General features: G+C 42.3%; 1 protein-coding gene across 5 annotated transcripts; it reads right to left on the minus strand.

Annotated features, from left to right (window-relative positions):
* Window positions 1-5,661: 5,661 nt before the first annotated feature.
* CLOCK (clock circadian regulator) lies at window positions 5,662-109,570 on the minus strand. Of its 5 annotated transcripts, XM_025179943.3 has the most exons (24): window positions 108,656-109,568; window positions 84,831-84,931; window positions 57,813-57,922; window positions 52,972-53,062; window positions 47,682-47,763; window positions 44,107-44,166; window positions 42,006-42,154; window positions 39,882-39,973; window positions 36,276-36,365; window positions 32,302-32,422; window positions 29,071-29,184; window positions 25,457-25,575; window positions 23,610-23,692; window positions 23,311-23,417; window positions 22,677-22,824; window positions 22,352-22,427; window positions 21,364-21,505; window positions 20,811-20,914; window positions 16,857-16,946; window positions 14,817-14,975; window positions 14,052-14,258; window positions 12,666-12,871; window positions 11,987-12,245; window positions 5,662-10,462 (listed from the first exon to the last, which is right to left on the minus strand). In XM_025179943.3, exons 7-24 carry the CDS (start codon window positions 42,082-42,084, stop codon window positions 10,280-10,282), a joined length of 2,379 nt encoding a protein of 792 aa, XP_025035728.1. In that variant the 5' UTR covers window positions 42,085-42,154; window positions 44,107-44,166; window positions 47,682-47,763; window positions 52,972-53,062; window positions 57,813-57,922; window positions 84,831-84,931; window positions 108,656-109,568; the 3' UTR covers window positions 5,662-10,279. The 5 variants fall into 5 exon arrangements, with proteins under 5 accessions (XP_025035728.1, XP_006113550.1, XP_075786510.1 ...); XM_006113488.5 differs by lacking the exon at window positions 47,682-47,763 and having other exon boundaries at window positions 20,811-20,911; window positions 108,656-109,570; XM_075930395.2 differs by lacking the exon at window positions 47,682-47,763 and having other exon boundaries at window positions 57,813-57,917; window positions 108,656-109,569.
* Window positions 109,571-114,592: the final 5,022 nt, after the last annotated feature.

The following is a 114,592-nucleotide window of genomic DNA, read 5'->3' on the forward strand; positions in this document are numbered from 1 at the left end:
AATGTCCAGGAAGCGGTCATGAGGGCCTGGAGTACAATTGAGAAATACCCCTTTCTGATTATAAAATGGGCTGCTTGATGCTCCGGGGCACGGATGGGGATGTGGATTGCACCCAGGGCTCCCCCACAGTTGGGGAACCCGAGAGCAGCGAAGCCGGCTAGCGTAGCCTCCATAGTACATAGGCGGATGACTCTCGGGAGCAGGATGTCATTGATGGCATAGACGACTGCAAAAAGGTGCAGAGAAACACAGGGGAACACATCACATAAGGCAGGGTGACTGCATGCTCCCTGGATGGGGGGGTGCCCCCCGTGATGCCCTCTGTCCTCATACCTACACACACGCACCAGGGCCCCCTCACTGCATGACCCCTCCCTCCCCACCAGCAGGCCTGTGTAAGGGAGTCTTGCCTGCCCCGGGCATGGAGTGCAGCACCCTTCCCCCCCCCCCCCCCCACCACTCTCCCTGGGACTTACTTACCTGTATGACAACAGCACCAAGGGTGGATCTGCCCACCCCAAACTGGTGTGCCACTGATCGGTAGCTGTCCGGGGTGGCCAGCTTCCACAGTGCGATGGCAACCCTCTTGTCGATGGGGATGGGTGCCGGTTCTCTGGAGCGCAGGGGTGAGCCAGGCACACAGCTCCAGGAATGTCTGCTTTTGCATGCAAAAGTTCCGGGGCCATTGCTGGTCGTCCCACTGCCCCAGGACCAGCCCGTCCCACCAGTCGGTACTGGTGTCCAGTCTCCATAAGGACCTCTGCACGGTGGGGTGGGGATGGCACAGGGACGCCATGGCCTCCCTGGTGAGGGAGTCCAGAGTGATCTGCACCGTGAGGTCCTGGAAGAGGAATGCAGCAGCCTGGAGCAGCAGCCTCAGGCACTCCAAAATGGCTGGAAGGGGCCAGAGTAGGCACAAGGCCACCCCTGGGTCCATGGCACAAGAAACCAGCTGAGAAAACAAAATCAGCCAAAGGCACAAGGCAGTGGTGTCCAAAAAGGCAGAGGGCAACCACAAATAGAATACAGCTGTCAGTCCCTGCAAGAGGTCCTATAGCACACAGCAGGAGAGAAATGGCTGTCCAGGGAGATCCCTTTAAGCACGCGTCTCAAAAGAGCTCCAGCCTCTGCCCCCAGAAAGGGCTAGTGCCCTTTTGTCCTCTTCAAAATGGTTCCAGGCTTCTGCTTTTGAGCAAAAGCGTGCCACCAATGTACACGTGCTTTTCCGCAAAAGCACATCGTTCTTACCATGAGTCCCGAACCAATATAGATGCTCTCTTGTGCAAATACTTTTAACGCAAAAACTCTTGCATTAAAATATTTGTGCAAAATCATGCCAGTGTAGATGTACCTCAGTGTGGTCACCAATTGTTGTGGGTTGGTATAATACTTCTTAAATTACTTGTTTAGCTTTAGGAAACAAAATATGCATGTCTAAATTATTATAATGTATTTATTGCTACCTGCTAAGTCTGTTGTGAACAATTATATTAATACACTCATTTTTCACAGCAAACTTATTCAGTCCAGGTAAGCCCAAGAACAAATTAAACCCTTCTTGTTGGTGTTCAGGGGAGGCAGTAGGGGTTAGGAGCTATGGGGTGTAAGTGGGTGCCCAGAGGAGGCAGCAGATGGCTGGATCCTGAAGCCCCATGGCCATGGGACTGGCCTGGGGCAGAGCCTGCTGCCTTGCCACTAGAACCCAGGCCTTAGAACCAAACACCCCATGCCCTGAGCCTGCAACACCAGAACTGAAGCCCACCTGTCTTAGGAGTGGGGGACTCACCAACTGCCTGCTCCTCTAGAGTTGTGTTGCTGACACATCAGCCAACACCATGCAGGTGCAATAGGGAGGTCCTGCTACTCTGCTTTTTCCACAGCAAATCTCAGCCCACAAAGCTGTGGCTGTAACAACATCCAGTAAGCTTTCTTTTGGGCTTTGGCAATTGCCCAACTGAAATACTAGGAAAGAGCAAGTGAAGTTTTCATTTACCTAATGTAGGTTTGTCCCATCGTTTGCTAAATTTTTTCCTGGCTCCAGCCTGATGCTTTTATATATAAATACAGAGCCCTAGATGAGAGCTCTGTAGTGCTCATCCCTCATCAAATGGATGGTCTAAGCAGTTACCTGTACATTGCGCATAAAGGCTACTCTAAGAACAGAGAGAGGTTTCTAAGTAACAAGGTTAATTGGATTGCCTCTGTTCATAGGGAGGAAACAGATGTAGCTGTAATATTGGGGCCAAGTGAATGTAAACAAAAACAGCATAATTAAGTAGATTAAGTCAGTTTTTCCATAAAACATTTCAGTGCAATGCTGAGGTAGTGAACAATACACACAGGCATCAGTGAAGGCAAGCCAATCTGAAATAAAACATTTCCCATGTTTTTCCATGTGATTTATATTTCCAAGATTTAATAATGGAAGCAAAAAAAAGCCAAAAACCTGCTGCTACTTGGCTCTGTTGGGTTGAGCTGTAATTCTGAAGACATCAGTTTATTTCAAAGGGGACAAAGAATTTAAGATTAGTACAAACTTGCTTATCTTTTTAAAGCTGCACAAAGATCAGCATAATTAAAGATAACTTGGTAAAGCAAAATTCTTTGTCTTATTTCTCAGTATGTTCAAGTACACAAAGGGGAGAGGTTAAGCTACCACCAGACTTTTCAACAATCAGGTTTGATATGTTGCCAGTGCAAAGTTTTCAATAGAAACTGGACCAAAACAAAGTACAAGTACAATCTACAACATGAATAAAACAAGTATCGGGAGAGCAATGGGAATGTTAGACATTCCAGAAAGCCTAGTAACAGATCTTATGCACAACTACTTAATGTAAATGTTGTGGTTGTGAGTCTGACTGCATAGGTTAGATCCATGTGTAACAGACTGTCCTTGTACAAACTTCCTTAAGCTGCTCTATGATTATACCTGAAAACAAGCCTGAGTCTAGTCCTAAGTACAACTCATGCTAGATTTTACAGCCTGGATCCTGGAACTCTTACTCATGTCAGTAATCTATTCATCTGAAACCCCTCCTGTCATAGTTCTTTTATAATCCCATCCTGCAGACCTTATTCACAGAAGTTGCCCCATTGACTTCACAGAAGTAAAGGAGCAAGATTTGCGACACAGCCATTTACCCTACACAGGTTAATATAGGGTCTCATGCTAACCAAAAAATCTATTATTTAATCTCCCAGACCATGAACTAAGCTAAATCTCTTCAATTGTCATTCTTGCTCAGCAACTGTGGCCAGGAAGTTTTACCAAGTTAAAGTTACTATTTCTAGAGCCTTGCAAATTGTAGATATCTGCAGCTCATTTTTGCAGATAGGGATGTGGCTGCAATACAAATTTTGAATCTGGAACTCAGCAAATATGCAGGTATTTGCTTTATATCATTTTTGCAAATGCAGATACAAATTTAGTATCCGCACATGGCTCTATTTGGCCTTGTGTACACCAACAAACGTCACCACCAAAATGACAGAATTCTGTCTATATTATCACTTCCAAAAATTGCTACCACCAGACTAGTACCATCAGTGTTGAATTACAGCGATGAAGTTGGCTAGCATAGACAGCATTTGCAACACCAGCTGTGTTCTCTGGGAAGGAAAAAAAAGCTTTTCATTCACTCATGCCACCTGTTTATATATAGCATGTACCACACATTTTTAAAAATTTCCTCAAGGTGACTAGGATGATGAAAATTCATTTCAAGACCCAATCAGTAGTGATAGTAATGGAGAAAACAGTGCATCCATAACTCTATACAGCACAATTCATGTTAAGAGTGAAAATTATTCATGTTGTTTTAACTACTACTCAAGCTCAACAATACATTTACAAAGATTAAATACTTTTTTCCACTAGCCTTTTGAGGCAGAAAGTAGTGCTGGAGTTAACTAGACTATGGATTTTTAATCTTTACAAATATTCAACAGTTACGGGTCTTGTATAAATAAGGTGCTGGTTCCCAAACTTGTACAACAGTGAAATGTTACTGAACAATACTGCTTCAGTTATAGCAGCAGTTTGAATTACAGCTCTTCTAGGATTCTAGGAAAATACATTGATATTTCCCAATTTCATTTCTAAGAAAACTATCTTTTTACAACAAGACACCACCATTTAGAGGTCATTAGTTTTTCAGCTAAAGAATTGATAGGACTAATTCTGCATTAACTTCCCCCAGTTTCTGTGCACTCATTGCCAGCAATGGAATTGCATCAGTACATTTTCACTCCCAACGTGAAATGATCAATGTTCTGACAATGAAGTGGTGTGTCAGTTTGCCTGGAAAGTTTTTTTAAATAAACCTTTTAGCATGTTTACCACATCCCCAGTATCTTTAGTTACAGGGTACAGCTTCATACTTTCAGATCCAATTCCACATTCCAGAGTAACCCCAATGCCAACCGGAAGTCAGTGGATTTATTTCAGTGTGAGAGCAGGATCTGGTCCAATCTGCTTCGTTAAACTATTGCATTAGGTTCCATGCTGCCCCAGATCTGCATACAGAACTCCTATTTATGTGGGTGTAAGGAAGGCCTTTAATGTGTACTCTGTATCAGTTGTATTAGCTGAATGTATGACTTCGCACTTCATTATTAAAACATTTCACTTGCAAATAGTACGTTAAAATAATACAAACGTGATCAGTTTCAAGATAAGGAAGACACATAAATTAGGTCAAATTCTGCCCTTCTGTTACACCTACACATCATGAAGAATATACAGATATATCCAAGGGCATAATCTGCACAGGTAATACTATTATTTGAAAGCATCAGATTATTTTTACTAAGACTACCATCTGTTTTATCTCTCTTACATGAGGACTGGAAACATCACAAGATGCAAGAAACGCTGACATCTCTGTAATCGGCAGGCCAGGCCAGCATTTTATGAAGCGATACTGAAAATAGGCAAGAAAAAGTGCAACATACATTTTTAATATAACCTCACTCCCAATTTGCCACCTTACTGTTCTTTGTTGAGGTATGGAGGAAGAGGTTAAAAAGAAGTGCCTTTGGTATATTTGTTCAAATGTAAGAGACATTTAACCATGGAAATCTCTAGGATATAAAAGTGAAATTAGAAAAGTTACCAGAACCTTAGAAGCTACAAGAAGTAGAATTTCAAATGAGTTACATTTATTCAATTAAAAAATAGACAGTTAGTAATGGTCACATGAACACTAGGGAATTGTATCTACATTTCCTGACGTCAGTATGAGCGGCACTCGTTTTCTACATATACAAATCTAATGCCAGTTAGAAAATACAAAACCAAATCAAATCCCAAGACACTGTGAAATCAACACTGCTTAAAACCTCAAAATTTAATCCAATTGATATATTTTAAAAGAAATAATTTTTCCTCATTTAAAAAACCCAACTGCTTTCAAAGCAGTTACATTAAGACCATTCTCAAAAGTCTTTCATAGATAGTCATTCATTTTGATTGTCTATTAGTGCAGCACCTCTCAGTGTTCGCTGGAATCGCCATAGTAGGCAATACAGTATTTTGTTTATACACAGTGTTTTGGTTTTATTTTTTTCCTTTTTATTTATAGGTACAATTTCTCCGAATAACAGCATACCATGCTGGCAAAACCCATGCAGATGACAAAGCATGAAGCAAACAGAGCCTGTAAATTACTTGTTTATTAAAGAAAAAAAACAAGGAATGTAGTGTTAAAATCAGGATATTAAAAAGTCTCATGGACAAACATTTAATTTAAAAATCTCAAAATTGTTCTCATTTACTATGAGTCATTCAACATTTAACTTCAAATATAATGCATACAAAATTCTTTATCCCAATTATTTTCAAATAGCTTTTAACATCTTCCACTGGGGATGAGTAAAAAAAAGTCTCTCCCTTTCAGCCAAAAATAATAATTTCCCCAGTCATTCTCAAAGTGTATCTTGTTTCAAGAATGGTTTCAAATGGAGACACTTATGAATCTAACATGCATGTACTAACACTGCATGATGCCATAACACTTAAAATACACTCATAACTACATCTGGTTTCATCTGTAAGAATACTAGTTATTCTAGAATTGGTGACTGCAGTAGTCTACTAAAGGCCACAGCTGTAAACCCTCTACACATATTTTAATGCAAATTATAACCCCAGGGGCTGTTTAGAATGACTGAACAGGCTAATATGCCTCCTGATCATTTCTCTCACAGGCAGTTGTGCAACTTTCAAATAAAACTCTAACAGAAGCTAATATTTATGTAGATTTAGCCTCTCTCAAGGCCATATTAAAACAAAACAAACCATTTTTAGATGCCTTTTTAATCTCAGACTTAGAGCCTCAAAGGATCACCGCATTTAGAAACATTTTCCAGAAATGTCTCTTTTTGACAATTTTCTACATTCTGATTCCTTTGGGCTCCCTTTGAACTGTTCCATTGCCTAAAATAATTAACTGTTCTCCAAATGGTTCTTTTCAGTAAAGTGCTTCTCATTATTCCCAAAGACTTTTTAAAACTGTGCTACTTGAGTCTTGCAAGGGTTTCTCTTTTACCCATGAAAAATTGCTGGCATGGGCACTGCTGAGAACTAAGGACCCTATTCAGAAGCTATGGCAGCACTGACTAAAACTGGACTAACTTACATGCTTCCAGTTAGGGTGTACTGCTGAACTGGGGCCTATCCCTTGTAAGGATTTGGGATAATTAACTTTGATGTTGGTTGGCAGCAGGCATAATGTCTACAAAGATATTGATACACTGGAGCCATCGCACCAGGAGGTAAACTTTCCCATAAAATGGAAGGCATATGGAGAATTCTTACTATAATCTTTTCATATTTATATACAAATATATATTAAATATAATATAAAAATAGCTATATTTCTTTTCTCTCTGAAATTCTGAGGCTTTTCCTTGAGTTCTCACCCAAACCAGGCAAACTTAATTTTCTCATCAAAACTCTTAAGAAAATACAGCATGATATTTTACTTAACTGTACGTCACCAAGGCATTTAACCATAATGCAACATTTTCTCCTTCTGAGCCAACGTCCTCACTCCTGTCAGAGTCATTCTGCAATAGTACACATTATAGCATTTGCTGCTGTGATATCTAGGATGTCACAAACAACAGGTTTGCCAGACCAGCAAATAAGCTGGGCAGAAACAGGCTGATTGGATGAGAGAACAGATTGGGGCCCATTTTCTTCTCAGTGAAGTCAATGGAGTTTTGCAATTGACTTTAATAGGAGTAGAAGTAAGCTCATTTGGACACAAATCATTTAATAATCAGTGAAACAGAAGGAAAGCATCCACACCAATTGAGACAGTGAAATACTGTGTGCTTTCTCAGTTTTTTCTTCTAAACATTTGCCTGAATCGTGACAGAAGCTTTTCAAATGTATTTAATGATTCCCTCCACCCATTTCTCTTTATCAGCTAACAGGAAATCATAGCTTCGTTTTTGGATGACTTCTCCCTCTGAGCTTATGGAAGGCTTCTTCATAGAAATACAGAATGTTTCCTCTTAATCTTCTTCCAATAGCTACGTCAATTAAAAAATCCTCACACCTAGGTTAGGCTGCCTTTTTATTGTCTGATCTTCCACAGTATTTTTTTTGGTTGAAAGGGGGTTTGAGTGAATCTTATATTTAAAACCCTCAGCTGTCTGCTGGTTATGCTCTTTTTCTGTAACTGCAAATGTTTCAGCCTGTTAGCTAGTTTTACCACCATACTATAATTCTAAGAGTAATATTAAAGCTCTCCCAATTTTCTTTAGTGCTATTTTATTGTAATTAAGTCAAAACTTTTATCTACCAGGTCTATTTCCCACTAAAAGTCTTTATGGAATGGACCTCTGGTCAATGCAGCTTAAATTTTGGATACAGGCGGAACGGTATGGCAGGATTAAGCAAGGCAATTTGAAATAAAAAAAATTCAATGCAGTTTTGCTTTTCTATAGCTTAAAAAATGTGTTTCTTACAATAGTACTGGTTCAGGGAATGACAGAAATCCCTTTAAAGAGCATAGAGATGGAAAGTTTCCTGGATATGTTTAATATTTGTACCTGTCCTGCTCCTTGTTGCAAGAGGCTTCCTACAGCAGAAACCAATCCAATTCTCTTTGGTTCTTTACCTCTTATGCCCACCTCCCTTTTCCAATGTGATTCTTCCAGGGTCCACTATTGATCTGCTGTTTTATCATTTGGAGCGTGGGGGCTATTCTGATGAAGAGATGACAGTGGAGAGGCAAGGCTAATTTTAGGAAGACGCCTCAAAAAAATAACTGAATCTAGTGCTCACTAAATTAGCTCTACCTTTAAGTCAGCTTTGTTCACCCAATAATACAATCAAACTGTTTCTATTATTTAATATTAAACCATAATTTAATTACATTCATACAGCTCTCCCTAATACTCTTAATTTAAATTCATCTTCTTGACTAAAAACATTCCCTCCTCAGTCTTAAATTTAATTAATTTTCTCTTAACTACCAAGTCTACTTTGGTAGTCTAGCTTGGTATTAACTCACTTTACTCTGCAGATGTAGTTTGTAGGAATTAGTACCATAGAAATCTACTGAACATTTAAAAATAGCAAATAATTTCTGTTGGAACTTTTTATTATCTTTAAGAAGTGAGGTTGCCTTCTGAAGTCTTAATTTAGTGGTATCCCTTACAAATCAATACTCAGTGTTAAACATGCAGTCCTAATCCCCTTTATTTTTCCATTAAATTCCACTCAAAGTAAATTTGGATCTGATCTAATTAAAAAGTATCAGCTTACTAAAGAGCACAGCCCCTGCCTTTATATTTTATAGGTAAATCATTTAATATCAATTTCCATTTTACTGTTTGAGGGGGGAGCTACTCCTTTTAAAAATACTCATGACTCAGACAACTGTTAAAATACTTGTATACATGAACGAAATGAGATAAAGCTATGAAGTTGACACACCTTTTGTTGAGATTGCACTAAGACTTCAAAATTGTAAAATTGTAACAGATTCAAGACAACATAATTCAAGATGTTCAATGTTATCACCTGAATTAAAATCAAGGCACTATGGGTTTCTTGTTTTAAAATAACCCTGAATCAGTTCTGACTAAAGAAAGATCTAATTTTTAAAAGGAGAATAAAAAGATTCCAACATATTTTAACAAGTTACAATTCTCACCACAGAGGTGGTTAAAAAGTGCCTAAAATGTTAAGTGTAAATATATTGTTGTGCAAATTACTCCTATAACTGACACATTCTTGAAAATTACTTTCATGAGTTTTTTTAAACCTTTTACATAAATATTTCCAACTATGATCTATATCAAAAGATAGCATTGGGGAGTAAAATTCCAAACCATCAACAATAAAGCAGTGCAAATTCCTATTTTCAATCAAAAACAATGAATAATTGTGAAATAATGGATGATATTTCTGAAATCTGAATGTCTTGAACCCTGATGCGTGACCATCAGATAAAAGTTTCATCAATAATTTAACTCCAGAAAGTCCACTGACCAGCACACTATACCTCACTGAACAAACTGTGACATCGCAGACAAAGCACAAACAAGAGACTTGTGCCCACATTAAAGGTGAAAATTATGATGCATCATGTTGTAAACAAAAGGGCAAAAGAAGAAAATATTAGTCTGAGCATGGTGAGAATTTAGGGAAACATATTCAAAGCTACAAACAACAAGATTACATTTTCATGCATCATATAAAATATTTTTGCTCTCTCCTTTTATCCAGACATATACACATTATTTTACAACATCTGTACAATACAGAATCTGATTCCACACAATATTCTGAAAATATTTACTTGTCCCATAATAATCTGAAAAAAAAAAATTAAATGTCTTTTGGACTGTATTTGTAGCATTATCTTGAGCAACCACATGTCAATGGTCACAACCGACAAACCTACAGGACTACTAAAAATACCAATTTTTAGTACCCTTTTCAGTTCACTGAAGCTTTGAGACTTGATCTGGACAAGTTATTATGTGGCAGCACATCCTTTAGAACACAAACATTGGGACAACTAAAACACTGTCAAAGTTGGCCATGTGCCTGTTATCTTTTGCTGTTTTGTACCTAAGGTACCTTCACAACATTCTGTAGTAGTTTCTTCTGCAAACAGATTCCCAGAAGTTAGAAGTAGACCTCAATACTGTACTTTATAAAGCCTTTGGACTTCTACCTCTACTATCATCAGTGCAATTGATTATGGAGCAGCCCCTCCCTGCTGTTTGCTTCTAGAAGAAGCAAATCCCCATGCTATTGTGGCTGAACTTTGGAAGGATCAGTTATGTTGTCAGTTCTATGTCGTGAGAGTTGTTGCTGCTGCTGCTGAGATTGATGCTGCTGGTGGTGTGATTGAGTAAAAGTGCTTTGTTGTAGTGGGAAAGCAGCAGAGAGAATAAGTTGAGTGGATTGATTTCCATGAAGTATCCTGGATGTCTAAAAAGAAATATAAGATTATTATTGCCCAATTATGAAAATGCAAGTCTAGTTACCTTTTTAAACTATCACATGTAGTTAAATATCAATAGGACCCTGAGTACTTTCACTTACAATTGTACAACATGAAGATTCATTCAGAATAAATCAACTAACTACAGAGTATTCATATCTGCAACATTTAAACAAAGCAACTAATGGACCTCTGTAATGCCAGTAGCTAGGAGTACTATGGCAATAGAGGCAGAAATATGCAGCAACTGTAATTCAAGGCTTTATAAGAGCACATACCCCTAATGACCTGAGTACAGCTAATGCTGAGCTAAGAACCTAAGTTGCAATCTTAACATTCTTTTAATGGAATGCTCACACACATCCCTATTTAGGGATGCTATAAGAGATGTTCTTCCTTTCAAAGACAACACAATTTCAGATCTAAATAGTTTGGTGTCTAATTCAGTGGTTCCAAAGTTTCGGTTGTAACAGGTTGCCCGCTAATGGACTGGCAGCTGGTATGCCCTCTTTGCCCCATTCTCTAGGCCTTCTTGAGAGACCTATTCCAGTACATTGATTCTGCAATGTCACTGCTGCCTCTCCTTTTATTAGTTCATTCTACTTCACCTTTACCCTCTTCAATCTTTAATTTCTCTTACTTTTAATATACGTTTTCTTTTTTGCTCTTTATTTGCAGTCTGTTACCCCTTCCCTGCCCTTCTCTTTGCTCTCTGAGTTAATCTCTTCTCCCCTCGATGGTGGCTTCTCTCCTTACTCGTGAGAAAGCTATTTGCTACTCTGGCATCCTCTGGTATCTCCATGAGGCCCAGGCAATATGTGCTTCTGCAGCTACACAGAAACAGAGAAAAGACACTAAGGCTGGCATGATGCCCCTTGAGCCAGCTCTCACACCTTGTTAATTGTGGACCACCATGGAAACTGGAGGGAATATGAGGTTTACAAAAAGAGTCCTGCCCCTTTGTTTTACTTAGAATCAAATCATCATGTGTATGGTGAAATGAGGTGGACCTGGATGACAATTTTCCCTGTCATTGTTTCTCTCCTTTTTTCCATGCCCCACTCCTAGGCTACGTTTAGATTACATCCCTCTGTTGACAGAGGGATGTAAATGAGGCACTTCCAAAGTGTAAATGAAACGGGGATTTAAATATCCTGCACTTCATTTGCATAATCATGTCATTGAACTCTTTCAAAAAAGCTTGCCGTTTTTGAAAGAAAAACCGCATCTAGACAGAGGGATGTAATCTAGACATAGCCCTGGTGTGTACTCTAATGCTCCACAAATTTTTCAAACTGCAGTTCTTGTTTGTGAACTTGACAATAGACTGCAAGAGACTTTAAATAACATCTATGACAGAACCTCCTCTAGTGCACATCACTAAATCTGAGATTAACAAAGTTGCTTATTTAAACACACTCAGGCTCTTAATTTGCAGAATATGCTGAACCTGTTTACATCACTATCAAAATTTGTGCAATTTGACAGATTTCTTGCCAGGGCTGCATTACCTGTAAGAACTGCTGCGGATGCTGTGCCAGCTGAGCTTGAGACGACTGCTGAACTGTACTGAGCTGCTGTTGTTGCTCTTGCTGACTCTGTTGCTGCTGCTGTGTCATTGATAATGTCTGTGTCTGCTGCTGTTGTGCAGCAAAAGTGGGGTAGGCGGTCACCACCTGTCCCATAAACATAGTGCTTGGAACCATTACCGCTCCACATGCTACAGGGGCAGTGACTAATTTTGTGACAAGCTGCTGACCTTGAGAAAACCTGTTAAAGGAAAAAGACATCAAAAGCTCCTATCAGCTTCAGGTACACTGGCTGAACTTTCCTATATCAATTTGACTGGGTAAGTGCCAGTTTATCACTCACATGATCATTCAAAATAAACCTAGTTTTCATCTGCTTACTACAAACTAAGCAAATTCAGATGAAATGGGCTATATATTTCCCTTAAAACCCCACCACTCCACCAGTGCCTCAACACGGTAAGCTCTAATGGAGATAAAGGAGTATCTCTTTGCAAATTTAGTCTTCAGACTACAGAATGTGCAGTTTTATTGCACTAAGTAAAACTTCATGAAATTGCTGGCTTAACTTTTGTCTCCTTTTCCGTAAGATCTGATGTCTACTAAAGAATGGTGAGCTCTAGCAAAATCATCTGAATGAACATTGCACCTTTATTTTTACCTGATCTGTCTGTCCTGGGTGAAAGTAGTTACTGCAGCACTCTGGTTATTGTTTTGTGGTAAACTAGATGGAATCTGGAGCACATTTCCTGTTGTTGGCTGGGAAATCACCATAGTGTTATACAAGGGGGCAGAAAGTGTATTCTGTGATTGATTGGTAAGAGAAGTCTGTTGATTGTGTCCACTAAGTAGATTTTGCTGTGTATGCTAAGAAAGAAAAATACATAATATGTTAATTAAATACAGGTATAAAAATGTAAAAATAAATACTCTTTTCAAACTCAGAGAAGGTACAGCTTGCTTTTCAGGCATAAATAAAAATGTTGTACATTAATTGTTAATTATTGCACATTCTAATAAAAGTTCTTATATACTACTATATACTTTTAAACCACTGTACAAAATAATTAATCCATTCCTACAATACCTTTCGAAGTTATGTAAATACTTAATTATCCCAGTTTTTACAGCTAAACAAAAAAAGGTTAAATTATTTGCCCCAGACCACGCAGTGAGTTTTAGTGCCAGGATTAGAATTTAGGAGTTCCTTACTCATAGTTCCTCTTTCAAAGCTCTTAAAACCTTAGGACAACCGCACAAAAAGGAGAATGATAGGTCAGGCAGAATTACAGTTGTAAGCATGCTTAGTCTCTGGAAGTGTTGAGGCGATATGGGGAGGGAGAGAGAGAGAGCGAGCATGTCACTTTGCACTAGTTCAATCAGCTTTAGTGAGCTATATCTGGAGTAAAGGAAATACAGGGCACCAAGACAACAGGCTTTCAAGGATGCTAGAAATAAAAAAACTAGGGATTTGACTATGTGAACAGGTAGGGGATGGAAATCTTTAGGGCTCCAGAACACCTGCATCTTGCTAGGGCTAAAGTTGAATTGAATCTTCACTAAAATGAAGAGACATCATTACTAAATTAGAGTTAAATATGTGTTTAAAGTATTCTCAGGTACTGCACCTGCTCTTATTGTCCTTTACCCAATTCTATGGCGTTATAAGTTACATTTTTAAACACGTTCCTCTGCTGAATGAAAAAGCCAAATGAAAAGGGAGAATAATTATCTAAAGCCTGCTCTCGAGGATGGGTCTTTCCAAAAGAACTAGTTGTTATTCACTGCTCATCATTTACATTTGATAATTTTTCTGTCAAGAGAAGACTGAAATCTAAGCCTTTTCCTGAAACAGAAAATTAAATGTATTTCAACCATCAACATTTAAGGCATGAACCTGTTTCTTGAACATTCAAAATTTCCATTGACTTCAGTGGAAATGTTCTCTATACAGAATCATTTCAGAATCAGACAGAACCATTATAGGTTTCACTTCTGGTACTATGTGATTATATTACCTAGTATTGGTACTTATGACAAACTTTACCTGTGTTGCTGTACTCTGCAAAGGCTGCTGCTGTATCATGTGCTGAGTACTAATATGCCCAGTGTTCATACCACCTTGAATTTGATTAGCCTGAACAACTTGACCTTGCATGTTTATTGGTGCAAGCTGCTGAATGCTAGAAGAATTTCCAGAAGTAAGTTGCACAGAACCAAAGTTTATTCCAGGAGTTGATTGCTGCAAAAACATCTTTAAGAAAATCCACAAATTAGTTTTCTTAAAACAAACTTATGATGTCTTGAACTATTACTAAAAATTCTTAATACAATATGTTTGAAAAACAATTCAAGATAGATATATTGATTAACTGTTGATACCAGAGGCTTTAAAAGAATATTATAATAAATGGATAATCATAATTAAAATCTCTTGCACCAGTTTTGTTCTGGTTTAACACCATTCAATATAATGTAAGTCTGGTGTGAAGAGAACTTGATCCCTAAATATTTAGCTTAAGGTTTGCATTTAAAAAGAAGTACAAAGACAATTGTACAAAATTTTGAAAAAGACAATATTAATTGGAAACTGTATTTCTTTTTCCAGCAGTTTAGGGAGGCAATGAAGGGAAAATAATCTTATAATGGATAGAGACAAATATTATACAGAATTTTTTCCCTGCAAAATGACAGTCTGTAGCAACAATCTCTAAGGTAGGGCATTCCCAATATTACCCATTTTAACTAAACTGGTGGAGTTCAGCACACAGAAAGTTAAGTCCTTACTAAAGTTAATCCAACTGCAACTAACCTGAAGCCCTTGACCATGGACCATTTGAAGCTGTTCTTGAATCTTACGCAACTCTTCTTGCTGCCGATGAATATTTGCCTCTATCATTCGTGTTCTTTGCTCCAACTGGTCCTTTAGGTGCTGCATGGCTCCCAATTGGGCTGAAAACTGAAACATAGGCTGCAGAGCCATGCATAGATTAACAGAGTTTAAATCAGAAACTGACAAATTTGACCTATAAATGGTAAATCATCCCTTCTTAGTAGCAATGGGAACCAAGCCCTATGGCATGTTGTCTACTTCTCTTGCATCCCCCTTATCAGTAATGGAACTGGTCTGTGCACACACACCCCATTACTGAACAGTTAGCTCAGCAGAGCAGCTTGGCCTGAAGGTGGAGCTGGGAGCATAACTGGGGATAGAGAAGGAACGGGGGCTCGAGATGGAGCTTGCCCAGAGGCAGATTTGGAATGAAGACAGAGCAGGGGGCAGATTGGAGCTGGGGGGGGGGGGGGGGGGAGAGTGGAGTGGAGCGGAGCAGTTGCTGGGGTTGGAGCTGGGCAGGAGGCAGAGTGAAGTTGCAGCTGGAGCTGGACTGGGGGTGAAGTGGGGTGGAATGGTACAGGTAGGGCTGCGCTGGGGGCAGAGTGGAGCTGTGGCTGGGATCAAAGCTAGTAGGGGATACAACAGGGTGGGGTGACACACTCTCTCCATCACCTGTGCAGAGTCTCACCTCCTCCAAATGTCTCCTCCCCCCCCCCCCGCAGAGAAGGCATGCCTGAGTTTGGGGACTGCTGTTCCAAGCACAACTGTGAAAACTTCTGGTATTAAATAGTAAATGCATGTGTCAAAGGACTCAGAATAACTCCTCAGCCAAAAACCCAAACATAAAACACTCAGACAGACAATTGTCCTGTTCTGAAGTCAACCTCTCAGGACAGAGCATGGAGCTGTCAGGACAGAGCATGGAGATCACAGAATCCTAGAGCTGGAAGAGACCTCAAGAGGTCATTGAGTTCAACCCTGTGCCCAAAGCAGGACCAATCCCAGATAAACTATCCAATGCAGGACTTAAAAACATGTAGGGATGGAGATTCCACTACCTCCCTTGGTAATCCTTTCCAGTGCCACCCTTCTAGTAAAACAGCTTTTCCTAATATCCAGCTGAGACCTCCCCAACTGCAACTTGAGAGTATTGTTCCTCATTCTGTCATTTGTCACCACTGAGAACAGCCGCTCTCCATCCTCTTTGGAACCCCCCTTCAGGTAGTTGAAGGCTGCTATCAAATCCTCCCTCACTCTTCTCTTCACTAGACTAAATAAGCCTAAATCCTTCAGTCTCTCCTTGTAAGTCAAGTATTCCAGACCCCTAAGTCCTTTTGGTTGCTCTCCGCTGGACTTACTCCAATACGTCCACATCCTTTCTGTAATGGGTGGCCCAGAATTGGACACAATATTCCAGATGTGGCCTCACCAGTCCCAAATAAAATAGAATAATCACTTCTCTAGATCTGCTGGCAATGCTCCTCCTAATGCAACCTATTATGCCATTAGCCTTCTTGGCTACAAGGGCACACTGTTGACTCATATCCAGCTTCTCATCCACTGTAATTCCCAGGTCTTAACCAGGACAAAAGCCATATAGGCTACTACAGTTCCCCACTGCCATGCCAGTACATTCTAAATCTCCCTCCTATCCATCTGAGCGTGCATTCAATGATAATCAGATTTTATTGCTGTTTTTAACTTTGAACAGTGACAATTTATGTCATTTGGACTTTTACAGATCTGGTAGCAAATAAGGTACTTTAATTTGTACTAAATGAACTGCAATGTCAATTACCTGAATCCAAAAAAACTGGTTAAAAATCAGTGGGAAAATTATTACACTCATTTTGTGAGAAATTTACCTTCATTAGGCATAAGAAAGAATGCAAGTAAAGATGACTTAAAATAAACTTCCAATACACAGTTCAGTTAATGAGAAAATCCTTCATCCCATATTCCTAAATGGAGTTATTTTTTGAAAGAGCATGTCAAATATACAAATCTAATCCATACCTGGGGCATGCCTGGCTGGATCTGTAAAGTTGCAGGCTGAGATATCATTGGCTGTGCTAATGGTTGTCCAACAGATTGGGCGTTTAAGGACTAAGATTTAAAAGCATACCATAATTATTCAACAGAACTTGTCTCACACTAAATATTATTAAAGTATTTAAGTGTCAATTCCAATATGGCACAACAGTAAATTTTGTTAAAACCCACTTTCACAGAACTAAAAGCCAACAGAAATGTTTCTATATTTATCTTAATATTTCAAAGGGATAATAGTTTTTAAGCAAGTGAATGTTCCCTGCGATGTCTGAAATCAAAATATTGCAGCACTATGAACTTGCAGATACAAGTGATGACATGGAGTATCTTTGTTCAAGTTATAGGTCAGAAATAAACAGAGAATATAAATAATAAAAGGAAACTGAAAATTTAAAATTTCAATAACTGCAAGGTAGTGTTAGTAATATTAGTAAAGATACTTATTTGTTTTCAAACATTTTAAAGTTGACAACATTATTTTATCCCTCTACTCAAACCATCTCAAACCAATAACAAACCTGCCTCAAACCCAGTCAACTAATAGCTCATAGCAGAGGGTACATAGTGGATTTTTTAATATAATCAGGGTTTCAGGAACTATTGCATAACTTTGTTATTGGAATGGATATACCTATTATAGGAAAAATTGAATGAGAATGAAAGCACAGATTTATGCCTCAAACTAGGGATAATAAATATCCGTTAACTGAATGGCCGATTAATATCATGAATTCTTATAGATTACTCGAGTATTCTATAGTCCCTGGGGGTGGGACCAGCAGCCAGTACGGGGCTCTGGCCCCACTCATGAAGAGTCTCCTGCCACTCGATGCTGCTGCCTCTGTATCAGAGACAGCAGTGTGGGGTGCCAGACAGGAGCTGGTCGGTGAGGGAAGCCAGTTTAAAAAACAGCTCCCCTCATGGACCGGCTGGCTGCCTGTCGCACCACGCCTCTGTATCAGAGGCAGCAGTATGAGATGGCAGCAGCCCCTGTCTAGGGTGGAGGGGTGTGATGTAGTGGGCAGGCAGTACACTCTTTTGGGGCAGGCATTCACTGGTTGCTGTGCTTGGGCTGTGGGTGACCCCTACTGGCCTGTGTCTGTAAGCACTGCCCAGCAGGGGGGACCGCCTGAGGTCACAGACAAAGACCCAACCGGTCCTACCTGTTGAGAGCAGAGAGTGAGCAAAGGAGGTGAGTGTTCGGGAGAAGGGTCAGTTTCGGCTGGAGGAAACCATGAAGGGGACAGACTAAGCAGAGGGTTGGGAGTTTGGGGGCCTAGGCACCCCATCCCAAGGGGTCTGAGGCATCCTGGCCCTGACTCCTGTAGCCACATCACGTCTATCTTGTGTTGTACCCTGGAGAAGCAATAAACCCTCTCTATTTTACTGGTTGACGGAGTCTGTTTTGGCAGGATTGGGGGGAACCCCGACACGCCATTACAGGGGGACAGGCCTGAGCTCCTGGACCTGGTGCGTGCCTGAACTGAATTGTGCTACCTGCCTACCTGCCTCCTAATACACTTTAAATGCAGAGCTGCAGCAGGGGTAGGTCCCAGAACTAGCATGAGCCAGGACTGAGCTGGGATGCTGGCTAGCCTGCTAAAAAATGTATTGGTGAAGGGATGGGATGTGTGTAGCCTATTGCATTAACCTATAAGCTTTTGCTTATCAGTTAATTGGTTAATCGACTACACTATTACATCCCTACTGCAAAAACTTGAATACAGGTGTGCATATTGTAACACGGTGGCTTAGTCCTCTAAGGGCTAAAGGACTGAACTTGCTCAAGGAAGCACACTTGAGCAAGGATCAGCTGATTCACCTATAAAAAGCAGCAGGAAGTTGCAGAGAGAGTTCTCAGGGAGAGCAGAATGCAGTACAGAGGCTGCCAGGAAGCAGCAGGCTCCATCAAAGAAACCTGGAACTCAGGGAGGGAGACTACTGGTAAGCAAGGCCTGGGAAGTGACTGGACAATAGGGTAAACTTATGAACCTGAGGAAGGACTTAAGCACTTTATTTTGAATGTTTATTAATTTAATAAACCAAATCCCAAGGATGCATGTCAATACACAAAAATGTTTGAGTGTTACTCAAGAAACCCTTTCTTTGAAAGTGGAGACTGAGGTTGGGAACTAAATTTCAGGGTCATCTGAAGGTCCTGAGGGGGTCATGGCGGGTTGCTACCCAATGACACACATGCTTAACTATCAGAGGGGTAGCCGTGTTAGTCTGGATCTGCAAAACCGACAAGGAGTCCTGTGGCACCTTAGAGACTAACTGATGTATTGGAGCATAAGCTCTAAGTCTGGTCTTGAAGTTTTTTTGCTGCAGGATGGTATATCGCAATATACCAATATAATATACGCCATCATGTGCCAGCAATGTCCCTCTGCTATATACATCGGCCAAACTGGACAGTCCCTACGCAAAAGAATAAATGGATACAAATCAGATATTAGGAATGGCAATATACAAAAACCTGTAGGAGAACACTTCAATCTTTCTGGACACACAGTAGCAGATTTAAAGGTAGCCATTCTGCAGCAAAAAAACTTCAAGACCGGACTTCAAAGAGAAACTGCTGAGCTACAGTTCATCTGCAAATTTGACACCATCAGTTTAGGATTAAACAAAGACTGTGAATGGCTAGCCAAGTACAAAAGCAGTTTCTCCTCTCTTGGTGTTCACACCTCCACATTAGCTGCTAGAATTGGGCATCACCCTCCCTGACTGAATTAACCTTGTTATCTCTAGCCTTATTCTAGTCTGCATATTTATACCTGCCTCTGGAAATTTCCACTACATGCATCTGACGAAGTGAGTCTTTGCCCACGAAAACTTATGCTCCAATACATCTGTTAGACTATAAGATGCCACAGGACTCTTTGTCGTTTATGCTTAACTATATGTAGGATCCCAACAAATTCAGATATATGAACAATACATCCTGGATCATGAAATGATACCTCCATAAAATCTGGCTACTGTTGGGAAGGAGAAGCTCCTACCAAGTGCTGGGCTCCAGATGCTAGTCCTAGCTGGGTTAAGGAAGGGTGGGATCCTCTTCCCTCGCAGGGGTTATTCTTGGTGATGGATCAGACCCACCTCAAGGAACCTCCCCAGCTGCAGGAAGATCCATGGCTGCTGGCTGGGAGCCCAGTTCTGAAGGCAGAAGTTGGCACATTCCCGGAGAGGAGTCTGACCTAGCCCCAGGAGCAGCCCCTGCAGGGGAAGAAGTCCCATTCCTTTCCAGCCCCACTAGGATTAGCAGCTGAAGTCAACAAATAGGAGACCCTGGTGGGGGCACCCCTATCTAGCCCCTTCCCAACTTCAGGTGCAATTCTCAGGGTTAAAGGGGCCTTGGACAGTCACCTACCCATAGGGCTGGCTCTGCCTCCTCGAAAAGTGACAACTCCTCTATATCCTGTGACCCTCAATTCTGCACTGCTGCTGACTGCGGCATTAGCTTTAGAGCTGGGTGGCCAGTTGGCAACTGCTGCTCTCTGGCTGTCCAGCTGTGAAGGCAGTGCTCCTGTCAACAACAGCACCATGACCCTCTTTTGGGTCAGGACCCTCATGAAATTTGAGACGTAAACCTCCAAAAATGTGAATGTGACCTTTTAAAAGCATTATGACTATGGAATTGACCAAAATGGACCATGAACTTCATAGGGTCCTAAATGTGCATGTGAATAGTCACACTTTGAACAGGGAAAGTTAAAAAACATGCATAAGAATTTGTGTTTGTAACCTTAATCATGCAATCTTGGTAATCAAGTACCCAGACTGAAAATGTTTTCACTTCTAGTTCAAAATCTATGCTTAAAGGAAAAAATGCAATTTACTGTAGATTTAAACATTTTCATTTACAAGTTAAATAAATGGATTGTACACAGAGAGTCTCTCTCCTCCCCTTACCTGACTACTAAGCGATGACCTCCTTGGTGCAGTCTTTTCATGACCAGATAAGTTTTGTCTTGGAGGAGTGTTAGTGTCTATTGTCATTTTTGTCGGCGTTGCTGCTGATTAATGTAAAAGTGAAAACACATTTTGTTAATAATATTAATGACAAGCCTGTTCCTGTAACTGATTACATCAAGTCAAAGAGGTTTGCCTGAGTGAATACTTCAGGCAAAATTTTCAAAGTACATTTGTATCAATTGTATAGGCCTGGTAGTAAGAAATAAAATTTTGTTTTATTATCAGATGTTTCAAGGGGGTGTCTACTGGGCAACATTTAAACTCAGAACTACATGGAAAACTTGGTACCCTCAGGCTGCTGCGCTACTATTAGTTAAGGCACTAAGGGGGGGGGGGAGAGGGAGGATTTTCAATTCAGTGTTTCATTTAGAATTATTATTAATAAAATATTTTGAAAGTTTTAAAATGTATTATTTCAATAACACAGCAAAAAAGGACAGATCCAGTCTTTCATGATAAAGCAATTATGTTTTCAATGTTCAGCACTTACATGAAGGATCTGAGACTGCAGTATGCGATGATTTCCTTGAACTCCTGGAGGAAGCTGAAGGTGTACCGCTGTGATCAAATCTTTCCAAAGCTTCTTTGAGGCTGACTGTGTTTATATGATTATCAGACCCAGAGTCCTGACTCTGAAGGGGTACAAATAACAACGATTTTATTTGGTGATCAGTACATATATAACATATTTCAATTGGCAAACACAGGTTAGCAAATTAAACAAACATCTGGATCAATCAATCCTCTGACACACCAAATTGCAGATAAAGAAAGGTGAGACAAAGCCATGAAAATTCAGAATACAAATATGCAGGCAAATGCTGCAACTCTGGGTCCTGCACCAATGCATCTGTGTTGCTACATCGACTTCCTTCCCCTTTCAGCAACATAACTCACTTTCTACTGCTGAATAAGCTATTCCACTTTTGGAGGAGCCAGAGGCCATTCAGGGATAGTTAGCTGTGCCACAAGCAGCAATTTCCACGAGGAAATTTGTCAGACTGCCATAGGAACACAACATGAGTGCCTGCCCCTGACTGATCTCTTTGAGGCTCAGTACTCTGAACACCTTCAGAGTCTCAACCCGAGGGCACTCATCCAGTAAGAATTCTGGTTGCTTCTGAGAAGCAGGTGAAGGCCATGTGATGGAGCTACTGCTGTCCCCTTCTGCTGATTTCCTATCTAACCCTCTCTTATCTGTTCCTTGTTTTTTCAGATGCAAGGGACTATATCAGCCTTTGTGTTTAAAACAAAGCAGTCCCAATACACTATTGTAATACATATAATAAACCTAAAAATAATAAAGAAGAACTCTAAGGTGAGTTACCTTGAAGTGAAGCAGTCACCTTCCTATATCTTCTTAGCTTAGGCATGAGATAATATTTTAAAGTTAAAAAGCATTATATTAGCTGTAGCAACAAAGAACAAAAACTTTCCTTCCTTCAGATTAAAAAATATAATAAAGTTATGAAGCTCACTTTATTTGCTGCTATCTCTGGAAGAGACTCTTCAATACCAAGTTCTCTTCGTCTTTCTGCTCGAACTTCTGCATAACTATAAAAGAACAAACCATATTTATTATATCTTGTTTAAATGTTTACAATAATGTCTTAAAGTGTAACTTCCTCTATCATGCTGTTATGCTCATGGAATAAAGGGGACAGATACTCAAGGAGGTTTCACAATGTCTTTGCAAATTAATACTAAATTTAAAACTAAATTTAAAACTAAGTGTTTAAAATCATCAGCAATACAGCTGTCAGTTAAGAGGACTTCTCTAAAATTAATAAAGACAATTGTTACCTTACTACAGTATGTGTACAGACAATAAACTCTGGCCTGGAATTCCACTGATGATAAGTAATATAGTAATGTGTTTGTAGCCAAATCCACTGCTGCCCCTTTGTCAGGAACCTGTAATAACATGACTTCCCTTTTCCATATTGCATTACTAGAAGATAAAAAAAAAAGAATAAGACTTCTTTGCTTTCACATTATGTGAATTCTGTGACACACTAGTAATTCAATTATTTATATTATTCACTAAATCTAAACTAAGAAATCTTCACCTGAATTTGATGGCCATTAGACAATAACTAAAAACAAGGTAAGAAAAAGAAACTTATTCCAGATACTAAACACAGTGGGAGGGAAGGTGTTGCAGTAATTTATTTTATAATGTTTTTCTGTTATAGAAGCCATGAATTTTGTAATTTCTTTATATTAAATGGCTGTGATATGAAATCACATCTCAGGTTCCTTTATATAAATGAAACAAACATTTTGCAACAGAAAACTGTGGTCTTAACACAGAAGAGTATCACTTGAGTATCACAGGATTTGCCCTCTCCACACAATTAAGTATAACAAGACTTTCACATAATTTACAGATGTTTAATTGAGTATGTTTTTTGCAGCAGTTTTGATATCTACTTACAGTGTTCATGACATTTTGCCAGATTTTCTAGGTCATCTACGTGATAGTAATCGTAGCCCGATGTCCCCAGAACTTCAAATGGTAAATAGCCTATTATTGGAGGTGCCCTAGTTAATACAGAAGTCAATGTTACTTTATTTTACATATAAAAATAAAATGCATCTCATTTTAGTTCATAATTATAATATGGTCTTGAAAATAAAATCCCAACTAAAATTATGAATAGTCAGTGCTGGTTAGTGTATTCTAAAGATTACAACCAGAATACTACTATGTACTACTTTTATAAAGAATAGCACCTGTGATCCAAGAATAGGAACTTCCATTCTAAACTATGTCTAGATGTGAATTCTTCATTGGGTTCTTCAACAGTGCACATTTCCTAAAACAAAAACAAAAAAAATCTCTCAAATCTGCTCTATTCTAATTTAAAAGCTCTTCTGAAATTCAGACTTATCCAAAGTAGGTAGATAAATCTTTAAGTTATTTCAGGCAGTTTTATTATTTATATGTATTTAAAGCATATTGAGTCGGAATCTGATCTCAGTTGCACTAGCTCAAAACTGGCATAACTCAATTGATTTCAATGAGTAATGCTGGTATGAGGTTAATATGAAACCCAATATTCATGACACTGGAACATGAATTGAAATTAGTGGCTTTTGGGGTTATTTTTCAAACTTCAGTGACCTTCAAAAAACTTCTGACATTGTCCTGCACATCGCTGACATTCATAGATGAAAGTAGAGTAGACCAGAAGTCTACATTGTTTGGGATCAAAAGTTTGTTTCTACTTTATTGGTAGAGTCCTATTACTGATAAATGCAGTACAGGCAGTCCCCGGGTTACATGGATCCGACTTACATCGGATCCCTACTTACAAACGGGGTGAGGCAACCCCACACTAGCTGCTTCCCCCCAGCAGACCAGGGAGACGCGAAGCTAGCGCCCCCCCAGCAGACAAGGGAGACGCGGAGCAGCTTTTCTCAGCAGACACCTCAGCTTGAGAATAAAGGATTGAGGGAAGTAAGGTGTGGGAGAATAAAACTGAGCTCTGGAGAAATGTTTGGCTAGAGTTTCCCCTACAATATGTACCAGTTCCGACTTACATACAAATTCAACTTAAGAACAAACCTACAGTCCCTATCTTGTACGTAACCCGGGGACTGCCTGTATACTATTTCTTGCTCTGATTTGTATATAATGCACATCTGTTCCGTCAACTAACCTGACATTTCTTATAATAAACTGCAGGAACTCTATGTGCAGACAAGTTAACCACTCGTTTTTCAGGTTCCATTGTAATTCTTTAGTAAAGTTGCTGCCAGAGGCTCGAACCATAGATCATGTAAGATGGGTAGCTATTTTTGTTGGTTTTGGTTTGGGATCAGACAGAACTTGGTAAAGTCCCTATAATAAGCAAATAGCTACTCTGCACTTAAAAGCTAGCTTTCATCATGCATTTATAGTTGTGCAAAATGTTCCATGTTTACACAAAAAAGTTTTTCCCTCTGTCAATTAACAAGGCTGTCAGTTGGCTAAGGACTAACAGTTGGCTAATGTCTAATAAAATACCTACAGGAGTTGGCCCACTGTCACACTGCAGCAAAAACATCAACATACAAAAATACCACTTTTTGTCAGAAAACTTAATTTTTGGATACTCAATTATACACCATGCAAAGGGAGTCAAAATATGACCTTTCACGCTATTTTGCTTAACAAAATGGCTGTACTTCTCTTTTAAAATATCTGATATACTGATTACTTTAATGTCAAATAAAATAAATACTAGAACAAGTCCCTCTGCAACTCTGCTTAGGGAAGGGAAAATCCTGGCAGACATACTGTACTAATCCAAAGTTAAATCATTTTAACTGTTAACTAATAATTCTGCAATAGTTCTGCAATACACTTAGTATTCATGGAAATTTCAAATGAAGTTGGTCAACACTTAACTCATATGTTGTGTTAAACGTGTAAGGCAAAAATATATTTCACAAAAAAGGTTAATGACAGCTTTCAGTAGCAATATGTAAAGCAGCATAGTCACTCACATTGAAAGTTTCATGATCTGAGCACACAAGATTTACCAATTGTAGTGAACATTTGTTTTCACTAGTGTGGAGGAAAATTCCAAACATACCTTGATAAACTGAGGTGTAGCTAACCTAACTGTAGTGACAAAGCAAATTCTGTCTTCATAGGAAGGCCGATGGGACCGCTGGATAGTTCCTTCATATCCGTTGTGTGCGGAGCTGGAGACTGAAGATGATGGGATGGGTAGAAGATGGAAAGGAGATCGAGTTAGGCTATGGTTAAGCTGGAGATCTTACAGCAGCACAGCTGCACTGATACAGCGGCGCCACTGTAACCTCTAATGCATTTCTACACTAAGCTGATGGGAGAGAGGTCTCTTGTAGATGTAATTAATCCATTCCCAATGAGAGGCAGTAGCTATGTTGGCAGGAGAAGCTCTCCCATATAGGGCTGACCATGCTGGCACTTTGGTCAGGGTAACTTATGCTGCTCAAGGAAGCGGCTAATATTCAAATTTAGTGTCAGAAGTTATACCGACCTAAGAGGTAGTGCAGATCTAACCTTAAGTTACAAAATGTGCAAGGAGGCACAAAGTTGTCAAAACCCTCAACATTGAGCTACTATAAGATATTATACATTTACTATGAATGATGAGTAATGTTACATTTAAATATACATATGATTGAATAGTACTAGTCATACCCAAGTAAGGGACTTCTCTAACAACTAAAATTAGAGTCCAGCTCCTTCAGTACAGACATGGACATCAGATGGCTTTAGGAAACCAACCAAAGCTATAGCGTTGCTTCTGAATATCTATTTTAATTGGACAGATTATTTTTAGACTATCGGTTAACAAATGGTTTTATATTTCTTGGTTTTTTATCTGGTTTTGCCATTTTTAACCCCCAATGAAATTGTGAGGAAAGTATTGCAATAACCTTTTTCTCTTGAATCCTGAGGCAAGGCTTTCTTTTCTAGGCTTTGCATAGCTCAAGATAACATCACCCAGTTTATTAATCGAGCAACTTAGTGGCCAACTGTTCCTCCCACATTAGGTGGGCAATAATTTTTATGGGGGTTGGCCACACCAAGACTTTTCTATGGAGGGGTTATGGGGTCTGGGACAGAGGTTGGGTGCAGAAGAGAGCCCAGGGTAGGGGTTAGGGGTGCAAGAGAGGGAGTGGGGTCTGAGAGCGAGTTTGGGTGAAGGAGAGGACTGGAGTTCAAGGTCTGGTAGGAGGTATGGATGTATGAGAGGATTCTGGCCTGGAAGAAGGATGTAAGAAGAAGTGGAAGGTCTGAGTGGGAGTTGTGACATGGGGTAAGGGAGGAGGGTACAGAGGGTTTGGTTGCGACCTGGGCCAAGAGATTGGGGTCCAGGTCAGGATATGGATGCAGGAGAAAGATTTTGGCCTGGAGAGGGGGCATAAGTGGGGGTGCAGAATCTGGGTGGGAATTGGGGAGAGGGAAAGGCTGCTGTGCCAGAGGCAGGCTGTGGCTGGGAGATGCTAACCTAAGCAGCTCTGGCGAGCACAGTATCGGATAAGACTTCCTCCCCCACAGCAGCCCCAGGCTGCTGGTTGACTGTGCACGTGGCTCTCTGTGCTGCAGGGAGAGGCTTTGTGTGCTTTTGAATTGAGGGTGAGGTCAGGTCGATGGGGTTATATATATAGAGCACCATACCAGCGCCACTCCAGGGGGCTCCACAGCTGTCCTGATGGGTAATAATTAGGTAAAAATCTTGTGATAGCCGTGCACGTGGCGCATGTACAGGCAGTCCCCGGGTTACGTACAAGATAGGGACTGTAGGTTTGTTCTTAAGTTGAATCTGTATGTAAGTCGGAACTGGCGTCCAGATTCAGCCGCTGCTGAAACTGACCGCCAGTTCTGACTTACATACAGATTCAACTTAAGAACCCCAAGCTTCCCCAAGTCAGCTGCTGCTGAAACTGATCAGCTGCTGATTCCAGGAAGCCTGGGGCAGAGCAACTCTGCCTCGGGCTTCCTGTAGTCAGTGCTGGTCAGTTTCAGCAGCGGCTGACTTGGGGACGCCTGGGGCAGAGCAACTGGGGTGCTGCTGGGTTGCTCCAGCAGCACCGCTCCTCGGCGCTACTGGACCAACCCAGCAGCACCCCAGCTGCTCTGCCCCAGGCGTCCTGATTCAGCCACTGCTGAAACTGACCAGCAGCGGCTGAATCAGGACCTGGGGCAGAGCAGCTGGGGTGCTGCCGGGTTGGTCCAGTAGTGCCCAGAGCGGCGCTGCAGGACCAATCGGCAGTGCTCCAGCTGCTCTGCCCCAGGGTCCAAAACGAAAGCCTGGTCTGCTGGGGGGGGGGGGCACACTAGCTGCGCCCCCACCCCCAGCAGACCAGGGACACGGGGAGCAGAGCCGCAGCGGCAGCGGGGTGCCACGCCTCTGAGGCTTTGCTCTGGCAAAGTCTCAGAGGCACGGGACCCCGCCGCTGCTGCGGCTTCAGTCCCGGTGCCTGTGGTCTGCTGGGGACGGTCCAGACCACAGGCACTGGGACTGAAGCGGCAGCAGCGGCGGTTCCCCGCGCTTCTGAGGCTTTGCTCTGGCAAAGCCTCAGAAGCGCGGGAACCTGCCCAGTGCCCCTGGTCTGCTGGAGACGGTCTCCAGCAGACCAGGGGCACCAGAGCAGCTTACGAACGGGGCTTTCTCGCCCCGGAGCTCGCAGGTAGCAATCCGCCATCTCGACCTCCTGGGCGAGAAAGCCCCATTCATAAGTGCGGATCCAACATAAGTCGGATCCGCGTAAGTCGGGGACTGCCTGTACACACCTAACTGGAATTGAATGAGAAACCACTTGAAGAAGGATTGATAAATTCTATAGCATACAGGACTTTTCTATCTCCTGTACTGTGTTCTAAATGCAGAGCATTTGTAACATCGTATTTGCTTTTAAAGTGTATAACAATTTAAGCAGCAGCAGCATTTATTTTTTGAAAGCTCAATTGATCTTTCCTGATACCATATAAAGATTGTTGTGATTTTATTCTGAGTGTTATATGATAGATAACTCTTCATTAAAACCCAGGACTGAGAGTAAGGTGGCATGTTCTATTCTGAAGCCAATGACAGCGGCAGGTATTCAGTGACTTTAAAAAACTCAAATTAATTGTGAAGTACCTAAATATGGATTAAGGCCCTTAAAAATACTGGACTAAATTTCTCCTTATCTCAGGTCTTCTCTAGTGTAAAATGGTTCTTAAATGTTATATAAGCATTAACTCTCTTTATTGGAAGACATGTCAGAGGGATAGCTATGCTAGTCGGTAACTTAAAAAAAAAAAACTTTAAAAATGAGTTGTGTATATATAGTATCATGAGCTTTAGTGAGCACAATCTACTTCTTCAGATGAGTGGAGCAAAACACTCTTCACTTTTGTTCCACTCATCTGGAGAAATGGGTTGTGCCTATGAAAGCTCATTATACTATATATTTGGTTAATCTCTGTGGTGGAGTCAGAGAGTTGCAAGGTACTATTTTATTTTACTTTCATCTACTCAAACATTACTGTCTACAACACAATGCCAAATATAAAGTAGTATTTTTTTCCTAAGTAAAGTACTTTACAACCTGTATGATGGTCCAGCATCTTTAAAAAATAAATACAAATATCACAAATGATTCTTAATCTGTAAACTTTTGGAAAATGCCTTTAATTATGGCCACATCTCAGTGAAGTATTTCTTACCATTATTCAAAGACTTGAAATTTCCTATAAACCTTACATATTCATATGTAGGTGGTTCTTTTGGGTCTATTGTTCCTCGCAGCATATGGCAACAAAATTCTAGTTGATTTTTTGCTGAAACAATATAATGAAAAGGCGGTTTATGTGAGAAAGCATACATCAGAGATTTTAGATAAAAGCAATAATAATTAGAATACATATTTCATAAAAGACAAAATAGGGGAGGTAACGTTTTTATTGGGCCAACCTCTGATAATAGAAGCTACAAACTTCTGAGATACACAGAGAGTGAAAAAAATTCAGTCTCTGAACTAAATACAAGTTGGGATAGATTGTTATTTAACAGCAAGCACTCAGATTAAAAGATTGTTAAACATATTAACGTAATGATCCAGTGTTTGTTTCATCAATGGAGAGTGGAGGAGGGACCATTAATTTCTTTAATGAAAAAAATACAATGAAATTCTCAACAATTATTATAATCATCACAGACTTCCTACCACCAAAAGGACAGTGTGACCAAACCAGCAGACAAAGGGGAAGGAATAGTCATCATGTTTAATGATTACAGTGTCAATGAGGCCAGCTTACTATTTAACAGCAAGCAGCTTGTCTAAACAATAGGAAGAGCCATTAGTACTAGCATGGCTCCCCAATATACCAATCTTCTCATGGGCCCATTCAAAGAAGAGTATCTGAAAAAAATGGATGACAAAACAAACAATATACCGGAGACACAGATATATCAATGATATTTTCATTCTCTGGTCAGAAGACCCAAACTCACCCATAATTTTCACCATGACGTCAACAAGGACTTCCCATCGATCAAACTAACTCTAAAGCACTTCCACACCAACATCAGCTTCTTGGACACCAGGGTCAGATTCAACAATGGAATCCTATTAACAGCTATCCACAAGAAACCCACCACATTTATCTCCAAAGATCTAGAAACAACTCTAGACTCACCAAAAAATGTGTTATTTACTGCTAGGTGCTCAGATACCACAGACCTTGCTCTAAAGAGAAAGGTGGCAATACCTACCTAAATACACTTAAAACTGCCTTCATTAAACAGCGACACACTATCAGATAAGTAAATCACATCAAAGAGTCATTCAAATCCCCCAAGAGAACCTGATTCAATACAACAAAAAAAACAACCGAACAAAAACATACCCAGTGACCACACACACTAGCTCTCACCTACCACACTCTCCCATGAGAATGAGAAGGGGGTACTATCCAGGCAATTACATTTCTAGTTGCTAGGGACAATATCCTGAACAAAATCTTTCCAGAACACTCACTTCTGACCTTCAAACAATCCCCCAATTTCATCAAACTCATCATCTGAAGCAAGCTCCACACAAACCTGGAGACACCACTTCAAACTGGCACCAGACTGCCAGAATAATGGATGCAGAACCTTGAAACATAGCACTTCTACAATGATCAACACCTCCCCACAATGTAATTTTCAAAATTCATGGAACAAACATGCTTATCACAAACATTAGGTACACCATGATCACACGTCTCAATAATAACTTTGTAGGTGAAACCAGATATCACTATGATCTCAATATGAACTCGCACAGAAAAAAGATATATATAAAAATAAAATTATTACCTGTATGCAAATACTTTTCACAAAGTATTCAGTCCCTATCTTATCTTCAACACTCATCCTCAACAGAAACCTGCATAGCACCTTCAAAACCGAGCCTGGGAAGTTAAATTCATAAATCTGCTAGAAACCAAAAACTATGGCTGCAATATGGACGCTAAAGGGCTCATTACAACAATTTGTATCACACCTCAGCACCTGCTCTCCCTAATCACCTTTTTCATACCTGCTATGCATAAAAATATCTCCACAATTGCAGATTTCTTTTTAAGTGGCTTCCTACAACATGCCTTATCCCTTTCCATTATGCTTAGCAATCTGTCCCAACTTGTACAGTAAACTCCAATAGTCCGGCACCCAATTGTCCGGCACTCCCGATAGCCCGGCATCAAAATGGCAAGCGCTCCTGATGGAACCGGGACGGAACCTGGAACTGCTCAAGTCAGCCACTCTCACGTGTGTTACAGCAGGGAGGGGAGGTGTTTGTTTGGCTCTGGGAAAGGGGAGGGGAGAGGAGGGAGATTGGGTTACGCACAGCGCCTCCGGGACCCGAGCATAAGGTTGGGGGGGAGGGGAGGAGCGGGATCGGGTTACAGCAAGGAGGGGAGATGTTTGGCTCTGGGGAAGTGGAGGGGGATTGGGTTATGCATGGTGTTTACTGAAAAGCCGGCAACTCAGCGCATGTGCCCCAGTGCCTGGAGGGAGACGCGCGGCTGTACCGGCGGGTCCGGGACCTGAGCATAAGTGGGGGGGGGGGAGGAGGAGGGTGGAGAGGGATTGGGTTGGGAGTATGCAGTACATCCTGAAACTCCGGCATATCTAATAATCCAGCACCACCTAGGTCCCAAAGGTGCCGGATTATCAGAAGTCTACTGTATTTAGCTCAAGCACTCGGATTTCCTTTGATAGGACAGAAGAAAAGATTGATATGGCTCAAAAGCTAGAACTTTCCATTGACAAAAGTTGGTCCAATAAAAGATAATATTTGACCTACTTTGTGTGTCTCATTCTGGGACCAACATGGCTGCAATATTACTGCAAACATAATATTGAATAAAGAATTTACTCTAAACATTGCAATGAAAAAAAATGGCTTTGACATTTTATTTTTTCCAACAAGGGGAATTAATGCAAATAGTGGAGCGAAAATCACGGGATATGTGTTTGGGAGGGCTCAACAGCACTCAGTCGCCATATTACAGCTTTACAGAATCCACAGAAGAGTAGAACTCTTACGAGGGAAGTTTCCATGAACAGCTGCCTAATGGGAAGTGCCTGCAAGTACAACTCCAATGGTAATAAGGTCTTTATCTTCTCTGGCTGCTATGATTATTGACAATAAGTTATAAACAAGCATTTCTAAAACAAAGGGAAACTATTTATGATTTGCAGTGTTATTCCGGTCACTGGAAATTTTTAAAATAAAGTATTGATTCACTTCAGAGAATAAAAAGAACACGAGTTTTCCTTTTCCTTTAAGACATACAAGTTTCACCCTGAAATTCCATATGCATTTATTTCTTCTGAAACTGGGTTGCCCATATAAAAGACTATGATAAGAGTTAACTATCTTACATATTTTTTAGCAATAAACTTACATTTTAAATATTCTTGGGTCAATGAATCACTTTCCAGAAGATGAGTAGACAGTATTTTATAAACCTCTGAATGTTCCCCCTCTGGGATAAAATTAAATATACTCTGATCCACAAGATCAGACTGCAAAAGAAAAAAAATCAGAAATATTTTAAGACAAGACATGACATCTTTTCAAAGCCCATTATTTTAACATAAAGCAATTAAAGAGGTCTAGAATGAGGAAACAACCATACAAAAATAGAGATTTAGCAAAACCATTTTCTGAGTCACAAAATATCATTTTGCAAGAAGACAGGTTTCAGAGGGGTAGCTGTGTTAGTCTGTTTCAGCAAAAACAACAAGTCCGGTGGCGCTTTAAAGACTAACAGATCTATAAAGGCACAAGCTTTCGTGAAATACAAGGAAGTGAGTTGAATCTCACGAAAGCTTATGCCCGAATAAATCTGTTAAGCTAGGTCTACACTATAGCTTTTTCCAACTGTTTTTCTGGAAGAGGCTTTTCCACCATTTGACCCAGTCTAGGCGGAAAAGACTCCTCTTTCAGAAGAGCCCTTATTCCTCGTAGAACGAGGTATACAGGGCTCCCCGAAAGAGCGCGTTTGCTCTTCCACAAAAAAAAAGTGGAAGAGCAAACGTGTTCCCTGGACATGGCGGAGTGTAGACGTACCCCGAGTGTTTAAAGTGCCATCCTTCTTGATTTTGCAAGACGTGAACAGCTCTTGATTGCACTGATTTGTGACACTATTGGAGAGTTTGCTCACTTGTGCAGTAACTGGAGCACTTTCGAATGTGTCTCCCTGTGGGTGTTCCATGTTTAGGTTTGCCTGAACCCTGAAAAAGTTTTTTTAGTAGCATTGCCCATTCAGCCCATACATGTGCTGCACATGTACATGCTCTGTACTAAGAGTATATGGGGTTATGTGGCTCCTTCACTACCACCAAAGTCCCACTGAAGCAGAGTGGAAGGAAGTTCGATAGTGGAACACCCACAGAGAGACATATCTTTAAGAACTCCAGTTACTGAACCTCTCCTCCAAGTAGTGTTCCTATGGGTGTTCTACTTCAGGTGACTTCCAAGCAATAAGCCCGTTAAGGAGGCAGGAGATTGGAACAGAAGAAAACTGCATTGCCTCCAGCGGCATGATGATTAGAAACCATAAACAGAGGACCGAGTTCCCATACTGCAGATGTCTGCAACTGGTACATATTTAAATAAGACTACATATGTAGATGGTGCTCTTGTGGAATATGCTATCAATGTGAGTTTGTCGTAACAGATTATAATACATCCAGAGAGCCATATTGATAACCTCTGTTTTGAGATGACCAAACCCTTGTTTCTGTTTGCAGTGAATACACACTCTAAGAGATCTTCTAAATGTTTTGATTGGCTCTCTAGACAAAGTAATGCCCTCCTGACATCTAAGGTATGGAATATAGCTTTTTGACTAGTCCAATGTTGTTTTGGGGGAGGGGAGAATGACAGATGAATGGTTTAATTAATATGAAACTGTGAGGACACCATAGGTAAAAATCTTGGATGGGCCTACAGTGACACTGTCTCTGGTGAACACCATAAATGGGGGAATCTGCCATTAAAACCCCCCATTTCTCAAACCCTTTGTGCAAAAGTGATAGCGCTCTTCTTGAGAGCCATCAAGGAGCCATGCTTGGAACCTCAGAATCTGCAGGCTGGGGTGAAGTGTTTGACTGGCATGATGAGTCAGAAGACTATGAATAAATCATAGAATGCTAGAACTGGACGGGACCTCGAGAGATCATTAATTCCAGTTCCCTGCCCTCATGGCAGAAGCAAGCACCATCTAGAAAAATTCAGCAACTATAGGACTTGAATATACGTTACTGATTGTTGAGAAGATCACCCATAGTTATCATTTCCACCTCCGTTTCAGTCCAGGGCTCTGGAGGGCATGTGGCCTGCTGACAGAGTCCTTCCCTCCCCAGTTCTGTGGAAGTCACCACAGAAAGCATAAATGTGAGTGTGATTAGATAGGGATACCAAATTTTATCTTGGCCACTTAGGTGCAATCAGTACAACTCTGGACTGATCTTGTTGAGAAACCTGAACAATAAAGTTGTCGCTGAATGTGTACAAAGAAGCCTCTGTTTTTGGGATAAGAAATGCATCTCCTAGGAACTGGGGATCACCGCCCAATAACAGAAGCACCATTTGAACCAAAGAGAGCCTAGCATTCATGAATAATATAACAAAAAGTGACCACTAGAAGAGGAAGTTATTAACTGCTAACTACATAGTAATAAAATGCTATTTAAATGATTTACTTGAAGGAAATGAAAATAAAAGGATCAGATGTTCTAACAACTATAAACCCTATATGATAATTATAGAATACTAGGGTAATCAAGCACAAATTAGAGTCCATCTCTGGCTGAAGGCAGTTTGGAAGGGACCACATAGTGCCATATAGCCTTGGCATGGGACAAAAGGATGTGTGGGACTCATGCAAAGGCATGGGTGAAAAAAATCTCCAATCAAGGGTGCAGATGTACCTGAAGTAAAGCATCAACAGGGACATTACTTTAACAAGGACATAAACATTGCTGTAAACACAACAGACACAAATGTAAAAGCATACTGGGACCTACGGTCTTTCCTGGGATCTGACAATGTCAAATAGAGATGCAAATACTTCAAATCAATTGTCAAATTGTGTACTAATGATTTAAAATATCAGTACACATTTTTGCCTCTTGATGGCACTGAAGATCTAAAATCTTCATCTTGAAAAACAAAAATATAGGTGAGACATGGTAGGTGAGGTATCTTTTATTGGACCAACTTTTGTTGATGGAAGGTAAAAGCTTTCAAGTTTCACAGAGCTCTTCTTAGATAACAACAAAGTATTATTGATACCATTTATATACACAAAAACATGAACCAAATCTCCAAAGAAACCATCTACAGAAAATTTACTAAAGAAAAAACTAAACTTAAAAGTTGTCCCTTTGAAATCAGTATTTTGGACTCGAGCTAATGTTAATTTTGTTTATCTGCAAAACTGAATCATTTTTTTTTTTTATTTTAAGACAAGTTTTCATTCTAGTACTATTCACACTTAAGGTTAAATTTCTGCCTTGCAGAACTATTGGTAAGAAAGTTCTAGTCAATGTCTATTTTATAGGCATTTATTAATCAGATTCAGTCTGTGACAGATACTTTCCTCTTCAGAGGGGTAGCCATGTTAGTCTGAATCTGCAAAAGTGGCGAGGAGTCCTGTGGCACCTTATAGACTAACCGAAGTGTTGGAGCATAAGCTTTCGTGGGCAAAGACCCACTTCATCAGATGCACTGATAGTTAGGAAGTGGGTCTTTGCCCACAAAAACTTATGCTCCAACACTTTGGTTAGTCTATAAGGTGCCACAGGACTCCTCGCCGCTTTTCCTCTTCAAGTTTATCATTGATAAAAAAATGTTAGGTAAACACTGTTCTTGCTTTAAAATACTATTCACTTTGGTTTCGGAAGAGTCACACTCCCAAGTGATGCCTACACTAGAATGGACTAGAGAGTAAATACATCAATCACACTAGCAGTCCAAATAAAGATGAATGAGATGCAGTACAAATTTGACATATCAGAGTTAGCCCAGTCAAGAAGTAACAACACATTTGTTCCTAGTGAATCCCAAGGTTAGGAAGTGCCCAGGGTGACTAAAGATTAATGGACAGTAATTTCAAGAGTATCAAACATGCTTCTCTTTAGCAGTGTCAGCTGAGGAGTAATAGAGTAACAGTACAGTGGCCTCTGAGGAGAATGTGTATTCCACCTTTCCAACTAAGGAGATTAAGTAAACATGGAGGGAGGTGTTTTTGAGGAAAAACAGAGGTTTCAGGATAGAATATACATTGTCTGTGCAACAAGTGTTTTGAGAGGTAGCAAAACCTAGCTATAGACTAATTCTGATATCTTACTGGAAGTAGTTCATACTTACTGGCAAATGTTCAAGTAAGGGAGTTACACTTTCAGACACATATATTATACTTCCATCTGTCATGATTGCTAAAAAAAAGCCATCAAGAGCCTGAAATTAAACATAATGGGCATAAATAAAAAGGAACAGTATAATGCGCATGACAAATCAAAAATCTATATTTAACGTAAAAATGACAGCTAGATTGTCCTAATTTTACTTTAAAACAAAATGAGAGCATGTATTATCACTAACACCTTTGAATACCATTTGTACTATATCAGCTTTACCATTATAATTTTTTACATTGTTCTGTTCTCAAAAAGCCATCTATAATTTACAATACTTCTGTTAGGCGACAGATCAAAGTATTGGTAGGTTTGCTTCCCTCTTCTCCCACCCTGAATCTATTAGAATTCTAGTCTTTAAAAAGGAACATGGAATGACAAGAAAGTAAGGTAGTGCTAAAAGAGAAAATGGAGACTGAAAAAGGAGAAAATAATAACAGGCACAGTAAATTGGAGAGAGGGAAGAGAAAAAAGGATTAAGGGTAGAAAGAGAAGGAGAAAATGACAGATTTCATTTATTAAAATCTTTAATGTTCTAATTCCTTCCTAAAGAAACAGTAGAAAACAATCTCCAGCTCAGATAAAAATTAAAAAATGGGAGGTCATGGGTTTTAATAAAATTTACCTGTGGCTGCATTAAGTAGTGTTTTAAAATTGTGTAAACTTTAGCATTTCGAATGAAGAGCATAATTCTGCCATCCTCATTATTTTGAGTGGTATCTGACTACCTAAAATAATAGTAGTAGTCACACTGACTTCAATGGAAATCCTTAAACTTGCATGGTACAATACCATTTAAGGAGAACAGAAATGCAGAGTGATGAAGAAGCAAATTTAATACCACTAGCTGATATACTAGAACCCTTTTCCCCTTCCCTGAGTCAAAAGGGAGATCCTGGACCATGACTTGCATATGCTGAACTTACTGTCCCCTTTATCAGCACCCAAGCCTCAATGATGGTGTTACTGAGCTCAGTTGGCAAGGTCAATAGCACAGGAGTTGAAGCAAGTGGGGCCAGGACAACAGGGGAAGGGACTATCTCCCCCTGAGTAGGCCCCCCTCTTCCTGGCTCCCTCACATTGCCCCAAGCTGCCCCCATAAGCTCCACCCAGTGGGTTTCAGAGGTGAGGTCCACCTACTGAGCTGGGCACAACAGGGGAGCCATTCTCTGAACCTGAACAGGATTGCTGGATGTTGCAAAGGAAAGATGAAAGGGAAATAAGACTGAGCAGGGTTCAATGATGCTGGGGAGCAAGTGCTCTACTGGGATTCAGAGGCACCTAATACTTCTCTTTGCTGCACAAAGAGACAGTCAGTTCAGATGTGCTCCTTAATCCAGGAAATCCTAACAGGACACCACAAAAGACTCCTTCAAGCTTCCAGCAGCAATTTGATGGAGTCTTAGGGTATGTCTAGATTACATGCCTCTGCCGACAGAGGCACGTAAAATAGGCTACCCGACATAGTCAATGAAGCCGGGATTTAAATATCCCCGGCTTCATTAAAATAATAATGGCCGCCATGCTGTGCCGGCTCAGCTGATCATTGGCACAGCACGTGAGTCAAGATGCGAATTGGTCGACAAGGGAAGCCTTTGTTGACGGCTCCTATAAACCTCGTTTCACAAAAGGGAGGATTGTGGGGGTCAGGGAGCAGGTTGGAAAGAGAGAGGTGATGAGATTCCCCCCCCTTCCCCCAAGAGGTGAGAATGATTAAGGAAATGATGATGAACTATACTGTACAATTTATTGCCAGATAATCCCAAATATTTTAAGTAAAAGTTGTGGCCTAATTAAGCCACATACAGTACCTCCTAACTTCTTTCAATAGGGCTGAACAAAAGATGATCTACAACTGGACTCTATCCTTGCCTCTTCCACAGAGTTCCTAAATGTTGCTTAAACCAGATTTTTCACAGGTTTCTGGGCACTCAACTTGAGATCCTGAGGCTGATCTGCAGACACATTGAGCACTCTCAATCTCAACAGAAGTCCATGGAAGTTGTGCTTTGAATGTATGAAGTGGTGTCCTATGATCAGCATTCTGAAAAATCAGGCCTTTAATGCTTCAAATTGTAAACCTAGGATTAATTTATACTTTTCTTGCCAGTATTGCCCCTCTTGGCCTAAGGGGTCGGGCTTCACATATGTGTTCCCCCTATGAGGGGAAATTGAGGATTTAAATCAGAAATGTCTTTGTGTAAATACAAAATTGCAGGGAAATTCTGTTTCCCTTGAACACCATTGAAAAACAGAAATTTCCCTGCTTATAGTTTCCTAGTCTGTCCCTGTCGCTAGCTCTGTGGTCCAAGGAGCTTTGTGAGTCTGCTCCCTCTCAGGGTCAAGCTCTCAAGTGCTTCCCTTGCTTTCTGCTGGCTCTCTCCCAGCTCTCTGAATTTCTGTACAAAATATTTTAGCTCCATAAGTGCTTGCTATAGCTCATCTATTAAAAAGCTCCAAGTCTGACAAAACTTTTCTGAAGAGGAAGAAGTATGGCCTAGTGAATAGAGCACTGGACTGTGACTCAGGAGAACTAGGTTCTATTCCCAGCTTTGTCACTCTCCAGCTTGGTGACCTTGTGTCAGTTACTTCCTCACTTTGTATTTCAGTATCTCCATCTGTAAAAATAGATGCAATTACATTTACCTCTTTTGTATGTACTTTGAGCTTTACTGACGAAAAGAACTATGTAAGAGAAAATAATTTATATAAGAATATATAAGGTGATATTTTGCATGAGTCTTGTCAAACCTGATGCTCTGAAGCGCTCTGATACTATACAGGTAAGCACCACAGAAAAGCCTATAAGGACATTAATAATTTAGTCTTCTGAGCAGAGTTTGACTAGTGTGCAGAAACAAGGTCCAAGCCTATATATTGAACAATGAGGGGAAAATAAAACAAAATATTGAATATCTGCACATAAAAGTGAGCACTGCCCATTCTATGCACTAAGTAATATCTAATGATGTAATTAAGGACCAGATTAAAATGAATATGCACTTTGAATTAAAGTTGCACAAGCAATATTAATGAATTTCCTAACTGCTGAGCACTTGACTTTGTAACCTTAATAATCTGCATTTTAATATAGTTTTAGTGGGTAATATGCAGATACACAAAGTACATTTTTATTATGCATACTCTTTTCACAAGTCATAGCCATACAGTCAATCAAGAAGATAGTATTTTTAACAGCTTTGGTAACTAGCAATTAGTTTAAGCTTAAAAAACACTGCCATGAAGGCACCAGTTGACTTTGCCTAGATGCACAGTTACATCTTTTTTAAAAATTATTTCGAATTATAGTGATTAAAATATTTTATTCCTTTTTAAAGTAGTTTTCTTAAACTTAATAGCACACTTTTGTATTTATAGTATAATCAATTTAGTTATAATTACATTTTAAAGATTATTTGTAGATACCTAAGTAGATAGTGTTGCAAATAAAATATGGATTTGAAAAGAAATACCATTAAGTCAAAAGATTCTATCACCACACAGTGGTGGTTTGCTAAGAATTCTCTCTTTCCAAAAAGAGAATAAAATAATCATGTACCTCCAACATTAACTGTGTGAACTCTTCATTACTAAGGAATGTAGGTTTCCAGTCCTGTCGAATTTCACTGGCATCTGACTGTGCAGTGATTTCTGTAATTAGAAACATATATATGAATTTTCATTTATGATTCATTCTCAAAAAAAATTATTTTACACCACAAAATTATATGAATTGAGGGGAAACTCTTTAATCTGAGGTAATCTGAAGAAGGGAAAAAATCAGTTTTTTCCATTCTCTTCTGCAGTCCACTAATCACAAAAGAAAGTTTGTTCATGGAAGGCTGATTTAAGAATGGAAAAAAATTATCCCACAGCAAGACAACACTAAGGTCTTAGAAAATAGGTAGACATTGTTAACAGATTTTTTTTTTTTTTTTTAAACACACCGCTGTGGTCAAACCACCATATACTGTGATTCTGTCAAATCTCAAATTAACACAGATTAAGATGAATGAGAATTTGGACAAGTGCTTTCCAAGGAAAACCTGTATGCTCCAGAGATGAATTTGGTCATATCACTGATAGCACTATTCCCTCTAAGACCTTATGGAAGTAATGCCGCAGCATGTTGGGAGCATTGTACTACTGGAGGTTCCAGCTTTTTTCAAGAGAAGTGTAAACCAAAGGTTTGATAAAGGTTGGTCCTTCATAATCCCGTTTAACGTTTCAAAACAAACTATTATAACTCTTGTATCCTGGTCAATTCTGGTAATCCTATTCTGCATATTAAAATTCCCTGTGTTTCAGATGCATATAGTAACCTTCAATTCTATACCAAACTCGAGCATTATCGGTGATGTGCTCTGGAAAAAAGCTATTGTTTTTCTATGCCAGTGGTAGATACAATTATTTTTCTGTGATTGGTTATAAAGAATGGTTTTATCTATATAAGGTTATTTTGTGCATTTTCTCTTAATGCATTTTAGGATCTTTAGGATGTGTAAGCTTTTATTATAAAATAATGAAGTCAATTTGTTTCCTATAGTAAAATGGCTTTACAAACAGGATAAGGGGAATGCATATTCTGCAGTTCAAATCCTTGCAACACAGAAAGACCCCATACTCATTCAAAATGAACACATACTGAAATGGTCCCCAGTTTTCCAATCACTCAAAGTGTACACAATGTGACACTGGAAAACAAAGTCAAAACTAAAGGAACAGCAGTAATCAGTTTGTTTCATGTGGACAGCTTCAGAGGAACTTCAAAATATACGTCAATATAGAGCTCCTATGTAAAAAAAGAGGCTTATAGTCAGCATGCTCAGCAGTGATATTTTGCTCCAAAAAGGCCTTCTAACATCTAATAGCAAATGCTGCAGGACTAATAAAGTAACAGCAAAACAACAATCCTCCCCACTTTCCACACACACTCTTTTACCAGCACTTCTGAAGAATATTCCTGCAGACAAAGCTCCACAAGATCTGGATACAATTTGGCCATTGACTATGCAGGATGCAAAGTGCATGGGTGCAACAAAAATTCAACAAAAAAGCTAAAACTATGTGAAAAATTAAAATCCTCAGTTTCCTTCAGAATTCTGTATATGAAATAGTTTTAGAATTATTACATATGAAAGGGATAAAAAACAAATCATACTTTCAAATGAACTAACAAGATACAAAAAGGCACACGGAACGTCTACACAGCAAAAACAAAACACCAGGGCAGCAAGTCTCAAGGCTGGGTCAACTGATTATGGCTCATTCTGTGGAGCTAAAAATAGTAGTGTAGACATTGGGGCCCAAACAGACTCACTGCTGTAAACTGCGGATTTGGATGATGGTTGTTGGGAGATGTTTTTGGTGCCATTTCAAATATATGCATAGAATTAAGTGGAGACTCTTCACAAATTTTTAAATTTTGGAAAATTAACAATACAAAAACTGAAACTAATTTAAGATTTTGTGCACATTATACAGTGCTAATGTAGTCACAGTACATTTTCTTGGCTTGATTACTTACTGTGTATGACTAAACAATATGTTCCATGTATGATGTCTATAAGTGGAAATATTTCAGCTGGTACAATTCTGGTTTGGGGAGCTGTTTTGCAGGTTACCAAGAATTAAATGTCTGATTCAAAACCCAGTGAGCTGTCTTGTTATATCACAGAATTACCTTTGTGCTTCCGTAAAAAGTCAATGCTTTTCTGCAATACAGTGGATTTATCCATCTTCCGAGTATTACCCGGAAGCATGGAACCAAGCTCTTTGATGAGAACATTAAACTGATCTCTACGTTTCTTTTCAGACTTGTTTCTAGACACCCTGAAAAATACAAAATAGAAACCACTTTAAAAAACAGAAGTAAACTGTGTTAATAATATTTCACAGATGACAGGCTTTAATCCAATTTTCAAGTTTGAATGAGATTTAGAGGAGTCAACTCTTACAGAGGTGAATATCAGTTATAGCGTAAATTTTGTGAATATAAAAATGAACTTACAGAGTCATACCAAGATGGGATAAAATTTGACAATGGTAGCAAATGTAGCCATCAATTCAATGTTCATCTAATAGCCAAACATGCAACCATTCATTTGTGGCCATTATACAAATGCTAAGTATATAGAGGACTTAGGGATGTAGACAAAAATTCCTCAGCTGTTATTTTAAAATTAGGCTACTATGCTTTCCTCTTACCTGGGTGACTACCTAAGTTCCCGATAAGCTGTGTGGTTATGTGGTAATATAATTAGCACTGCTCAGGTGCTCATGGCACCTACACAAGATGGGGAAGAGGACTACCCCATCCACAACCTAGCCTCCAGGCTGGGGGAGGGACAGCCTGAATCAAACACCTCTCCCTCAGTCCTAATGCAATCTCCTGGTGTCCCCCACTGCCATAATGCCCCCACCCCCATGCTTTTCATCTCCACAGTGGCCTGGCCCTGGATCCCCTACTCTGCCATCATAGCGGCTCAGCTTTTAGACCTTCCCCTGTCACAGTGGAAGTGGCCTGGCCCCAGAGTCAAGGCCCAGTCCTAGAGCCCCCCACCTTTACACCTCTGTACTGCACCCTCTCCTCTGTCTCAGCCCCACCCCAGAGCCTGTAGCCCTAGCAAGAGCCCTGGCATCTCAACCTTCTATCTCAGCCTTGAGCCCTTCATCCCTGATCCCACTACACAGCCAGAGCCCTCACACTCCTGCATCCTATTGCTTTGCCCCAGGCCTGAGCTCCCTTCCACATTCAGAAACCCTTGGCTCCACCCTTGCCACATGAATTTTGTTATGTGCACCAGTGCAGAGATAACATGTCACGTATCAACTCCATGTTGGTGCACATATCAAAATTCATTCCACTTTGGGGCGTGAAAAATTAGAGGGAACACTGGTGATCACTAATTCACTGTTGTGAACAAGGACGTTCAATAGAGATTTCAGAAACTAACTCACTTCCAGAAACATACACTTCTTTCTTTTTCTTGCAGTGAGCCAGCATAAAAAGAAGGGGGAACCAATCTAATGTAGGCACTTGACTGTGGTGACAGAGAACTTCCTTACTGTTCAAATCAGCAAGGACCTATTTCAGTAACGGCCATGGACCACTGGGATGGGACATTTGCCATGTATGCCTTTGAGCCTATTGGTGCAGCCGGGGTGAGGGATGCACATCCTTCTGGGGAACATATACCAGAACAGAAATCCTGTGGGGTCTGAGGCACCATTCTGAATCAGCTATAGGCAGGAAGGAGTGGCGGTTATTCAGGTTCTAGCTGAAGTCTCAAAACTCTTTTACCACCACAAAATAAATCCGACAGCCCAAACTTGATTAGTGGCTTGAGCTAGTAACCTGGGAAGAGGTTCTATTCTATAGTGTACTAGTATTCAGAAGTCATGCAACTTGGATTGGAGCTCAGGCTCTCAAGCCTGAAGTGAGAGTGGGGAGTCTGTGGACCCAGACTGGAAAACATTCTCCTAGATGCAGTACAGACATTCCTTTGGAGTCATGACAGTAAAGGCTGTGTCTGGAAGGGATGAGGGACATTCATTGTCACAGGGAAGGAAGTCATATATGAACTTGAGGCACAAAGACTTCTTTAGCCACACCTCAAAGTAAATAACCCATATGTAGAAAAATATTACATGACTTGACATAGGGAAATCCTGTTGAATTGTATGGTCAAATACAGTCATATTTTTATTCTGTTAATATATTTGAATTTACCAAAGCAGTCAAATGAAGGACATTCTAGCATTAGGTAACTTAAAAAGGCTACCTTTTAGCTTTATCCTTGTCATCTTCCTCCACCAGCCCATCAAAAATACTACCATCATCTCTACAAGAGAAAAAACAGACCAGCATTAGACACAACAGTGTCTCTCAGGCTGCTAATACCAGGAGAAAGAATAAGCAAAATGGCAAGTGAAAGAAGATCTTTATTCAATAGTTCAACTAACCCAAGACATAGGAACACTATTTTATTGTGATCTACATTTCACAAAGCCAAATAGCTTTCACAAACCTAACCACATACTTTATAAATTGTTTCCTGTATGGTAGATAGTTCACTAAAACCCTATATTTTGAAAGGACTGGCATTCCTGAGATGTATCTCAAGTTATGTTCAGAATATTTCAAGTTTTTAATGAGATACCTCTCAAACAATTCTCAATTCTGACTATTGCAATTCCTTTTATGGAGTTCATAAGTCAGTCTCTAAGGGTACGTCTAGACTACATGCCTCTGTTGGCAGAGGCATATAGATTAGGCTACCAGGCATAGGAAAATGAAGCGGCGATTTAAATAATCGCCGCTTCATTTAAATTTACATTGCTGCCGCGCGGAGCCGACAAACAGCTGATCAGCTGTTTGTCGGCTCAGCGCGGTAGTCCGGACGCACGGGTGTCGACATCAAAGGCATTTGTCGACCACCCAGGTATGCCTCCTGGGATGAGGTATACCTGGGTGGTCGACAAATGCCTTTGATGTCGGCACCCGCGCGTCCGGACTACCGCGCTGAGCCGACAAACAGCTGATCAGCTGTTTGTCGGCTCCGCGCGGCAGCCATGTAAATTTAAATGAAGCGGCGATTATTTAAATCGCCACTTCATTTTCCTATGCCTGGTAGCCTAATCTACATGCCTCTGGTGACAGAGGCATGTAGTCTAGACGTACCCTTAATGTCAGAATATACTCTTTCACTTAAATAGGACCATGTTGTACTTTGTTTACTACATAATTCTTTTGTATTTATTTTAAAGTGCAAAATCAATCAACTTCTTGTTTTCAAAACCACCATGTTAGACTTTCTTCATCTTACCTGTATAACCTATTCTACCAATTACCAAGTCTACTTAGTACAGTCCTCCAATTTGTGTCTCCCCATAACTTTTCAGAGTTGGGAAAGTTATTTGTGACTTTCCTCCTTCAAGATATCCAATTACTTTCCCTCTAAATCTTATCTTGCACTCATTTCTCTAATTTGTGACACTCACACTGTAAAAAGTGACTTGCAATACTGTGAATGTTAGATGCCAGTAAAAAAATTTGTATTCATGTTCTCATAACTGTTCTTTGAGATGTGTTGCAGATGTCTATTACAGCATAAGGTACCCACATATCCTGGATATCCCACTAATACTGGAGAGTTTTCCTTAGAAGTACCCTTAGAAACAGACACTGCCCACATCTCAGCTCCTCGAATTCAGAACAACTGATGTGAAGAGCAGAGCTGCCCTGAACTCCTTCATTTTTTTTCATACTGGAATCAAATGGAAGACAAAGATAAGCCGGATGGACACATTTCAAAGAACAAGTTATGAAAAAGTGAGTAATTTTTTTTAGTTCATGCAGACATCCATTATGAAGTAGGTGACTCCCAAGATGGTAATCCCAGATGGTACAGTCCACAGCCTCTTTGGAAGAGGGACTCCAGGATTACTCTTCCTACACTGGCATCTTCCCTGATTGTCTCAGCCAGCACAGGCTGTCTGGTGAATGTATGTATAGAAGACCACATCACTGATTTTCAGATAGTTACAATAGGGATATATGCCACAAAAACGGCAGACACTGAATGTGCTCTGGTTGAGCATGCGGCCACTTTCTCAGACGCTTTACACATTTGGCAAAATATCAGAGTAATGCTGTTAGTGATCCACTTGGTAAGTTGCTGTGCTGTAATTGGTTAAGCTCTCATAATACTCCATAGAAAAAAAAGCTGGGAAGAAACCTAAGAGAGCTTTGCCCTGTCCAGGTAAAAAGCCGAAGCTTGATGCACATCCAGAGTAAATAGTCTTTGTTCATCCTTGTGATCATGTGGCTTTGAAACTGCTGAGTAGAGTATGATACCACCTTTGGGAGGAACTTAGGTAGCAGCCTAAGGTGAACCTTGTCTTACAGAAAATGGAGTGAGATAGATCAATAATAAACGCATGAAACTCTTGCACTATCTCAGTTGAGGTGATGGTCACAAGAAAGATACTGCCACTATGATGTAAAAGTGAACAAAAAGCTAAACATTCAAAAGAAGGATCCATTAAAGAGCAGATAACACTAAATTCAAATAACAAATTGGCACTGGGAGCCGGATAGGTAGAAACAATCGATCTATACCTTTCAGGAATTTGGTCATGATAGAATAAATAAAAGCAGCACTGCCATTAATCCGACAGTGAAACACTGAGATAGTGGAAAGATGTACCCTAATGGAACTAACAGCTAAATACAACTCCTTAAGAGGCAAAAAGTAGTACAGAATTGTTCTAATGTTAGACTGAGCCAGGAACACATAGGAGGCCACCCAGATGGAGAAGCACTCCTACTGACCCAGGCAAGCATTTCTTGTAGATTTTCTGCTATGAAAGAGGACATTCTGGAGTGCCACTGAGTGGTGGACTCCTCTGCATTTGACCACTGATGAACATGTTGTGAGGGTGCAACGTGCAAGGATCTGGATATAAAACCTGGCCATAGTTTTGATTAGTGGCAGCAACAGCTTGCATAAATCACAATACAGGTTGAACCTCTCTGGTCTGGCAGCATCCATGGTCTGACAGGTCTTTTGGAGCCTCAGCAGCCCCGGGACTGGCTGAGGAGCTGGGAGCCTGATGGCCCAGGGGCAAGGGAGTCTGGTCTGGCGAAACTCCCTCCATGGCTGTCTCAGCTAGGCTGGTGCAATAAACATTCTGCCTCTATCTTGTGTAAACTTGAGAATGACAATAGGAATCAGGGGCCCTGGGGTATACACACATATTAGTCAGATCCTTATCCTATGGAAACAGGAAAATATCTGAGATTGACCAAGGGCCATGCCCTGCTGTGGACAAAACTGGGGATATTTCATGTTTTGCCAAATCACAAACAGCTCTACTCTGAGAAAATCCTCTGTGCCAAATACTGAAGTTAGAGTGGCTGTGTTGCAAGACCATTCATAGTGTAAATTGAAAGATCTGCCGAGGGGATCCACTAGGACATTTTAGCAAGTGAGATACCCTGAGAGCGACTCAGGTCTGTCTGAATCAATTCCATAGCTCAACTGCCTCCTGTCAGAAATGGTCTGACTTGGTGTTCCCTTGTTTGTCCACATAAAACACTGCTGTGGTGGCATCAGGGACCACTTGGATTGATTCGTGACCTGTGGATGTCTGGATAAAGAGCCTGGGAAAGTAGGAGGCAGAGATCTTCCTCTTTGAAAGCTTTCTTTCTTTTGGAGTGATCAGCATGTATAGAAGGAATATTGCTGTCAATGCTGGAACTGAGAATGATATTTTCGCCTTTTCATAACTGGAGTGTAGAGGCCCAAGGACTTTGAAACTGCTCCACAGTACTTAAGAGTGTGTAAAGCCTCACCTGCCTTAGATGAGAATGAAGCACAGCACGGAAAGGAAGGGCCTCGTTTGTCTGTTCTATGTCCACAGGAACCCCCTGATGTCTGCAACCAGGTAGAAGGACACACAGTCACTGCCACAACCCTGCCAGCAGAATTTACTACATCCAATGAATCCTGTAGAGCTGACTGAGAAATGAGATGCTCTACCACAAAATTCCTCAAACCTCTGGGATAAAACCTGGTATTCACATTCTATTAATTTGGCCACAGTGAAATGGAGGAAGGCATTTTCCACAGCATCTTAAATAGATGGACCTTCCTGTCATAGCCAGGTACAGAGGGGCTATCACTTGGTGGATATTCTCCTTGAGCTCCACTTATATACCAACAGCTGACATTCTCCTTCAAGTTACACCTTAACGGTGATCAGGGATCAGGAAGAACTTTAGTATCAGGGTTTCATCAGGTAATAAAGGGTTTCATCAGGTAATAAAGATGCACAAAGAGGAGACAAGGGAAAATGCTCCTGAGGATGATCCTACAGTGCTAGATTAGGTATTGGTCTGAAGCAAGTTTAACTCAATCCTGTAATTGAGAGTCCAACAGAGGCCTCTTAATATCATCAGGAAAATATTCTTTCCTGAGGGATCTGCTTTTGTGAGAAAGTTGTAATGTTGATCAAAACACTGGGGAGTACCCAGTAAGGTCATTGAGGAGGCTGGTACCGTAATAAGCCCAAGCTATGTCTGGCCTAGACATCTTAATTCCTGGTTCTTCTCTTAATGTTTAAGGAGTAAGAGAAAAGGAGCAGGACACCATTCTGGACTTCTAGCTGTGTGAGACTCAAAAGCCTACCCCAAAGTCTGATGAAGATGCAGAGTATTACAAGAGCCATGGTGGTGCTTTACTGGGTCTGCTTTACAGCAACAGTGATCTGAGACTACGTTGGGAATGTGACACTGGAGGAAACAAAGGACTTCCCAGTTAATAGGAACTGTGTCATAGTACCATTAACAGGGAAGCTCTTTAGATTTCCTCCAGTGTTACATTCCTGGCATAGATCCTGTTACAGTTGCTGAGAATAAGAGCTAGAACTGGTATCAGAATGAATGAGGCCAAAGATAGTAGTACTGGACTCTTAGGTGATGAACTCATAACAGTATTCCTTGGAGCTGACAATCTCAGAGCCTACACTGGTACAAATAATGGATCTCTGCCCTGAGTCAATGATAATATTGGTACTGATAGGCACAGCACATTTCTCACCACCACACAGGCCTCTGGCATTGTATACATTAGTATGGGATGTCATCCTACCATGATCAGCGATATCATTCTACCTATGGTACTAGAATGACCTTCTATGGAGGAATCATTGATTCCAAGGAGTCCAATATCAATATCTTCTGTTCTTTCACCACAATTCCTCCAATGTTTTTGGCCTCAAAGATAAGAGATCCAGTGATGGGATTCTCCTGTGGCTCCTATTCCCAGGTAAAGCTAAAGGAGGACTCCAAGAAGGAGTCAAAGAATTTTCCTTGGACAACTACAGGGGTTTAGACACTGGCGTAAGAGCAGTCTCCATAGGAATATAAATGAAGGTATATTCCCTTCTCAGCTTCTTTTTCCTGGTCTATAAACTACTTCAAATGGAACATCCATCTCTCTTTTGTGGCCCTCATCCAAGGACTTGAGGAAGCACCAGTAAGACATGGGCTTTTGGCAACAAGAGCTTTTTTCAAACAAGACTTGAAACCTAGGGATATTTGTATAAGTTTCCCCTGTTAAGGGCAAGGCCTTGAGGCCCATCTGGCTGAAAAAAATTCAAATGGAAAAGGAAAAGGAAAAAAAGAAAGAAATGTAGTGATGAAAAAGTACCACGAGGTAAGAAAAGAAGCAGAAAGAAGTTTGCTCATGAGGATCACAGAATTCTCTGCTATTAAAGGTAAGAAGGAACTGAAGGTGGGGTGTGGCAGCAACACCACCCTTTACATAGCTCTATTCTAATCATGAGGAGCAGGGATGCCCCTACAGATACCACTAAGAAAAACACTCTGGCATTGGTGCATGGGATGTTCGCTCACCTATCGTGTAACAGACATATACAAGCACTAAAACTGGATTGTTTGTTTCTACTGTAAAATACAGTCTCCATAGTTAACAAAAGAGGAAGGAATGTTATGAAAAGTGTTCGATTACTCTTTCCCTTTTCCTTAATAAGCCTTTGCAGGAGAGTCCTATGGTAGAATTTTCAAAAGTGCCTAAGTCCCATTTCGAAACTGAATTTTAAAAGTGTAAGTTTAATTCAAGGTCAATGAATCTTAGTTTCCAAAGTGCCCCAATCACTTTGAAACTTGGGAATCTAAGTCAATTTGGCTCTTGAAAATTCTACCCCTAGTTTCTGGATACATTAAAAAAAAAAAGCCAAATATGTTCTATACATTTTTGGCAATTTTTTCGCCTTTTCTAAAAACTTCAACATAAAGCATTTTATAACAAAAAGAGGACCATGGATTGCTATGAAAGCAGTTTGAGTCTAGCTCTGGTGCTCAAGTAATTTTGAAACAAGTCCCTAGATCAGATGAGAGCACCCTGCAGCACGCGAGGCAGGAGCTCAGCACCTCACCCCATGCAGTGGGGCGCCAAAGCTGCAGCCCCAACCTCAGCTATGCAGATACAGGCTGGAGCACCAGCTCTAACTTCCTGCTGGGAGGGGGGCTGGGAGAGGCATGCACGCACGTCCCTGAGGCTGCCCCTGCCTGGCCTGGGCGTGCAGCTCCCAGGAGCTAAGGGATTAACACTCCCCACCCCCCCATGCTACAGGCTCTGCCTCCTGCTTTGGGAAAGGGCAGGGCTGGGCCTGTTCCGCAGATTGGGGATGGGCGGCTGGTCATACATGGTCGCCGGGGCCCAGGCTGCACCGTGCTATGCTGCTCCCCATGAGGGGGGCAGGGGCAGGGAGCTTCTTCTTTAAGCATCCCACTGTACTCAGAGCTGCAGGTAAGGGGAAAGACCTGGGCAAAGGGAAGGGCCAGGCAAGGAAATGACTATACCCCCTCACCCTTCCCCAGCCCCCGCTCGCCTTAGCGCTGCTCCCAGGAGCTGCAAGTCCCAGTGCTGCTGCCCTGCTGGTGAGTGTGCTGAGGGGACAGGGATGTGGGAGGAAGGAGAGGATGGGAGGGGACAAGGGCTGCACTATGAAGGGATCAGGCTGCGGGGGGGGCGGGGGCATGGGGCTGAGGGGAATGAGATGAACAGAGGGAAGATGTGAGGGGGATACAAGGCTCCTTTGCAGAAGCTGCACTTTCCTTTACTCCCCAATCTGCCTTCCTTCTCCACCCCACCCATCACAGCACAATCCCCTTTGCACCTATGTGCACCTTATTGTGCATGGATGAGAATTCCAGCCTGTTTGCACAATAATCAACCAGCTACAAGGGTTGTGATGTGCAGCTACTTGGATACATTCTCACCTTTTTTGCATTATTCCCCAACTCCCTTTTATCCCCAAACTTGTAACCCCATCCCACACTCTCTCCTGCTGCCAAACTCCATTCCAGACCCTGCCCTCCTCACCCTCTACTGCACTCCATATCCCACCCAGATCCTGCACTTCCACCACTATTCCACTCTCTGGCAGCCCTCTCCTGAACCCCTCATTTTTGTCCCCATCCAAAAGCCTAAAGGGGTCCCCAAAATCCACTAACCCTGGAACCCCAGAAAAGTAAATCTGGCCTATGGGAACCCCTGAACCTCAGTTCCCTGTCCCTTCCCCATGCCCCATGGAGCTGGAGCACCAGAAAATGAGGTGTCTCAGTTGGGGCTACATCAGTGAACAATGGGGGTTTTTGGAGTGGGGTGTTTTTTTTTGTTTTTTTTTGGTTTTCACGTATATGGTTCCCAACTGACATTTCTGTGGGTCAGTGGCTCCTGACCCAAAAAAGCTTCCCGACTCCTGCCATAAACAACAAAAACAAAAAACACTGAAACCTTTTGTATTGACCATAAATTAATATTTTACTTTATTTAAAATTAAGTTTGGTTAAAACGCTTTGTCAGCTTAATCATTTAAATTAAGCCATTCTAGGAAAGAGAGACTAGAATAGTGAAAGCAAGAGTGAGTTTGAAGGCGATGGATAAGATCTGGAAAAGTAAAGCGATTATCTTAGGAATGAAGCTGAACATCTTGAAAATGTGTGTATTTAGCAGCATGTTGTACGGATGTGAGACATGGATAATATGAAAGATTCGAAGAGAAAAATATTGGCGTTCGAGAGGAGTTGTTATAGAAAGATCCTGAGAATAGGATGGATGCAGAAGATCACCAACAAGGAATTATATAGGAAGATACAGGCAAAAGAGAACCTACTGCAGAAGGTTATACAATGGAAGTTACAGCTATTCGGGCATAACTGCAGAATGAACAACAAGCGAAAAGACCCTGGTATTTGGCATAACAGACAGTCTGAATAGGAGAGGCAGACCCCACAGAGAATGGGTAGATGATATAGTAGATTGGTCGGAGCTAGTCTACAGTAACTAAGCCACTCCGCACTGGACAGGGAAAGATGGAAGGAAATAGTGAGGGAGGCATCGGACACCAACCGGCATTGAGCCCATGGTTGATGATGATGATGATTCTCCCTAGCTGCAGCACTAGCAAAATGGCTCAGGCATAATTATGTACTTAACGGAGAGTTTCCATTAGCAACTGTGGTATGCTGAAAGGTGCCAGGTGATCCATGGGGTGCACAGTGGAAAGAGCCCCTCCCTCCTTCTGGGAGAGTGGCACAGCCCAGGGCAGGCGGGTTAAATTTTGGCACACCACTTCAGAAAGATTGTCGACCCTGCCATAGATTATTTGTGTTAAGAGACAAATCCTAAGAACACATACATTTCATATTCCAATTGCAATTAGGCAGCTGCTAGTCAAAGTATAAAACATATTTAAATACATCTCAAAGAGGTATCTGTGTTAATCTGAATCTGCGAAAACAACAAGGGGTCCAATGGCACCTTAAAGACTAATAGATATATTTGAACAAAAGCTTTTGTGAAGTGTTTTACAAAGCTTATGCCCAAATAAATGTTAGTCTCTACTATTCCATAGGACTCCTCATATTTAAATAATGCAATTTTAAACAAACACATATATTGCATAGCTAAATATTCATAAATCAAGTGTAGTTAACAGACCTTAACTTTGGCAAAAATAAAAAACTCAACACTTATACCCTTCTCTTAAATAAGAACACATCATCAAAATGTTTACCTACAAATGACTAAAAACAAAATAATAAAATAAGATACCTGTCTGTAATGGTGCTCATTTTATGGGTCCTTATGGTAAAGAACATAACATGTCACACTTTAATCTTGTGGTAGACATTTGTACGTCTGCCTGGATGAGAATGGAAACAAACAGAAATGTTACTTTTGTAGAACATGTTATTTTTTTCCCCTGAGAAAGTATAAAGCTCCCTCTTGCCCCCAAAACAGTAAGCGCTTCTAACATTTATTTTCCCTGCATCGTTTCTCTTTATTTCAGTTATGAATCCCATATATCCAAACCTAATCATCTTATTTCACATGATACAGTTTAAAAGGCCATTCTTCTCTATATGCAATGATGAATCCATTTGGGTTAAGCTAGTTTAAACTTTCTGTATTTAGGAACAGCTTTTTATCCTTTATCTAGACCCATATTGCAAAATATGTGAATAATTTTCACGCCATCCAACAAAGTAAACCATCACATAGGGAGAAGAAAAATATAACCCAAACCAAGTGACTCCAATTAACCAGTCCTTCCAGAAGCTGTTGGGAGTGGGAGTGGTTTGGGGATCACATAAGCCAAATCCTATTAGTTCCAGAATGAGGAGGGGAAAAAACACCAAAGAGGAAAGGGATGCTGACAGACTGACAAGGGAAAAATTGTTCCAGAACTTTTATACCAGATGCCCCAGAGGGAGGGAACAAAACAGGTAATCCTTATGTGATCCCTCTCCTGTCACCCACCTCCAGAGAAACAGAAGCCAGTAACACCATTCCTACCCATCCTGGCTAATAGCCAATGATGGACCTAACCTCCATGAATCTATCTAGCTCTTTTTTGAACCTGTTAAAGTTCTAGTCTTCACCACATCTTTGAGGATAATTGTCAATAGTTTAAAGTACATCTATTTCTGTCCATCTGTTCAAGAACTCCTCCTAAACTATAAAAGTTAGGACCATCAATGTTGATATGTAGCTTCCTCTTATAACTTAAAGCAAAGTAAGGGTTTGGCTGTGCCAGAAAAATGGGATGTGTTTGGAATGGGACGGAGTCTCATAAATCCATACAGAGAAGACACAAAATCATCAGGCATGTGAAAGGGGCTGTCCCCATCCAGGACTGTCCTAGCCCTGAGCCTCCCACACCCAGACACCCTTTAAGAAGAGAAGGCTGAAGCTTTCCCGCCATGCCCAATTCATATGGGAATACTACTTGCTTTTCCCCTTCATCAAGGAGCAACAGGAAAGTGCAGTTTGCTACAATCCTCACTCTGGCTGGAATTACAGGAAGCAGATGAACTTGGGCCTGCCCTAGCTGGGGGACATGCACCCCTCCCCCCGGCTGGACTTGTTAGATCTGCAACAACTATGGAGGGGCGCATCTCACCTGGCCCCAAGCTGCTGCGGATGGAAAGGGTAGATTAGTCCTCTCTCCTTGGGGCAGTTTACATACTGAACTCCTCAATCCCAGCCCTATCCCAGAGCAACGATTTAAACAAAGCATGCATATATTTTTTATATATATATGTTTTCCTCATGTCACTCTATGTCCCTCTGCCCTCAGCCACATGGCCTTCTCCCTCCTGCGTTCCCCCTCCTCAGTGCTCAGAAGAGGGGGAGAGCCATGCTTGATGTGCTGCAGCCTCACCCTGGCCCTCCCTGGCAGCCAGGGGAGAGAGCCAGGCCTGACTTGGCCTGAACTTGATGGCAGCGCGGGGGGGAAGGTAAGGGGGAGAACAGGAAGAGAGCTGGGACTGCCATGCTGCAGCCTCAGCCCAGTGACCAGGGAGGTGGAAAGGGGAGAGCTGGGGTTGCCACCACAGTGTGGCTTTGGCCTGGCATCTGGGGGTGGAGTCGGGGCTGGCACGCTGTGGCGTTGGCAGGATGGCCGGGGAGGACAGGAAGAGCCAGGGCTGGCATGCTGAGGCTAGGGGAGGGAAGGAGCCGGGGCTGCCTATCCCCAGAGAGAGAGGGGTTGACAAGCATAGTGAATGGGGGGCACAACCCTCTAGTTAGTTTTCCAAAAAAAAAAAAAAAAAAAAAAAAAAAAAACCTGAGTTAAGGACCTGAGCAATGCCAGGTAAATCTTCTAGTTTAGTCATATTAGAGATGTGAAATACCACCAGAGTGAGTAATCCATTAAAATATTATGCTAATATTATGGGAAATGCAATCCCTATAATCCATTTTTAGATGGCCATTTCTTGATTCTAAAGCAATTTTTTAAAAAAGAAATAGTTGTATGGATAAATAATCTGGATTGGAGACTACAATCAAAATATTGCTGGCATGTGAAGTTTTCCATAGTTCAAATATTTTGCTCAACAAAGGCCAAAAATAAGAATTTTTTCCAGACACAAAATCATTTTTGCAGATATGGATAAAAGTAGCAAAATCTCTACATGGAAATGGTAAATTTGCTCCTGTTACATAAAGAAATAAGCACACTGAAATAATATTATTCCTATAGAGAATAAAAAGTGTATTTTTACTGGTTTTAAAAAGGGTGAAAATGTTAGAGAAATATTAAGGTTCCAAGCCTACAACAGAATCCATGTTGGCAGACATTATGGATTTCACTAGGCTTCTGCGCTAACACACAGGTGTCTAACTCTCATAAATCCCATAGTGGAAAGGAGCAGCTAATTTACTGATTCCAAGGGACTAAGTTGCCTGACTACCCATTGCAGGATCAAATACTTTGGGCAATGTTACAATTTTAGGGAATGCATACCACTTATGAATAGAGACCTGCAAATCCATGCCTATCCACTTTATATCTGCAGCACATGTTTGCAGATATGGGTGCAGATAGAGAATTTGTATCTAGAGCCCTGCAAGCTTATGGATATCTGCTTTATATCCAGAGGTATCCACGTCTGCTGATGTCAATGAGGATATCCATGGCTCATTTTTGCAGATGTGGATACAAAGCCACACAAGAAACTTCTTCGAGAAAAAGAATCAGTCAGGTTGCATAACCCAAAAGGGGTGATGGAACGGAGCTAGCTGCAGTACCAAACAAGGTCAGAGACAGGAACTTGATCTAGAGGGGGAAAGAGGTTCAAGCCACGAACTGCATCAGAAAGTTCCTGTTCTCCCCTACAGGACTTAGAACACAGCTCAAGGAATACTCCAGTGTGGTAATGAAACAGAAAAAGTTTATAGGATTTATTTTGTATAGCACAGTTAATTTCTTAAGATGTAAAAGAGTAATGATGTTTTAGAATCCTATGTTAAGTCTGCCTGTTTCGTACGTGTTATACCTATCACATGCCCGTGAAGACATATACTATGGACCCAGAATACCCATAGGGCTGGAATGGTGTAGGAGGGTGTGTTTAAGTTATAGGGTAGCCAATGGGTCAGCAGGGGTCCTAAGCAGTGAGCTGTTGGATTTTGTAGTGTCAGCTACTAGAAGAGGCTAGATGTGTTAAAACACATTTTACTTTTGTGAACATGTAAGTGTTGAATTTTTTTAGCAGTTACATGTTTACTCACAGATGGCAGGTGGGAGCTGGTGCTAATGGGGAGACGGATTTTTTTGTGCAGGGAGCAAGTTTGAAAGCCAGCCTCCTGCATGCACCGGCTTCTGCCTGCTCGCCCTACCCACTGCGCTGCTACCTCTCTATCACAGGCTGTAGCGCAGGAGGGCAGGCAATTCCACAGGAGCCAGTGCTCGTGTGAAGCTGTCTTAAGCCAGTGTCCCCTCCTCTCGAACCAGCTCCTACTTATCTTCTACTCTGCATTGCTGCCTCTGTGGGAGATAGCCGGGGGAGGGCAGGCAGCTCCATGGGAGCTTGTTCCCCACACGTATTGGCTTCTGCCTCCCTCATCCTGCACTGCCTCTGATACAGATGCAGCAAGTGGGGTAGTGCGTGTAACCATTAGGATTAACTGATAACTCCAGGCTTGTCGGTTAATCATGTAAACGGGTACACGCTAGCATCCCTAGAAGGGGCATGCTAGACAGGGGATTTGGGCACTGAGAATGTGCCTAGAATATCCATGATGGAGGCAATGCCTGGGCTGACTCCGTTCAGACTCAAGAAACCTAGGGTGCACAGGATTCAGATGTTGATACTGTCACAAAAGATTGGTGAGTGGAAGAGGAGGCATTTGAGTAGATATGTGAAAAGGAAAACAAGGGGCTGGAGGAGAGGAAAATGTGTTTGAAAAAGTAGTTTTAATCTCAGAGCTGAGCTGACAAAGTGTTGTCACAGCATACCTGTTCCCTGTGAGTAGAGCCAGTCTCATCTCCACAGGGTCAGAGCTCTGGTGATCAATCCAGACAATTAAAGGGTTATGCTTGGACCAATAAAGGACAGGAAACGGAAGATGGAGGAGAGGATGATTAAGATAGGCTGTACTTGGAGAAGGGAAGCCACAATAATGAGGCTCCAAGTCCTTAGGGAAACAGCCTTGGGGCTACTGCACTAGCAAGGAAGCAGATTGGATTAAAACTTGAAGGCAGCCAGAAGCAGGAGCACTACAAGTATGGGCCTAAACTAAGGCAACTGAAATTAATGAAGAGACTCCTATTGACTTTAAAGTGTTTTAGATCAAGCCTTATGGGGACCGAGAGCTTTATACCTTCTTTCAATCAAATCCATTAATCTCTATGGGTATGGCTACACTACATTCCTCTTTCGAGAGAGGAATACAAATGCAGCTGAGCGAAATTGCAAATGAAGTGAGGATTTGAATTTCCCATGCTTCATTTGCATAATCATGTCTGGGTGCTATTTCAAAATACCCTCGAAAGAGGAATGCAGTATTCACCTACCCTATGAAAACAAGACCAGATCTCTAATGCAATAAGAAATCAAAGAGACAAAATACAACATTGTACCTCAATTATAGCAACACTTTCTTACCTCTTATACTTTTTGGGACATTAAACTCTGATATTTAGGATAAACACTGATCCTTCAGATGAACGTGGGTTTAAACAATCCTCTTCTACAGAAGAGCATTAAACTCTGCACTGTAAAGAATAAAAATGAAAGTTAGAATAAGTGGAAATGACTGGAATTCTGTATGTCACTAATATTCAAGTGCAGTATTTATAGTCATAATTTATTCTGGTAAAATATTCTTGTGATGCATCATTTATAAATATTATTTATCATCTGATAAATTACAGAAAGACCTCAAAATATATTTAACTAAATGTGTCAAAACCAGAAACTCTTCAACAAGAGGAATACTCTGAAGATTCATCTGTCTGTTTTGACTGAGACTACTTATTTACCTCTCTCTCTAATTTGTAGAGCCATCCTTGACTCAAACTCCATCTCCCACATCACCTAGCTCTCTAAATCTGCTTACGGTTATCCCTGAAACAGCATTAGTCTATACCACTCCCTCAACTGTATTTTATTCATCCCTTTTCCCACTGATTAACTCAGCTCCTCTTTGGTTTCATCAAATAGCTGCTCTTTGGACTCCAGAATGTTCGTAATGCTGCTCATTCACTTACATCACTCCTACTACCTCAAACACTGCCACTGGTTTCCCCTTTTCTTTTCAAAATAAAGTCTAATATTACTGTCTTTTAGAAGTACTTATTCCAAACCTGCCTCAAGTATCTACACCCTTTGATGCTCAACTTCATGAATCCAGCAATCACGCTTTCCAGTTTCTTCTTACAATCATTTTGGTTTTAATGCATTCGCTTCTACACTTCCCATTGTCTAAAACAGCCCTCCAAGCTATTTTGTGTCTGTTTTCAAAGTTACCTAATCCACATCTTTCTTCACTTGCTAGACATAATTTCTCTCTGCCTCAGCTATTGGCCATGCTGTCAGAAAGTTTTGATTTCTTCACAAAACGAATTGTATACCACTATTTTCTGTAATTTTCATTCCAGTGCCTTATATTTAAAGCTGTGATGTATTTTAGGTTATGAAAAAAAGTGTGTTTTCTCTGTAGCAAAGAATTCCTGTAAAAGTACTGAACTTGTATATTTAGCTAACGGCTTAAGAATAATTATTCTTAGAGAAGTAAAAAGTACATGTAGTATGTTTAAGTTTAATTAAAAATATGATTGCTTCTCTCTCTGTTCCTGCTAGGAGTCTTTAACTAGTTAAAAAAACACTGAAAAAACCCTATGAAATTAATGCAGAGTTTCTGCCAAAAGAAGAAAAACAGCTACGCAGCATGACTCAGTGAACCCACTCATTTTTCTCTGGCCTAATAACCCGCTGGCCCATTGACCTACTTTTTTTGTAAGGTGGTTAAACCCTCATCTCACATTTAGATAGTTTTGTTCGGTCTGACAAGTGTAAACATTAACAGTCACAAAGAGACTTGTTGAAATCTAGATTACAGAGACTGTAATATGAAGCCCATGTTTTTAAACTGTTCAGAGTGTAAGGCTTTGCCAACCCTTCCACAAGTTCTGACAGCTCTAAATGAGGAAAATTTTACAGCTGTACAAGCTGTGCATGCAGGAGATCTCCTATTGCAGAGAATATTCTGAGGTTAAACAGTACAAAGTCACATTTCATAATGTCTAAAAAGAATATAGTAGAAAAGGACACATTTGAAGGGAGACTTTGGAGAAAGGAAAAAACCTTTTGACTTTCATAAGTGGTTACTGAAACATATGGAAGTTTAAATGAAAGCAAGAAGCAAGTTAAACACAGTGGAAAAGGCTTTTTCAAACAAAACCACATAGGAGCTTTAGTAAGTAGAGAATGCACGTGAAACCTAGCAGAAAAGTGTTGATGTCTACCCATAAGTATTGCCCAGCCAAGATATTCATAGGTCATGAAGGACTCCAAAAATCATGAGATTTTAAAAAACATATTAGGTTCTTTTATTTGCCTTCCAGATTTTAAACCTTTATAGAATAGTCAGTAAATTTTTTCAACTTTTCCCAGAAATCATAAGGGCTAGAAACTTTTCTGAAAATTAAACTAAGAGTCTCATGCAATCTCCTGATTCCAGCAGCTAGAACTTTAAGACAAATAACTCTAAGAGACCTGCAGCAAAATCATGAGAGCTGGCAACACTACACATTTCCACATCACGCTTACCTGCAGAGGAAGACAGCAAGTAATAAGGGGTACATCTATACAGCGGTTGGAGGCATGCCTCCAAACCTGGATAAACAGAGACATGCTCCAACTCTGTTTGAGCTAACAGGGTAAAAATAGTAGTATCAACAATAGTAGTGTCATGGATGATGATACAAGGTAGCCACCAAAGTACTGACTCAAAGTGCTGGATAGATTTGTACTTTGGCGACTTGCCTCATCTGCCACCAATGTCACCATGTCCTGCTATTTTTGGTAAGGTAGTATGTATCCGTTTACTGGGGCTAAGAGGCATGCTTCCAACTGCAAAGCAGACATACCTGGGTGGCCAAAGTAATCAAGATATTGAGTCTTTGAAGCACTTACAGAATCACCAGCTGGAATCCTGCCCAAGATAATAATGAACATTTATATCACATTTGCGAGTGGTCAGATATCTATATGGAAAGAATTAGTAACCACAGTAGAGTTTTACATCCACAACTGGTACTAAAATTGGTACCACTGATTCTCAGTTCCAATTATGGAACAAGGTCTGAAGGTTGAGAAACTGTCTCACTCCTAACACCAGTCATGTCACGATAGAATTGAGAAATTGCTGAAGCAGCGTAGGGAAACTTGCATTGCTTCTGCCCACCCACTCTATCTGTTGTGTGGACAAAGAACTTAAGTCTCCAAGGTAGTCAGCCAATATTTTTCCAATATTATTACTAAATATTTTTAAAGAGACAGTGAACACAACATTATTTTGTAAACAATATTATATAGAGAGCTTGGTTTTACAAACAGCTTTTTCATAAAATCCAGATTCCAGGGCCAGAAAGGAAAACAATCATCATCATCTAGTCTTACATAATATTAGTCTGAAGAATTTCTGCCAGGAAAAATCATAGAAAACAGAATTCAGTTTTCTGACAGATTCTGTGTGTCTCCCAATTTCCCAGCTTGTTAGGTTTAGTAAGTATTTCTAACAGGGACAGATCATTAACATTTTAGTACTTACTCTATGTACCACAATCCTAATATGATAAGGGAATTTACTAATGATCTAATAGGGCATTTCTACTGCTAATCCTTCATGATTTTAAAGAATCAAAACTGTTCAAGAACAATAGTATCTAGCTACACAGTGTTCCCTGATCTAACCATTACACCACAAACATTTATTTACAGTAGAAATGCTGAAGCCACTTATGCATTTGTAGGTACTAATGTTGAGTAAAAATGCTGCTTTCTTAATTTGTACCAGTGGCTCTCAACTTGTTCTACTGCAGCACCCAACTGCAATGGATGTATGGATAGGCATTAGGGATGTAAGGGTATGTCTATACTACAAAGTTAGTTCGAACTAACGGACGTTAGTTCGAACTAACTTTCATAGGCACTACACTAGCGCTTCGTTAGTTCGAATTTAATTCGAACTAACGGAGCGCTTAGTTCGAACTAGGTAATCCTCATTTTACGAAGATTAAGCCTAGTTCGAACTAGCTAGTTCGAATTAAGGGGTGTGTAGCCCCTTAATTCGAACTAGTGGGAGGCTAGCCTTCCCCAGGTTTCCCTGGTGGCCACTCTGGCCAACACCAGGGAAACTCTTCTGCCCCCCTCCCGGCCCCCTTAAAGGGGCACGGGCTGGCTACGGTGCCCGTGCCAGGTGCAAGCCTGCCAGCACCCAGCCAGTAGACCCTGCACCTGGCACGGCACGAGACAGCCACCCTCTGCCCCCCAGCCCTCCCTCTCTTCCCGGGACCAGGCTGGCGGCTCCCGGGACCTTGCCCGGGACTGCAAGAGGCGGGCACCCGCCTGGGCTAGTGCGGACATCGTGGACCTCGTCCACGATCTCCGCACTAGGCACAGGAAAGTGGCCGACTTGGGCAGGAGAGCTGACAGCCTGGCCACCCAGGAACAGGTGTGCATGAAAATCAAGGTGGTCCACTGAGACCCCCGACCCTGAACCCTGAGCTTACAATGGCCGTCCTGGGTCAGACCAAAGGTCCATCTAGCCCAGTAGCCTGTCTGCCGACAGCGGCCAACCCTAGGGACCCTGGAGGGGATGGACCGAAGACAGTGACCAAGCCATTTGTCTCATGCCATCCCTCTCCAGCCTTCCACAAACCTTGGGCAGGGACACCACTCCTACCCCCTGGCTAATAGCACTCCATGGACCCAACCTCCATGACTTGATCTCACTTCCCTTTAAACTCTGTTCTAGTTCTAGCCTTCACAGCCTCCTGCAGCAAGGAGTTCCACAGGTTGACTCTTTACTTTGTGAAGAACAACTTTCTGTTACTAGTTTGAAGCCTGCTCCCCATTCCTTTCCTTTGGTGTCCTCTAGTCCTTCTTTATGGGAACTAATGAAGAACTTTTCTGTATGCACCCTCTCCACCCAACTCCTGCTTTTAGAGACCTCTATCCTGTCCCCCCTCCGTCTTCTCTTTTCTAAGGTGAAAAGTCCCAGTCTCTTTAGCCTCTCTTCATATGGGACCTGTTCCAAACCCCTCATCATTGTAGTTGCCTTCCCCTCTCCCACCCTCTCTCTTCCTCTCTCCCACCTCCTTTTCCCAGTCTCCCCCAGTTTTGTTCAATAAAGAGAGATTCCAGTTTTGAACACAATTGTCCTTTATTTTGTACATCAAGAAGAGGGGTTAGGGAAGGGTAAGTGGAAGGAGGTGAGAGGAATGGGGTACGCACCCCCAACAGGGAGGACTGGGCTGACTCTGCGGGCTTCTGGGGGTGGAAGCTCTCCTGCAGCCCCCCAATTGCCCTCTCTCCCCAGATGGCAGCCTGCGGCAAGTGCAGCCGGGCTGATGGCCGTGTGCTGTGATGTGCCCAGTGTGGGTACTCCGGGCAATCCAAACCAGGACTGCTTTGCAAGCAGGGCACCCCTGAGAACTGTCTGTCCGGGGTGGGGGTCGGGACCCTTTAAGCACAGCCCTCGGCTAGCCTGAGACAGCATCTCCACGCTCTAAGTCCTCCTCTGATGCCCTGCCGGCACTGCTTCCGGCCATCCTTAAGCCTGGTTCAGGGTCCACTTAATGTGGACATGCTAGTTCGAATTAGCAAAACGCTAATTCGAACTAGTTTTTTAGTCTGGATCCGTTAGTTCGAATTAGCTTAGTTCGAATTAACTAATTCAAACTAAGTTAGTTCGAATTAACGTTATAGTGTAGACGTTCCCTAAGTGAGTAGTCAACTACTCTGATAAAGAGGCAGCAAGGGGAGGGGTGGAGAGCAGGTGCTGGGGGAGCCAGCTTAAAAGTCGATTGCCCCCCAGCACCTTTTCCGTGGTGCTGCCTGTCTCACACCGCGCTGGTGTATCAGAGGCAGCAGCGCAGGATCGGGGAAGAAGGGGAGGCTGCTGCAAAGCAGCCTCTGCTCATGGTGGACTCAGGCTCGCCGTGGGCAGAGGCTGTTCTGGTAGCAACCCCTGTCCATAGGAGGTCCCAGCTCCCCGCTGAAACCCGCAGCGAACAGAGGCTGCTGGACCTGGCGTGAGCTGATACCGAGCAATCCTGGCTTAATCCTGGCTTGCACTGGACCCGAGCTACCCCTGCTGTGCCTCTGCATTTTAAATGTAGTAAGAGCTGGGCACGCAGGCAGCTCGGCTCTTTCTACATTGAAAAAGCAGAGCACAGCGGGGCTAGCTCCCAGATCCGGCGTGAGCTGGAACGGAGGAAGCCTTCCCTTATTGACTAATCATGTAGCCGATAAAATGTTTATCGGCCACACAATTAGCGGTTTACCTGCCTCTTAACATCCTTACTAGACATCATACATCAAGTTATGCCCCAGAATAGTTTTTGTTTTACCTCATTTTCTCCTTCTCTCTCATGCTTTTTGCTGTGCATTTAAAAAAATTAATTCCCTTTTATTTTTTGTCTCCACTTCACAGAATAATTTGTGCTGGCTCGAGAAGGGCATGGCCCTGGGCTCTCTCATGGCCAACCTAAGCAAAATAGCGTGCAAACTGAAAGCTGAGGAAAACACCCAAGCCTGTAGACATGTACATATAATCTGCTTCTGAGACACATGTAGTGGGAACCATCACAAGTAACAGATAGTTTTCAAGGAATACCTACTGGAGACCTGCAAAGGACTTTGTGTAAGCCCATTCCCACTATTATGGCAGTGGGTCTTGCAGGACACAGTCTAGTTACAGAGCTATACACTAGTCCTGTGGAAGGCTCTGATGCCTGCCGTTGTGCCTGCAGTCGTCGGATGTGGATCAGGATCATGCTGTTTTCATTATACCTTCTGCTCTTCTCTCTTAGCACAGACCATCTGACAACATTTCTAGATTTTAGTGTTAACATACCAACCACCTTTTAAAAAATTATTTAAAGTATGTAAATTAATATTGGAGTTTTCCAGTATGGCAGACAGAATCTGAAGTGTGAAAGGCAGGGAGAATGAGTTCTGATAAGGCAAGATGGTTAGTACATGCAGGGGGAATAAGATAAAGAATGAGAGATATACTGGAGGAAGCCTAGAAGGATCAAGTTGTTTTCACGAGTGGCAGAACAGGCTCATTTCAGGAGCTGCTGATGAAGTTCATGGCGTAACTGTGGGCAGGAGTAACGACAAATTGTAAGCAAATCTAAGTGAGTCATAAGATTCAAGGGGGGTATCAACGTGCACAATGAAGCCCCCAATGAAGATGAAGTTGGGTAGTTGAGGTGCAAAGTTTAAATTCCCAATCCTGTACTAGGTTCTGTTTGGGCAAAGGGGCCTCCTATACATAGCAGGTGCATCTAGACTGGCAAGATTTTGAGCAAAAACTTGCCAGCTATCTACACTGGCCGCTTGAATTTACGCAAGAGCACTGACTTTGTAATGTACAAAATCAGTGCTTCTTGCGCAAATACTTTCACGCTCCCACTCGGGAAAAAGCCATCTTGCGCAAGAATACTTGCGCAAGAGGGCCAACGGAGACAGGGAAGAACTGTTTTGCGCAAAAAAGCCCCAATGGCTAAAATGGCCATCGGGGCTTTCTTACGCAAAATCGCGTCTAGACTGGCCACGAATGCTTTTGCTCAAAAGCACTTTTTGCTCAAAAGCAGCCGTGCCAATCTAGACGCGCTTTTGCGGAAATACTTTTAACGGAAAAACTTTTCCGTTAAAAGTATTTCCGCAAAATCATGCCAGTCTAGACGCAGCCAGCATGTCCAAGATCAGAGAAGAAATCAGTAGCAGAGCTAGCAATAGAGCCCAATTATTCTAAGTCAGTCCAATGCTTTAATCACGAGTCCAGCTTTCTCCCCTTCTTAGAATGATGTGTATTATCTCTGTCTTCACTTTTGTTTTAATATTTTCCAATTTACTTTATTTTCAGATATTTAATGTGCTTCCAGATCATTAAGATATTAAATGAAACTTAGCAATTTAGCGATCAACCTAATAATTTGTAAACAGTCTTGTTTGTCCTGAAAGTCCACAGGTGATTAGACTAGTAAGACATGTGACCATACAACTTGATCCTGGAATTCTATTTTGACCCTAGTAGTTTTCCATGAAGGGGGGATGTAGAATAAGGTTCCCACCCTGGGAGAAAGACTATTTAAGCAATGGGAAGCTATGAGCCATTTGTCTTCAGCTGATCTGGAAAACCCTGAAAAGTTACAAAGTGCTGGGGACCCAGGCCAGGATAAAGGAGTCTCTTAACGGAAGATCATGCTTGGAACAAGAACAGCTCATTAAGGTAAGAATCTGCTTGCAAGTAAGTTGTTTTTGTAAATTACCACAAGCTATGCATTTTTCTTTTAACTCAGTAGCTTACTTTGATATCGGTCTATTTTCACTTGCAACCCTTAAATCCTTCTGTTTGTACTTAATAAAACATTTTATTATCAGTCTCAGTGTAAATAATTGATACTGGGGAGTAGGGTGATGACCAATGTACATACTTCTCTTTCATTCATAAAGAGGGTAAACATCCTCATGAGCTTTACTTGTGCTTTCTCTTTTACGCAGAGAAAGACTGATTTATTTGGGGGTTTAATCCCTTTTGGAGGCTGGTTTCCTGGGTGTTGTGCCCTGGAACTGCATTCTCCCTGTGCTGAAATGGTTCAGTGTCTGCACTGCTGTGAGGGGTGGAGTAACTCCTAAGGATGTTAAGAGGTGGGTATTTGGTTAATCGTATAACCCATTTTATCAATTACACAATTAGTTGGTCAATGAAAGAAGGCACTCAGTCCCAGCTCACACCGGGTCCAGAGCCACAGCAGGGGTAGCTCCTGCAGTTTAAATGTAGCAGGAGCCAGGTGTGCAGCAGCGAGGAGGGGGACTGGTGGCACCATGAAGAGGGTGCTAGGAGGAACCGGCTTTTAAGATACAGAGGCAGCAAGGAGAATGGGCAATGTGAGTAGTCCACTTGACTACCCGATAAGCGTAGGTTTACTGGATAGTCGATTACTCACTTACATCTCTAGTAACCCCAACTCTTGTGTCTTGTCTGCGGGAGGCCAGCAGATCTGGCCCAGCATGACAGGGTGGTGGGGAGTCCCAGCGACCAAGGCGACAGGTGTCAGTGGCATGATCAGCACACCAGGAAACACTCCCAAGGGGACTTCTGTGACCACAACCAATCACAACATTGAGACACTCTGATGACCAATTTCAAGTTAGGCTTTATATTCCCTAAATCAGGAAGTTATTGCCTTTACTTCTCTAGTCTCCACTAAATTACTTCCTCAATCCTGGATTATATATTTACTCTCTCTTATCTTTGATCTTCCCTTCTTCCCAATAGTCAATAAATCACAAAAAACAAACAAAATCCTAATATGCCAAAGATTCTGCTTGCAAATTCCTAAATTTTATTCTGTACTTCAAGGAGTGCTATATTTTGAAGAGTACATACTACATTCCTAAAGTGTAAGAAAAAAAAATCTGGTTAAATCCCTTCTTTAGCACTAAGCCTAAACTTAGTCAGCTGGTCAACTTCCTATTTTTAATTTTCTCTCATGTGAGCCATATCAAGCTAGACACATTCTTATGTAAGAAGGCAAATCCATTTAACTTTTTTTCCCAATTTCCATCAAATAGACCTGAAGATGTATGCAATCGACAGTAACTATTTGCACCAGTTCAAAATGGAAGAAGCATTATATGTAAATACCTAAAGTTACACATGTTCTGTAATGATTTCTCAGTAACTAGCAGGTGAGGCCCGTCATTGACCAAGCAAAGCCATTTTATATAGATTACATTTATAGGAAAGATCAAGAAATTAAATACAGGTAATATTTTTTATTAATGTGCTTGAAAAAGGGAAGTAAACAACAGTTTTACATTTGCAGGATTTCAACTTCAAATATTATTCAATAAAATGAATAATTACCATACATAGTACGTTTGAATCAGAAACTTGTAAAGCTTCCATTACTCTTTCTGTAATTAATTTAAATTATTTTGTGATTTGTAACAAATATTTTCTTTGCACTAAATTATATTTGAATAGACAACTTGATTTTAATTTGTTAGCAAATATTTTTATGAACTCTCATCATAGTAGTCATGGCTTTTTTCCAATTAAAAACAAAAATAATTATTTAAACCTTTCACTCAGCATATTCCAGTGTAAAAAGTAGTGCACTCAGCTAATTTAAGTGGCAGGATGGTTTATGCCAAATTTGGTGTCTGTAGGTAATCACCAAGTATGACTTTATTTTGCACAAACAAATCCACAAACTCTTCAAAATATATAATAGACAGCTCAGGAAAAAACATAAGTGCAAAGCAACAAATGATTCCTGTTTATTTGACATCAGAAGTGCTAAGCACAAAGACACAAGCCTTTATAGAACACTAATTAGCATCTCTGGAAACTTCTCAGAGTTAATAAGTTGTAAAGGAGGGAATTTTCAAATATTATTACACTCAGGTTTTTCAGTTATATGAAGTTAATAGCATTGAAACCACTCAGCTTGCAGACATCCACACTCAAGACATAGTGCATTAGCAATTTCAAATATTTGAATACTTAAAAATGCTGGTCATATTTCCCCCTGAAGATTAATATTTTAATGTATCTGACCAAAGAGAAAAGAGATTTTTCAATGATTAATTCCTGTATTAATATTTTTTTTAAAAAATTCACTAAAATATTAGCTCAAATTTTGGAAAAATTTCTTCCTAAAAGTAGTAAACTCTCAAAGAACTGTAGAGGTAGAGAAGAAATAACTTGAATATTCTTTTGATCTCCAAGAAAAGTCCATTAACTGGGTTCACTAAATGCCCTACTGAATGAATGCATTTTAAAAGCCTAACTGAAACCAAAAAATGCCATCAGGAAAGCCAAAACAATGTTAAATGTAATTATTTCTGTTCTCAATCACCTTCAGTCTGGTTGACAGAAGCATTCAAAAATGTATAATTGAGTCTAGTAGTATTGCCTTTGCTTCTGAAAAAGTGAGACAGATTGCAATCCAAAAGGGTGTAACAAGTTTAAACCACTCTACACTAAAGTGGCTAGTCTGAGCTGCTGCCTATGCTACCACTGGCTACACTGTTTTTACCATTGAAGATCTGAATCCCCACTAAGGTTATTTCTAGACTGTAGAGCTTTTCTGGGATACCCGCCTCTGCTGCATCTAAGGAATGCATCCGCTTTTTCAGAAAAGTTTACAAAAAAGGAGACGTGTTCTTTTGGCATCCCTGTATTCCTCTCAGTTTGCAATGTGCGTATCTTTTTCTGACTTTTCTCGGCAGTGTAGACATAACCTAAAACTTACATGTTTCGTGAAGTTAAGTAATGACAGTCTTGATAGGACTAGGTTCTTTTACAAATAATTTAACTTTTATACGGTCATCAGTCAGATTAAAAAAATCAACAGAACTGTACTAGCACAGATCACTACCCCAGTCAGGAAGGTGTTACAAAGCTCCTGGGGGTTGGGGGGGAGTACAATCAGCCTCAGACCATTGAATCTATTAAGCCTGTCAAATTTAGAGAGGGTTAGGTCCTTAAAAGGGTGGATCCCTGATCAGTTTGGGAAGTACTCCAAGGGTATGTCTACACTGCAATTAGACACCCACACCTGACTCACATTCACAGTGCTCAGACCATGCATCTGTTTAACTGCAGTTTTTGCCCATCCCCACAAAGTATCTGAGCATACTCCATTTCAGGGCAGCAAGGGTGGAGCAAGACTTTCCCTGCAGTGACTGTTCTGGGCTGCTGGAATGACAGGCACCAAAAGTAAGAGCAGGGAGAATCTCTCTCCTGTAGACTTAATGTACCCTTTTCAGGAACCCAGACAAAAAGAGAAAAAACAGCCTGGCTTCAGGTCCATCAACACCGCAGCTTCGAGTTTCTCTCCCAGCACAGTACATAGACAAGCACTAGCTCTACTTGAGCTAGCATGTTAAAAATAGCAGCATTCCACAGGCTAAAAATAGCAGCTAGCCTGAGCCACAGGCAGTGGCTCAGGCTAGCTACCCAAGTATACACCAGGTGGATGGGCAGGTTTGTACTCAAGTGGTTAGCCTGAGCTGCTGCTTGTGCTACCACTGACTACACTGTTTTTGCCATATTAGTTCAAGCAGACCTAGTGCTCAAACTGGTTGCCTATGCTAGGAAGCACATTTCCAGCTGCAGTGTAGACATACCCTTAGACCAGGGCTACTCAACATGCAACCCGTGGCCTGTTTGTTTGCAGCCCACAGTGCAGTTTGGATTTATGCAGGGCTCAACACACGGCCCATGAGTGGGAGCCAAAACAAAAAAGGAGTCAATATAATGGTCTTCTGTTGCTATGTGTTTTAGCAGTTACATTCCTGGACTGCCATTGCTCATTAAATGTGCTGTCATATGGATAGAAATCAGGTAATATTGCATTTTATTAATATCTGCAGAACTGACCAAAATGGGGGGCCTGTGTGTTGTGTAGTCTAGCCTTAATCTTGGTATTCATGCCCGTCAGTGTGAAAGAAGCTATTTGCATATATATATATATTTGGATGTATATGCGACCACACTAAAGTTGTGGCCCTAGGCATGTGCTATGAGTATCATTGTGGCCCCTGGGGCTTCCAGAGTTGAAGTAGCCCTGCCTTAGACTGTAAGATGAACATGGGGAAAGTGGGTATTGCAGGGACCAGAAGGGTGTGAGAAGCAGAAAAGGATAGAAGCAAAGGGAGGGAAGGTTTAGGAGGGGGCCGTAAGTGCAGAGGGAAAAGGGGTCAGGAGCTGGGGACACATGGGAAGGAGGTAGCAATGGAGACAGAAGGAAACACACTTCTCCAATATCTGAAATTAGAGCTAGAATTCTGGAACCCACATTTCTCTGCTGTCAGCAGGTAGCTGTGAAACCCACTGGTGAAATATGTGTCATCCTCATTTAATGCTGCAATAGCTGATAGCATCCTTACTGTTACTATAAGTTACTGTTAGCAGTCTGTTCTATGGATTTAAAAGCCCAAACACTCTTGATGGCCCAGCCTGGAGAGAAGGATCAATAGTTTCCAGATGGCAGAATTAGGTTAAGTTTTTTTATTTATTTAATTTATTTTAAGACTCGGGATGTTACATAAACATCCCCATGTTAAAAGAATGTAAGGATTGAAAAGTCAAACACACAATTATCTTAACCATCTATCCATGCTGTCTCTCTGAGTTCCTATGTGATGTTTGACCACCCATTTTTTTAAACAAACACATTAACTAATTTAATACCACAATACATACAGTGCTAGAAGACTCATATGACAATCTTTGCTTACACAACTATAAAGTGCTAGTCAGGGACAACTGCTCACAAGGGACATGGGGAGGAACTGGCCACATGACTGTCCACCCCACATGATTTCTCCAGATGCCACCCCTATGCCAGGGGAGGGCGAGGACAACCTGCCCTTTGACCCAGGCCCCCCTATCCTGCCTCTTTCCTTCAAGCCCCCTTCCTTGAGTGATGTGGAACAGGGGAATAGCAGGGCCAGGGGTCAGCCCCCCCTGCACTTAGTGGCAGAGATGGGGGAAAGTGGAGGGACACAGCCCTAGCTCTCTCTGCTTTCTGGCTGAGTCACTCTGCTTCCCATCAGTAAGTGCAAATGCACCCAGAAGAGCAGAGCAAGCTATGGCCATTCCTCCACCTCTGCCAGTGAGTGTGTGGGGAAATCCCAGCTCCTGGTGCCACGCCCTGCTGTTCTTGCCCAGCCAGCAGCTGGCCTATTACCCCGCCTGCCCACAGCAGTTGGGGGCACATGCCCAGTGGCCACTGGAACCACGGATCCAGCACTATTATCTACTTCCTTTGTGGAGGTGGTTTTCATAGAACGTTAGGAGAGCTCTCTCCCAGCGCCCCTGCCATGGCCACACATCCACTTTAAAGTGCAGCCGTGGCTACACTTTAATTTTAGAAGTGTAGGCAAAACCGGTCTCTCTCACTTTCTACCTTCCCACCTGTAGAGAATTAGCTTGGTTTGTTTTTAGGGATTTTTGTTTGTGAATGGGTGAATAACTTGTATGTGTGAGAAGAAATTACTGAAGGAAAGTAATTACTGAAGAAATTACTAAAGGGAAAGCTAAACTGATTAAAATGAATTCTGTATTTAGTTCTGAAAATAATCAGTTTCACATTCATTCTTCCCTCATTAATAATTTCATCATTTCAGCAGAACAAATCAATCAGCAAGACCCATATTTGTGGAGGGAAAGATTATCTATCAGGTAGCTAGGGTCAGTTTCAGGAGGCTTTGAATATCAGGACTCAAACCTGGAATTGAACTTTATATTCAATTGCAAGCCTATGCAGAAAGCAGAGCATTAATGCAATGTGTACACGTTGCCATAAGATGCTCTCTCTATAGGTCAGCTTGAGTTTTGTATATTTTAATAATATGTTTAGTATATATTTTGAACCTCTACATAAAGAACACCAATATGGAGCTGAGTACACGCAATGAAATGATGCATTAAATCTAAGTCTAGTAGATGACTCTGGCTATGTAATTTGTAAGATTCCTAAAATGTAGTTAATGGATTCTACAAGAACAGAATGGTAGAGCAGATGCACCCTACATCACTGAAGTACAGAATTAGACTGTGCTAATGAAGGAATCTAAGACTTAATCTGAAACTTGATTATTCCATTTGCAAAAATGCAAAGATATGTAAATAAGGGCCCTGATTGTTTTACAGTGGCTTAGGGTTTTAAATCAAATGTGCAATCTATAGGATTTTACACTGTTTAAAATGCACCTGATTCTTAAACCTATGCATGCAAGAGAATCATGCACAACTGAGTGCCTACCTAAGTGCCTATGGAGAATGAACAGTTTGCACTTCTCTTCAGCTTTTCAGTCAATGACAGTCTAAAAGAGTTTAGGAAGGGAATTAAATTGAGACTTAACTTTTATACCACCCTGCCCTTCCAAATCATCACAGTGGAATATCAGTTTTTTTAATCGGCCCTCCTCTAATCTTGAGCCTGGGAGGGGTAGGGAAGAAAGACTGCAAAGAATAACTTACTCAGTGTGTTTTTCCAGCAGTTACACTGCGTAATTCTGTGTATCAAACATATTTTCTTACCATAAAGCCAGAAACAATGCATTTGGCCTAACCTGAATGGGGATACATGTGGCAGTATCCAAGAGTTAGATGCCTCACAATGAAAGGATGGGTGGGATTGGAGGTGGGGGCAGATACTGACTAAACTCTAGGGCTGTGTCTAGACTGGCAAGTTTTTCCGGAAAATAAGCCGCTTTTCCAGAAAAACTTGCCAGCTGTCTACACTGGCTGCTTGAATTTCCGGAAAAGCACTTACAATCTCATGTAAGATCGTCAGTGATTTTCCAGAAATACTATGCTGCTCCCATTCAGGCAAAAGTCTTTTTCCAAAAGACTTTTGCGCAAAAGGGCCAGTGTAGACAGCACAGTACTGTTTTCCGCAAAAAAGCCCCAATTGTGAAAATGGCGATCAGGGCTTTTTTGTAGAAAAGCGCGTCTAGATTGGCCACGGATGCTTTTCCGCAAAAAGTGCTTTTCCAGAAAAGCGTCCTGCCAATCTAGACACGCTTTTCCAAAAATGCTTTTAACAGAAAACTTTTCCGTTAAAAGCATTTCCGGAAAATCATGCCAGTGTAGACGTAGCCTAGGAGTTTACATTTAAAGGAGGGCTACTCAAAATGTGGCCTACGGTCCATTTGTTTGCGGCCTGCGGTGTGGTTTGGGTTTACGCGGGGCTCAACATGTGGCCCATGGATGGGAATCCTTTGAACATGACCGTCACCGGAAACACAATCCACAACGGCAAGGCATCCTCCAGGCAGGGTGAGCATTGAAAGACGCAAGCAGACGGGCTGGAACAGACACGTACATGGTGTCGGCATTTCTAACCCCAAGGGAGGAGGTGCCAGGAGTGCTGGGGCATTGTGGGAAGTGCTTCGTATTAATGCCTGTCAGTGTGAAAAGTTATTTTCATATATATTTGCATGTATATTCAACCACACTTATGTTATTGCTCTTGACATGTGCTGTGAGTATCATCAGGGCCCCCAGGGCTTCCAAAGTTGAGTAGCCCTGATTTAAAGTATACTCAGGGAAGAGAAACACACTGTAATTCTATCATACACTTCTGTGTTTGCCCAGTTCCTTATAAAATAAACAAAAACCATGACAAAATGAAAAACCAACGACTCTGGTAGCTGTCACTGAGTTCTTCCATTTCCCTCCCACTATAGCTACCTGTTGTAGAAACAGGAAGTCCTAAATAAACAACTGCAAGGATAGAACAAGGGAGTACCTCCTTTCCTTCTTTCATAGAACAAAAATGAAAGGAGTTGCATTCAGGATAGCAAAGCGTAAGGTTATATTTCGTATTCCATTATAACCTCTTCGTAACTTGCTCTGATACAGGTTTCCACTTCAGGAATTTGCTCCAATGAGGAACTGTATTTTAAGCAAAACCTTGGTCACAAAGAATTGCAAGATTTCACCAGGCATTATACAGATAGTAAGCTATGAAATGTGGTGCCATTAACTGACTGATTGATTCTTTACATTTTCTGTTTTTAAGTGAAACTGTGAAAGGTTGGGTGTTTTACTCCAGTACCTCCTATTGGGAAATCTTAACTTGATTTGAAGACATGCATAGCGTGCCCTGATTCCACACTAATGGGTGGCTTTAAAATGCATGTAATCAATAGTTTCTTAAATTTTTCCTCATGTCTGAAACTTTATATGCTTGATTTCAAACCAGAGACAATACACCAAAATTAAAAGTAAAATTTGATTGAGCTCTCAGAGTTAGTCCCATAGTGCTCGTCTAGACTACACAGATGATTCGAAAGACGATATGCAAATTCTGCGGGAATTTGCATATCTTCTTCCAATCTCACTTTCGAAAACAGAAAGTGAAAGTAGTCTAGATGTGGTTTTTTTGCCGGAAAAAACGCATCTAGAGTACTTTCACTTTCGAAAACTCTGCTTTCAAAAGTGAGATCAGAAGAAGACATGCAGATTCCCACGGAATTTGCATATCCTCTTTCGAATCTTCCGCATAGTCTAGACATAGCCATAGGGACAATGCCCTTATTCCTTCATGATGAAGCCTCAAACATGAAAGGCCTGAACACGTTGACTGTTCGGGGGGCTGCAAATGGCTACATTTAATTTGCTATTCAGTCACTCTCAAGTCTTCCAGCAGTACCACCTTCTAGGTTTCTGATAGAATCGGATTGTTATTTCTACCACCATAATACTAAAAATTAACACTGCCTGAATATTTCTAGTCCGAATATCTTCTTTAAAGCTTCTTCCCCATATTTTTAACTTCCCTAGGCCGCTCTGTGTTTTATCTTCCCAAGCTCTCAACATCTCCTGATTTAGCATCAGCAACTTTCAGAAGAATGCTGCTATACTCTTTCCAGATTGTTACTGAAGATATTAAAATTAGTGAAACCAAACATTAATATTACAATTAACTCCAACATGTTCGTGTTTAAAACAAAACTGTATTAGACTATTTCATGGTTTCTACTTTTTATTTTGGTAAATAGTTTTGAACCCACTCCCTAGTGTGGTTCCCAGTTTACCAACTGGATCAAATAATCCAGCACTAAGGAAGGGCCTGAAAATGAGTGGATCTCACACAGTGTGTTAGTGAGTCACTGCTATTTATAAAAATTATAGGATATAAGCATCCAACAAACAGGAATCCATACAGACAATAAGGAGTTTGACTCTCATTTAACAGGGGGTCAGAAGGAAAAGTACAAAGAAGTTTTCTTTTTTAAATAAATATGTATTTCTGCCCAACAGACTATATCTTAGCATAACAGTGTGAATGAGGTTTGAGTTATGTCACCAATGCAGAGCAGACCTGTAGTTACTTTACTTAACACAGGCAGCAGGAAAAAAATATCAGGTCTCCAACCACTACAGGATTTATTAGAAAAATTATGAAAAAATTGTGTAAATTAGCTAAGTCTACATGTTAGTGGATGAATAGCTTACTTATGCCTTGTTTACACTACATGGTTTGGTCAACAAATGTCAGGTTTCGTTGACAAAACAGCATGTGTGTACATACAATAATGCTCCTTCTGCTGACAAAACTTTCCTGCTTTGCTGACAAAATAAAACCACTTCAATGAGAAGCAGCAAAGTTTTATCAATGAAGTGTCAGTGTAGATCCTGCACTTGGTTATGTTGCTGTAAATAGCCTATAGTGGCCATCCTGACTGCGCTGGTTAGCAGTTCAAACCCTACTGCCCTGCACGCAAGTACATGGGCACCCAGCCCTCCCCGTTTAAAGGCCTTGGAATTTTTGAAATTCCAATTCTGTTTGCTTGGTGGGGACAGCTTCCATCACAACTCAGCTGACACTGATGCCTCCACACTGCAAATGCTTTCCCACTTGGAGCACACCTGACTTGTTGGATCTGCTGGCACTGTGGGGAGAGGAGGCTGCACAGTTGAAGCTCTGCTCCAGCTATAGAAACTTTATTACCTATAGGCAGATTTTTTATGGCTTGTTGGATAAGGGCTGTGAGCAAGACATGCATCAGTGCTGTAGAAAGACAGAGAAGCTAAAGCAGTCTACCAGAAGGCAAGGGAAGCAAAATATTGCTCTGTTGCTGCGCTAAAGATTTGCTATTCCTATAACAAGCTGGACACCAGGGTCCTTGGCAGTGACCCTTCCTCTACCACCAAGTGACAAAATGCTGCATAGCAAGCCATGTTACTGATGCTCACTGTCAAAACTGCCTCACAGCCTCTCTGGTTTGACACTGACACTTCATTGATAAAACTTTGCTGCTTCTCATTGAAGTGGTTTTATTTTGTCAGCAAAGCAGGAAAGTTTTGTCAGCAGAAGGAGCAAAACTGCCTCATTGTGCCTCTCTAATAGCTCTAGTATCTAGCTACACAAATTTAGCACACTACAAGCCTCCACACTTTAGTCCAGAGAAACTTTTCACCCTTAGCCTCAAATATTATGGAACACACAGCAGGTTGCTATGACTACAGGAATATTTCCCTCATTGACATCTAACGTGCCATAAAGGCTTTTAATTTGCCAAAGAGATGTTCTACAGTTATTCTGCACCTTCTCTGCCTATTGTTGAAACACTCCTTGCTGCGGTCCAGGTGTCTCATGTAAGCCTTATGAGCCATGGGAGTAAGGGGTATTTTGAGTTTCCCAGGATCACTGAAGGCATTTCAGCATTCCCCAGTGGAATCTTCTGGTCTGGAAAAAAAGTCCCTGTTTGTGTCATGCACCTTTCTAGACTACTCCACACTGATATCAGTGAAATGCCTGTAGTGATCCACAGGTGCTGGCAATATCATAGAGAAGTACCCATTTCCTATTGATTGACTTTATCCCAAGATGGTCTGGCGCCACAAATGGAATATGCATGCTACCTATCACCCTGCTGCAGTGAAGGAATCCCATTGCCACAAACCCATAAAATATTTTATGCATATTGCCAAGAGTCACAGTCCTTTGCAGAAGGATGCAATAATGGTCCTGCATACTTGCGTGAATGCAACTCCAATTGTGGACTTCCCGACCTCAAACTGGTTTGTGACTGAGCAGTAGGAGTCTGGAGCCTCAAGCTTCCACAAAGTGACTGCCACCCACTTCTTCATTGAAGGCAGCTCTAATTTTGACGTCTTTGTTCTACAGTGCTAGGGCAAGCTCACACACACTTCTTGGAAAATGACCTTCTGCATCCTAAAGCTCCGTAGCCACTGCTTGTCATCCCAAAACCTGCATAATAATGCAATCCCACCACTAAGTGCTTGTTTCCCAAGCCCAAAAGCAAGAGTCTACCATGTTTAGCTGCTCCACGAAGGCCAAAAGTAATCTGATGTTGTTTTTTCCACAGCACACAGCAGATCAGGCAATTCTGATTCATGTTCAAATCTGGAGCTCATGATATACTGTATGACCATTTTTGATATGATCATAACATTGAACACAATAGAGAAAAATGTTGGATCATCTTTTCAGAGACTGTGGGTGCACAGTAAAAAGGAGTTGTGAGAAATGCTATGCAATGCAGTTGGAAGCCCATGGAATATCGGGACAAAATAAATTGCCTCATGGGATACCAAGCATATATTCATAAAACACTTCCCACAATTCCTCAATGGAGGTGGCGGAAAATAGCACAGTGGGAGAGCTACCTAGTGTGACAGAATGAGTACTGTGCAAACGTGCACAAGCAATGTGATTATACTGGTTTTTGGTCATTGGCTTAACTTGTGTCAACAAAGCTCTATGATGTAGACAAGGCCTTAAAGATATTCTTACACTTTCCAACATTACTCTTCATTTTAAATAGAAGTTTGTTCCTCTTCCAAGAAACTTTTTAATGTTAAAGCTTACTGTAGTGTTTGCACACAACTATACTATAATTGCTTTGTTAGGGGTGGTTAGCAGTGTTCCCTCTAAGCTGTGTGGTGGCACAGCTTCACAAGTAATTAATCAGCTCCTCCTAGTCAGAGGCTCAGGGCTCCATGCATGGAGTTAACTGACTTTGTGGGGCTGATTACCGTATATACTCGAGTATAAGCCGAGTTTTTCAGCACAGTTTTTGTGCTGAAAAATGCCCCCCTCGGCTTATACTCGAGTCAGCCTCCTGCTCGCGGGCGGGATCAGCGCGTCTCTGCCGCCGGCCGGGTCTAGACGCGTGAGCCCGGAGCTCCGGCCCCCCAGCCCCTGCCCTCCTGGCCCTTCCGGCCCCTGCCCTCCTGACCCTCTCAGCCCCCCTGTCCCCTTGTCCCCCCCAGCCCCTGCCCTCCTGGCCCTCCTAGCCCCCCTGTTCCCTTGTCCCCCCGAGCCCCTGCCCTCCTGGCCCACCCAGTCCCTGCCCCCTCGGCCCCCCAGCCCCTGCCCTCCTGGCTCTCCTGGCCCCCCAGCCCCTGCCTGCCTGGCACCATGGGCCCTTGCCGCATGGGAGGAAGGGTGTTTGGGGCCGTTCGCCATGACGCTCGGGTGCAGCGCTGAGCTTGGGAACAGCTGGGCCAGGAGCCGACTCGGCACCGTGGGCATCTGTTCTGGAAGCGCCCGGGAGCCCTGATCACGAGCTTGGGCCCGATTCTGGGGCAGGTGCACAAGGACCAGCCGCTGCTCCCTGCTTCCCCTCCCCTCCCTTCCCGTGGTAAAATCCAGCCAGCACCGGCACCCGCTCCCCCCGCTGGCTCACTGGCCCATCGACGCCCGGCCCGGGTCTCGCACAGCCTCCCCCCCCCCGCTGGCTCATTGGCCCATCGACGCCTGGCCCGGGTCTCGCACAGCTCCCCCCCCCCCGCTGGCTCATTGGCCCATCGATGCCCGGCTCTGGTCTCTCACAGCCCCCCCCCGCTGGCTCGTTTAGAGGGGGCTCGTTGGCAGGCGAGGGGGCCGGAACGTGGGGGCTGCGGGGCGGGGGCGGTGGGGGCTGAGCTGTGGCCGTGCCTGCAGAACCATATTGTTTTTGTTGACCCCCTTTTCCCCTTACAGAGCTAGGTTATTGTTTTTCTTTGAAATAAATATTCATGTAATTTTATTGGTATCTATCTTCATTTTTTACATTTACCAGTAGCTGCCTCATTTCCTACCCTAGGCTTATACTCGAGTCAATATTTTTTCCCAGTTCTTTGGGGTAAAATTAGGTGCCTCGGCTTATATTCGGGTCGGCTTATACTCGAATATATACGGTAATCATCTGTGAAGCTGTGCTATAGTGAAGCTTAGAGGGAACACTGATGGTTAGCTAAGCCACTACTCTATTCTAATGGGCACAAAGAAAGATGTAACTCTACTTAACTTTTTGGCAAAATATAGTTATATTTTTACTTTATTTGTGCATTACTTTTTGTTAGCTATGATTCTGCAAATATATTTTATTGTAAATTTTTTTTTTTAAAATCAAATGTCTGTTGCTACGATGTTGTGACCCAAAAGAATCACTACTCAATCAATCCCAGCTCAGAACAAGGCAATTTAAATTGGTTTTTTTTTTAAATCACTGTTTGAAAAATCAGACTGAAGATTTGTAAAATTAATTTAAAGATTTATGCCATTGCAACAAAAATGTATAAATTATACCTAAATTATAAAAGCTATATTTTTTTAAAATGCCACTATTGGTAGAATCTCGTTTGAATTTTAAAAAACTGATATGGACAAAAAACAAAATACTGAAAATTAAAGCTCAGCTTCTCCAAACATCTAAGCAGGTACATGATTTTACTCACATGAATTGACTTAAAAATAAAACATGTACATGACTAGTCTTATTTAAACACAAGCATTTGCTGCATCAAAGGTTAAATATTTACAGGCAGTCCCGGGTTACGTACAAGATAGGGACAGTAGGTTTGTTCTTAAGTTGAATTTGTATGTAAAATCGGAACTGGCGTCCAGATTCAGCCGCTGTTGAAACTGACCAGCAGCGGCTGAATCGGACACGCCTGGGGCAGAGCAGCCGGAGTGCTGCTGGGTTGGTCTGGTAGCGCCGACCCTTGGCGCGGCGGGACCAACCCGACAGCACCCCAGCTGCTCTTGGGGACGCCTGAGGCAGAGCAGCTGGGGTGCTGCTGGGTTGATCCCGCAGTGCTGCTCCTCGGCGCTACTGGACCAACCCAGCAGCACCCCAGCTGCTCTGTCCCAGGCGTCCAGATTCAGCCGCTGTTGAAAACTGATCAGCGGCTGATTCCAGGAAGCTGGGGGCAGAGCAACTCTGCCTCGGGCTTCCTGTAGTCAGCCGCTGGTCAGTTTCAGCAGCGGCTGACTTGGGGACGCCTGGGGCAGAGCAGCTGGGGTGCTGCTGGGTTGGTCCAGTAGCGCCGCACCTCAGCGCTGTGGGACCAACCCGGCAGCCCCCCAGCTGCTCTACCCCTAGATGCGCCCCCCCCCCAGCAGACCAGGAAGTCGTCTCAGCGGTCCCGCCACCCGCGTCCTCCGCGGTGAGAAAAGCCGCTCCGCGTCTCCCTGGTCTGCGGGGGGGGGGGGGGCGCTAGCTCTGCGTCTCTCTGGTCTGCTGGGGGGAAGCGCCCCCTGCACTGCCGGAGGTGGCGACAGTGGGGGAAGCACCCCGCACTAGCTGCGCCCTCTCCCCGGTCGTAACTAGGGGTCCGACTTAAGTCGGACTGACGTAACCCAGGGACTGCCTGTATTTAAAAACCTACTTTGTGGAATAATATATATCACTGCAAAAAATATTTGTTCATGAATAAGAATGTATGTAACTCAAAGATACTGTATGAAAAACAGGTCACGTAAAATACCATTTTTAAAGTTACAAACTGCTGAATCTGTATACCCCTACTTCTGTGCCTGTATCATTCTTGTATGTGAAGTTAGGAATATGAAGTGTTAATCTGTTTTTAATTCTGAATGTGCTAATGAGGGCCAGTGGTAATACTTTAGGAACTTAATGGCTAAGTACTCAGACCAATGACCCATGATTGGTTTTATTTTTCCTGTAAGCCCAAACTGTGGTTAGTGCTAGAAAGACATGTGACAGTACCACCTGGTACTGGAACCCATCTTGAATCTGGTATTTTTCCATGGGGATGAGGAGTGCTAAACAAAGGGTTCCTGCCCTGAGGAAAGTCTATTTAAGGAATGAAAAGCAATCAAGTCTTTTGTCTTTAGATGGCTTTTGAAATTACATCCACACATTAAGGCCACATCTCCACTTGCCGCACAAGTGATTGATCTCGTCCGGTGTTCAATTTAGTGGGTCTAGTAAATGCGGAGGACACCCCTAAAGCATTTGCTCCCATCAATTTCCCATTGTGGAGATGGCGCTAAGATCTCCATTTGCTCCAGATCTCAATTTCCCATTGTGGAGATGGCGCTAAGGTATGTCGACTCCAGCTACATTATTTACATAGCTGGAGTGGCATACCTCAAGCCAACCTTCTGGGTCTAATATATACATACCCTAGGCTAAGATGATACACATGAAGAGGCCTGGAAACACAGAATTGTAATTGAAGGGTGAAGGAAAAGCTGCTGGGCCCACGTCAGAAAAAGATCAATTCTGGTCTGAGATAAGAACAACTGCTTAAGGTAAGAATTTGCAAGTAACAAGTTTCTTAATATGTTAGAATTAGCTGGCATGTTTGTTTATTTTGGCTTAGTAACTTTCTTCGAACTGCCCATTTCCAATTTCAATCACTTAAATCCTACTTTTTATATTTTGTGCATCTCTCTCTTTCATTGATAAAGAGAGTGAACTTCCTATCTTTCTCTGTGTAAAGCGTTTGTACATAGTAAGATGGATTTATTTGGGATTTTGGTGCTCTTTTGGAAGCTGTGTTCCTGGGTGCTATAAACAGCCTTATAACAGAGTCCTGGATCAGTGTTTGTATTGCTCTGCAGGAGGGCAGTAACCCCAACTCTGTTCCTTGTCTGGGGGAAACCAGAGCTTCTGGCCCAGCAGGAAGGGGGGAGCAGAGCCCCAGAAAGCAGGAAGGTAGACATCAGTGGCTTGATCAGCATACCAGGTGACAATCCCAAGGGGATTCCTGAGAGTCAATCCATCACAAATGTAACCAATGAAAAACGTAGACTTTCAGAATATTAACAAAGTTACTAAAAACTTACAGATAGCTAGATAGACACAGACAGAGAGATATAGCAGGAACACCCTGTATGTATAAGTCACCCAGGTATATATTGGTTCCGCACTAGCATCATTGACACTTGTGGAAATTTTTCCGCTTTAAGTCCTCCCATTCCACACCCTTCCGTTGTGCAAAAAATACCAATTTGTGCAAATGGAAGTCAGCCGCGGGAATAAATTTCCCCACGTTACATCCTTTTGCTATACATCCACTTTGTTTGAACATATAGCAGGGATGCTCTGTACATACACACACACACACACACACACACTTATACACACAGGCCAGAGGAACTTAACGTTAGGGATGTACAAAGTCATTTAAAAAGGTAACTGCGTAACTGCTAAAATTCTTAGCAGTTACACAGTTACACATGCTGCAGACTCAGCAGTATAATACTTAAATAAGCTTTATATTTCAGAGCCCACAGCAAAACTGCCTCTCCAGAAGCAGGTCCAGCAGTCAGCTCCCTGGGACTGGGGCTGTCAGCCCCTGCCGCCCTGCTCCGGGGAATTAGTGCGTAACCTGTGGCAGGGGGGGGGGGGGATGGGCCCACCACAGACAGGGCTGAAGCAGCCTCCTAGGGGACAGGATCCACCAGGAGGAACAGGGCCCATCAGTAGGGCTGAAGCAGCACCCTGCCCAAGGCAGAGAGGTGACGGCTCCAGCCCCTACTAGTTAACCAAAACCGGTAAACCTCGCCTGTTAAAGGTGAGACTTACAGATTAGCCAGTCAACCTTTTATTCCCCTACCTAACACAATGTTCCTATGCTCATATTTAGGCACTACAGTCTGAGGGTTTTGAGGGTACCTAAATGATCTTTGGAACACAAGTCCCATTGACTTCCAGCTACAAACCCTAGTGCAGAACTGAAGCCCGGCTGAAACATTTCAGCTTTATTGACACATGAAAGTTCAATGTGCGGTTGCATATGTAAGAGGGACTGTTTGTGTTGTTCCCATAGTAAAGATGACAGTGAGGCCCTAGACTTTTCTTTTTCAGCATAGATGAGCTTTATAGATGTGAAATGTAGGAAGAACTAAATAAAGTATAAAGTCTGACTCAAAATTAGGAAACAATAGAAACAAGCGTAAACTATTTTACCAACTTAAGACTATAGAATGTTAAGACACACATGAATGCTATATAAATGAAAATTATTTCAATCTTTAAAATTGAAATACAATATTAACTGTTTAATTTTTTAAATAAATTTTATTCACTCTACTTTATAAACACACCAATTGAAATGCCAGAAGGAAACATCTATCATCAAGACTTCTTTCTTGCATACCAAAAGGCCAAGAACTTCCCAGAAGTAATTATTGCCAATATTGGAGAATACTCCACAATCACTGGAAAGTTGTTCAAATGATTAGCTACCGTCACTTAATTTATGACTTACAAAGTTCTTCCATCACCTTGATGGAGAACACCATAGAACTGGCAACAGTAGAGAATTGTAGGGAACATGCATATTTTGAATGAAGTATGTTAATGTAGAGATTTAAAGCCGGTCAAAAGTATTCAAATAAGGAAAGATTTCTAAAAAGCAAAGCAAAAGACTTCATAGCACCTAGTAATTGTGAAATATGCAAATAGATTCTGAATTTTCACCTCAGTACCTTCATTCATTCATTACCAAACCTTTGAAAATTAAGCAACCTTACAGTAAATCTTTGCAAAGGTAATTAGATAAAACAGGTGCCTCATGTATTTTATATAATATGAGGGCCCTGAGAGATTTAATCTGACTTTTTAAAATATGTATTTCAAATAAAATTAGGTATTGTAGGTTGCAGAAGTAACATTACTTTAGCATGTGGTATTCTAGTGGCTCTAGATCATTGTTATTCCTCCCCTTCTGAGGTAGGCTGTTTCAGAAATCAGTGGCAGGAAAAAAATTAGGCAAGAAAACTAGGATACCCACTACTACTACTACTACTGCAGCTGTTTCTTTATCTTTACCTTCAACTCTCCAGTGTCTCCCTTCCTCAGTCTTTTCACATTTTTTTTCCTACCACATTTCTTCACTAAATATTATGACTGTTCTTACTTGCTGTGCAACCCACTTTCCTTACTTCTTATTTTGCCCCTTAACCACCCCATACTGTCTTTCAGCTTTGCTACATACAAAGCAAAATACAACTGTCAAGATTTCAGACACCTTCAGCTAAGGCATCAGAGATCCTTTCAATTTTACTTTATAATTCATACACTGGAGCAGCAAAAAATGAAGGACTGGTATACCAGCCACCCACACTGAGCCAAATACATTTATCTTTTGTCTTGGTAGAGTCAGTCCCATAAATTGGTCTCAAAATCCACTAAACATATTCAAAGTAAATGGAAAAAAATAAGACTGAGGATGCAGGGATTTCAGCTTAGTATAGGACTGAGGGCACTCCATATTTAGAAGGCTCACTTATCCAATGGTACTAGTGTGAGCAACAGCACTGGAGTGAAACCAATATGGCACTTTATTCTATGCTCTTGCTAAATATGGAAGAAGTACTATATTCAAACCTAACAGAGAAGGTATTGATTAAATTCCTGTAGTGCACATGCAACTATTTAATCCAAGAGTAAAGGCAGAAATACATTTATTCAATTGCTTAAAATAAACTAAAATCTATAGGAAAATGAAGTTTACATAAAAAAATATACATTAGATCACAAGGTTTTTGGGGTCAGTAAAACAGTCTTTTCTTAATGTATATTCAGGACTTAATCCCAATGTATACTCCTTATATGGCCAAGATAACCAAAATGTTCACAGAGACTCACCAAACTTAACTGAGATTCTGATTTACAGCATTGCAGTAATTTTCCAAAAGTTCCATGCAAATGTCAGGTACTGGCTGCACTCTGCTTTTCAGTTTCAGCAACTGCAAAAAACCCAAAACACCCCAGTATTTTATGAAACAGTTCCCAAACTAAAGACTAGAGATATAATTTACATGAAAGACAAATAAAACAAATTTGTATTATTCTAGAACTTTTCTTCTGAATTTGGTAGATTTAAATGCAAAAATCAGCCACACAGGTTGGCAGCAATTCTGTCTTTATAACGGAAAGAAACTCAGAAATAGCTGAAGTTTTTATTTGCATAAACAAAACACGTTATCTTTGAACGTTATGCTACTGAGAAATAACTAACCACAAAGTGTTAGCATGAATTCTTTATTAATTTTGAATCTGTACATTTTGCCAAGGAGAAGTGGTAAGTTATCAATAAAACTATTCAATTTTATAATCTTGAACACGTCTGCCTGCCATTTAACTTCTGCACAACACACTCTACTTGGGTGATTGTGACACAGCCAGGAGCTGAACATTCAGAAAAAGTGCACAGGAGCCCTTGGTTAAGCAAAAAAACAAGAACAAATCCTAACACGTACAGGGATCTTGTTCATCCAGAAGAACACAAGTATCTGACCACATTATTTTCATGCATTTTAGGCCATGTCCACACTGCAGTAATATAGCTGCAGCACCTTATTACAGATATTTCCTACAGTGGTGGAAGAAGTTTTTCCATCACTGTAAGTAATCCACTCCCTGAGCGGAGATTCACAGATCAACAGAAGTATTCTGTCACTCTAGCTAGGTAGGTTGGCACAGAAAGAGCACCCAGGAGGAGTAACACGGCCAATAAAATTGTAAGTGGAGATAACCACCAACTGGGCAGATTTTTGCCTTCAGGGCTGCCTGTCTTAGTTTGCAAATCTTTAACAGCTGTTTATGTAAGAACACTATGGCACAGTTTGCAAATCTTTAACAGCTGTATATCTAAGAACACTATGGCACATTTATCACAAGGTCCACACAGACAGCACACAGTAGGCTAGTATATTGTACATTCACAACCCTGCTTGCTGTGCAGTAGGTCTTCATGTGGGCAAGTCCTCTGTTTCTTCCTCACATGACAGTAGCTCAACTGTTTTTCTCACTTCCTTTAATAATATATTAGGGCAAGAATCTACCCTGGGATGGATTATTTAAAACCAGTTTCTTCTTTTGCTTTTTCAATACTGATGAATTAGGAGACTATTTTCTCAGATCATTAGTTCTTACATCCTAGTGCACACATTTTGAACAAATTGTATTTTCTCTTTACTGTGAATGACACAGTAGCCCCAGTAATTGTGTGTGACTATAGTGTCAGGGGAGCCTGCTAATTAGGACCAACCTGCAACGAATGGCAGAACCACTCCCCAAAATTGGTGTCCATGCCAATATTAAGATTTACCAAACCAGGATAAACAGAGTCAGACACCTCACCAGTTACCCAGAAGCCAATAACAGTCTCCTTAAAACAACTCAGCATACACATTCCACCAGGCATCCAAGTTAAATGAGATGAGGAAAATTTTCTTCATTACATAAGAAAGTTCTACCAATCCCAAGCAATTGGACACATTACCCCCTAGGTTAATGAATATTTCAGATCTTACCCCAAATATACACTTGTAACTAATTCTTAACAACTAAACTAGTATTAATTTTAAAAAAAAGAATGCATTGGGTAAAAGAACAGCATTATAGCAGTAATAAATAAAGTTCTCAGATCCGATTTCATAGTAGAGTTGCTGAGTTTTGTAGTTGCAAATAATCTTTACAGCAACAGTCCAGAGTTATCAATTTAATGTCCATTTTAGGAGTACCAGTGTATCCTGGGATCCCAGTCTTGTGACTTGAAGCTTTTGCCATGAAGCATTTATGTAGATATAGATTAAGAAAGGATCAAGTAGGACATATCTTTATATAAATCCAAGCTTCCCTTGACAGCTTAAAGTCACTAAGTGAACAATAGGTGATCCTGGAATAATGATGTTAAATATCAATTAATTTACTAGTCAAGTAGTCAATAGGCACTTCCGCAGTCCTCCTTTGAAATGTACAAGAATCCCCCACTGACCCTGGAATCCATGCGGTGCTGCTGCTTTGAAATGCTGCGCATATCTGGGGTCAGCTGGGGGAAACCCCAGCTGATCCTGAGCTCCGCGTAGCATTTCTACACATCCCGGGGTCCCCGGCTGATCCCGGGTTCCATGGAAATGCCACAAGGAGCCCGGGGTCAGCTGGGGACTCCTGAACTGACTCCAGGTTCTGCAGAAATGACTCCCCAGCTGACCCCAGGCTCCATGTGGCGCTGCTGCTTTGAAAAGCCATGCAGATCCAGGGTCAGCTGGGGACTCCCCAACTGATCCCGGGCTCCGCGCACCATTTCTGCAGAACTTGGGGTCCCCAGCTGATCCCAGGTTCCATGGAAATGCCGCGTGGAGCCCAGGGTCAGCTGCAAACTCCCCAACTGACTCCAGGTTCTGCAGAAATGCCGCTGGAGTCTCCCCTCACTGACCCCATGCTCCACAGGAGGTCAATATTGTGTAGCAGTATTACCAACACTTCAACTGCTTACTGGGCTCTTAAAGACATTTAGGGATAAATTAGAGCTAAAAACAACACAGAACACTGAGAGGACTGGTGATTGTGAGCAAACTTTATAGGACTGGGAAATTTAGCCACCCTCCATGATAAGCAGACATCCAGCTAACTAAAATCATGCCAGACCATGGATGTTGCCAGACCAGAAAGTGCCAGACTAAAGAGGTTCAACTGGTACAACATAAACAGGAATGATTTGATTACATTGCTAAACCTCTAAAAATATCTATGTATAGAGCCCTATGCGAATTTAAAAAAAAATTGTATCCACATCTGCATCCATAAAAATGAGCAGTTGATATCTGCATCCATATCCACAGGTGCAGATTCCCATGGATATAAAGTGAACATTCACAATTTATGGATTTACATATATAGAGCCCTGCAAAACAGAAACAGCTGCCTAAATACATGTCTCTAAGGGCATTATGATTAAAGCATTTAACTAAAGGAAAATGCACCATCTACACATCCAATGATGAATCGTGGAGGGACCAGCCAGTCATTAAGAGAATCATGTCGACTGCAATTGGGAGCGTTCAGCACTTTTGCAAATCAATCCCCAGGGCACCCAGACAATAAGGAACCCACCAGTAGTAAACTCTGAAAAGGTTTGATTTAAGTGACTTCCTTAGTACCACACACAAATTCTGTGGCAGAGGCACAGATGGGTTATGTTAATTCTAGGATAAAAAACCCACTACTTACTCAGGCCAGCTGACTCAGGCTGCACAACTGTCCTATATTTTGCACACCTTCAGGAAGTACTGTAATAATCAGGATCATATTGAGGAATATAAAAATATCTTTGAGGAAAGTTTGTTGATTAACACAAGAAAAAAAGTTCCAGGGTGCTGGTGGCATTCATAGAGCAGCTGTAGACAGTAGAATGACATTTCTGGGCCAAGAAACAAGCCCTGATTGGTGGATGCAGAACTTTCAATTGAGAAAGGTCTTGTTTCTAGATTTGTGTTGAGAGCTCACCCCAGCCTTCCAGTGCAGACATATCAACTAAACCTGCTTTGACAGTGGAGAATTAAATGGTGATCACCATGGGTGGTGGGTGACCCCATGGCTTCAGCAGGCGAACACCTCGATATTCTCCTTTTGGCCCTGTCCCTTCTATGTCCATCTGATCAATCCCCTCTGCTGCAAAATCTGGCCACTGCTAGCCACTGCACAGGTGGCCCCCAAGTGGTCACTGCCCCTTACCCCTGCCCCAGGGTATTACCCCCAACTGCCACCAGAGAGCTGGAGGGTGATGCGGCCCCAGCCTGCCCTCTGAGAGCTAGTAGGTGACATTACGGAGAGTAAGAGGGCAGTGTGGCCCCAGACAGCCACAGAGCTCCAGAGAGCTAGCACCTACCTCAACCTGGAGAGCCAGCAAGTGGCTGGTGACAGACAGCACCGTCCCAACCTTCCCGAGCACTGGAGAGGAGAGCCAGGAGCACAGCTCCAGGCTGGACCCCTAACTAGGAAGTCCTTTCCCCCTGCAGCTGAGCCACCAGCTCCAGCGCTGGGAGGGCAGGTGGTGCGGTGCAGCCCCCAACCTGCCTCTGACACCGTAACAGCATTCCAGGGGAGGGGACCTGGGGGCCTCAAGTGGAGCATGGACAGGGCCAGTTAAGGCAGTTTGGAAAGTATATCCTTTTCATGTTTGCCATGCTTGCTGCCCATGGTGATCATGTTTTGGAATGCTGTCAGTGGGAAATCTTATTAGATTTGGAAAAGTTCACCAGATCTACTGTCATACAACTAAGGAGGTCAATTAACAGTCAACTGCTATGCAGGACTGTGATTCTAAACAATGTGCAAAAAACACTGGATAAATTCAGCACTGGGGTGAAAGACAGAATGCACAAATTTTATTGTAGCATCAGCCACCCCACTCCTGAGTACATCAAAAGAAAGGAATACTTCTCCAGAGTTATAGTAGCACTAGTGGACCACTGAGGACACTTCACAGATATGACTATGTGTTGGTCAGGAAAGGTGTGTCATGCTTGCTTCTTAAAACACAGGACTGTTCAGAAAGCTGCATGCAGGGACATTCTTTTCTGAGTGACTGGAGATGTGGGAATGCCAGTAGTAATGCTGCAGGGTCCGGCCCATCCCTTGCTACCCTAGCTCCTAAAGACACGTGTTGGCCATTTGGATAGTGCATAGGAAAGATCAACCACCAGCTTAGTAAGCGGAAAATGATTGTAGAGTTTGCTTTTAGGAGACTGAAGGGTCTCTGGTATGGTTTACTCAATAGATGAAATCTCAGTTGAAAAAAACAACACAATGGTTATAGCTGTGCTGCATAATTTATGTGAGACAAAGTGGGAGAACATGCCCACGAAGAAGGTGGTGGTGAGGTGGAGCAGCTGTTTGCTGAATATTAAACAGCCAGATGCCTGGGCTATTTGGAAGAGCACAACATTGAGCTCTGCATTTGAGGGATGCTTAAAGGTTTGTCAGTCAGACGAAGTTGTTTTCTCTCTTGCTAGCTTGGTATTGTGCCTATCCTGTGTAATCTAAATAATTTATTTTTGGGGTTTTGCCTGCAATCTATTCTATTGTACCTACTGCAAACTATTTATCCTTTAGAGCTTTGGGCTTTACCTGCTGCTATACATTTGATACTTGGAAAGATTTTATAAATCCTGTTTGATTTCTTGACTACCACTATGCATTTTGCAATATCTGTTTGAACTGATAAAGATTTTGAGTCTCCAAAAATACAACTTTATTGAGTACAAAAACTGAGTGCACAAAATCAAAGCATAAGCACATGCAATGTAATCAACTGTAATAAGTCTGTGTGGCCTCCCGCTGACCCAGAAGGGGAACCACTCACTAAGACCCCTTGGTGGGTGGGGTCAGAACCATCCAGCCCCACCCACAGGAAGTAGAAGGGCAGGACTAGGACTATAAAAGCAGGGGCTGAGAGCTCAGAGCCCAAGGCGAGAAAGCCAGACATTCTCCCTAGGTTCCCCAGAAGGAAGGCACGTCTGCCCCCCCTAGGAGTGACAATTGGATTGGACCGCCTGGGACACTACCAGACCCCAAATAAGAGGCAAGACCACTCTGACCATCGCCAGGCTCAGAAGACTGGCCAAGACAACCAGGGCCCCTACCAATCCCCAGAGACTGGGCTATGCTGCTGGACCACTGAGTGACCCAGATCCCATGGACACCTGCCACTACTGTCTTCCCCAGCAGACCCTCAGGAGCTGCAGTAGAGCCAGGCAGGCCCACAGGGGGAACTGAGAAGTGGCCCAGGAAAAGCCAACTCCCAGGTGGATGAGGAAATGGAGGTCAACTGGGCAGCACATTGTGGTCAGGATCCTCACTGACCAACTGACCTGGTCAGCATGGTGCAGTCAAGATCCCTGCTGACCCAGTTGCAGCCTGCGTTGCCACGGTTAGGACCCTGGGCTGGGACGCAGTGGAGCAGGAGGGCCTGCATCCCTCCGTGCCATCCCTCACCTTAGATGGCAGGATCCCCCTGCAGGGAGAAAAACCCTGTGCTTGTCAGCTCTCCGCCTGCAAGGAGAGCCAATCCCTGCCTCGGCCGACAAACCAGTCTGAGTCTGGAATCGTTTAAACTGTCTAGCTGGTTGTAAACTCTTGAACTGTTTTGTTTGCCTGCCCAGCCCTATTCTGGGGCCTGGGCATACCTGAAGCTGTTTGTGTGGTATTGTAACTGTTTGATGCCCTGCCCTGAGTGGTCTCCTGCTGACCTGGACTATTACATGAACACTTAACATGACTGAATAAAACTTCTAAAGTTCCTACTGAAAAAGTAAACATTTGCTCTCATTTCTTTAAACTGTCCAGTATGGCTACACATACACAAATCTGTGGTTTTCTGTGACTTTCCTTATTGTCCCTTGGCATAAAGTGGTAGGGGTAAAGATGCTAGGGCAAGAGGTATGTTGGAGGATGTAGGGATCAACCACCACAGAGTTCTCTAACGAATTCAAAATCTGATGAGACTGGCATTTTTGGACCCGAAGGTCAACTAGGATCTGCAGTATACGTGGTCCTGAGAAGACACATTATGTCCTAGAATCTTTTCTGTTCCTTGTCCTGCTGAAACTCCAGGCCTTTTGCTTCCTTGACTTCTGTCCTTTCTCCATCTTCTCAGTCATACTGGTCCTCCGAGCTCTTTGTTCATAGTCTGAAGCAACATTGGCTTGTCAGAGCTCATGGAATATGCTCTCCCCTTGCCCTTCCCTTTTCCTCTTCACCAGGGTCACATGTACTGCAGGAATGAAGGGGTGCCCCTCACAGCTATCAGGTAAAAGATGACGATAAGAAAGAGACAAGATGCATCATCAGATTTACAGTCTAAGTGTTAAAACACCCTCCTCGTATTTCCATAAAAACTTAAATGAGACATGCTTATTGATGGAGCACTATAGAACAGTCCTACTTTCATGCTCCAACCACGCTGAATGTGGTTTGGCATGGAGGAGGGCAGAGTGGATTTCATGTTGCATGAATCTATACAACCTGAGCCCCTATCCTATTGGCTGTGATGATGCCAGCTGAACACAGAGTGGCATGGGACACTGTCCAACTGCAGAGGAAGAAATAAGACTGCCATCTTTTCCAATCCTCTCCCAAAGGTTTCTGAGTATCTCCATGAAAGCGTCAGCAAGAATTTTCAGGAAGATAAACTGGACATCCCTATTCATATAAACAAGGTGAGTCACCTAACCCAAAAGAAGCAGATGCTGACTATACTTCTACCTGAACAAAGGACACTGAATTGATTTGGATTGTGAAATGGGCCTGCCATAGTATTGATCAGAAAATTCAAAGATTGAAACACTGCACAGAGCCTGGGGCCAATGAGGGACTCAGTGCTAGCCCCAAGCTCCATGCAGCACCTCCACTTTGAAAGGCAAAGACATTTCAAAATTGGAACACCACGTGGCACTTCCGCCTTTGAAATGTAGCAAGAGATGGGTGGGCTCTTGCTATGTTTCAAAGCCAAAGTGCCCTCATCCACTAATCAAATAGTTCAGGGGTGGCTAACCCATTTAAGAAAGAGTCAAAAGAGCAGAGGAAAAAATGCAAAGAGCTGCACCAGAATTGTCAAAAAAGCCCCCCAGAACAGAATTGTCTAGCAAAAAACAAAAAAAAAAAATTAAAAAAAAGTGTTTTTTAAAAGGAGGCTGCCCGTTTAAGAAGGCCACCATTTTGGGTGCCATTTTTTAAACCCCACAGCTCCAACCCAGTAACCACAGGGAAGCTGGGGGCTGCGGGGGGGGGGGGGGGGAACGCAGGAACAGCTTTGCGAGCCACACTTTTGGGGGGTTGGCCACAGCTGAAATAGTTGATGAACATTCTTAACATCCCTATTACAGATGGCACCTGTCTCATCCCAAAGTATGAGATACTTAAGTCATCTCCTCCCAGCATCCCCTTCTCTCCCTCCCCTTGCTACCTCTATTAGAAAGAGGCGGAGGGGGAGGGGAAAGGGAGCAGGTAGTCGACTAGTCACTTACATCCCTAATCTGTAAAGGGCAGGAGGAGGAAGAGGAGAGGAAGGAAAAGCAAATAAAATATTTGGAAAAATGAAGCACATGCTTACCCCATCTCCCTTCCTCTTCATCAGTGAGCTCATCCGTACTTGCCTAAGAGGACTGGCTACATTCCTGTGGTAGTCCTGGCTCTCAGTATGGTTTAGTCTCTCTCCTCCCCCCCCCCCCAACCTCATCTCCTCATTCTTTGCTGTTCAGAGCAGGACTCTCCATCTCAAGCTGCTTCTCTGAGGTATCCACAGTGGTCTGCAGGTGATGGGGGTCATCACCAAGTATAGCGTGTAGTTCACTGTAAAAGCAGCATGCCTGTAGTGTCCCTAGCAAAGCGTCTTGATTTTCATGCAGCACTGCTGCCGACACTAGTTGTAGCCTTTTACCTGTGCGCTCTGTGCAATCCACTCATAGATGTCTACATTTCTATAAAAGCGACGAGGAGTCCTGTGGCACCTTATAGACTAACTGAAGTGTTGGAGTATAAGCTTTCATGGGCAAAGACCCACTTCGTCAGATGCATGTCTGACTAACACGGCTACCCCTGATACATTTCTACAGCTGCTCCATACTTGGCCTTGCACAGCCTCCTCCCCTCACAGGCCCAGAGGATCTAAACCTTCTTGGCTGCTCCCACAGAAGTACCCATGATTGGTCAGATGCAAATAAAGATCAGCTGTTCGGTGTACTCACCTCAGAGGTTAACCAGGAAATGGTATTTAAAAAAAGACAGATAGGGTTTTTTAAAAGAAGAGTTGGGTTTTTGGTCTTTATGATCCTTGGGCAGAAAAGTTTATAGTTGTGAGCAAAATAGTCATTTTCACCAGGTCTAGGGCACTGAGGGACAGCTGCTGGAAGGACTGAGTTAACAAGGTATCTTCCCTTATTTCCATAGAAACTTTAAAAAAAATGTTTGATACTTCAGCTTTGGAGGGCCATAGAACACCATTGTCCAGTTCCAATTACAGTGAGCACAGCTTGATGGGGCAGGGCTGCATCTACACTCCCACTTACCAAAGCAGGTAAACTATGTCTCTACAATGTTGATGGAGGTAGTTTTACTGCACCTTATTAATGTGATGTTTATGTCATCCAGGGACAAATCTGAGTGCAGACACATGCAGAAGTGGGTTGATGCATGTTAATTAAGTTCACCTAAGTTTGTGGTATAGACTGGGCCTTAGTAAATTAGCTGAAGCAGTCTGATAATCCTAACTTGCCTTTGTCTACTTTATTAGGAATATTTTGTTTTACGTACATATTTTAGTTCTGATATTATTTGATTTGGCAAATTAGCTTAGCCAGCATTTCAATCTTACCTTGTTATTTTACAGTATCCAACCTGTGGCCAAAAACCTGAAACCAACTCTAAACCTGAAGTAGTCTTGAAAATAGAAGCTAGCACAAGTGACTGCAATGATGCTACAAGATTTCCCGAAACCCCTGCTGGAAGTCATAAATTCCCCTGGTTCACTGTAAGTGCTTAACAAAAAACAGCAGTAAAACCAGTGCAGCATTTTTTAAAAAATTAATCCACCTCATTTAATGAGAATCTTATTGAAAAATGCAATTAATCAAATTATGTTGCTGATTCTAAGCTCCCACAGCCTCAAAAGCTTAGTGAATATTTAATAAAACATAACTCCAGTATTCAATAACTCCAATATTCCACAAGTCTCCATTCTGAAGCTATTCTGTAACATTTCTTTGCTATCCCTTTCTACCTCCCATTTCACAGATGCTCCAAGAACATGAATTCTCTGACTGAATAAGGCTCCGCATGGCACTCCATACCTGAGCTCAAAAATAGCAATAATAGACACACACCAATTACTGTCCTTTGAGAGTCCAAACACTTCACTTACGTGCTTGAGTAACACTGATCCAGGAAACATAAATCTTCAGATTGTTCGAGCTAATCAATCTGATTAGCGGCTTCTTTGTCAGTCACCATTCTGGCCATCTCCTCTTTATCCTTGTACACTGATTATAGGCTAATGATTTTTCAGAAGCACCTAAAACTCCAGAAGCCTAAGGGAGTTCTGAGTGCCCAACACTTCTGGAATCAAGCTGCTCGCATTGACAGTTTACGGAGGACTATGACACCAATAATGCAATAAAAACTATGCAGGCAAACCTCTGCAATTGAGACATATTCCAGTGAAGAAGCAGAATCGAGATCCTTGGCAAATGAGCAGAAATTTGATTCTCAAAATTACAGCAACTGAAAGTGACATACAAGGCTATCTGTCAATTGAAACCCACTTAAAATCCAATTTTAGTTAAACCAATACAAGACCGGCTTTTAAGACTATGACATGAGGTGAACTGGCAGTGATTCAGGTATCAGAGGGGTAGCCGTGTTAGTCTGAATCTGCAAAAGCGACGAGGAGTCCTGTGGCACCTTATAGACTAACTGAAGTGTAGGAGCATAAGCTTTCGTGGGCAAAGACCCACTTCGTCAGATGCATGTAGTGGAAATTTCCAGAGGCAGGAATAAATATGCAGGCCAGGATCAGGCTGGAGATGACCAGGTGGATCCAATCAAGGAGGATGAGGCCCACTTCTAGCAGCTGATCTGGAGGTGTGAATTCCAAGAGAATAGAAGCTGCTTTTGTAGTTAGCAAGCCATTCACAGTCTTTGTTTAATCCAGAGTTGATTGTGTCAAACTTAAAGATGAACTGTAGCTCAGCAGTTTCTCTTTGAAGTCTGGTCCTGAAGTTTTTTTGCTGCAGGATGGCTACTTTTAGATCTGCAATTGTGTGTCCAGGAAGATTGAAGTGTTCCCCTACAGGTTTTTGTATGTTGCCATTCCTAATATCAGATTTGTGTCCATTGATTCTTTTACGTAGGGACTGTCCTGTTTGGCCGATGTATATAGCAGTGGGGCATTGTTGGCACATGATGGCATATATTACGTTGGTGGATGTGCAGGAGAATGTACCAGTGACAGTATGGCTGATCTGGTTAGGTCCTGTGATGGTGTTGCTGGTGTATATATGTGGGCAGAGTTGGCACCAAGGTTTGTTGCAAGGATTGGTTCCTGAGTTCGAGTTATTATGGTGCGGTGTGTAGTTGCTGGTGAGAATATGCTTCAGGTTGGCGGGTTGTCTGTGGGCAAGGACCGGCCTACCTCCCAAGGCCTGTGAGAGCGAGGGATCATTGTCCAGGATGGGCTGAAGATCACTAATGATCACAAATGCATCATTAGTGATCTTCAGCCCATCCTGGACAATGATCCCTCGCTCTCACAGGCCTTGGGAGGTAGGCCGGTCCTTGCCCACAGACAACCCGCCAACCTGAAGCATATTCTCACCAGCAACTACACACCGCACCATAATAACTCGAACTCAGGAACCAATCCTTGCAACAAACCTCGGTGCCAACTCTGCCCACATATATACACCAGCAACACCATCACAGGACCTAACCAGATCAGCCATACTGTCACTGGTACATTCTCCTGCACATCCACCAACGTAATATATGCCATCATGTGCCAACAATGCCCCACTGCTATATACATCGGCCAAACAGGACAGTCCCTACGTAAAAGAATCAATGGACACAAATCTGATATTAGGAATGGCAACATACAAAAACCTGTAGGGGAACACTTCAATCTTCCTGGACACACAATTGCAGATCTAAAAGTAGCCATCCTGCAGCAAAAAAACTTCAGGACCAGACTTCAAAGAGAAACTGCTGAGCTACAGTTCATCTTTAAGTTTGACACAATCAACTCTGGATTAAACAAAGACTGTGAATGGCTTGCTAACTACAAAAGCAGCTTCTATTCTCTTGGAATTCACACCTCCAGATCAGCTGCTAGAAGTGGGCCTCATCCTCCTTGATTGGATCCACCTGGTCATCTCCAGCCTGATCCTGGCCTGCATATTTATTCCTGCCTCTGGAAATTTCCACTACATGCATCTGACGAAGTGGGTCTTTGCCCACGAAAGCTTATGCTCCTACACTTCAGTTAGTCTATAAGGTGCCACAGGACTCCTCGTCGCTTTGGCAGTGATTCAATCATTTTACATAAACAGCAAAGTGATTCATTTTTAAGTGAGTATATGTGGATTATTAAACAATACTAAATACAAATAAGGCAGGACACAGTAAAAGGTCTCTGGCTTATCGAGATGATTAACTCTACCTTAATTTACAGCTAATGTTGACATTTGAAGCTATAACTGAAAATCCCATTTAGGGAGTTCATTATTCTTGAGTTCATTTTATGACTGCATTATTTGAATTTCCTAGGCTTCCTAAAAAAAAAAAAACCCGTCTCAAAGCAATATTCATGCTTTCTAACTTGTGACCAATCTCTCCTACCACTCTGACTACATCAACATGTCCAAAAGTCCCTTTACTGTCTTCCTGTATCTTTCTGAATGAAGGCCAAACTCTTCAACCCACTTCCAAGGCCTGTGTACCTGTACATTAATGCACACCAACTGCAATGTAAGTTCTAGTGTACACCAGTGTCTCACACAGTACCTGGACCATGTGGACCCTGCTAGTGTACACAAAAAGTTTCCTAATGCATGTTAACATAGTCTTGTTTCAAACAGTACTGCATAACAAAGAATGCATACAAGCAATGTTCAACAGGCCAATTAGTGGGCAACATGTTGATGAACACTAGAATTTACACCTCAGCTAGTTGGCACCAACACAATGTAAACAAGCCGAATCTCTACTTAGCTCTTTTTCTACCTACATCTTTTACCACTTATCCAATTCTTACCTTGTAACATCTTTTCACCCAACTTTCCAGTGATGTTTCCTATAGTAGGAATGAAATCCCTTTTCCTGTCAAGACTCCTCAGTCTGCTCCTTTAAATCCCTCTTCCACTTGTTCTGCCTTGCTTTGCATGGTCTTCCATTTATACATTCTTCTCCTTTGCCAGTAGGGATGTAAAATCCTGATTGATTAGTTAACCCATTAAATGTTAGGTTAACCCAGCATTTAACCAAGTGGGATCCCACGCGGGGGACCACTACAGTCCAGCTGGAGCAGATTCCAGCTCTTTGGGGCCCTGTTAACATCTGGTGGGGTGGGATGCCAGCTGGAAACCCTACGCAGAGGTCAGGCAGGGCTGCTCATGGGGGAATCAGTTAACCTTTATCCAGTAAGGTCGATGCTTACCAGATAACTGGTTACCCATTCACATCCCTATTTTCCACCTTCTCTATCTCAAAATGACAACTTGTATGATTCACTCACTAACATTTAAATTCTTTCTTCCTCCTATTTTCTTAGGCTCTCTTCTTCAATTTCTGTTTTTGTCAAATGTAGATGGCAAGCTCGAGACAGGGACCATGCTTTAAAATCTCTAATGCACCATGCAAAGTCATGGAAACAAATATCTACTACATATTTGTGAGAGTTTGTGTGTCTGTCTATCCTTCTGTGAATCTGTTTCTTCAAGAACTTCTCCTAAATTACAAGAGCTAGGACCACTAAATTTGGTATGCAGCTTCCTCTCGTCATAACTTAAAGTAAGGTAAGGGTTTGGTTGTGTCAGGACAAGGGGATTTGCCCAGACTACAATTTTTACTCATAACACACAAAGAGGAGAGGGGCAGGAGTCTGCTAGCAGGCACAGATATACTATAAAATGACCACAGAGGGGTTGGCGCACCAGTAAGGGAGTGACTAGCTGCGGGGAGGGCTCTGTGTGTTGCCAGCCACTGTACGTAGGTAAAGTTCCTATGCTAGTGAACTGCCACCCCAGCCTGTCTCAGGGAGCCTCTGCTGCCCCCACAAGCCACCACTGCTGCATCCAGCATATACCCCATCACCCTAGCCAGACCGAAGGATCAGCCAGCCTCCTTCATCCTAGGGAATGTTAGATATTGTGTAATTGAATTGTTGTGTAACCACGTGAAATCTTAGCAGTTACACGACTATTTGATAATCCCCAGGAGCAGAGCCAGGAGCCACTGTGCTCTCAGCCCCATTCCTGCGGAGTCCCTACTACCTTGCACTGCTGCATCTATCAGAGGCAGCAGTGCAGGGTGACAGGAGGAAGCTGGTCAGTGAGGGGAGCCAGTTTAAACACAGAGATAGCAGTGGAGGATTCTACAGAGGCAGCAGTTTGGGGTGGCATCTGTCTGCTTCGGGGTAGCTCCCTGCCTCCAGCCCATGCTGCTGCCTCTGATAGAAGCAGCAGTGTGGAGTGGGGCAGGCAGCACTGGGGAGCTGGTGCGGGGGAACCAGCTTTTAGTCGGCTACAGCCAGCACAGGCTCCTGCCTTGTCTCCCCTCCCCCGCTGCCTCAGTAGGAAGCCGGGGGGAGGAAGAGCGAGAGCAGGTGGGTCCACAGGAACCGATATACGCAGGGAGCTAGCTCGAAAGCCAACTCCCTGTATGTATCCGCTCCAGCCTGCCTCCTTTACCCTCTGCATTGCTGCCTCTCTACCAGAGGCAGCAGTCTAGGGGTGGTGCAGGCAGGCAGATCCAGTATCCGTGGGGAGCCAACTCCTAAGCCAGCTCCTCACAGGCACTGGCTCCTGCTCCCCGCAGCAAAGGGAGGGAGAATGTGTGTAGCTGACAAGATTAATCGATAAGCTTATGCTTCATCTACTGCATCCCTCATGCCCTGATATGAGCCCACACACACCACCCAACCCCCTCCCCCTGCACTGATTCCAGCACCACCCCCGAAACCCAGCACTCTGCCTTGAGCCCCTCCTTATCCCCTAAGCCTGAGTCCTGAACTCCCATACCCTCAGCCCCCTGCACTGAGCCCCCCTACACTCCCAAGCCCCTGCACCAACCCTGCATCCCTCACATACCCAGCCCACTGCCATAAGCCCTCCTTAAGGACCAACCAACAGTGGGTAAATGTGCTAGTTTAATAATAAAGAGAGATATAAAAAAGTCAGTTATTTTAAGACTTTTTTTTTTAAAACAGAAAAAAGTATCATTTTCAATTCAAAAGAAATGGTTCCAACTTTGCAAAAATATTCTCCTGTAGCCCAACTGCAGTTGTCACAAAAATTTCAGACCAAAAGAATATTTTTTAGCAAAATTACTGAAAATGATAAAACCCTACTTCTCATCACAAAGCAGAACCTTAGCTTCTATCTCAACCACTGAGCTGTTACCAGCAGCTCAGTTATTTTATGGCTTTTTCTATACTTCTCAATTTAAAATACTGCCCTGCAGTAGCACTTTAATGTGGCAGTGTGATCACTACACCAGCACTGGGAGAGAGTTCTCCCAGCACTCTAGGTAATACACCTCCACAAGGGGAGTAGCTATAAAAGCACTGGGAACCTGTTCATGGCCGCTGGAGGGGGGAGGGAAGGGGCTGTAACTACCCTGAGCGAAAAAGTTAAAGTGTCATAAAGTGACAGTCTAGACAAGCCCTTTATTAAAATGATGCTATAATCAGATCCACAAACTGCACAGAAGAATGCAGAGATATCATACATTTAAGATAAAATGGTATTTCAAATGCCAATCTGAGACAAAAATAAACGTACACAACCTTGCAATTAGAAAAACTAATACAGTAAAACCTGTGTTATCCAGCATGCTCGGGGATTAGGGCATTCTGGTTATCTAAAAATTCAAGTTATCTGAGGGTCCCATCAACCTAGGAAAAACCAATGGACAAAAATAATAAAACTCAAGTTTTTAATATTGGTAGTTTTGTAGTGTGAGGCAGTTGGTCTTGCATTTCTATTTTGAGTTAAAGATGATTAGTACTTCTTAAATAAAAAATTGTTAAGCCAATCATGGTAAACCAAGCCAGGTCTGTGTGCCTGAAGATGTGATAATATTGTGGCCAGGGGCAATGCCGATTAACAAAGTTTTCTGGTTAGAGTGCCAGATAACAAAGCTTCCACTGTACCACCAATTCTGAATATGGCAAGAGCCTCTTGGGAAAAAAAATTAAAAAAAGGGGGGGGGGGGAGAGAGACATTGTGTGCTCTAACACAGTAACGCCAGCCCCTCTCACACCCTGATCACAATTTTGAGGTAATTCATGACCTTCCATACAATTTCCATAACCTGATGTGGCTCTTGGGCCAAAAAGCTTGCCCACCATTAGTCTAAAGAGACTGAGACTCCATGATTAGGCTTTTATAATGATACAGGAGTTCACATTTGTTACTTACCTTGTTAAAAATTAAGTATGAAAGATACCTCATACTGATGGTATCTGCTCTTAGGCAGACACTTGCAGTCATGAACCACTCCAGGGATCACAACAGTTACATTTCAATCTAAAAGTTTATTTTAAAATCTGAAGTGTTCAGTGGTCATTTATTTTAATGTGCAAAGCCTTTTTTTAAAAAGTGTGTTTTGTGACTAGTCAGATACAGGATATGGACTCATGAGTCAAAAATGTGTTGCTTTTTTATTAGAAAAGCAAGACATTTATAAATGTACAAATTTTTCTAAATACAATAAATGCACCAAAAACATCACATTAATCATAATACACGAAGTAAATGCAGAGTGTTAGAATAAAGGCGGGGGAGGGGAAGTGACATACCGTATTTTCCGGCGTATAAGGCGACTGGGCGTATAAGACGACCCCCTAATTTTCTAGTTAAAACATAGGTTTTCGCCTATACTTGCCATATAAGACTAACCCCCCTTAAGAGGCCAACCGACAGCGCCCCAGCTGCTCTGCCCCAGGGTCCACAACAAAAGCCTGGTCTGCTGGGGGGGGAGGGGCGCGCACTAGCTGCGCCCCCCCCCCCAGCAAACCAGGGACACGGGGAGCAAAGCCGCAGCAGTAGCGGGGTCCCGCTGAATTTCTGAAAATGAATATTACTGAATTTCTTAAAATGAATTTGAAAAATAAAAATAGACAGACAACTCGGGACATAGAAAAGTCTAGGAAGAACATTCAGGTTCAGTACACTAACTTTACCTGACAAACTGAGCATTAAATTCCATCTCTCCAAATCGTTAGCCACTTGGGCAATAACCGTTTCTATATTTCTCTTATGGATGCCCTGAACATTTTTGGGAACCAATATTCCAAAATATTTCAGATAAGAGGACTGCCAGTAAAAACTCCAAACTGAGAACAGGCCTTTGTGGGTATATTGCTAATGTCAAAGGCTGTGTCTAAACTACATCCCTTTTTCAATAAAGGGATGTAGATTAGGCACGTCGATATTGCAAATGAAGCTGGGATTTAAATATCCTATGCTTCATTTGCATAATGGCATAATGCCGCTTTTTTCCGTAACACGGCTTTTTTGGAACCCCTCTTTCCCCTGCAAAAAAGGCAATTTAGAAGGGTCATTTTCGACAGATTTGCCCCATTTCGAAAGATCCTGTACTCATTTTTTTTTAGGAGTACAGGATCTTTCGAAATGGGGCATTTCTGTCAAAAATGCCCAGTCTAAACTGACTTTTTCCCCAAAAAAGCCCCGTTTAGAAAAAAGTGGCAGCTGCCATTATGCAAATGAAGTGCGGGATATGTAAATCCTGGCTTCATTTGCAATATCGACGTGCCTAATCTACATCCCTTTATCGAAAAAGGGATGTAGTTCAGACACAGCCTAAGATCCTTGATTTACCCCCAATTAATTTTATATCTAAAGAGGTATTCAAACTTATTAGAAGTAGTTAAAAGGTAAAGCCATATCATCAAACATATTAATTGTTTCGGGGTGGCAGATGATCTTGTGGTTATATATGTCAATAGCTGAAGTTTTTATAGCTATATTAAACAGAGGAGAAAAAGGTGTCAGCCCTGTCTCATACCACCTCTAATGGAAATGGCATGCAAATAATACCGCAGGGTAGTTAAAGTATAAAAGCCTAATTCAAGCAAATTACAGTATTTACAAAATCCAAATTTTGCTACCACGTGAAAAAGACTACCTGCATAACCTGATATTAAAACCTTTACAGCATCTGTAAAAATGACAACAAAAAATTCTAAAGAACTCTTAGAAGTGGTCCTATTGACAAACATTATCTGAACCATGTCAATTATGAAGGAAGCCTTCCTGATGTGTAAAATGTGAGAGAGAATTTTGTCCAAATTTCCTTACCATCATAATTACTTTTAAAATTGCCATATAATCAAGGTCTTTCCCAGGTTTAGGAATAACAAATTATCACATCTCGTAGAGTAGGTACAAGAATTTACTCCTTGATCTCACTGAACATATTCAATAACTTAAATCTTAAAGTTTCAGAGAATTTTTTGTAAAATACCATTGGAAACCAATTTGTACTGGGAGTCTTTCAGACCTTTGTGTTTTTATAGCTCGAGTCAGTTGTGATTTCTAAAAGGGGCATCCAAAAGTTCTGTCTGAAAGTCAGATCTGTGGGAGAGACAATGCATTGAAAAAAATGCATCTAGGGCATCTTTATTGATTCCCACATTAGATAAATATAGTTTTGAATAAAACTGTTGACACGGTTTATTAATATCTGGCTGCTGCACACTATCTCGCATAAGTTATTTTACATCTGTTAGCCTTTCGTTTGAAGCAGACTTTCTTGCCAGATGCCCAGTAGTTTGACTTCAAAAAGAATAAAGCCAACTCAATCCTTTGGGACAGAAGGCTAGAGCACAGCGGGAACCAAGAATCAGCTGTCCCAGCTTGCACCGGGTCCCCCTGCACTGTACTTCTGATATTTAAATATATGAAGAGCCAGCAATCTCTTAGGGTACGTCTAGACTACCGCGTTTTGTCGACGGAACTTTTGTCGACAGATACTATCGACAAAACTTCCGTCGACAATTTGTGTCCAGACACATGGAGTTCTGTTGACAAAGCAAGCCGCTTTGTCGACAGAACTCCGTAGTCTGGACACAACGTTACAGGCAATAACACCTTCTGTCGACAGAAGTCTGTCGACAGAAGGTGTTTTGCCTCGTAAAATGAGGTATACCAGCGTCGACAAAACCGCGGAGTTCTGTCGACGTTATGTCGACAGAACTCCGCGGTAGTGTAGACGCTGGTATTGTTTTGTCGACAAAAGTCCACTTTTGTAGACAAAACTAGGTAGTCTAGACACACCCTTAGTGTCTGAAACTAGGCACGAGCTGGGAATCAGATGATTCCTGGCTTGCGCCCGGTCCCCGCTATCCCCCTGCTTCCTGCAGAGATGGTGCTGGGGAGGAACCAGCTTTTAAGCTGTCTCCTGCTTCCCCCCTTGCTGCCTCTAACTTGGACTTGTCGACTGTTTGATAAGCTTTTGCTTATCGGATAGTCGACTAGTTGCTTACATCACTACTCTGGTCATAAATCAGCACGCACCTTTTAAGCCTAAATCACATATGTATGTATGTATGTATGTATGAAATACATGAGTATGTATGCTTTTATATGGAGATGGAAAACGTTTATCAAGAGTGCAGCTTTTTTTTTTTTTAACATCTCCAACTATGATAAATAGGATGGTGGCCCACATCATTTATACTATATAAAAAATAATTATGAAAAAAATTGGGTCATCCCGCTTTGGCCTCTACCTATTGGCAAAGATGATTTTTAAATTGCCAATTTCAGTCTTGGGGGTAGTAAATCAGCTCTCACTGTTAGATGCCATGCTCAATGTACTAAAATTCAACTTTTTATGTACTAGCCTACCGATGACCCTCACTTTAGAATTAAACTAGAAATTAAGAAATGAGTAGTCCTGTGGCACATTCTTCTTAAACCCTTGTACTCCAAGTGGAGCATCGGTCATCTACAAGTCTTCTCCACTTCATTCTGTCTTGAGACCAAACTTCTAGCTGACTCCAGGAGTACCCCAGATGTTGTCCTTCAATGTCAATAGATCTTCTACACGTTGTCCAAAGTCTTCCTCTTTTGTGTTTTCTTTGCGAGTTCCATGTGAGAGCTTGACAGACTATGCTGGATGATGGTTTTCTGAGACTGTGGCCTAGTCATCCCCACTTTCTTCTCTTGATTTGAACATCAAGTGGTTCTTGTCCTGCTCTGTTCCAAAGCTCCTCATTTGTGACAAAGTCTTGCCATTTGATGTGAAGGATGTACCTCAAAGGCATCTGTTTATGAATGTCTGTAGCTTGTGATTTGAAGTCTTTCTTAGTATGCCAGGTCTCGCATCCATACAAGAGTGCACTCTTCACATCTGTGTTGAAGATTCGCAATTTTGTCTTCGCAGATATTATTTGTGAACTCCATATGGGATGAAGTTTTGATTGCAGCTGTTGCTTTCTCTATCCTAGCACTGATATCCTTGTCTGTTCCTCCTTCTCTGCCCATAATATTCCCCATAATATTCCTTGTCATGGTGAGGTGGCTTGTGTGTCTCAATGACATGGAGAGCTATACCAGTGGGAGCTAAAGCTCCTGGAAGGGTCACCCAAAATGGACAGGTCAAAGGGTAGAGACCAGACAAATTTGGATCATCTCTCCCTGAGGTAAAAGGGGTTGTCTTAGGGTTACAACCCTATCCGTAAAAAAACAAAAAAGTTACAGAAACATCTACAAAGAAACATACAGCTACAATCCCTACAGATCGAATATGAAGCGTGGTAGGGAAAGCCGAAAGGAAGCTGTCACGCAGACGATCCTTCTCTCATCCAGGACAGCCACCCAGTTTGGGACATGGAACATTCAGACCATGTATCAAGCAGGGAAAACAGCACAGATTGCAGTGGAGATGAAACGGTACAAGCTTGCAGTTCTGGGCTTGTGAGAGACAAGATGGACACAATCTGGGCAGCTACGCCTGGCAACAGGTGAAACTCTAAATCTACTCAGGCCTGTGGCACATTAGACTAAAAATATATAGTATCATGAGCTTTTGTGGACAAAATCCACTTCAAATGATGAGCTGCTGATGAGATGATGAAGTGGATTTTACCCACTCATTGTCTTTAAAGTTTCAGACTAACATGACTACCCCTCTTAGAAATTGAAAGGCGTGCACAATCTCTATTCAGTTATCAAGGTTCAAATTCTATCAAAGATATCCTGGAGCATGGCAATATCAAAATTCTTTTAAATAATCCAGAGGCAGGATGTCGCTTCCCAATACATATTCTAAAATAATAGAAAGGAAATTCCTAGCAGAGGAGGTAGCGAGAGGAAACAAAAAGGAGAACTAAATACATGAAAACCCCCCCCACAAAATGGAAAAGATTATGGAAAGAAAACTATATACTGTAAAACCTGTGCTATCCGGCACTTAACTATCCAGAAAACTTCCTAGGGACTTAACTAACCGGCAAATTTCCTAGGGGGTTGGTGCAGCCATGCGGCACAGCACTGTGATCCAACCAGCACAAGGCTGGGCGCAGCCTCACAGCATGTTGCTATAATCCAGCCAGCCGGAAGCTGGGCCGGGCAGCTGGCAGCGCCTGGGTATGGGGGTCGCAGCTCCAAAAAGGTTGCACACCACTGTGCTTGACCTTTCTGGAATTTTTAGATACCTGGCACACTTGGGGATTAGGGCATTCCGGTTAACACTGGCTTTACAGTATTAGTACCATATAAGCAAAGAGAACCAAAAATACACCATCCAAAAATAAAAACATCTAACACCCAGAAGGAGTAGCCAGATCAGGTGAAATTTGGAGCCTCGCAGCCACTGGGGGCTCAAACATTAACACTAGTAATCACCTATTATCAATAGAACCTTCGTAGTGTGTTCTACCTGTAAGTTGTCATTCACAGTTGAACCCTTATATGAAACCCCATGGACCTCATTGAGGCACTGCACAAGAATATCAGCCTACAACCACATAAGCAAAGTTTCAAATAACCACACTTTAACATACTTAAATTACATATAGATATTAAATTAGTCACCAGAGGGAGTTTAAGTAATCCTAAAAAATGTAAACAATTTACAAAAAGTAAAACACAAATATGCATAAAATGACAGAGCTTAAATAAAACATCCATCCTCCATTACATGTAAAGTTGAAATAAGCAATAAGTAAGAAGCAGGTGTGTTATGTTTGAGCCTAGCAGTTAAACACAGGCCTGAAAAAAATTGTTTATGCTATTTTAAAATAATTCAGTCCAATTATTTCCTGAAAAAATGCGCTATTAGAGCACGATCATTTGTTTTCAACAAGGTTCTCAGCAGTTTAAGACCAAGTCCAAGATGCACAATAGCATCACATTTTAAAAAGAACACCTAGTGTTCTAAAATATGAGACTATATATTATTTTTCTTTGAATCTCCATAATGCTAAGTGATCTCAGAAAACAAAATGTTTCGAGTGTTTAACAACAAAAACCTCGAATTAAAATAGCTTTTAAACAAAAATTCTCCTTGCTTTACTTAAAACTCCAGTAAGGAAGCAATGAGAACTGGAAAATGAAACTGATTATAAAATTCACCTAGTATCAATTTCCAAGTTGAAAGAAATGCAGAAAGAATGATAAGCAATTTAGGTACCTGTACTACAGTGCACATGCTTAATTGTTTATATGCATGCCATTCTACTAAAACCAGTGTTTCTACTCAGATGTTTGAAGTTAAGCATGCACCTAAATGCCAGAAGGATGGGTGAATAATTTTCACTTTTAATACTTTTATTAATAAACACTGCTTAGACATCATGCTAAAACTACATTAAACAAAATAAAATGTAGATATTTATTACTGTAGCTTTAACTTTACACTGTTATAACAGGATTTAAACAGCGAATTCTCTGTAGAAATCGATGTACAAACGTTAAGTATTACAATTATAAAATATGTGACTCATGTGGGATTGAGAGATAGATACTGCAAGCTCATGCAGGCAAGTGGCCGCTTCCCGCAGGCCAGCAACTTCATTTTATGGAACTATTGCTTTCCAGGACTAGATGCACGAGTTGCCAAGTGTCAGCTGTCAGGTAACTTCTCACACCAGTGCATTTCATTCTAATTTACCAGCGACACTAAGAACATCACCGCCTTGCCAACAACAGGCCATCGACTACCACCAGCAGCCCGCCGCCTGGTTTTATTGTCCACCGAGCACTGCAGCCAAGAGCGCTCCCGGCGCTACGGCTGTTGCGGACACGAGGGCTCCCCAGCCAGCAGGGTGCTGCGAGGTAACCGCGCTATGCGCGCTGCCCCGCCACACGCCAGGCTGTAAACAACCAGCCCTGGCAGCCGGAGAGCCCAGCCGACAGCCGGGGCAGTGCGGGCAGGGAGCGCCGCTCCCGGCTGCACCGACCGGTCGAGACACCGCCTACGGCTCCAGCCGCGGGAGAAAGAAAACAAGCGGGGTCCCCGCTCCAGCCCAGCCCGGCGCCGAGGCGCCGTTTCCAACCCGCGCCCGGCCAGGTGGGGATCTGGCGGCTCGGAGGGTCCCGCCCCCGCCCTGGGGGCGGCGAATGGAGGCAGCAGGCGGGGCCCAGGCGGGCACCGGGCCAGCCGGGCAGGGCTCCAAACGTGCTGGGAGTTGTGACAGGAGTAAAGTGGGTCACAAGGCCTAGCGGGTCCCTTATGAAACAGCCCCTGCCCTGCCCCGCCAGGCAGCCCCAGCCCGCGCCCGGCCCCAAGGGCAGCCGCTGCCCTGCCCACCCCCCGCCGCTGCCCTGCAGACGGGACCCCGCCAGGACTGTCAAACTTTAATGGTTCCCCAAGCCCCTGCCCGGGATTTGGGGGGCCCCGCCCGGCCACAGCCGCTCCCCCTGCCCCGGCAGCGCGCCCCTTACCCGGCTCCGCGCGCCGCCTGGGGCTACTCGCAGTGTGCGGGACTCTGCTTCCTGCGCCTGGTCCCAACCCCACCGACAGCCCAGCGCCTCCTCCAGCAGCAGCCAGGCCTGTGATTCCCTCGCCGCCAGCACTGCGCATGCGTCGCCAGAGCCTACCGGCAACAGACCGGCTAAGCCCCGCTACATTGCGCGTGCGCCAGTGTATACTACAGGCCGCCGCGGCTGGGCTCGATTCTCCTTCGCAGCTACTGGGCATGCGCAGTCCCCCACGGCGCCTTGTGACTCCTCTCCACTTTAGCGCCTCCCTGCAGCGGCGCCGAGAGCTGCTACGCGCTCGCAGCGGGACCCGGGCTCCCTGACCTCACATCACCCCGCTAGAGAGGCGGGTGGCTCGCGAGGAGAAAATGGCGCCTTTGCGCCGGGCTGCGCACCTAGAGGCAGTGGCTGCAGGCCAGAGGGCGAGGTCCGAGCGGGTCTCAAGAGCTGCCTCGCACGTCACCCTGCCCAGCACCGTTCGCTCCTAGAGGCGGGTCTCCCGGCCGCCCCCGGCTCCCGAGTCAGCGCGTGCGGTCAGGAGAGCGTGAGGCAGCGGAGGGCAGAGCCCCGGTGAGCCCGGCTTAGGGACTGCCCCGCTCTGCGCCCCCGGAGGGGCGGCGGCCACATCTCCGCTGCCGCCCACCAGCGCATCTCGGTGGGAGGAAGAAATGGAGACGGCGCGGGGGACCCGCTGCTTGGCAGAAAACAGCCGGGCACCGCGTAGCCCGGGGCTGGCCCAGAGCCACCTGCAAACCCTCAGCCCTTCACTGCAGCCCTGTCTCTTCCGCCGCCCTCGCTGTGGGAGCCGGGTGCTTCGCTACCGTTAATAAACCTCCCCTCACATCAGCCTTGGGGGAGAAGCATCATTTTATCCGGAGGTGCAGTGACTCTCACCGCCATGGCAGGGCGGGAGGCGCAGAAGGAAACTACAAGCTGCGCTAAGAAGGTGCGCATGCCCAATAAGGAGAGGGGTTTTTTTTTGACAACGTTAATCACCGCAGTTACCCTGCCAAGAGAGAACTGATATAACAACATTTTATACGGTAGATGATAATACGGCAGGTCTTTCCCTATAAAACAGCTACATTAATGTAAAGTACCTATATATAGGTATAACCAAGCCCCTGGTGGGAAACAGCAGGGAGTTGTACTGCTTCCAGTGTACCAATATAGTTAAGTGCTACAATTTGTGTGTATAGTCTGAGACCTAAGCAACTTGCTCACCCACAATCAGGAAGTCTATGGCATAGTAGGGCATTGGGCTCCAGGCACCTGACTCCTAAAACCTTAACCACACAAGTGAACACTACTTACCTGGAACTGGAGATCTTCAAGGTGGACTCTGCTTATTTAAATTCCTGGACACTTTCCTAATTTCTCAGGGTCCTAATCTTGACTCATGGAGCAAATAAGGAACTGAGGTGGCAGGTGTCATCACACTGTCTTGAATAACCTTATACTTAGCTTTCTGTTCCAGTTGGCCATTAAAACTTCTTTTATAATAGCCTATCATGGGGTTGATCTTACTACTGATGGATCCCAGGCCACACTCCAGTTCTGGACTCATGTCATCCCCCAACCACAGCATCTTTCAGGACACAGCCCTCCAGCATTGCCCACTACAGTTGTCTCATCCCCCGTCCAGGAGTTTATCGACTGTCTGGTGTCTCTGCTGTCACAGTGGCCAACTGTGGCCTCCAAGCCTAACCCCTCATTCCAGGGCAAGCCACAGTCTTTCCAGGCCACAAAACAACAATGGCTAGACTTTTTGTGCAATGGGGAGGGGGAGAACCAGGCCCACCACCTACTCTGGGTCCCAATCCAGGGAGCAGCAGCAGCCTTGTCCTGCCCTCCTATACCTCTCCTCCACTGCCTTCTGTTTCCAGGATCATTTCCCCTGTGACTTTTTGCACCCTCCTGGCAAGGCCAACTGCCTGGCAAGTCTAAGGCAGGAGCCTCCCTCACTCGGTACTGCTCTATTGAGGGTGCTTCTCCAAAAACAAGGCCTTGTATCTTCCCCAGTAAAAGCCTAACTGACTTTATCTGCTTGGTAGCCCCAGCAAACCACACCCTAATTGTCTACTTTAAAAATCGTTATTGTCCAGGGCTCTGTGCAGGATCCCGCCAGCCTGCATTAATTCCTTCTGGACAGTATGGGGTAGTTGCCCCACCACATAACCATAGCACCTATTTGGCCAGTTTGTGAGCTATATGCCCTCATTGCTGACCCACAGAAACAAGGAATACTAGAACTAAATCATACACACAAACACATACCATTTGTATTTTATTGGGAATTTATTTGTTAAATCAGGCTTGCACTAAAAGGCATAGAGTCTTGAAGAGTGATGCATTGCAAAGTTCATCCACATTGCACTTCAGACATTGTACGTCCACATCATCAACATAATTTTCTCCCAGTACATTTTCCATATGATGTTTCATTCTTGCAACTAGGCCCTGCATCTTATTACATTACTTACACTTAACATGTTTTCCTTTTTTACCGAGGGAATGAATTTCTTCCCAATATTCCCAGATAAGGTCTTTTTTTATACCCAGAAGCCATGACAGTTTTTCTGTGGCAAAAGTGTAGGGGAATTTAGGAAGTTGTGTATGTGCTGAATAATGTCTTCCCTTTTTCTTTTCCAGTCAACTCAACTGTTCCTTTCTATGCTGCCTCTATTCTTTCCTATAGATTGTCTCTCTGTCTTTAGACCCGTGGTCACCAACCGGTCGATCGCGATGGCCTCGACCAGTCGATTGCGAGGCGTTCGGGCTCCCCCCCCATTTTTTCCCGGCCCCCAAGAAGCCCCACTTCCCACCTCCAGCGACAATGGAGGTAGTGCCGGCTTCCCACAGGGTGGATGGAAGTCCTGCAGCTTCGCGCCACTTCTGGGGGTTCCAGAAGTGTGCTGTCTGCTCCACTCCCACAGGTCTGTGGCGTGCTGGGTGCGCTGCGGGAGGGGGCGTCAGCCCTGGCGGAGGAGCGCGGCGGCTTTCCTGCACCTCAGGAGGGGTGAGTCGGCCCCAGCCCAGGTGCACGCGGGGATTTCCCTGCACCGCAGGGGCGGGGGGAGTCGGCCCCAGGGCAGGCGCATGCAGGGCTTTCCCCACACCACGGGAGGGGGGAGTCGGGCCCGGAGGAGGCAGTACATATACATTAAACTATCAGGAGACAAAAGCTGAATAATCTAAAGTAGCAATAGGAATCATGCATTCTGCTATAACACCAGAAGCTTGATTTTACTAACTACAATATGTTGCACTTCTGGCTTTAAGCTAAAGAAAGTGCTTTACAAACATTAAACATCTCCTCCATGTGAAGGAGGTAGGTTTCTTGCAGTACCTGCTGTTTTTGAAGGTCTCTCCATCTTGATCCAACTTGGGTTCTGCTACCTGACAAGATCAAAATACAAAGTAATATGGCTGCACAAACATGCTATTACATTTCCCCCAATGGCTCTTGCCTTGTGTTTACTACTGTGCCTTGAAAGTGCAGTGTAAAACATTAAGTGCCTAGTAAGTATTTAAACAAGTGGAAAATGTTTTAATACATTTTTTAAAAACGTATTCATTTGCTAAACAGTTATGTTAACTGGTAAAAAATTATACTACTTAAAGGTGACTTGCAAAAGAGAGAATACTAATTTATTTAAATGATTAAACATTTCAGGTCTTATTTATATGAATATATTATACTCTTCATTGTAGAAATACAAAAAGTATTTTTACCTAATATTTCCTGCAATACTCTAGAAGACTGAAGACTCTAGAAGGTTTATACAGAGAAGCTCTGCATAATTCCCTAGCTGAAATTGGGCTTCACTGAGAAAGAAAGTGACAATTTAAAGCAGGGCTATTCAAATATATATGCAAATAGCTTCCTTCACACTGATGGGCATGAATACAAAGATTAAGGCAAGACTACACAACACACAGGCCCCATTTAAGTGAGTTCTGCAGATATTAATAAAATGCAATATTACCCAATTTTCACCCATATGATAGCATTTTTAATGAGCAATGACAGTCCAGGAATGTAACTACTAAAACGCATATCAACAGAAGACCATTATACTGACTCGTCGTTGTGGAGTGTGTTCCCAGTGTAGGCCGTGTTCAAAGGATCCCACCCTGCAGGCCACATGTTGAGCCCCGCGTAAACCCAAATCGCACCGTGGGCCACAAACAAACGTGTTGTGTAGCCCTGATTTAAAGATTCATTCATTGCCTCAATTAAAAGTGAATAAAACTCCCAGTCTACATCTTTGCATCATCCAAGAACTTTGCCAGCTGACTTATATTTCTGAGTTAAGAAGAAAAAAAAAACCAGGAAAATCATAATTAGCAAAAATGGTACAAAGCTCACACACTAAAAAAAATGACTTACCCTTTCATAACTTATTCTTCAAGATGTGTTTCATATAGCCATTAGCTGGACATGTATAGCCATAGTGGTGGCCCACCCACCCTGGCTCTTCATGCTCTGGATGGAGAATATAAAGGGCAGAGTCATCCTGAAACTCCTTCAGTTTCTTCACACCAAAATTCCAAAGATAGACTGATGCTTTGGAGGAAGAAGGTGGAGCAACACATCTCAATGAACACATCCCAATGAACAGCAGTTCTTCAAGTTATTGGATGTGTCCATTATATTGTGATTCCCAAATTATTATGAAGGTGATAGAGCAGGATATGAGCAAAGAAGCCTTGCGACAAAGCTAGAGCTTTAGTGGAGTAGGCCTTGATCAACATAGGGAAAGGCTGGTGATATTGTGGTGGGGGAAAGGATAGTCAGTGACTTCAGGCTCTAAATTTTACATCCCTAATTCCAAAGGAAACTAAAAATATGTTTTTTCTGGAAATAACTGAAGAAAGAGCTGATGAAAGACAGTTTAACTAAGTCAGTCACCATCTGATCATTAAAATAAGTGTCTTAAAGGAAAGCAATAGTGAGTCTTTGGGACTCATCTTGAATACTAATAGAAAAATGTCCAAAACACCCTGGAGTGAGAGAGATAAGGCACTAATACCTCAGATACCAATGGGCCGTTCTTAGCTGCTTGCATAGAAAGTGCTACGAGCTGTGATGCGTGGAATGTATGAGCAAACCCACTATGAAATTATTTAGATTAATATGTGCAAATTTATTAATGTATTCTTGAATCAAATTAGCTTCAGGAAGCAGCCAGTAGGAAGCTGTCCATCCTGTTAAGTTTTCGCTCTCTCATTTATCTCTACAATCATACAGGTGCTGACTGGAAACTGAATGCTGCACATTTTTGCATAAATAGTCCATGAACCATCTTAGGTTTGGTCAACATTACAAACTTGTGTCAGTCCACACCCCTACAGAACATAATTATACCAACTTAATTAATTCACCTCTCTGAAAGGTGGGTTAAGACAATTGGAGAGTGCTTTCGCATTGGCTAAGAGCATCTTCATTAATGAGCTATAGCAGCACAGCTGGCTGCATTAGTAAAGCTGAATCAATACAATGTTTTAAGTGTAGATATGCCCCTGAGTAGACTATACAGGGAAGTTGTCATTAGTGCAGTGAGACCTTGTCAGTTGTGGGTAGGAGAACTGCATGAGAAAAGTACATTATTATTTGAATAAATAGCCTCAATAAATAGTACCTAATTAGGATGTGTTTCCCCACATTTATATCCATAACTTTTAGGCTTTGTTCATCCACAACTGTACCATACTATTATGAAATAAGCATCCATTTCTCTTCAAGAAAACTTGGACTAAATGTCAGTATTGGAAACAGTTGGAGGACTATATGTGACCTTGGAGAAGATAACTAAGCAGTTCTCAGGTACTAAAAAATATGGGCATTATTCAACAGATTAAGGGCTAAATCCTGCTCCTGGATGGGTGTGCATATAA

This window comes from Pelodiscus sinensis, chromosome 4, assembly GCF_052426305.1.
Source record: "Pelodiscus sinensis isolate ZL-2025 chromosome 4, ASM5242630v1, whole genome shotgun sequence".
Classification (NCBI taxonomy): Eukaryota; Metazoa; Chordata; order Testudines; family Trionychidae; genus Pelodiscus; species Pelodiscus sinensis.

What these genes read in the sequence shown, in the direction of transcription:
- CLOCK (XM_014568699.4), bottom strand. Translation starts at nt 53,018, where the DNA reads ATGTTCTTTACCATAAGGACCCATAAAATGAGCACCATTACAGACAG. An exon ending in TTTCAAGTCTTTGAATAATG is followed by an intron (nt 25,576 to 29,070) that starts GTAAGAAATACT and finishes CATCATCTTCAG; the next exon opens with TCTCCAGCTCCGCACACAAC. An exon ending in ATCCGCAGCAGTTCTTACAG is followed by an intron (nt 10,463 to 11,986) that starts GTAATGCAGCCC and finishes ATTTCTTTTTAG; the next exon opens with ACATCCAGGATACTTCATGG.